Source organism: Bos taurus, chromosome 19, assembly GCF_002263795.3.
Source record: "Bos taurus isolate L1 Dominette 01449 registration number 42190680 breed Hereford chromosome 19, ARS-UCD2.0, whole genome shotgun sequence".
NCBI lineage: Eukaryota > Metazoa > Chordata > Mammalia > Artiodactyla > Bovidae > Bos > Bos taurus.
Window position 1 is genome coordinate 44,405,289 of NC_037346.1, and position 108,730 is coordinate 44,514,018.

The 108,730-nt window shown below is 47.3% G+C and overlaps 4 protein-coding genes across 11 annotated transcripts; 3 read left to right on the top strand and 1 right to left on the bottom strand.

Moving 5' to 3' along the window:
- The first annotated feature begins 5,271 nt into the window (after positions 1–5,271).
- Positions 5,272–20,463, top strand: MEIOC (meiosis specific with coiled-coil domain). The gene is made up of 8 exons (XM_005220964.5): positions 5,272–5,510; positions 6,122–6,256; positions 9,600–9,757; positions 11,707–11,811; positions 12,705–14,577; positions 15,066–15,200; positions 18,039–18,219; positions 18,703–20,463. The coding sequence occupies exons 1-8, from the start codon at positions 5,505–5,507 to the stop codon at positions 18,930–18,932; spliced, it is 2,823 nt and encodes a 940-aa protein (XP_005221021.1). The 5' UTR covers positions 5,272–5,504; the 3' UTR covers positions 18,933–20,463.
- A 1,307-nt stretch (positions 20,464–21,770) lies between these two features.
- On the bottom strand, positions 21,771–31,116 carry CCDC43 (coiled-coil domain containing 43). 2 transcript variants are annotated; one of them, XM_005220857.3, is made up of 5 exons: positions 30,862–31,090; positions 27,524–27,611; positions 26,202–26,337; positions 24,648–24,759; positions 21,771–23,458 (listed from the first exon to the last, which is right to left on the bottom strand). In XM_005220857.3, exons 1-5 carry the CDS (start codon positions 31,063–31,065, stop codon positions 23,333–23,335), a joined length of 666 nt encoding a protein of 221 aa, XP_005220914.1. In that variant the 5' UTR covers positions 31,066–31,090; the 3' UTR covers positions 21,771–23,332.
- Positions 31,062–73,673, top strand: DBF4B (DBF4 zinc finger B). 3 transcript variants are annotated; one of them, XM_010816412.4, is made up of 14 exons: positions 31,062–31,286; positions 43,703–43,895; positions 44,272–44,334; positions 54,355–54,509; positions 56,513–56,698; positions 57,645–57,695; positions 58,489–58,576; positions 59,694–59,767; positions 61,465–61,498; positions 62,909–62,954; positions 65,398–65,514; positions 70,416–70,524; positions 70,652–70,776; positions 71,627–73,673. In XM_010816412.4, exons 3-14 carry the CDS (start codon positions 44,301–44,303, stop codon positions 72,837–72,839), a joined length of 2,232 nt encoding a protein of 743 aa, XP_010814714.2. In that variant the 5' UTR covers positions 31,062–31,286; positions 43,703–43,895; positions 44,272–44,300; the 3' UTR covers positions 72,840–73,673. The 3 variants fall into 3 exon arrangements, with proteins under 3 accessions (XP_010814714.2, XP_059734544.1, XP_059734545.1); XM_059878561.1 differs by lacking the exon at positions 31,062–31,286 and adding an exon at positions 41,218–42,494; XM_059878562.1 differs by lacking the exons at positions 31,062–31,286; positions 43,703–43,895; positions 56,513–56,698; positions 58,489–58,576.
- A 6,302-nt stretch (positions 73,674–79,975) lies between these two features.
- Positions 79,976–100,713, top strand: ADAM11 (ADAM metallopeptidase domain 11). 5 transcript variants are annotated; one of them, XR_009491761.1, is made up of 27 exons: positions 79,976–80,219; positions 80,694–80,869; positions 89,851–89,927; positions 90,114–90,180; positions 91,142–91,227; positions 91,317–91,392; positions 91,798–91,864; positions 91,933–92,000; positions 92,344–92,418; positions 92,501–92,572; positions 92,734–92,900; positions 93,436–93,520; positions 93,642–93,732; positions 93,849–93,900; positions 94,387–94,486; positions 94,577–94,648; positions 94,752–94,844; positions 95,220–95,300; positions 95,783–95,833; positions 95,937–96,000; positions 96,218–96,317; positions 96,518–96,637; positions 96,729–96,897; positions 96,987–97,101; positions 97,189–97,279; positions 97,957–99,324; positions 100,364–100,713. XR_009491761.1 is itself a non-coding variant. In XM_024980926.2 (27 exons), exons 1-27 carry the CDS (start codon positions 80,150–80,152, stop codon positions 98,518–98,520), a joined length of 2,319 nt encoding a protein of 772 aa, XP_024836694.1. In that variant the 5' UTR covers positions 79,976–80,149; the 3' UTR covers positions 98,521–100,713. The 5 variants fall into 5 exon arrangements, 4 of the variants coding, with proteins under 4 accessions (XP_024836694.1, XP_024836693.1, XP_059734546.1 ...); XM_024980926.2 differs by having other exon boundaries at positions 97,957–97,974; positions 98,505–100,713; XM_024980925.2 differs by having other exon boundaries at positions 97,957–100,713.
- Positions 100,714–108,730: the final 8,017 nt, after the last annotated feature.

Genomic DNA, 108,730 nt, shown 5'->3' on the forward strand with positions numbered 1-108,730 from the left:
GGAGAAATATCAATAACCACAGATATGCAGATGACACCACCCTGATGGCAGAAAGTGAAGAACTAAAGAGCATCTTGAGGAAAGTGAAAGAGGAGAGTGAAAAAGTTGGCTTAAAGCTCAACATTCAGATAACTAAGATCATGGCATCCGGTCCCATCACTTCATGGCAAATAGATGGGGAAACAGTGGCTGATTTTATTTTCCTGGGCTCCAAAATCACTGCAGATGGTGACTGCAGCCATGAAATTAAAAGACGCTTGCTTGCTCCTTGGAAGGAAAGCTATGACCAACCTCGATAGCATATTCAAAAGCAGAGACATTACTTTGCCAACAAAGGTTTGTCTAGTCAAGGCTATGGTTTTTCCAGTGGTCATGTATGGATGTGAGAGTTGGACTATAAAGAAAGCTGAGCGCAGAAGAATTGGTGCTTTTGAACTGTGGTGTTGGAGAAGACTCTTGAGAGTCCCTTGGACTGCAAGGAGATCCAACCAGTCCATCCTAAAGGAGATCAGTCCTGGGTGTTCATTGGAAGGACTGATGTTGAAGTTGAAACTCCAGTACTTTGGCCACCTGATGTGAACAGCTGACTCATTTGAAAAGACCCTGATGCTGGGAAAGATTGAGGGCAGGAGGAGAAGGGGACAACAGAGGATGAGATGGTTGGATGGCATCACTGACACAATGGACATGGGTTTGGGTGGACTCCGGGAGTTGGTGATGGACAGGGAGGCCTGGCCTACTGCGGTTCATGCGGTCACAAAGAGTCAGACACAACTGAGTGACTGAACTGAACTGAACTGAATATGGGAAATGATTCCTACCTCTTGTTATCCATATCCAAGGGCCTCAATTCAGCTCAACTACAGAATCTAAGACACTTGTCTAGAAGAGAGAGTTCTTTTTTTTTTTTTCCTTAAAATATTTTTTTAGATGTGGACCATTTTTTTAAAAGTCTTTATTAAATTTATTATGATATTGCTTCTGATTTATATTTTGGTTTTTTTTTTTCCCCCAAGGCACATGGAATCTTAGCTCCTTGACCAGGGATAAAACTGCATCCCCTGCACTGGAAGGCAAAGTCTTAATCATTGAACCACCACAGAAGTCCTGAGAGAGTTCTTAAGTGAACAAAGGATACAAGACCCCTTCTTAACTTTGACAATGACCTGTGGTTGAAATGGGGAGCAATACCTCTCAGTGAGGCCCCTTTTAGTCATTGATATTCACTTCATTACAATGTCCAGGGAGCTTGCTTACAAACTAGCTCATATTGGAAAGTTAAACAGTTGTAGGTGTAATCTGTAGAGCAAAGAAAAAAGGAATGAAGGATGAGTGAGAGAGAGACATACACAGAAAGAGGGAGATACATGGCATTATACATTTGTCAAAACCCATAGGATGCACAACACCAAGGATGAACCCTCATGTAAACTGTGGACTTTGGTTGACAATGATGTGTCCAGTGTAGGCTCATTGATTGTAACAAATGTTCCACTTTGGTATGGATGCTGATAGGGAGAACATTGTGCATGTATGGGGGCAGGGAATATTTGGGAACTCTCTATACTTCACATGCAATTTTGCTGTGAACCTCAAACAGTTTTCTATTTTTTTATTATTATTATTATTTTTTTAAACAGTTTTTTAAAAAATAATGTCTAGGACCTCCCTGGTGGTCCAGTGGTTAAGAATCTGCCTGTCAGTGACAGGTTTGATCTCCAGTCCCAGAAGATCCCACATGCGGCAGGGCAACTAAGCCCAGGCACCACAGCTACTGAATTCAAGGGCCCTAGAGCAACAAGAGAAGCTTCCATGAGAAGCCAGAGTACTGCAAAACTAGAGAATGCCCCCCACTTGCCACACATAGAGAAAAGCCTGTGTGCAGCAATGAAAACCCAGCACAGCCAATAAATAAATAAATAAAACTTTAAAAAATAACGTCTACATTTAATGTCTATTAAAAAGAGAGAGGAAGAGAGAGAATCAAATCATCAAGCCAGACAAGCAGTGGGACTCCAGATCAGAGGTAAAATCCTTGAAACAGAGGTAGAGCCTTACAAGTGGGGAACCTCCCTTACTCTGCCCTCCAAAGCAGGAGTCAAGGAAGTAGCTTTTCTAGGTTTTAATTTTGTAGGTGCCCTAGGAAAGGACAGGCTGGAGAACTGTACCTACTTAGGGATCAGTTCAGAACCTGAGCAGAATTTAAAAGCTTTTGCAATAAAACAACTATTGAATATTTCCAGGCTCTGACAGATTTTGATAAGGACCCTCAACTTCGTTATTTAATACAATGGTTCGCAAAACATCCAGCTTTCAGGTTGACCTGTCAGTAAGTATATCCTCTCATGGTATTTTAGACTGCACAAATAGAAAGCAAGACAGATAAAATAATATAGGAAATTCAGCTCCTGAAAAATTGCAACAAGGAGGTGGGCTGTGTGTTTTCAGGAATATTCTATATATTCAGAATCTATTTCCCACCTCAACGGTACATAATCATCCAATTTGAAAACCACGTCTTTCAGGAATGTTCTTTAATTTTTTACCTTTTGGAAGGAAGCTTGCTGGCAGCAGTATACCACAACACAAAGCTTTAATGGATCTTTAAATGCCCAGATTAAGAGAGAATGACCTGGAACCCTATCTAACTGAAAGGGAAAAGGCAGAAACAACGAATCTTTTTAAAGTTCTCAAACTCTGTGGTCTAAATTAAAACTGCGGATCTCAATTAAAAAAAGAAAAAGAAGCAGCTGTTTTCCAGTCCTTTGGTGTCAAGAGATCCTTCATTCTGTATCTGGGGATTCCTCAAATTTGGGATTTTCCATGTTCCAGAAAAACATCTACATCTGCTGTATTGACTACACCAAAGCCTTTGACTGTGTGGACCACAACAAACTGTGAAAGCAGAGAAGTCATAAAACAATTATTTGAGTATTTCTAACTTCTTACTGTAGTCTAAGGTTTATATCTATCTTTAGGCAGTTGTGAAAACAATCCCATCTACCTCTCAACATACCCATTCAGAATGAGATCTTCCAAAAAAGAAATGCAAGAGATGAAAGAAAGAACTAATTATACTAAATACTTGTTTTTATTCCATAACCAAAATGATCCCTTTTCTAATGTATTCACTTGAGTTCAATGGGGTGTTCCATTTTCCTGTAACCTTCATTTCCAAAATAAACCATATCAATACTAAACAAGACAATACAATCTCAAAAAAATGAACAAAGGATTTAAATAAATATTTTTCCAAAGAATATACACAAATGGTCAATAAGCACATGAAAAGATGCTTAACATTATTAGTCATAAGGGAAATGAAAATCAAAACCACAGTGATATACCATATCACAACTTCTTGAAAGGCTATTTTAAAAAAAAAGGAAAGAAAAATAACAACTGTTGGCAAGGATGTGAATAAACTGGAACCCTGGTGTATTGCTATGGGGATGCAAAATGGTGCAGCTTCAGTGGGATAGTTTGGTGTAGAAAATGTTGAACAGAATTACTATATGACAGCAATTCCACTCTTAAACATATATCCAAAATAATTGAAAAGGGAAATCAAATAGACATTTGTACACTAATGCTCATTACACCATTCTTCATTACAAAGAAAAGGTGAATACAAGCCAAGTGTCCATCAACTGATTAATATTATTCAGCCATAAAATGAAGTTCTGACATGCACAACATGAATCTTGACATTATGCTAATGAACAAGTCGCGAAAGGACCAATATTGTATGATTCCACTTACATGAAGTACCTAGAATAGGTGAGTTCACAGTAACATGAAGTAGAATAGAGGTTCCCAGAGAGTGGAAGGAAGGGGAAATGGGAGTTATTTCTTTTATTGGGTACAAAATTTCTGTTTGGGATAATGAAATATTTCTAGATATGGATAGTGGTGATGGTTGCATAATACTTGAGTATAATGTCATTGAATTATACATTGGAAGATGCTTAAAATGGCAAATCTTATGTATATCTTATTACAATAAAAAGATACATAAGAGGATTCATAGTTTTGCAAAATCATTCTGGGTGTTATGGGAGAGAGACAAAACACTATGCTCTAAGTGTAAGGAGGGAGTAAACTCCAGGTTAGCAACTTTCAGGGTGAGGTGAAGTGAAGTGAAGTTGCTCAATCGTGTCCGACTCTTTGCGACCCCATGGACTGTAGCCTAATCAGGCTCCTCCGTCCATGGGATTTTCCAGGCGAGAGTACTGGAGTGGATTACCATTTCCTTCTCCAGGGGATCTTCCCGACCCAGGAATCGAACCCGGGTCTCCCGAATTGCAGTGTGAGGTAGGGAAATAAATATAATGAATTGGTACAGCCAGGTCAACTAACAAGCTTTCTTAACTCAAAGCTGAGTTGGGATCCAAAATAAGCATCAGAGCAATATAGGCCAAAAAGATATGTCCCCCTATCCTATTTCCATTTATGCTTGAGTAAAAAAACACCTCCCACTTTATTGCTTCTCAAATTTTGATTTTAAATATACATGCCCTAAAGGTGGTAACTGTGCTTACTTTGATCGTCTTCAATATTTCAATGCACACAAAATTGTTTAGCATTTTCTGGGGACAAAATCTTGAGATATCACATCCTCGAATGGGACCATCTGTGTGAATGGCCTATTTGGTATAGGTCAGAGTGAAATTTGTTCAGGGGTTCCATAAGCACCAAAATGCCTTCAACCCCACCGAAGCGTGAGGCCTAGGACCGAGAACAGCTCTCTTTCTTCTCGGAAGAGACTTTCCCAACAACCCCCAACTCCTTAACGGGTTCCTCACGCTCCGTAAGCGAGCCCAAGTCTATCATTCTCTGAGGCAGCTCCAAAGGGTTCTGGGAGTTAGGGGCAGGACCAGGGGCAAAATGAAATGTTTGGAACAAGATGAACAGCCGGTAAATTTAGGATTATCTGCCGGTTGCTGAGCGACTTCTCAAATCTTCCTGACCACTTCCATCTCTTCTCCCACCTGGTAGGCCCGAGCTCCTAATCCTCCTTCCACGCCCCGCCCCTCAGCTGCTCTACTAGCCAATCATCAGGCGGGTGCTTGACGGACTGGGCCAATCCCGAACACGTTCAGTTTGAGCGGGAAAGGCTCAGAAACGCAGAGAGAGCGAGGTCGCCTTAACGGCTGGTTCTTGGCCTTGTCTCTAGTGGGTAACAGGCCTCGGAGGCCGCCGCCCATTGGCCGGGCAGCGGGCCAATGAGGGGTGCGAAGCTGGAGACAGGCCTCCCAGGAGGGGGCGTGGCGGGCCCGTGCCGGGTCGCGTGCGGGGTCGCGAGCCCCTGGTGGGCAATGTAACGGCCTCTCCCCAGCCTCTCCCTCCTGGCTCCTGAATCCGCACCCACAGACCGGCTCCAGGCAGCGCCCGGGGCGGAGGCGGCAGTGGCGGGGTGCGGGTTGAGGGAGCTGGGCCTCGACGCCCCCCCTCATCCCCGTACCCCAGGAGCTGTGCTTAGTCCAAGAGGGGCTGGGAGGCCCATGGAGGTGAGTTGCGGAGACCCCCGTCCGCCCTCTCACCCCCCGGGCCTGAGGGAGGGACTTGAGGTAACTGGAGGGGACTGTCAGGGGTCTGGGTGGCGGCCGGGCTAGGAGGACGGCGACCGTGAGGAGAGACAGAATGGGCGCGTCCCCGGACGCGGGTCTCTGAAGCGGCCGGGCGGGAGAGGCCGGGTCGCCGGCAAGGAGCCCCGACGGGGCGACCGGGCTGCGCCGCGGGGGTGAGCCTGGGGCTCGGCGGCCGGTGTGGTGGGGGCCTGGGGACGCGCCGCGGGCTGACAGAACTGGCGGCGGGGCGGAGCAGGTGACTGGCTGCGACGCGCAGGCTGCCGCTGCCTCCCCAACGTCGGGCCGTGGCGGCGCTGAGGCGGAGGCCGGCAGGGAGGGCCCGTCGGGCGCACCTCGGGGTCCGGCCGGTAAAGGGAGAGGGAACCCCGGGGACGGAGGCGCGGGGTCCCCAAATGAGTGTTCTGGGAACGGATTCCGGGTGGAGCTAGGCGCACAGCCAACGTAGAACCGTAGAAGCCGTCGTCCGGCCATATCGGTCCGGCTCTGCCCTGCGTGACGTGTCTCCTGTTTCCTATCCCCGTTTCGTGCAGCCGAAAGTAGCGTTCCGTGGAGGTGCGAATCGCTGCTGGAACCTCAGTGCGGACGCCAGCAGTCGACTAACAGATGTCTTCAACAGCGTGGTGCTGACGGGCTCCCCTTCCTTCTATGATTGCTACAAATCGCAGGTCCGTTTCTCCACTCTGCCCTTTGTTAGAGGATTTATTCTCCTTCAAATCCGACCCTACCCCCAGCACCCAGCCCATTCACGTTGGTGTTTAAATTGCTCCACGTTTAGGACCAGACAATATTTTAAATACAGAGTTTGTAGAATACAAACTGGTTTTGAAAGCAAGTTAAGGAATAAGATTTTTCATTGATTCTTGCTTTTGCTTTGTCCTCAGCGTGACATGATGCCAGAAATGTAAGAAAATCCGTATTTGCTTATACCGTAAGATAATTTTCCCTTCCGGCATTTATTGGAAGTCGGTGCAAACATACGTTTGATCATTTAAAAGGGAAATTTTTCTATACATTTTTATTCTCTGGCTCTTACAATGTCTTAGATGACGTGGTACCTTTTACCTCACCTAAAACATTTAGTTTGGTTAATCGTGTTAAATTAGCTTAGGATAATATGTCATTTTCATTTGAAATTATTTAACCAGCACAAGGCTGTTGATATTGTTATATTTTGAATTATAACAGTGTCCTGAAATAAATAATTTTATTTAATTCGCATGACAGCCTTGTATATAGTATTATATCCATTGTACAGATAGAGAAACTGAGGCCCAAAAAATTTGACTTGTGCTGTAAGTGACAAAACCCAAGTTGACTCCAGGTCTTTTCACTGCCAAGACCAGCATTCCACTGCTCTCTATAATGTTTGCTGCTGCTAAGTCACTTCAGTCGTATCCAACTCTGCTGCTGCTACTGCTGCTGCTGCTAAGTCGCTTCAGTCGTGTCGGACTCTGTGCGACCCCGTAGACGGCAGCCCACCAGGCTCCCCGGTCCCTGGGATTCTCCAGGCAAGAACACTGGAGTGGGTTGCCATTTCCTTCTCCCTATAGTGTTTACCTGACTACTAAAATTTACTTGGATTTAATTTCAGTTGATTAAGCATAGCAAGAATAAAGTGAGACATTTTGCAATTATCTAGACTAATTAGTGTACCAACCCTAAGCATTCACATATTTAACTTCCAGAAATGTTTTGACTGAAAAGAATCTAGATAGCCACCGCATTAGTTGCTTGTTTTATCCTAGAATATTAAATTTATATCAGTCTTTTAAAAGGATTTAATTTTTCTAATACTCAAATATTTAAAATATAAAGTATACTTGAAATAAAGAAAAAAATATAAAGTATACTTGAAATAATACTTATATATTTTGTTTCAAATACTGTTTACCTCATTTGATATTATATTATCTGAAAATGCTCATTTTGTTTAAGCAACTCTTTCAAAACGAACAATTATTTGTATCACTTTGGATACTTCACACCTAAAAGAGAGTTAGGTTGGGCCTGTCATATAAACTTAAGAACTAAAGGAATAAAATTATGAAAGGTTCTAACCATAACAGCCTTTGTAAAAGTTACTGCTAACTAACAGAAATTTTGGAAAGACATTTTTTAGTGGCACTTTGAGCAAAATCTCTTGTGTGCCTCAATTTCTCCAACTTCAGAATAGTCAACAAAACAATAAACTATAAACAAGAAAATTTAGGTTTCAAATAGTATTCATAACTATAATTTAACCAAATGGCTATAAAATGTTTGAGATTTGTGAAGATTTGTGATTAGATGATATTAATTTTCATATATTATTGGTATAAACTCAGTGAATGTTTAAAATGTTATTTTTCAGTTATCATGTCCGTGAACGAAAATTTAGAGTGTTTTGATCTAAACATGTTTTATCTCTTTTCACATCAATTTTGATTGAGAATAAAAGCAATTAGAAAATATTTTTAACCAGGATTATATACCTTCTATATTTATAAGAAAATACCCTTTCTACTCTGTTTATGTCTGGATATTTATAGCTATTACATCTCAGGTTTTAGTAGCTCCTTATTTGGAGAGTTAAAAATTGTGAATCTATGTATTCAGACTATTTTAAGTATTTAAAATTTGAGGTGCAGTATTTTCATTGTACTTCATTCCCTTTTTTGGAAGGAGACAGAACTTCAAATAATTCATTAAAATCTTAAAACTCAAACCTTTTACCTTATTTACTCAAAATTCATTATAAAAAAAATGAACTCGTTTTTTCTTATAATATCTTTAAATTTCTTAAGATAAAATATGTTATGTATTGTCTCACTTTTATACTTCCTCTTGGAAATAAACTAAGCTGAAAATTAAAGATACTGTTTTAAAAGGCCCTAGTGTAGGAGTGGAGAAGGCAATGGCAACCCATGATGTTTATGAGATTTATCCACATTGTTGTTTTGCCAGTAGTTTATACCTTTTTATTGCTGCGTATGATCCCACTGTTGGAATATATGACAATTTGGCCACCTGTTGATGGACATTTTCGTTGTTTCCAGGTTTGGACAGAGAAGGCAATAGCACCCCACTCCAGTACTCTTGCCTGGAAAATCCCATGGAAGGAGGAGCCTGGTGGGCTGTAGTTCATGGGGTTGCTAAGAGTCGTACGACTGAGCAACTTCACTTTCACCTTTCACTTTCATGCATTGGAGAAGGAAATGGCAACCCACTCCAGTGTTGTTGCCTGGAGAATCCCAGGGATGGGGGAGCCTCGTGGGCTGCCGTTTATGGGGTCGCACAGAGTTGGACACGACTGAAGTGACTTAGCAGCAGCAGCAAGCAGTGTAGGAGTAAGACGGCCTTGAGTTTGGGTTTTAGTTTTGTCATCTCTTAGCTCAATAATTTGTAGCCTCATTTTTAAACCCATTATAAAACACCCATTTCCTCATTTTTAAAATACAGAGAATATCCATGTCATAAGGTGACTGAATACAGTGTGTGGAATTTCTTTGAAAATTTGATGTAAATGTACATTTACTTGTTTTTTACAGATTGGGGGCATTAAGACTGAATTTTGTAAATGATTTACAAAAATTAATACTAAAAATAACACAGCTGTGGTCCATATAGTGCTCATCTGTTCAAAAAATTAAAACAGCAATAATTGTAGGTGTTCGTGTCCTATCTCAGGGATAAGCAACAGCTATTGGACAGGGGCAAATCTGCTGAGTGGCTGTAAAACAGAATTTTATTGGAATAGCCACAGCCTCTAATTTACACATTGTCTATAGTTGCTTTGGTGCTAGGAGTTTCAACAGAGACCTTAACACAGCAAACCATAAAATATTTATTATCTGACCCTTTACAGAAAACAATTGCCATCTCCTACTGTTAAAGTAAGCTTAAGTGGCTAAGTCTAGATTTGTCTCCCAACTTTTACACATGTGTTATTTCCTCAAATTTCTTATTATTTCACTAATATTCTGTAGTTTTGATTGTATCTGATATACAAACATGTCTTTAAAATTTCAGAATGAAGATAGTGTTGACCTAAGGCAGACCTATGCTCCACTTTCTTCATCAACGGAATATGCAAGTTCTGTAGATTCTTCACTTTTCTATGCACCATGGTCTACATATGGAGATGATATTAAACAGCCCTCTAATTCTCAGATCAATGTAAAGAACAGGTAAATTAATACCTTAGATTTCTCAGGCTAAACAAAGTGTTCTTAAGTTTGATTACATGGGAACCTAGTTGTTTTAGCTCTTTGTTCCCTATATCAGTATTTTTATGACATTGCAATTTTATTTATCAAACTTCTAGGAAATAAAGTTATGTGTCTATAATTTTTTTCTTGCTACTTTCTTTCATTAATTAGAGGCAACTCTGAGTACATCTTAAGTTCCTCTTTCTAAAGATAGCATATAAATGAGTTACAATTTTTCAATCTATTTTTTAATCCAGTTCTAAATTTTTAGTAATTCTTCCCTTTACAAGTATACAACAAACAGGATTTTATCAAATGTAAGATACTTATTTTCTATTCAGTTCCACTAATAATGGGGGCTAACTATGTCAGATTCTCTCCTATTGGGGATATTAGAATTAACATGGCAAATATTATCCTTGCCTTTATAGATCTTACAGTAATGGTGATGATTATAACTTGCCAGGCACTGCAAGTGCCTGGTGTACTGCAAGGTAAGGTCTAAAGGAAGAAGTATAAAATATTATGGGAGCTTATTGCAAAGAGAAGCTTAAGGGAGTGATACTACCTTTATGTTAATTATAATGAGGGAGCAGTTAAAAGAGGCTGATGTGTCTTTAGTTTACCAGGAAATAATTATTTTTAAAATCTACTAATTAAATAATTGTTAAAAATTTAGAAATTAGTTTTAAGTTCTCTAAAGTAGATTTTATTAGGTAGACTATATAATATATAACTCTACACAAAAATTATTTTTTTAGTTAATACATGTTCATTGAAAAACTTCAGACTTTATACAAATATGTAAAGGCAAGCAGAAGTTTACCTTTACCCTGCCTTTCCACCTCCCAGTAACAACTATTAACAGTTTGGTATATATTACATTGAATATTTTTCTAGATATATACCAACATACTATTATACAAAAATTTTATATCAAATCTTTTTGAAATAAGTATTAGACTTGTAGGTAGACCATTTATTCAACAAGCATGGCAAATGATAAACCTTTGCAAAATTCAAGTTTTTTAATATCATGATCATTTATTCAGTTTTATGATTACTAATACCTACCTTTCCTATGTTATGAAGATCAATGAAATATTTGAATGTTATACAAGTATAAGGTATTTTTCATTTCTAAAATGTCCTAACACTATGAAATGTTAGACCTAAAATATTAAAAAACAAGAAGTTACAATTTAAAAACAACATATTACTTCTAGGAACAAATTACCCAAAATCCATAAGAGGTAAAAAGGGTCCAGTATATTCCATCTCATTGTTGTTTTTTACATTTTGTATTGTTTAGATAGTGTTGGTCACTAGGTAGGATTTCATCCACATGGAGAACCAGTCACTTCTTTGGCACAGATTTAGGGATAGCCCCCAAATCTTTTACATTTAAGGGACAACTGCTACATTCTTGTGATATTTAGAATGACCATATCACTGTACTTTTTAATCCAACTTTTAGTATAAGAGTCACAAAAAGAGAGTAACAGGTTCATATGGTTTTCACATCACAGATGAAAAAACTTAGCAAGTGTGATGTAATGATGTATAATAGGACTAGACATGCTTTCAGAAGTTGCCATTGTACCAATCATGTCTATAACATCATAGATTAGAGATTTATATCTGGGGCATCTAAAATGAATAGCATGTGCTTTGGAGAAATAAGAGGTAAGCATTCATTGAGAACTAGACATAAGATTTTGAATGAAGGAGAAATACTTATGTAGGATAAATACTATGCCAAAGTGGAAAATATTCTTGAGTTCCTATTCCCTCTTTAGTTGAAATGAAGATATAGAGTTAATCCAAATATTTTATAGAAAAATAAGTCAGAATAAGTCTGAAAAAAGAAATATATTATGTTTCAATATGAACAAAAGAATTTACATGTGATATTCGTTTATTTTTAGGATTCAAACAGAAAGAAATGACTATGGTAGTGAAACAGACTTATATGGACTTGTGTCTAACATTTTGGAAGAACAAGATAAATCACAGCCATACTTTGCTGAGGGGTTAGTATATTACATAACCTATATAGTATGTAATAAACTTTTAAATTCCCAGGTACTAGATCGTTAACTTTTATTTTTACTTAATAGAGGATCATCTGACATTCGACATCGTAATTCAGATATTTGTTTCTAGGAGCCTAGATTTTCCTGAGGTGCTTGCCATACAATTGAAAGTTTAATTTGCTATTAAGAACTTTCATTTGAAAAATCATTCTTCCATAACTCAAAGCTGTTTTCCTTGAGTTCATGAGCTAAAATTTGGCTTAAAGAGTATAAATTCCAACGACTTTTATACTTATACCTCCAAAAATAAAACTATCATTGCTTCTGAGTAGAAATATGTATGGATTTTATTCATATAGTAAAAACTTTTAAAGTATGCATTAATTGTTTTACTTGGGTGTAGAAGCCATATTATCCAGATTCCCTATTTCATAAATAGGGAAATATGTAGCATACATCTAACCAATGAAAATGTTTTCATTTCAATGAGAGTACATCTTTTTTAATTAAAAAAATTGTGGTCAACAGCACTTTTGTATTGATCTTATATAATAATGTAAGAAAAACTTTATCTGGTTTCTACTTACTGTATGTAAACAGTTCATGTAAGACCACGCAATCACCAGCCTCAGGCTTTAGTTTATGTCTCCTCGAAAAGTATACTGAAGACATATTAAGACTAAAATGCATATTTATGCAGCATATAGCACATTTTAAGCGGCAGAAAGTTATTTGGATGTAATGGCAGCTTATAAGGCAAAGTTGGAAAGGATTAGAGAATGGTGAAATGGGGCAATATAAATGTTTTGAAAGCCTTTCCTCCCTTCTCCACTAAGAAAATAAAGACTTTAAAAATCTAAATTGTAATTAAATATATTTGCTTGTTCTAGGACCTGTTCCTCCAATTTAAAGTCAGTTTGGCCAATGAACACAAGCAGATTTGCAGATCACCATGACCTCTTAACAGAAACCAAAAGGCCAGTAGATACAGCCATCTCTCAGCAAGCTTTTTATACTGGTGAATCTGTGTCAGCAGTGGAAAAGCAGTACCTACATAACAGTAATCTCATACCACAACAAAAAATAGATGAACTTTATCATGGATTTACTGGTTTAGACCTTGAAGAACAATGGATGTACCCCTCACGAAATGATCATTCTAACTGTTACAATATTCAGCCAAATGATACAGCTAAGACAGCATTTCAAGAATATCCATTTATCAAAAATTGTTTTACACCACAAACTGGTCTGTCTGACATCATGAAAGAATCAGGAGTTGATACTTACTCTTACGGAAGAGAGAAAATATGTGCTAAAGGTCTTGAGGCACCATTACAGCAAAAGAGGGCAGAGATATTTCTTTCCCAATTTAATAGGTACAGTGAAAATCCAGATTATTGTAGATACCCAGAATATGCTCATCCTAATAAGGCTAAGCTGAGTAAGTGTTCGAATTTTAGTGTCCAAGATAGTAAAAAATTAGCTAGTGCCACACCTGAAACACCAACTGTAGAAGCAGACACCTACACAAAGTTATTTCAAGTAAAACCAGCAAATCAGAAAAAAATGGAGGAGACAATACCTGACCAGCAGAATTTCACATTTCCAAAAACTACACCACATCTGACAGAAAAACAGTTTGGAAAGGAAGCAGCATTTACTGCTGATTTTGGCTTAAAATCAGAATATGGACTAAAACCTCATACGACTTGTTCAGCTAATAATGATTTTGCTAATGTCACAGAAAAACAACAGTTTACAAAACCTGACCCCCCAAATTCTGAGTATTTTAAATCAGTGAATTTACTAGCAAATTCAGCAACATCTTCAGGAGGTATCAACTTAAACAGACCAACATGGATGAATGTCCAAACAAAAAATAACACTCCTATTTTTTATCGAAATCAAGGTAACTTGATGAAATTAAATTCTCATTTAAGTGCAGCTTCAAAAGGTTCTAACCATTCTTCAGATTTCCCCCAACTATCATCTACAAATTTAACCCCAAATAGCAATTTATTTCAGAAGTATTGCCAAGAAAACCCTTCAGCATTTTCTAGTTTTGATTTTGGTTACAGTGGTGCAGAAAGAATCCAATCTATCAATCACATGGAAGGACTGACAAAGACTGGAGAAGAAAATCTCTTTGAATCTGTTACCGATAAAAAAATAAAGCAGCCAAATGGATTTTGTGATAACTATTCAGCTCAACAGTATGGGATCATTGAAAGTGTAAACAAACATAATTTTCAAGCTAAGCCCCAAAGTGGACATTATGATCCTGAGGAAGGGCCAAAGCATTTAGATGGCTTATCTCAAAATACATATCAAGATCTGTTGGAGTCACAGGGTCATTTTAATAGCCACAGACAGGGAAGTGGAGACAACAATATTAATAGCCGTGTGAATCGCACACAGGCATCATGCTTTTCAAATAATTATATGATGGGAGATTTAAGGCATAATCAGAGTTTTCAACAACTTGGTTCAAGTGGGTTTCCACTAAGATCCACTCATCCATTTGGCCATTCAGTTGTTCCACTGTTGGATTCGTATGATTTGTTTTCTTATGATGACTTAAGCCATTTATATCCATATTTTAATGATATGATGTACGGTGATAATTCCTTTTCTGGTTTCGTGCCAACTTTTGGATTTCAAAGACCAATTAAAACCCGCAGTGGACCAGCCAGTGAACTTCATATTCGTCTAGAAGAGTGCTATGAACAATGGAGAGCATTAGAAAAGGAGAGAAAAAAGGTAATACAAAACTATCCATTTAGGCATAACTTAATATATCCCCTTTGCCTATTTTCATTTTGTTTACCCTAGTGTAGTTTAAGAAAGAGTACTTTTAAGTTGAATTCTTCTATAATGTATAGTATTTGTTAAGTCCATGACTATACAGAATTAATTAGGTGACTTAAGAGACTAAAAATGCTTGGGGCTTAAAAAATTTTTTAAGTTTATTTTGCCTGTTAGGTAGACTTTTTCCTTAATGGGTTGAAAGTTTATTTATTTGAATTTTCTAAGTATTAAACTATTGGAGTGTTCAGGTATTTTATGCAGTAAGTGTGACAGAAAAGTACATGGTACTATGGTTTGTATTTTTTGCCTTTTGATTCCAAAACAATTTTTATCTAAAGGAGTAATTTTCGATTTTATTTTTAGCCCTATGAGAAATATTATTCATGATTGAATCATATTTAGAAAATTTAGTATCTAAAAGTTACGTATTTTTTTTACAGACTGAATTGGCCCTTGCAAAGAATTATCCAGGGAAAAAAGTATCCAGTACTAATAATACTCCAATTCCACGGCTGACCTCCAATCCATCTAGAGTTGATCGGTTAATTGTGGATGAACTTCGAGAACAAGCCAGAGTAAGCTGTGAAAATATCTAATAGCAGATTTTTTTAACTGGTTGATAAAATTTTTAAATGCCTCAGCAAGTTAGAGTTCTGAAGGATTCTTAAATCACATTTATGTGTAACTCTCTGAAATGTATTCTTTCCCAAGTTTGGACTTAGAACTATTAGTTATTTAGGAAAGGGAAAATAGCCCCACTTAGTCATTAAAATATTAAGTTTAGTAATATTAAGAGATTCCTCTTCAAGAAATCCAGATTAGCAATGGAACTAATCCACAAAAGAAAGAAAAAATTTTAAAGCAAAACCATTTAAAATATTATTTATAGGGAAAGTCCCATTTCTTAATCACAAACATTTGTTTTCTAGCTTCACAAAAAAGCTTTGCTTATATTATACAAGGTAGTAAATTAATAGGAAATTACCTTATTTCGTTTTCTTGACCCTGTTCTGAGTTATTTAACAAACATTAAGTATATCTAGCAATGTATTAATTACTAATAAACTGAAGTATGTAGGTATATGCATAATTTTATAAAATAGCCTTATTTTGGAAAAGTAGTATATCACTTCAGATCAAATGTAAAGAATCTTGATGTTAATTAAAAATTATTTTCCTATTATCTCCTTTGTAATTTCAGAATTTTCCAAGCAACTATAATAGAATAGGGTAGTTTTTTCTTTCTGACCTTCCTCTTTTAAAAACTTCTGTTTCCTGGGACTTCCCTGTGGTCCAGTGGCTAAGACTCCATGTTCCCAATGTAGGGGCTCCTGGTTCCATCCCTGGTCAGGGAACTAGGAACTAGATCCCACATGCTGCAACTAAGAGTTCTTATGCTGCTATGTAGATTCACTATGCCAAGTGCTGCAACTATGACCTGGTGCAGCCAAATAAATAAAATAATTTTTTAAAACTTCTGTTTTCCAAATAAAATTTGATAATGATTCCTAGGAAAAGGCATGCAGTGAAACAGATTGCATCTATGATTGAATAAAAGCCATTTAAGGAATTATAAAAAAGCAGCACAACAGAGTCTTATTTTATTGATCATTAGTTTCTTACCTATACCATGCTGTCTTTAAAATACAGATATGAAATACTTTAATGGAAAAATATTGATTTTTACTTAGCTTTCAGCCTTGATCAGTTGTAATTTTTAATCAAATTCATAAATTTGTACAATGGAATTTATCAGTGGTGTGGTCAGATATAGCCAAATGTTATAAAAACTTAAGTCTTTTTTTTTTTAAACTTCCAAGTTAAAATTTTTCTCAGTAATGCATTTCTAGGCAATAAATCAAAGAATTGCTAATGTGAGTATTAAGAAATGTACTTAATACTTTCCAGCCTTACATAGGCTTCACCTTAGTTTAGCATATTTATAGCTGTTAAAATAATTTTGTTTCTGTTTAGCAACATTAGACTAATAATATACAAAGGGCAAAAATATTTTTATGTGTACTACTTCTAGTTTGCTGGTTTTATAGAATTCTGAAAAAAATCTTTTAAAAGTTTATTAAAAATCACTCGTATAAATTTTTTCTTTACACTTACTCAAAATGACTATCTTATTTTAAAAATATATAATTTGTAGTTCACTGGAAGTTTTACTATGGTATTTTTTCCTTGTGTTGTCTTATTTTCTCCCTCAAGAATCTGGCTGGTTGTACAGTTGGGAGGAAAATATTTAATACCTGTACACTTGTGTTTTCTCCATGGGCTTGAACTGGCATGGACTTACACCAAAGAAATTTGGTAGGAGTGTAAGGTTAGAGGCATTCATTCAGGTGCTTATTAATTGAGAGGTATTTTTCTGTTCTTCCCAGTCACTGAATTATATGAGTTTTAAATCATTTGGCTCCCAAAGGCAGTTACTGTATTTATTAGATGTTCAAATCCTAGCTACTCAAAAGTTCTCCTTCCTTACTCCTTCCAAGTTTAGAATTTGAAATTTTAGGCATATACAATATGAAACATACTCCCCTTACTATATATCTAAGATATATAGTGTTCTTTTTTAGGCTTAATTAACCAGAAGATTCTTCTACCACCAGAAGATTTAGATCTCCTAATTTTCCCTAGCAATTTTGACACTTAATAGGATTTATTTTGTTACTTCAGCATAAACTTAAGTCAGTATTTTCTGGATTATGGACTCCTTAAAACTAACACTAGCCAATATTATTTCTGACTTCCAAAAGAGAGAACATTGAAGGCCCAGAAAGGAATTGCTGAGGTCAAGATTAATCAGATCTAGAGACTGATTGACCCTTTTTAGCTCAATTTTTTTCTTTTAACTACAGTAACTCCTAATAATGCTCTCTTGGCAGGCTATTCTCTTATTTACCAAAAAGAATGCCAGATTTTATATTTGCACTTACTGTTAATAATATGGATATATTTAAATGTTTGACTTTTTCACTGTTGCTTATTCTCAGAAACTGACTTTTAAACTGTCTAGAATTAACATATGTACAAAAGACGGACTTTCCATCTTTGTTTCCCCCATCATGGTGTCAGGATATAGTAAGCTAGTGAAATGAAAGTTGCTCAGTCACGTCCGACTCTTTGCAACCCTATGGGATTTTCCAAGCCAGAAGAGTGGGTTGGGTAGCCTTTCCCTTCTCCAGGGGATCTTCCCAACCCAGGGATGGAACAGGGGTCTCCTGCACATTGCAGGCAGATTGTTTACCAAATGATCTATGAGGGAAGCCTAAACATTTACTTATTACTGAATGAACATTATTCCTCTCATCTCTATTCTGCTTCATTGAAGATTTGTTTTAAATTAATGACAGGGCAATGTAGTTAAATTTTAAATGCCTCATCAAAATTTAAAATGTTTCTCTCAGGTTGTGACTCTACTGGGCAAAATGGAACGTCTTCGAAGCTCTCCCCTTCATGCCAATATCTCTACAGCTCTTGATAGACACTTGGAGTCCATTCACATTGTACAGTCACGTAGAAAGGATGAAATTGTTAATGCTTCAAATCGGCAAAGGCAAGGAGTTCCTAGATGCCAAGATGACAGAGGTACAAACATTAATGCATATCCTTTTGATAAGGCAGTTAATTTGAATGTTAGTGAAAATCAGATTCTGAAGTTAAAAAAGTTGGATTTCTAACACTTACACTTATCTAAAAAATAAATTATTAAATGGTGCCTACATAATTTACTCCAAAAGTGAAAGTGAAGTTATTATCTATTTTGCTAATTTTACCCATTTAATTGTAATAACTCTGTCAAAGTCTGTGTTCTACCCAAAGTATAGTCATGGTCATACAAGTCAGAAATAAAATACAAGCGTAACACTTTTTTTAACATTAGTATTTATATTTAAGGTATAACACTTTTAAATATTAAGTCAAGTACTTTGATTAGCTCAGTCAATAGCCATCTTTCTTTTATAAAAAATGATGTTTGATCATTTAGTAGCACAGACTGGGTTTTATAAAGAGTTAAGGAGTACTTAAATGATATTTAATTTGAACTGACCACAAATGTTTCTTTTGCAGATGTTTTTGCGCTTGCTTCAGCAATTAAAGAGATGTGTGTAGCTACTCGGAAAGCGCGTACTACCCTGTGGTGTGCACTGCAGATGACCTTGCCAAAAACAGCCAGTACAGCTGGCCAAACAGATGTAGAAAAGGCTTTACAAGATATAGTAAACTGTGAAGATAAAGTCCATGAAAGCCTAAATAGTAGCAATCCAGTGAACCAGAGAGGTGAAGCAAACAAACATTAAGGAAATGGCAGCAGAAAGAAGAATAAAAAGCTGATAAGTAAATGTATCAAGACATGCTAAAAAATTTTAATGAACTTGTCAAACTTGAAAATTTCATTACATTAATTGTCTTTCAGATTTAAAGTTAATAATACCTTAATGAAGTCTAACTTCTATTTAAAAATCTATTTGGAATGAATCAGATGTAGTTGAAAGTGAGTCAGACGTAAGTAAAGTTGACTATTCTAGGGCAACTAGAAATACCCAGGTAGTCAAAGGTAACAAGTTTAAATTAAATTTTTCCTAACAGCTGAAATATTGCTGAAACTCATTCTGCAGTGCAGGGAAATGCAAATATGAAATTCTTCTAGACGATAAGTTTCATTTAGGTCTTCCTTAGTAAGTATAATTCCAAATAATGAATCTTAAGTGACTGTAACACAAATATGGCTACAGTCTAGTAACCAAAACAAGTTTTGATTGTGATATAAGAATGTTTTCCTTACAAAACTGGATAATACCTAGGGAACAAAGGAAAGAGAGATGAACCCAATATTCATGTAAAAATTTAATATTTAAAATACTACCATATTTATAAATTTGAAATCTTAGTGCCTAAGTATTTGGAGGGAAGTGCATCTGATTCTCCTAAATTAGTGATAAAAGTGCCAGTGTAAAAACCATGCAAGTTACTGAATATAAAACCTGTTCAAATCATTTGTGTATATTATTTAAATTTTAATTACACTATCAATTATTAAATATTTCCAGTTTTAAAGTATTTTAATTGAATCAAAAAACAAAACATTTCCTTTACCTGGATCTTTTAAACTTTTGATGCATCTAAAATAATGACTATTGTTTTAATACCCTTAGTTTGCTGCCTTTTTGAGGGTATCACGAAGTTCTAAAATGTATTTTTTTAAGGTTAATCTTTTACTAGTTTAGTTTGCAATTGGTTAGTGTATATTTTGTGTAGTTATGTTCATTAGTTTGCTTCTGAATTTTTTAAGAGCTCTTGAAAGCTTGGCTTTTTCTGTTTCTCATCACTTAATATCTTTGTATGGAACCCAAGTAATTTATTCAGTAATATGAAATGTTGGTATTATGTGACTCAGAAGATCTTGGGTTTTAACATTTCTAGCATGAGTTAAACTATAATATAATGTACTGATGAAATTTAATTGAACTACCCTAGACTAGAAACACTAATGTTTTAAATGTTGGTGTTTTTCTTAGTTTTAGAAATCCTGGTATTAAAAAAAAAAAAAAGTGTAATCACACCACGTAAATTTTCTTTAGATGATGTGCAGAAGAAACTGATTGAGAATGCAGGAGTAACTGTAGGGAGAAACATTTTGATCACTGCAATGCCTTAAAACTACCCAAATGAATTACATTGAGGGTAGTCAAATAAAATAGATCATCCCACCACAGTCACTGCATAGAAAGTGGTTAAGTTTGATATAAGACATGTTGGATGTTATGGAAACAAATATTGTTCTGAATTTAGTCTCTCAAGAAAAGTAAATAAATTGCTTTGTTGAAAATAGCTTTTTTTTTTTGAGTTTGTGTTAGTTTCTAACATTGAGTCACTCGTCAGAAAACCAATTAAATTTCATTTAACTGATAAGAACTGGTGCTAAGTTTTAAACTTCATTATTAACACATAAATAATGTTGGCAGATAATAAACCAACACCATTCTGATTTCCTTGGATTTAACCTGACCTTGTTCAAATATGAAATTTTTGTTCTGCCTTTGTGCTAATCCAGGAGAACCATAGTAAAACTTCTAGGGAAACTTTTACATACAGTGGTCAGAAATGAAACACTATTAACAAAAAACAAAAATTATTTCAAATTTTGTTAATCAAGTTACGCTGCAGATAACTCTCAAATTAGTTGGTTGTCCCTTTCTATTGAATACCCTCTAATGGATGGTTCTTATGTATTATACTTCTGAATTACAACTTATGAAAGTGTTATAAAAGTTATGACAAGATTTACAGTCTGATCAAACTGATGGTTCCATCATTTCTAATCCAAAAGAATTTGGAATACTCAGTTGTTTTTTTTTTTTAATAGAAAAAGCAGTTTTTTATAAAGGTGGTTGAAAATTAGGTACCTTGAATTATATCAATATCTTTCCCACTTGAATAGTCTGGTACTGTAGGGTTATAGAAGGTTGGGGAATTAATGACTGAAATTCCAAATTTGGCCTAAAATGTCCATCATATAGTAGAAAACATAGTTGTTTTAAAATTTGCCTTTTCCAGTATTGAATATTTTAGACATAAAAGGTTTATTAGCACCTGAATTACGTGGATAACCTTACTCAAAGCCTAATAAGTTGATCCTTTTCTTCTGTTTAAACATTAGTTCAGGTGTACATTTAACTGTGACCTAGCTAACAGAGTCCTGGAAAAATGAATTGACTACTCTTAAAACAGATTGAAACTACTACCCTTCAGGGGTCTTTGGATATAAACTGACTCTGCTTCAGAGACCAAAATTAAGGTGAAAACAAACCAAAAATCCAAAATAAGGGTTATTAAAACAGGCTCTCTCACATGCCAACTGTAGCCACAGCCACATATAAAACTAAAATGCCAGCAGGACTCGAGAGACTTCAAAGCCAACCTACTGTCCAAAAAAGAAGGTAATCTTTCTGATCTCCTAATATCCAACCTCACAGAAAGGAAAACTGAGGCAGAGAACTTATGGATTCCAGGAAGAGGGTCTAATAGCAGAGGAGATTATTGGACTAATCAAAACATAAGTAAAATTCAAACACATTCCTGAGGGACTATCCACACAGAACTCACTTCCAGCTGGAAGGAATCAGAATAAATCAAGATACTGATTTAAATAGTTTATTTTTTAAAAAGGTGGTTATTTTTAAAAAAAATTTTACAATGACATGGCTATAGGAGTGTATAGAGGTGACACATCATTTCCTTAACCATGTTTACCTTCTGTGGAACGGTAAAAATTTTTTTGTTAATCTCATAATTAATGGTATAAAACAGGTCAGCAGACATTTTCTCTGAAGGGCCAGGTAGTATTTTATGCTTTATAGGTCACATAAGGTCTCTGTCACATCTTCTTTCTTTTACAACCCTTTAAAAATGTGCAATCCATTGTTAGCTCGAACCATACAAAAACAAATGACCAAATTTGTTTGGTCACCCACCCCTGGTATAATGTATCTACTTTCTGTCTTGACAGAGAAAGTGCTCTCTTCAGGCTTCTTGACGGTCTGCTTCTGAAGTACAGAAAGCGCTACTTATAACCAAATGTGGTTTGTCACAAAAGTAGAAATGGAGGAGAGTTCCTACTCACTTTCAACTCTCTCAAGCAGTTTTTCCACTCGCTCACTCATTCAATAAATTTGTTGAGCACCTACTATGTACACTCTTAAATATCTCTGTTAGCAGAGATTTTCAGTGTTTTTCCTTAAAAGGGTTTCTCTAAACCTGTAATTATCAGGTCCTTGTATGTTTTAGGGCAGATCAGGGTTAAAATCTCTACTAGCACTCAAGAGGATTCATGATTATAAAAAAAGAATCTAGCTAATGATGATTCCCTGCACTCAATACTGACACATCCTTCTTAAAATCACAGCCTAGATGAGGAAAAATATATAACTATCTCTTACTAAAAGAAACTTTGTTTCCTATCATAGGCTGAAACTTTAAAAAAAAATCTCAAATGCAGAACATCCACCAAATAACCTTTTCTTATTTTCCTATTTTGTCGCCATGTAACATAAAAGTCTGGATCCGCGTAGGGCTCTTCATTAGATTCCTATTTCAGCCCTAAAACCATTTATTTAGATGTGAATAATACTTCTGAAGCAATTGATACTCCTACAATTCATCTGGAGAGTCCCATGGATGGAGGGGCCTGGTGGGCTGCCATCTATGGGGTTGCAAAGAGTCGGACACGACTAAGCAACTAACACACACACATAATTCATCTCAGGGAAGGAGTGGTCATGATTCAGCTCCTTCAGGACAAAAATTCAGCTTTCTGAATATTCCTGCTGTTTATCCAAGGTAAGGGAAGACTTTTTAAAATGGTCAAAAGGAGTATAGGACTTCAGTATTAAAATATAAAGGCTGTCCCCATCCCAGATCTTTGGTTCAGACATTAGCTACAATAATCCGATTACCCACACCACAGAGACATGGCACATTTTGTAAGTGTTTGCGATTTTCCTTGTGACCATGTAAACAAAAGGGGAAATGCCTTGGGAAACTACCTGGCAATGTTCTCTCATTTCTCTTAAATACACAAATGCACAACCAGGTCTCCCTTTGACCAAGTTCATTAGGAGAAATAGAGTGGACCAAGGTTATCGCTTTCGCTCCCCTCTTTGTGTCCTTTTCTTTTCCTTTTCCTTGCGTTCCTGCTTGGCTAGTTTGTCTCTCTCCCTCTGCAGCTTGTCCTGCTCCTTCTTCCGCTGGGACTCATCCCGAAGCGTGTCTCGCTCCAGTTTTCGGGCATTGAGGACATCTTCCACATTGGTGTTTCGGAACAGAGCTGCAGGTGAGTTAAGGGATAAGGGTCCAGGTCACACAGGTCTCAACTCCTGCTCTCCTCATTCAAGCCAAGTTTCAAATACTATCTATCCCTCATCTTTAAAAACAAACCAACCAACTTTATGTTTATCTTTAGTCCAATGGAAAATCCTACAACTGCTATTAGTAAAAAAAAAAAAAAAAAAAAAATTGAATAAAAATTTCATTCAGACTTGCCTAAATCTGAGTGTAAATATTTTATGAAAATGAAACTCATTCTAGAATAAGTACTCATATCATTCACTGGCAGAATATTGTTGGAGTATCCAGGCTAGTTTTAGTGACTAGAGTATTCAAGTAACTGGCAAAATTTTCCTATACTCAGCACTATTAAAATGCTTGAAAAGAGTTTAAAAAGTTGTTTAACCTTACTAAACTTTATCAATTTGCTTCTTTTCCTAGACCACTAAAGTTTTAAGTGAAAATCATGTTCTAAAGAAATACTTTAACCACAGTTAGAAAATAGGTGCCATCTGTGGGGTTGCACAGAGTCGGACACGACTGAAGCGACTTAGCAGCAGCAGCCAAAAATTTACCCCTCATTTCTTATGACTTTAAAACATAACCTGTTACTACCAGACAAGCTCCTTTTTACTCTTTCCACATAATCTTTTTCTGCTTTAGTGTTTTAAAATGAATGTTTCCCTGAAATAACCCCCATTTCTCAGAAAATAACCTCCCTTTCAGAAAATCTACCTTACTCCTCACCTTTAAGAAGGTGGATTTCTAAATCCACCTTCTCTATAAGCTGCTCATAAGTGATTTTGTTGGTAGGGACTTTTTATACCACATATGTTTCAATTTGTCCATATTTTCACTTAAAGTATTCAGTGCTTTTATTCTCTTTCCAATGAGTTCCCCAGGTCTTTGAGGACAAGGACCAAAACTGCAATATTATTCTAATTGCTTCCACATTGCTGGGAAACCCAACACTATACACAAGGAGTACAGATTCTCATTTTCCCTTAGAAATCCTTTCTCTAAACTTACCCCTTCACAGTTCATGTCAACATATTTTTTGCGGGGGGGTGGGAAATTCTTGCTAAATTGACTATTTAGCAGTCCAAGGACTGGGGCTCACAATGTTGACCTAACATGTGTTCCTGGAGGTAGAGGGAGCCCCCAGCAATGACAGTGAAACACAAACTGACCCACAAGAAGATCCTATGGAGCAACACCTGGAGATGCACACAGAGAAGGATACATTTGTCAGAACCAATGCTCATCGTGGTGGCGCCCGAGTCATCCTTCTCATCTGCTTCGGTGAGTGGCGTTAAGGAAAGTCACACATAAAACAAAGGTGAGCACATCCCATCACAACATCAGAAAATAGTGATTAAGCTGAAGGGAAGGAAAAGCAGGCTTCATGGAAGGACTCTGACAGGGATGTGATGGTAAATCCAGGAAAGTCACCTTTAGAAGTCTCAACTTGGGGAAGACTGCTCAGAGCTCCTATAGGATTCTTAACTGTTAGGGTCTGAAAAGAAACTGAAGCTGGTCTGGGTGGACTGCCACATTATCTGGGAGCCAGGGGATGGTCAGATGACCTCTGAAACAGTGGTTCTCTAAGTGTGGTTCCAGAACTCGCTAAGAGCTTTTGAGAAATGCACACCGTTGGGCCCCTCTCTGTATCTACAAAATCCCAAATTCTGGGGCTCAGGGCCCAGCAATTTGTGTTTTAACAAGTCCTCCAGGAGAACTAATGCTTAAAATGTTTTTTCTAGCCCAGGAAATGAGATTTTTGTAATTGGAACCCCAGTTCTGCCAAACCTAACAAGAAAAATCATGAGAGAAAACAAGAAGTTGACCCCAAAGAGCCTAAGAATTCTTTCCTAACCTAGTGATTAGATAGCAAACATTTCTGATACAACAGTCACTCCATTCAAGCAGGCTCAGTAAGCTAAGTATTCCCTAAACAAATTTCAGATCCAGGTTTGGAACCAAACCTGGTTTCAGGGAACCAAACCTGTTCCTACCAGCAACACTTTCTTTTTACATAGTCCTCACTCAAATTCCAGGTTTATTTTGGTGTCATTTTTATTAATTATGTAGTACTGGAATATCACTCATTCATCTCTTATTGCCTCCATTCCCTTATCAACTATGATAAAAATTACAAAGATTATACACATAACACTGAATACCTTTCATAGAAAGGTATTATACAAATATGAAGAATCATAATTGTAAATCAACTATTTCAGTTTTTTAAGCTAGATCTTATTTTCTGAAAACACAATAAGTGGTCCATTCAGGCATTATTTGTTTCACACAGAAGTTTTCAAGAACATATACATTGCAATAGTCCAGTATCAACCATTCCAGCATCATTCCTCATGCCCACAAAGGGCTACAATCTCTGCCATTTTAGAGGAGAATATTAAGCTCTGGTGGGGTGGGGGTGGAGGGTGTACTTCCCTGGTGGCCCAGTGGCTAACATTCTGTGTTCCCAATGCAGGGGGCTGGGGTTCAATGCCTGGTCAGGGAACTAGATCCCACATGCTGTAACTAAGAGTTCGAATGGTGCAACTAAACAAATCCTACATGCAGCAACTAATACCTGATGTAGCCAGAGAAATAATTTTTTTTTTTTTAAATAATAAAGCTATAGAGGGGGACTGGCAACTTCCCAGAGTTCAGTGAAAACCAGCAAAGGCTTTTGACTTGAGCCTTAGGGAATGGCGCTGAGACTCCAGAAAGGATATTCCTCTTCATCTGTCACATCAGCATACTGGGCCAGGAGGGCAGCTTTCCTCTGCTTCTCTTCTTCTGACACCATTCTGGGCTTCACCACGATCTGCGCCTGCTTCTCAATGAGGGTGGCAATGGCCTGGACTTCATCTGGGAGGTGGTAGGAGGGAAGTGGGGGACAACAAGGTTGTATGTGAGAGGAAACATGCTTCCAAACCACCAGTCCACCCAGGCAGTGCTTGGAGCAAAGGCAACGGCAGCTGCTGACTGCTGAGAGCCCTGGGGTGCAAAGGAGGTGCCTCAGGGGCCAATGAGAAAGGCAAGGAAAGGCCATGCAGGCCAGGCTTTAGGTCTCATATCCATCTTCAATCAGAGCAGCCCTGCTTTTACTTTTATTATATGCTGAAGTTCTGCTGCTTTAAGAAAAAAAAAAAAAAGTTGAAAACTACTGCATTAGAATCAGAGAAAATCAAGCCTCCAAACATGCAACTTTCTCTAGTCTCAAACCAGAAGCCTAAGAAGGAATCTGGCATTAACTTAGGCTGGTCTATCCCATGTTGATAATTATGCCAGGTGAAACTTAGATTATTTTAAAAACAAAATTATCTTTTGACATCTCCATGCTCAAAGAAAGGAGGCAATGATGTCAAGCAGGCATCCTGCTTGTCAAGGAGGCAATGATAACTCTCATGCCTGGGTGCATATTAGAATCATCTGGGGGAGCTTTTGAAAAAAAACCGAATCATCTGGGAGAGCTTTTGAAAAAATAACAATGCCTGGGTCCGCACCCCAAAGAGGTTTATATAATTGGCCCATGGTGCGGCCTGGGCACTGGCAGTTTCAAACATACAGCAAGCGATTCCAGTGTACAGCCACAACTGAGAACCAGCATGTGAACAGCTCAGAATAGATTCTATTCAAGTTTGGATTTCTGTTTTGAGCTATGTGTAGCTGATTTTTCATCCTAATGGGATCATCTCTTTCATTTGAAAGGATGGAGGGTTTAGCTGAATGAAGCAAAAGACCAATCACAGTCTGTGTTATGAAATGAGATTATGAAAAGGTTGGGAAAATATAGTTGACCCCATACCTGAGAGCAAATATACACGGGGGAGTGTAAAAAGGAAAGAGAAAGAAAAAAGCAAGAACCACAGTGAAGACAGCCATGGTCAGCTGAAGTGGTAAAATGTAAAAGAAAACCAACCTTCAGTTAAAAAGTTAAAATAAGCTGCCAGGTGTTTACCGGTTTAGCGCACCTGAGTGAGGAAAACTAAAGACTTGTAACAGCTGTACAGAAAAAGTGGTTGGAGGTTAGACCTAAAAACTCCAACTCTACCTTCTTTTTTCACTTTGGTGACAACATTCTGAGTTTCTGACCATCGTTCCACAATCTCCTTGCAGATATTAAGGAGGGAATCTTCTTCCTGGTTGAAAAAGTAGACCAATTAATTTCCTGAGAGCCCTCAACCTAATGCAGAAGGAAATGGCAACTCATTCCAGTACCCTTGCCTGGAAAATCCCATGGACAGGGGAGCCTGGTAGGCTACAGCTTATGGGTTCTCAGACTCCCACACAACTGAGGGACTTCACTTGCACTTTCTCAACCTTATCAAATCTACGCAAAGGGCAGAGCTCCCCCTGCTGGTGATGGGAAGAAATCACAGAGCAGGTTTGGAACCCACAGAATAGAAATGATGATTCTCTTCTGAGGCTCCCAACACAGAGGGAATCCTATGTGAGTCACAGAAGCCACACCTGCTAGAGCACCCACTCCATCCTGCCAAGCTCCAAAGGAGAGGATTCTCACCAACTCAGGGCAGACCTCCTCTTGGAGCAAAAACTTGTTGAGTCAAAATGCTCCTCTATGAAAATCTTCCTTGGCCAATATACTCAATTCAGTACATTCTCCAATGTACTCACTGATCCATAATAAAGAGAAATTAAGTGAGTAGATGGTCTCCTATCCAGCCATCTCTCTGTCCATTTTACATAAGCAGACATATTCTGCACACCAACCAATCTTCCTCTTTAGCATGGTATGACCAAAAGGATGTTGGCTTTGGTGTCACACTTAGTTAAATTAAAATCCAGACTAAGTTTCTTTTCATAGAAAAAGGCTGGTGTATGAACAGCTGCCACAAAATGTAATATCCTGCTCACTAAACTCATTGTGATAAAATTTCATGATGTATGTAAGTCAAATCATTATACCGTATACCTTAAACTTATGTAGTGCTGTATGTCAATTACATCTCAATACAACTGGAAGAAAAAAAAATGTAACATCCTACTTAATGTAATGACCCTACTTAAAACTGCTCGCCCTCCATTCTACTCCCAGTTTTCTCACAATGCTTCTTTTTCTCCTAGCACTATCATTTTCAAATACCCTAGATAATTTACTGATTATGTTTTTCTTTACTGGAATATAACCCCTCAAAGACAGGGATTTCTGTCTGTGTTGTTTCCTGAAGAACCCCCAAGCACTTAGGGCAGTGCCTGGCAGAAGAGTAATCCATCAATAAAAATTTGAAGACTCAATCAGCATAAGTGGAATCACAAGGAATAAAGAGGATGACAGGAAGCTTTTGTTTACTGTCATTTTCCCCCAACCATATATACTGTTCTTAAGTCTTACCTCAAATTGTTGCTGATAAGCTTCTAAATTCCTAGTAATGAATCCTAGCCCAATATAGCGACTAATTTGGCTATCTTTTGTTTTTCCTAAAATGGGATTCAGTATAATAGTTGGGAGCTTTTATACCCAGCCCAACTGACTAAGTAGTGCTATCAGTGATGTTTGGTGTCTACCATATTCACTGGCCTTGCTGCTCTATAAGGTTGCTCCCAAGTTGTTTCATGGACAGGACCCTGCCTCACCATATTGTTCCTGGCCAATTTTTTTCAAAGTTATTTTCTACACAGAAGGGGCTGGGGAAATTACAAGAAAATTAAGTAGGGTTTGTGAACTGGGCAGGGGGAGGAAGGTAAGTCACCTTAAAAGTGAGTTTGTCTTGGAACTTCCCTGGTGGTCCAGTGGCTAAGACTGTGCTCCCAATGCAGGGGGCTTAGGTTCTGTCCCTGGTCAGAGAACTAGATCCCACAAGCTGCAACTAAGAGTTCACATGCCACAATTAAAATGATTCCCAAGCCTCAATTAAAGGTCCCACATGCTGCAATGAAGATCAAAGATTTTGTGTGCCCCAATTGAGACCCAGAGCAGCCAAATATATATATATATATATATATTTTAAGACTCAATTATTAAAAAAAAAAAGTGAGTTTGTCTCTGCAGTTTATGCAAACAAGAGATACAAAAAAAAAATAATAATAAATCTGGTCTAGACAACTCTTCTACTAAGACTATAAATAGTCTCGGGCAAAATTCAGGTCTACCTTTATCAGCAGACATACAGTTCTAAGTAATGATACAATGAAAAGAACAAGTCAAGGAGCTGTACCAGTGAGTACCCAAGTTACCTGAACTTCTTTTTCATGGACTCTTTAGGAACTTCCCAGTGGGAAATTTTTTTAAGGTAACTTAATTTGTTTGCCTCCTATTCTTTCCAATTACAACCTGCAATGTAAGGATTCAGGAAAAGAATTTATTCCTCTGTGCTGTATTTCCAGCAAACTCATGAGCTGCATCACAAGCTGTGTTAAGGCTTTCCCATTTATAGGTCAATCTCACCAGAGCAGGTTCTGGAATTAAAAAGGGGGCCCTTGCCAGGAGGCCCTGGGACAGCTGCACTAGTGTTAGATTTCAACCATGTTGAAATCAATGAACTGCATTTTCACCAAATAAGAGTAAGCAGAGATGAAGGGGGAGAAGGAAATGGCAACCCACTCCAGTGTTCTTGCATGGAGAATCCCAGGGACGGGGAAGCCTGGTGGGCTGCCGTCTATGGGGTCGCACAGAGTCGGACACGATTGAAGTGATTTAGCAGCAGTAGCAGCAGAGATGAAGGCAGCAGAAACGGTCAGGTTGGAAAAGTGTGGACTTCTTGGTGACTCACTACTTAAACAGTTTAAAGCACACATTTCTGAAAGCCTGGATCTGCTTCTAGGAGGCTAAGTATCATGTTTATTTCTCTTAAACTCTGATCTCTCTTATTCCTCCACCCACTCCCCCCAATGATTACTGCATTTCTACATACAGTAAAGGATCGAGCCCAAATTTGCTTCCATTCTGCCTAGGCGTGAAAAGACCTCTACTGCCTAAACTGATCTTTTTGGGAATCCTACCTCCAAAATAGGAAACCAAGAGGGTACTTCCTGCGGGCTTTTGTCAGGGGCTCTGCCTCCTATGGGGCACAGACATCCCAGAGCACTTAATTTCCCCCTCTCATCACTGTCAACGGACGGGAATGAAATTGGTTGTTAGACGTTTATGATAAAACTAATTTCAATGCCTTTGGAAGAATACTCACCCAGTTGACCTACAGGCACCTAAGAGGGCAGAAATAAGAGAAAGCTTTTCCTCTCTCTGCACCTGCAACCCTCTGGCTCCCGAAACCCTGGATGAAAAGTAGCTCCCTGTCTCCGAGGCCCAGGGCTCAGAAAATTATTTCTCTTCCAGGTGAGACCACTAATCCTCTGGGACAGTAGGTAGGGGAAAGAAGTACTAACAGGAAATGGCTTAAGAGGCTAAAGGAATGTGTCTGGGCTTCTCACCAGGAAAGCAGAGAGAATACCCTGCAGAGCATCCAGCTTCTCTTCTTCCTCCTCCTCCTGCAAGACACCCAAGATGTAGGCGCCATAAACGGCTCGGTCCACTCCCAGCGCCTCCAACCGTCCATCTAGCCACGATTCAAAGCCGCTGCCCCCTCCATCTCTCTCGCTGGAGGTGGCTGCTGCCACTGCGCTGGGCGCCGCCATCTTGGGGCCAGGGACCTGCCAGCCCGCAGGGCACCTACCGCAGTGCCTGACGGGCCGCGCTGCGGCCCACTGCGCATGCTCAGAGAGGAAATCCACGCCCCCGGCGCGCTTGGCTTAGAGCCCAGTCAACCCCTAGTAACCTGCTGGTGCGTTTTGTACCTTCTAAATAGAGCGCATCCTGGCTTCTGCACGATCATGCGGTCTCTCTGGAATCCTGGCAGGTGAGTATTCTTAACAGACTCTTTTTTACAGTTGGGGAAGTTCAGTGACTTGGCTAAAGTCACGCGGCTACTAACTAAACAGGACTGGAACTCAGCTTCGATTCCAGCGCTTTGACAGGCCTCACCAAGCCGCCCTTTCTTGCCAGTCGTAGAAAGCTAAGCCACCCGCTCCCACACAGCTTTCAAGGAGGAAACCGCCGGCTCTGTGGAATATGCACTATGGCTGTCAACTGCCACCTGCGCCTTTCCAGGCTCCCCCCGCGCCCCGCCCCCCATCAAAACTCAAGCTCCAGAAATCTTCCCTGATTCCCTGCAATCTGTGTTAAATTAAGGCCTCTCCAAAGTGCTGTGGTTGCTTCTCTGCACCTAGCATGCTTGCTTAACGCAGTACCGGACACATAGTGGGTGCTCAATAAATGAACTGGCAACCTCCAGTCGTTTTTCATTCACCCAGTCAACACTTACATAGAAATATCTTCGAAGAGCCTTCTTTACCCATTTCCAAGCGTTATCTAAGAGCTTTTGAGGCATTGCTGCTGCTGCTAAGTCACTTCAGTCGTGTCCGACTGTTTGCGACCCCATAGACGGCAGCCCACCAGGCTCCTCTGTCCCTGGGATTCTCCAGGCAAGAATACTGGAGTGGTTTGCCATTGCCTTCTCCAATGCATGAAAGTGAAAAGTGAAAGTGAAGTCGCTCAGTCGTGTCCGACTCTATGTGACTCTATAGACAGCAGCCCACCAGGCTCCTCTGTCCACGGGATTCTCTAGGCAAGAATATTGGAGTGGGTTGCCTTTTCCTTCTCCATTTGAGGCATTAGCTCTTATAATCCTCCTAACAACCGTGTGAGGAGATACTTTTATTGTCCACATAGTAAAAATAAGGAAAAAACACACTCACACATTTACAGGGAGCATAACCAGAAGCAAGTGCTCCTTTACATCAGGAAGAGTCTCAGCTGATTCTCAAAACACCTGGCTCTGGACTGAAATGAATTACCCAAGAACCCAGGTTGTCTTTCCCTGAACTGCAGAGGAGGCTGGCAAGTCAGTACATATTTATTGGCATTGCTGCTGGGCACTAAAAGACAAAGATTAATGTCACAAAATCTCTCCCTTCAAAGGATCTTCAGTGGGTTGAACAGACATGTTTAAACTAATAATGGCAATACAGTGAGAGAAATGTTTCAGTGTCTAATGGAAATTTCGGTAGGATGGCTGGAAGATTAGGTTAACCTTGCCTGTTGGATTAAAGTTGGAAACTGGAGATGAGAGATGGAGGAAAGCTTCCTAGTGGAGGTGAGGCTTTCTCTTTTTTGAAGACCAAGTGAGAGTCCTTTAGGCAAAAAGACTGAAAGAGAAAAGGAGCAGACCCAGATGCAGGGAGCTATGGGGGGCCCTCCAGAGAATTATGGATGGCTTGAACCACAGAGTTCGGATAGAAGATATTCAGGGGGTGACAACAAAAGGAAAGGAAGATCTGGTATAACTGGCAAAGGGCCTCTTGAGAGAATTCTCTACCTTTATTATAGTTGGGGTAATGTAAATGGATGGACATGGAACACTGTAAAGCTCAGTAGAAATACAGGATATGTGTCTGTTAGCCTCATGGCTTCTGTGTGCTCCCTGAGCTAGAATGTGACAATAATGGAGACAGAGGCCAGAGTCAACCCCCAAAGACTTGTCCCAGTTTTGGGTTCTCAGATGTACATTTTAATCCAGTGGCTGTCTCGAAGGTGGAGTTTGTTAGATAACAGACTTGGGAGCCGTCATGACTCAGGGATCACAGTTTGATGTCAGAGACTCCACAATCAGAAAAGGACCACAAAATTTTGTTCTTTCTGAACTTTTTAATTTGAAACTATTCCAGACTCACAGGGAGTTGCATAAGTAGTACATAGAGACCTGTACACCTTTACTCAGATTGCTCCCATGGTAACATCTTGCTTGTATAGCTATAGTATTAGTATCAGGAAACTACTATTAGCACAATGCAACAAAGGCTTTTTGAAGACACACACAAGATTCTCACAAAACTGAGGGAAGGCTCTACAGATTCTTCAATTAAAAGAATCCTTGCTGGCTATTTTATTACAAAAGTACTTAGCTCGTAGTTCAAAAAACCAATTCATACCACTGGACAAATGACAGAAAACTTATAGAAAAAAATCAAAATGGGTTTTTACACTATAAAAAATAGCATCACATTTATAATTTTTTAAATATGCAAACAGTGACTTCCCTGGTGGTCCAGTGACTAAGCCTCGGAATTCCCAATACAGGGGGCCCTGATTCGGTCCCAGGTCAGGGAACTAGATCGCACATGCCACAGCTGAGGATTGCATGCCACAACTAAAGAACCCACATGCTGCATCCAAAGAACTCTTACACCACAGTGAAGATTGAACATCCCACATGCTGGCACTAAGACCTGGTGCAGCCAAGTAAACATCCTTTAAAAAATAAAATACGCAAGTTAAACCTGTAATGAGATACCATGTTTTCTTCTCAAAGCCTGATAATACACAGTGTTGGTCTATGACTGGGTGATATAGGCACTAGGAAATGTTGCTGCAGCAGATGAGCTGGTAGAGTCTTGCTGGAGGGCAGTTTGAAAAAGAACCAACATTTCTCCTTCTGGGAATTGATTATAATATGTGCATGTGTGCAGAATGACATTTATAATAGGATATGTGTTGCAGTGACACTTATTGTAGTGAAAGAACAGAAATAGTTTACATTCTGTCCACAGAAGACTGACTCAAGCTGCAGAAACAAGGATTGTGCAGCTATAAAGGTGGAGGAAGCTCTTGATGTACTGACAACAAACTTCAGGATACATCGTTAAAGAAAAAAAGTGAGGCACAGAATAATATGTAACCTTTGCTACCATTTGTGTTTAAAAAGAGAAAGGATGGGGAGAAATACATATACATATGTGGCCTGGTATGTGCATAAAATATCTGGAAAGATACACAAGGGAATGTGAAGACAGTTGTCACTGAGGAGGAGAACTCAGGGAGACTTGTTCTAAAATTATGAGCTATCGGGATTTCCCTGGTGGCTCAGTGGTTAAGACTCCATGCTCCCAATGGGACACAGGTTTTATGTCTGGTCAGGGAACTACGAACCCACATGCTGCCCAATGTGGCTGAAAATAAATAAAAAATAAAGTAATATAAAAAATAATGTTATTTCTTACATTAATTTACCTTGCGTCTTTTGTTTTAAATCTCCTTTGCTTCCTTCCCTACCCAGAGGAAACTTTTGTTCCTGAACTTTGTATCTGTCTTCCTCTTGAATGTTTTTAAACATAGTACCTATTACTGCATATGCATATGTAATATGTGTGTATCCATGGGTGTGTATCCATAAACAATATATCACATTGTTTTACATGTTGGACATTTCTTTCTGCAGCATGCTTTTTTCATTTAAGATCTTGAAAATATTTTCCTGTGTTGATACATGTAGCTCTTATCCATTCATTTAAACCACTGTATAATATTCCATTGCTTGAATATAGCCCAGCTGATTCATTCCTCTGCTGATAGGCATTTAGATTATTTCCCAGTTCTTCAAACAGTGCTTCAAGTCCCATTCTTATATGTATCTCCTTGCCCCCCTGTGAAAAAATTTATCTGGGCCAATGAGCATCAAACGTTTTTGCTACATTTAGCAGAAAAAATATTTTTGCATACCTAGCATATTAATATGTATTTATGAATTACATAATAGTGTAAACCACTATACAAAATTTGTATGTCCATCATAAGATATATGAAAAGGTAACTTAGAAAGGGTGGTTAAGGGACTTCCCTAGCAGTCCAGTGATGAAGACTCCACGCTTCCAACGCAGGCGGCCCAGGTTAGATCCCTGGTCAGGGAACTAAGATCCCACATGCCACACGGCACACCCAAAAAATAAATAACAAAAGGTTGATTTAAAAGAGAAACAATATGGAGAAGGAAATGGCAACCCACTCCAGTGTTCTTGCCTGGAGAATCCCAGGGATGGAGGAGCCTGGTGGGCTGCCGTCTATGGGGTCGCGTAGAGTCGGACACGACTGAATCGACTTAGCAGCAGCAGCAGTAGAGATAATTAAACAGAACACACAGCAAAAAAAAAAAAGAGAGAGAGAAATAATATGTTATAAATATTTATTTGTAGTACCAAAATACTTAGTGAAAATAATGTGGCTGAATATGCTTCATTCCTTTCCTACATTATTACTATTTAAAAATTTTTATTGTAAATGCTCATAGCATAAAATTTACCATCTGAACCACTTTCAAGTGTACAGTTGATTAGGGCAAAGGATTCATTACTGGCAAGAGTTCCTCTTGAACGTCAGTGATTTTTCTCGATCACTGGCCAGCTGACTCCTCACTGAACCTCAGAGTTTGTACCTGGAGTGTTCACTTGTGTGTGTCATTCAGATTATTTGTAATCTTAACTTTGCTTCTTTGGACAAATCTTATTAAGCCTCTTGTTCACTTCTGGGAGTTAGGAAAATCCAGATAGCATAATCTGTAAATTTATCTGGGGATATGTAAATTGTGGAGAACAGTGTAAAACCAACTCACGCTGAACTCTGCAGAGAAAACACAGACAACCTGTCTACATAGGAAGCTCCCTTACCCTTTACCCAGATAGCTCAGTTGCTTTATTATGTAAGCCAGGATCTCTGAGAAGAGCACGGGAAGGACACCAGCGTTAGCCTGCTTACTAAAGATTATTAAGCTTACTTGTTTTTCTCTTAAATAAAAAAATATATTTAGGGTTTCCCTGGTGGTACAGTGGATAAGACTCCTCCTACCAACACAGGGGACCCGACTTCGATCCCTGCTCCAGGTAGATTCCACATTTTTGTTGTTTAGTGGCTAGGTCGTGTCTGACTCTTGTGACCCCATGGACAGTTGCCCTCCAGGCTCCTCGGTCCATGGGATTTCCCAGGCAAGAATACTGGAATGGGTAGCCATTTCCTTCTTCAGGGGATCTTCCCAACCCAGGGCTCGAACCTGCATCTCCTCCTTTGCAGGCAGATTCTTTACCACTGAACCAGCCGGGAAGCCCAGCTGCCACAGGCAACTAAAGCCTGAGAGCCACAGCTACTGAGCCCATGCCCTAGGGCCCAAGAGCCGAGACTTCTGAAGCCTGAGTGCCTAGCCTGTGCTATGCAACAAGAGAGGCCACTGCAATGAGAAGCCCGTGCACAGCAACCGAGACCCAGCACAGCCAAAAGTAAATAAATATTTAAATACTAATGCTTTCTTTTGGCACCTCTGCGAATATCTTGTGTCTGAGGGGTGCGCACCTCTCTTCAGAGACCAGGATATATCAAGAAACAGAATTGCTGGGTTGAAGGGCATGAGCCTTGCTGGCTATCACCATATTGTTCTCCTAAGTGCTTGTTCCAGTTTACATTCCCTTGCCTTCCTGTTTTTACTAAAACTTGCTTTTAATATACTTTAATTTTTGCCAGTGAAAAGTGTGTGAAAGAGCTTCTAATTGTTTAATTTGCATTACTAGCTTGGGCTTAATTTGCATTCAATTACAATTGAGTCCGAGCACTTTTTATGTATTTATCAGCCATTAAAATTTCCTCATTTTTTTTAAGTGTTTCTTTTGTTTATCTGTTTGTTTGTTGGCTGCACCAGGTAGCATTCGGGATCTTAATGACCATGGATCAAACCTGTGGCCCCTGTGTTGGGAGCTCAGAGTCTTAACCACTGGACTACCAGGGAAGTCCAAAACTACCTCATCTTTGAATTGCCTGTTTATATCCCTTGTGGGTTTTTCTATTAGATTATTTTTCTTTGTCATGCTCATTTGTAGGAATCTACTTTTTCTTTCCTTTTTTCTTAATTTTGTCATTGACCTTATTAATTGTTCTTAATTTCATGAATTTCTTTTATCATTTCTGACTCTCTATAATCTTTGGGTGTACTTTTCATTTTCTGACCTCTCAAGGTGAACACTTAGCTAATTCATTTTCAGTCTGTCTTATTTTCTAATATAGCATCTACATTTAAGGTCATACGTTCTCTCTAGTTACTTCAGCTGAATTTTACAGCTTTTAAAAAGGTATTTAACAGCTTTTGATCTATAGTTTTTCGTTGGTGAGGTTCTAAATATACTGTAATTTCCATTGTTTTATCATGAATTATTTAGAAATGTGGTTTTTAAAATTCCGGAGTAATGTGTTTTGTTTTACTCTTTAAAAGAAACTTAACTTTTTGTTATTGGTTTCTAACTTCGTTTTGTGGTCATAGGATGTATTCTGTATGATATTGGTGTTTTGGCATTGGTTGATACTTAGTGGCATAGTTCAAGTCAGTTTTTTAGCGTTCCATGTACTTGAGAGTATTTTCTAATATTTATATATTAAAATGTATTAGTTATATCACTGAATCTTTTATTTATTTATTTATTTGTTGGGTCCTCCTGGACAGCGCATGGGATCTTAGTTCCACATCCAGGGATCAAACCCTGCATTGGAAGATGAAGTCTTTACCACTGGACCACCAGGGAATTCTCCTCATTGAATCCTTTATATGTTACTAGTCTTGTTTTATTTTTGTTTCATCTATCATCTATTTTTAGGAGAAAAGTATCTTAAAATTTCCTTGTATACTGCAGATTTTATAGTTTTCCCTTCCCTTTCTGGCTTATTTTGATGTTGTTAGAGTCATATAAGGACTAGGTTATTTAGTCCCTGGTAAACTGTTTATCATCAGAAATGACATCTGTATTCCTAATAATCCTTTATCTCTCAAAATCTATTCTGTCAGATTTTAATATCACTGTATCAGATTTCCGTTTACCCTACATTGAGAAGCAGCAGAGAACAACATTAAGAGCATGGATTCTGATGTCAGGCTGCTGGGGTTCAAATTCCAGTACTAACACCTTTTAGGTATGTGACCTCAAGCCAATTTTTAACCTCAATATGAAATGGGTTTAGTTACTACGTACCTCAGAGATTGTTATGAAGATTAATTACTATTTTTAAAGCACTTTGAACGTTATAGTATGCATTTCATATGTATTTGTAGCATTAAATAAATAGATATATGTGCATCCCTTTTCTGTGTCATTATTTTATAGATATTTGTCTAATAAACACCGTGTAGCTGCTAAATATGGTAATGCTTCAGTAAATACCTTTATTACAGAAGTCATATCGAATATGTATGAGTGTATCTGTAGAAGAACTCCTAGACACAGGACTGTTGGGTGGAAAGATACGTGCGTTTATAATTTTCCTAGAGCTTGCCAAATTGCCTTACACAGGAGTCTGGTATAAACCCTACGTAAGGCAATTTGGCAGTCTCGAAAAACTGATCTTTGCCAGTCTGTTAAGTGAAAAATGATATTTCAATATAGATGTCATTTGCATTTATCTTATTTTAAATGATGTTGAGCATATTTGAATGCTCTTTGTATTTCCTTTACTGTGACTGTTCCCATACCCATTTTTCAATTGGGTAGTTGATCTTTTCTGAATCTATCTGTACAAGTTTTTTAGATATTGAAAAATCAATCCTTGCTCTATGGTATGAGCTGACTTTTTTTCTAAGCACTTCCCCTCAGGAATCAAAAACAACCAGAAAGAACAATTTGAATTATTATCTCAAAATATTTTCTGCCAAGTAGTAAATATTCTTTCCTGGTGGCTCTGATGGGAAAGAGTCTGCTTGCAATTCAGGAGACCCAGGTTCAATCCCTGGGTGGGGGAACATCCTCTGGAGAAGGGAATGGCAACCCACTCCAGTATTCTTGCCTGGAGAATTCCACGGACAGAGGAGCCTGGCAGGCTACAGTCCATGGGGTCACAAAGAATTGGACACAACTGAGTGACTAACACACATAGTAAAAGCTACCTTTTCCTGTTCACAGACTTTGCTAAACACATCTTTAATCTTTAAAACCTCACTGCCTGGTAGTAATATTATCTTCACTTTACAAATTAAAAAAAAAATGAAGATCAGAGAGATTAATTTTTTTTCACTCATTTAACAACATTCATTAAGAATGTACTACATTCTTGGGACTTCTGTGTTCATCTGCTGCTAAGACCCCATGCTCCCAATGCAGCAGGCCAGAGTTTGATCCCTGGTCAGGGAACTAGCTCCCACATGCCACAGATAAAGACCCTGAAGATCTTGTGTGCTATAATTAAAACCTGGCACAGCCAGATAAATAAGTTTAAAAAAAAAAAAAAAAAGAATCTACTACATTCTTACTTCGGGGATATAGCAGTGAGTAAAACAGAAAAGGTCCTTGTTCTATAAACTTAACCTTCTAGAGGGGAAATATAGACCACAAACAAGTAAACTACCATTAGGTTGAGCAGTCCAGAAGTCCTATCTGAAAAAAAATGAGATTTGATCTGGTGCCTAAGAAGAAAGAGACGATCTGGGAAATGGAACCATTAGTGCGAAGGTCCTAAGGCAGGAACGAGCCAGGTTTGTTCAAGACTCAGAGCAGTTTGGTCTGAGGAGCAAACTGGGAAAGCCGCTGGCTACTGGGAGTTTTTGAAAAGAGGAATTTGATCTGATTTTGTCAGTGAGGATAAGGTAAGTTCTGGTTTTAGGCCCTTTTCGTTTTTGATTTTTGGCCGCACAGCTTTTGAGATCTGAACCCAGGCCCTGGGCAGTGGAAGGCCGGAATTCTAAATACCGGATGGCCAGGGAATTCCCTCCCTTTTACATTGTTTAAAATGGAGAATCCCAAACAGCTTTTTTGTTTATGTGTATATTTGTTAATCTATTGCTGTGTAACAAATCACCTCAAAACTTAGGGACTTAAAACAACATTAATCATTTATTTTCTCAGTTTCTGTGGGCCTGCAACTTAGGAGCAGCTTGGCTGGAATTTTTCTGACTTGGGGTCTCTTGTGAGGTTGCAGTCATCTGAAAGCTAAGCTGATACTGAAGGATCTACTTGCCAGATGGCTCAGTCACAGATGGGAAAGTCAGGACCAGCTGTTGGCAGGAAGCCTCAGTTCCTCTCCAAGGAGCCTCTCCACAGGCGTACTTGCTTGAGTGCCCTCATGTTATGGCAGCTGGCTTTCCTCACAGCAGGCATCTAAGAAAGAGCAATGAAGATATTGAGATGTCTTTTATGACCTAGCCTCCAGAGTCACACATTGTCATTTCCTCAATATTCTATTGGTACAGGGGCTCCCCAGTGGCCCAGTGGTTAAGAATCCATGTGCCAGTGCAGGGTGGATGGGCTCGATCCCTGGTCTGGAAAGATTTCACTTGCCGTGGGGCAACTGGGCCTGACTGCCACAACCATTGAGCCTGTGCTCTAGAGCTCGTGCTTCACAATAAACAAGCCTCTGCAGTGAGAAGCCTGCACACCGGAACTAGTGAGTAGCCTCTACTCACCGCAACTTGAGAAAGCCTGTGCAGTAATGAAGACCTAGCACAGCCGAACATAAATAAAGAAATATTTTAAAAAATACTCTATTGGTATATAGCCTTACTGGATGTGAGTATGACTATCAGGGGGGCTTCCCTGGTGGTTCAGTGATCAAGAATCCACCTGCCAATGCAGGAGACTTGAGTTGGATCCCTGGGTCAGGAAGATCCCCTGGAGAAGGAAATGGCAACCCACTCAAGTATTCTTGCTTGGGAGATCCATGGACAGAGGAGCCTGGTGGGCTACATTCCATGGGGTTGCAAAAGAATCAGACAAAATTTAGCAACTAAACAATGACTATCAGGAGTCAAGGATAGTCATTGCAGGCCATCTTCGAGACCAACTACCACCACATGGGTATCTTTAAATTTGTACTAATAAATATATTTTATGTATTTGAGTATATACTTATAAAATCATACTTGATATTTACCATATTAGGAATTAAAACAAGTTTAAAATGCATTTATTCATTTAAAAATAAGCCCAGTGTGTGTTAAGATAAATGATACATTTTCTTAAGCACTTAAAAAATTTTTTTGACAGGTACACACTACGATATTTTTAAATTTATTTTTGGCTGTGCTGGATCTTTGTTGTTGCATGTTAGCCTTCTCTAGTCGTGGAGAGCGGCGGCTACTCTCTAGTTACAGTGCACGGACTTCTCACTGAGGTGGCTCCTCTCGTGGAGCACAGGCTTTAGGCACATGGTTTCAGCAGTTGCGGCGCCCAGGCTCAGTAGTTGTGGTGCAAGGACTCAGTTGCTCTGAGGCATGTGGGATCTTCCTGGATCAGGGATCAAACTCATGTCCTCTGCCTTGGCTGGCGGATTCTTATCCACTGCACCACCAGGGAAGTCCTAATGATGCATTTTTAATGGAATTAAAAGAGTGGCATTATTTTACATTTCTGCAAATCTTTTAAATATCTGATATAATGAAAAAATGCTAGATTCTCATTTTTGCTTTTGCATACTCTACTGAATATTCATGACACAATGAGAGCAAAAGTGAATAATGATGTTAGTATTATTGTAAAAACAGTTTTGACCTCATGGAACCTTCTGAAAGGGCTGAACCACACTTTGAGAAACTTGAGCCAGATTCTGGTTGTTGTTGTTTAGTCACTAAGTTGTGTCTGACTCTTTGTGACCCCATGAACTGTAGCCTGCCAGGCACCTCCGTAGGATTTCTCAGGCAAGAAATAACAGGAGTATATTGCCATCTCCTGCCGGGGATCTTCCCAACCCAGGGATCAAACCCTGCATGTCTACTGCATTGACAGGCAGATTCTTTACCACTGAACCACCTGGGAAGCCCCAGGTAGTAAATGATGCCCAAATCTCAGTAGCTTACAACAACAAAGGTTTATTTCTTGCTCATGCTACCTGGAGAAGGAAATGGCAACCCACTCCAGTATTTTCACCTGGAGAATTCCATGGACAGAGGAGCCTGACAGGCTACAGTTCATGGGGTCGAAAAGAGTCGGACATGACTGAGCGACTGTCACCCATGTTACATGTCAGTTATGGCTTGCCCATGCTTCTGTTGCAAGTCTTCACCAAGGAACCCATGTTGACAGGGTACCCTCTGGCTGGACATTGCTAGATAAGGGAAAAGAGAACTTGATAAACCAGCCTGGCTTTTAAACTTATTCTTGGAAGTGATGTGTCACTTCTTTTCTTTTTTTTCCATCAGCCAAAGCAAGTCACATGGCCAAGTTTGTGTTCCCCAGGAACTCAAATCTGCAGGGAGAGGCCCCACTGGAAGGGATACAAGGTGTTTGTGGTATATACACTTCTACCATGGGTTTAATGAATAATGCTGGTTGCTCATGGAAAACGGATTATATTGGGGAGAGGTAGAAAGCTATTTAAGTGTAGAAATATGTTAGGAATTAACTGCAGTACTTTGGGCAAGAAATTGGTGGCTGGGTCTGATTCAAGAGGTACTTTGGAATTGGTAGAATTTGTTTTGGGAGCAGGGTGGGGATAAGGGAAAGTTCTGAAAGATAAAGTTTTTATTTTTTAATTTTTTTAAAAATATAACATAGGTTTGAACTGAGTGGATAATGAGATAGGATAAGGATAGGTGAGGAGGATTTTTTTTGGCAGGGGGCAGGGGAACAAATGTTGAACTTGTTAAGCCTGAGTCTTCACCTAAATGGAAATGTCCAGTAGATATTTGACCATATGTCTGGAGATCTGGGGAGAAGTCAGAACTCAGGCATTAACACAGAGCTGAATTTTAAAGTTATGGAGTTGGAAGAGATCTCCTTGGGAGAAAGTGTTAATAGGGAAGAGAAGAGGGCTAAAAGCTAAAGCCTTGGTGCACACCAACATTTATAAGTGGAACTGGCAATGGATCCAGCAAAAGAGATGGAGAAGGAGCCCATTGAGGTAAGGTGAAAATGGGTAGAAATGGAAGCAAAAGGAAGAAAGTGTTTCAAGAAGGAGGAAGTAGTCTGTTTCAATGTTCTAAAAGTCAGCTAGGGGAAAATGGAAGTCACAGTTGGCTGGGTAAGTACGGTTTTGATGGAGAGGTGAGAATCAAGCTCTAATCAGGTGAATGGAAGAAAACATGGAAGTGAGGAATGGAGACACCACTTTTGAGATTTTTTTTGGGGGGGGGGGTGGGTGGATAAGTAGAAAATGAAGGGAGACAAAGATGTGAAGATGAAATTCTATGTATGTGAAATCTTTATGTAAACTGTAAACGCTCTATCTATAAGCGTTAGGTTTGTTATTCATTATTGAACCCCTAGGAATTTCAAACTAGCTCAATGTGAAGAATCACTAAAACGCTACTGCTAGTCCCCAGCTCTCTGGCTATTAAACCTCAAAAGATCTCAAGCCTATGAAAAGTGGACAGATGAAGAGACAGAAAGAGCAGAGTGAAAAATAAAGGGGAAAAGAGAGGGCGGCCTAGCTAATATTGTCCTCCGAGGGCCTCCGTATGGCAGTCTCACAGCTCTTACGTAATTTTAGGGGCGGGGCCAACAGGAAATTTAAACCGAACCCGCGGCCGAGGGCGCCTGGAGAATACGCCGTAGTTGCGGAGGAGCAGTCGGTGCACGGGAGCTTGAAAGAGCCCATGGAGCCCACGATTGGGATACGGCGGCCTTGAAGGAGTACGGAGACCGGGAAAGAGCAGAGAATTGGAGGAGGGATCCGGGAAAGGGTACGGATGCCGAAAAGGGGAAGGAGGGATAAGAAGGAAGGTGGAAAGAGTCAAAGGCGTTAAAGAGGGTTTCGGGGTTGGGAAGTGGGCATAGGAATTGGGAAGCAGATAGGTTACGGGAGCTGGGAGGGTAGAGGGACCGGGGAGGGGTCATAGGAATTGAGGAGACAGAGGTCTAAAGGGGCAGAGGGAGCGTGGGGGAACAAGAGTCTGGAAGGAGGCGCGGGAGAGGGGATGTGGGTTGGGGTGGAGTTGAGTCTTGGAGTTCCCGGGGGCCTCGATGGAAATTGTGCAGGACTTGGGAGGTTGGAGGAGGGGATGATGGAGGGTCGAAGATTAGTGGAGGTGGTTCACCTGATGTTTTGGCTTTTTTCAGGCAACGATCGCCTTCAACTGGAGAATTCAATGGATAAGAGTAAGCTACGGGCTCCGGACCCAGGTAGGTAACAGGGCAGTTAATGAGGGTTTCGAGGTCACAGTTGGTACTCCTGCCCCAGAGTCTCTTGGGAAGAAAAGGCCGAGAAATGTTATCTCTTGGGGTTTTCTAGTTACTCTGTGTGTGTGTGTGTGTGTGTGTGTGTGTTGGGAGGGGGTTGTTTGTGTTGAGGGATGTCATGGATCATTAAGGAATTCATGATAAAGGTCAAACAAGAGTTTTCTCTCTGATATTATGAGCAGATGGAGAGTCAGGATGGAGTAACTTATTAAACCTATATTCATGGTTACTTTTACCATAAAATTCTTAAATTTATTGATAAACTTAAAGAGCCCCACCCAATTAGATAAGTATTTTAGCACTAGTTACTTCCCTCAGTGCTCCCCTTTGCCCTCTTAGTATCATCTAGTTTGAGTTCTGGATTTTTACAGATATGCCATTTCGTTGTTGCCTTTTAAACGGTGATACATTTCACTAAATTATTTACTCTCTCTTCCCATATGGTGTTGCTTTCTTCTAGCTCTAGTTCTCTTTTGGCTGATGAACTTCGTCCGAGCATATTTTCAAAAGGGGGCTTTATGTGATAAACTTTTTGAGGCTTGTATGCCTAAGAACATCTTTATTTCACCCTTATATTAAAGTTTTTGAGTCAGTTTTTTTCCCTTCAACACATTGAAAAGTGACAGTGGTCTCTTCTTGCTAAAAAGTTGATGCTGTTGAGAATTGATGTCAATCTGATTCTTGTTCCTTAATGTATAACCTGCTTTTCCCTGTAGAAGATTTTAGATTATTCTCTTTGTGTTTGTTCTTAAAATTCACAATAACTGTGTTAATTTTAGAGGGTTTTAGTTTTCATAAAAATAAAGATACAAGAATTGAAAACATGCGGGTAAAGAAGCAGCAGTTAGAACCAGACATGGAACAACTGACTGGTTCCAAATTGGGAAAGGAATATGACAAGGCTGTATATACAGAGAACATCGTGCAAAATGCCAGACCGGATGAATCACAAGCTGGAATCAAGATTGCCAGGAGAAATATCAACCTCAGATATGCAAATGCTAACACTCTAGTGGCAGAAAATGAAGAGGAACTAAAGAATCTCTTGATGATGGTGAAAGGAGAGTGAAAAAGATGGCTTACAACTCAGCATTCAAAATACTAAGATCATGGCATCTGGTCCCTTACTTCATGCCAAATAGAAGGAGAAAAAGTGGAAACAATGACAAATTTTATTTTCTTGGGCTCCAAAATCACTATGGACAGTGACTACAGCCATGAAATTAAAAGATGCTTGCTCCTGGGAAGAAAAGCTATGACAAACCTAGACAGCATATTAAAAAACAGAGACATTACTTTGCTGACAAAGGTCTACATAGTCAAAGCTATGGTTTTTCCAGTAGTCATATAAAGATTTGTGCGTTGGACTGTAAAAAAGGCTGAACACCAAAGAATTGATGCCTTCAAACTGTGGTGCTGGAGAAGACTCTTGATAATCTCTTGGACTGCAAGGAGATCAAACCAGGCAATCCTAAAGGAAATTAACCCTGAATATTCATTGGAAGGACTGATACTGAAGCTGAAGCTCCAATATTTTGGCTACTTGATGCAAAGAGCTGACTCATTGGAAAAGACCCTGATGCTGGGAAAGATTGAAGGCAAAAGGAAAAGGGGGTAGCAGAGGATGAGACAGTTAGATAGCATCACTGACTCAATGGACATAAATTTGAGTAAACTCCATGAGATAGTGGAGGACAGAGGAGCCGGGCATGCTGCAGTTCATGGGGCTGCAGAGTCAGACACGACTTAGCAACTGAACATCAACCATTCATCTGCAAATGATTGTGCATATTACTCTGTTTTTTTAAAATTCTTATTTATTTATTTTTGACTGCACTGGGTCTTCTTTTCTACTCAGGCTTTTTCTACTTTCGTCCAGGAGGGTCACTCTAGTTGCCATGCACTGGCTTCTCATTGCAATGGCCTCTCCTGTTGCAGAGCACAGTCTCTAGGGCAGGCGGCCTCTAGAGCACAGGCTCAATAATTGTGTCTCAGGCTCAGCTGCTCCAAGGCATGTGGGATCTTCCTGGATCAGGGGTCGAACCCCTGTCTCCCGCATTGGCAGGTGGATTCTTTACCACTGAGCCACCAGGGAAACCCTAGCTGGGATTACTTTTTAATGTTAATCTCTGTTGGGTGATGGGGGTAGTGAGTTCTTAATCCACACGACTAGAATGAATTTGAACTCCAGTCTCTTGAGAGGCTTGTACTTTGGATTCTCAGTGAAGATTTTCCTTTCATGTGGAGCCCAGGCTAAGATAGGCAGTATTCCTTTTTTATCTTTTCTAGTGGATGGATTATTTTCTGGCTTCCCTTTTCTCCTAGATTCATGCAGGAGTTCCCAATCCTCGCTCCCCACTTTAGGCTTGCACAAGACCTCATCTCCACGGCTCATGTGGCTCTTTAGTCTCAAGCTCTTTGCTTTTAAGTCCATAGACTCCCTCCCTCAGGGCAGTCAGCATTCGCTTTCACCACTGTGGTTTTCAACTTTCTCATCATGTGGGGTACTTTTGTTGTCTTCTTACTGATTTTGTGGACTTAGCAGTTAGATAGGATTGGTATTTCTATTTCAGCTGGTATTTTTAGACATTTGCGTTAAGGAGGGCTTTTAGGTAACCTCTCCAATATTACCTGAAATGAAGCCAAAATCCTCTCTTTCTCTTCAGCATCCTGAAATTTCATGAATAGTGTGCCATGGGACTTTTTTCATTCATGGAGCTAGCACTTGGTGGAAACTTTCAATCTGGAGGCTCGTGTTCTTTATTTCCTTTGTGTGGATTACCACATTTTATCCATTCATTAGTTGATGGACATAAGAGTTTTCTGTTTCCTGGCTATTATGTATAATACTGTTATAAACATTTGTTTCCAGGTTATCATTTTTTTCTTTGAATGTATACCTAGAAGTATAATTGCTGGGTCCTATGGTAAGTCGGATGGGGAAACAGTGGAAACAGCGTCAGACTTTATTTTGGGGGGCTCCAAAATCACTGCTGATGGTGATTGCAGCCATGAAATTAAAAGACGCTTTCTCCTTGGAAGGAAAATTATGACCAACCTAGATAGCATATTAAAAAGCAGAGATATTACTTTGCCAACAAAGGTCCATCTAGTCAAGGCTATGGTTTTTCCAGTGGTCATGTATGGATGTGAGAGTTGGACTGTGAAGAAAGCTGAGCGCCGAAGAATTGATGCTTTTGAACTGTGGTGTTGGAGAAGACTCTTGAGAGTCCCTTGGACTGCAAGGAGATCCAACCAGTCCATTCTGAAGGAGAGCAGTCCTGGGTGTTCATTGGAAGGACTGATGCTAAAGCTGAAACTCCAATACTTTGGCCACCTCATGCAAAGAGTTGACTCATTGGAAAAGACCCTGATGCTGGGAGGGATTTGGGGCAGGAGGAGAAGGGGACGACAGAGGATGAGATGGCTGGATGGCATCACCGACTCGATGGACATGAGTTTGAATGAACTCTGGGAGTTGGTGATGGACAGGGAGGCCTGGCGTGCTGCGATTCATGGGGTTGAGGAGAGTCGGACACAACTGATCAACTGAACTGAACTGATGGTAAGTCTCTGTTTAACTTTGTGAGGAACTGGCAGACTTTCCCTGTTGGCTACACCATTTACATTCCCACCAACAAAGTATGAGGATTCCAGTTCTGCAGGTCCTCACCAACACTTGTTATTACCTGTCTTTTTTGTTAAAGCCATCTAGTGCATTTGGCATGAGACCCTATAGCTCAGGGTTTAGGGCGCTGGTCTTATAAACCAGGTGTCAGGAGTTCATATCTCCCTGGGGCCTGCTAAGCAATTCTCGTATTGGGCTTCCCTCGTGGCTCAGATGGTAAAGAATCTGCCTGCAATGCAGGAGACCTGGGTGTGATCCCTGGGTTGGGAAGATCCCCTGGAGGAGGGCGTGGCAACCCACTCCAGTATTCTTGCCTGGAGAATCCCCATGGACAGAGAAACCTGGCAGGCTAAAGTCCATGGGGTCGCAAAGAGATGGACACGACTGAGGAACTCAGCACACAGACAGTGGGTTTGAAGTGGTATCTCTTTGTGTTTTCAATTTACATTTTCCTAACAAGGCTAATCCGGAGGAGGCAATGGCACCCCACTCCAGTACTCTTGCCTGGAAAATCCCATGGACGGAGGAGCCTGGTAGGCTGCAGTCCATGGGGTCGCTAGGAGTTGGACACGACTGAGTGACTCCACTTTCACTTTTCACTTTCATGCATTGGAGAAGGAAATGGCAACCCACTCCAGTGTTGTAGCCTGGAGAATCCCAGGGATGGGGGAGCCTGGTGGGCTGCTGTCTCTGGGGTCGCACAGAGTCGGACATGACTGAAGTGACTTAGCAGCAGCAGCAACAAGGCTAATCGGAGAAGGCAATGGCACCCCACTCCAGTACTCTTGCCTGGAAAATCCCATGGACGGAGGAGCCTGGTAGGCTGTAGTCCATGGAGTCGCTAAGAGTCGGACACGACTGAACGACTTCACTTTCACTTTTCACTTTCACACATTGGCGAAGGAAATGGCAACCCACTCCAGTGTTCTTGCCTGGAGAATCCCAGGGACGGGGGATCCTGGTGGGCTGCCGTCTATGGGGTCACACAGAGTCGGACATGACTGAGGTGACTTAGCAGCAGCAACAAGGCTAATGACCTTGTGTATCTTTTCATGTGCTTATTGGTCATTTGTATACCTTTGGAGAAATGTCTATCTGTTGCTCATTTTTAAATGATTTTTTTTTTTTTTTACTATTTGAAGTGTTTTTTAACTATTGTATTTTTTTATATCCCTTATCTTCAATTAATTATTTTATTTACCTGCTGTTCTTCTTTTATGTTTCTAGTAAGCTCCTTGCCTTCTTGAGATATTTATTATGCTTTAAAATTCTCCTTTCTGTCTGGTCCATTACTTATGACAGAAGGGCACCTATGCCAGAGAAGGCTTCTTTTATAGTACTTGCCTTCTTTGGTTGCCTCATATTTTCTTAGAAGCTAATGTTCCCTTGAGATTGCTAGCCACTCTAACTGATAATGTGCGCCTGGAAGGAAGATGCAAAAGCTTAGGTTCTGTGTTATGCTCCTCCTTTGAGTTCAGGGATTGGGGTTTGGTTAGAAGAGGAAAACCACCCTAAGGTGGGAAGCCCCTGGTTCCAGTGTGGGCTCAGTCACCACCCGCCTCTAATACACGTGTTGCCTTGTACTGCTCATTTGCAAGAGCTGCTGTTTTCCTTAAGTTGTAATTTCCTGATTCACCAAATGAATAGTGAGGAGGGAGGGAAGCTCATTTGTGCCAGCCAGCTCACTGACCTCCTTGACTTCACAACTCCCCTTGACCCTGACCTTTTGTTAACTGCTTGACACTCACACACTCATACTCACATACACTCACACTGCCTTGATGTTAGCCTACTGTCTCTGGTCGGTGCTGGCACTGGCTACAGGCGGCAGGGGCCCACTGAGCACAACTAGAAGCCCTTCTCCGGTCTCACCCTCCTTTGAGTCCTGGCGATCTTCCGCTTTAGGCTTGCTGTTCACCCAGCACAGCACTGCCCTCACCCTCACGCCAGTGTCTGACTCTGCCAGTCATCTCATCTAATTCCTTCTTTCTTCAGAGATTTCCCTAGGATTAGGTCCTGTGGAGAAAGTTGTAGGCCTGTGTGAATGTCAAAAGGGCTTACTCTGAGAATGCCTTCTATACAAATATTGAATCATTATGTTGTATCCCCTGGAACTAATATAATGTTGTATGTCAGTTAGACTGCTCAATAAAAGGAAAAAGAGGACCTTCCCTGGCAGTTCAGGGGTTTAGACTTCACCTCCCAGTGCAGGGGTTGCCGGTTCAGTCCCTGGTTGGGGAGCTATGACCCCACATGGCTCACCTTCTGGAGAAGATGGCCTTAGGGAGGGACCCAGAATGGCTACAGTTAGAATAATGCCCTGGCCTGACATGCAGCTGGTATTCCTGGTATGGCTGGATCAGATGTTTCTGTCCAGTCTCCATCCTGAGTGCTTATTAAGTATTTGAATAACTCTTAAAATACCATTACCTGACACCATTTATGATATTTTACGTAACCCATATGGACTGCCCATGAGAGTGGGTGTTTATTATTACCACTATTTCAGAAGTGAGGAAATAGAGACTGAGACATCCTAAGTAAGATTACTGTAAGTACGATTACTTACTTAAGATTACATCCTAAGTAAGATTTAGGGTTACACAGCTAGTAAGAGATGGAAGCAGGACTCAGAACAAAGGCCTTTTCTGTTAAATGCCAAGCTGACTTTCCAGTTTTCAGTCTCTAAATACCTAGGACTTTCAGGAAAAGGGAGGTTTACAGGACCAGAGGGTGAATGCTTGAAGGTCAGATGCTAGCTGAGGATGGGAAAGCAGGATCTAGTTTAAGCATTATGGGAATGTACAGATGGGACTGCAGCCATGAAATTAAAAGATGCTTACTCCTTGGAAGGAAAGTTATGACCAACCTAGATAGCATAATCAAAAGCAGAGACATTACTTTACCAACAAAGGTTCGTCTAGTCAAGGCTATGGTTTTTCCTGTGGTCATGTATGGATGTGAGAGTTGGATTATGAAGAAAGCTGAGCGCCGAAGAATTGATGCTTTTGAACTGTGGTGTTGGAGAAGACTCTTGAGCGTCCCTTGGACTGCAAGGAGATCCAACCAGTCCATTCTGAAGGAGATCAGCCCTGGGATTTCTTTGGAAGGAATGATGCTAAAGCTGAAACTCCAGTACTTTGGCCACCTCATGCGAAGAGTTGACTCACTGGAAAAGACTCTGATGCTGGGAGGAATTGGGGGCAGGAGAAGAAGGGGACGACAGAGGATGAGATGGCTGGATGGCATCACTGACTTGATGGACGTGAGTCTGAGTGAACTCCGGGAGTTGGTGAGGGACAGGGAGGCCTGGCATGCTGCGATTCATGGGGTCGCAAAGAGTCGGACACGACTGAGTGACTGATCTGATCTGATCTGATCACATGTAAGTCAAACATCTCTTCCCAGGGACTTCCTTGGTGGTGCCGTGGCTAATACTCCAAGCTCCCAATGCAGGGGGCCTGGGTTCAATCAGTGGTCAGGGAACTAGATCCCACATGCCACAGCTAAAGATCCCACCTGACGAAACTAAGACCCAGTGCAGCCAAATTAAAAAAAAAAAATCTCTTCCCCAAGTAGTTTTTGGTCTAATGGAGTGAGTAAACAAGAATATGAAGCTGAAAATACTACAAGGACAGATAATAAGTAATTTGTAACTCACAAAAAGAAAAATAGTATCTCATCAGGGCAAGCAGGGTTTAACTGAGGAGGTCCAATTAAAAGCCTGACTGGATGGTAGATAGGAGAGTTGCAGGAATTTATAGAATCAAAGTTTTGTAGAAAACTTTTTAAAATATCAGGTCCAGGGGCTTCCCTGGTGGCTCAGTGGTAAAGAATCCACCTGCCAATGTAGGAGACACAAGTTCGATCCCTGATCTGGGAAGATCTCACACGCCTCAGAGCAACTAAGTCCGTGCTGCACAACTATTGAGCCTGTGCTCTGGAGCCCGGGAACTGCAACCATTGAGCCCATGTGCCACAACTGTTGAAGTCCACATGCCCTAGAGCCCATGCTCCACAACACAAGAAGCCAGTGCAGTTAGTGTCTGTCCTCTTAGTTTTGTCAGGCTCATATGTTTGTTTACTCTCTCCTTTGGGTCCACCTCTGACTTCATTGGAGAAGGAAATGGCAACCCACTCCAGTGTTCTTGCCTAGAGAATCCCAGGGACGGGGAGCCTGGTGGGCTGTCATCTATGGGGTCGCACAGAGTCAGACATGACTGAAGCGACTTAGCAGCTGGACTGCAGCACGCCAGGCTTCCCTGTCCATCACCCACTCCTGGAGCTTGCTCAAACTCATGTCCATCAAGTCGGTGATGCCGTCCAACCATCTAATCCTCTGTTGTCCCCTTCTCCTCTTGCATTCAATCTTTCCCAGCAACAGGGTCTTTTCCAATGAGTCAGTTCTTCGTATCAGGTGGCCAAAGTATTGGAGCTTCAACTTCAGCACAAGTCTTTCCAATGAATATTCAGGACTGATTTCTTTCAGGATTGACTGGTTTGATCTCCTTGCAGTCCAAGGGACTCTCAAGAGTCTTCTCCAACACCCCAGTTCAAAAGCATCAGTTCTTCAGCACTCAGCTTTATGGTCCAACTCTCACATCCATACATGACCCCTGGAAAAACCATAGCTTTGACTAGACAAATCCTTGTCAGCAAAGTAATGTCTCTGCTTTTTAATATGCTGTCCAGGTTAGTCATAGCTTTTCTTCCAAGGAGCAAGCATTTAATTTCATGGCTGCAATCACCATCTGCAGTGATTTTGGAGCCCAAGAAAATAAAGTCTGACTATTTCCATTGTTTCCCCATCTATTTGCCGAGAAGTGATGGGACCAGATTCTATGACCTTAGTTTTTTGAATGTTGAGTTTTAAGCCAGCTTTTTCATTCTCCTCTTTCACTCTCATCAAGAGTCTCTCTAGTTCTTCTTCGTTTTCTGCCATAAGGGTGGTGTCATCTGCATACCTGAGGTTATTGATATTTCTCCCTGCCATCTTGATTCCAGCTTGTGCTTCATCCAGCCCAGCATTTCTCATGATGTACTCTGCATATAAGTTAAGTAAGCAGGGTGACAATATACAGTCTTGACTTACTCCTTTCCCAATTTGGAACCAGTCCATTGTTACATGTCTGGTCTTAACTGTTGCTTCTTGACCTGCATACAGATTTCTCAGGAGGCAGGTCAAGTGGTCTGATATTCCCATCTCTTTAAGGATTTTCCACAGTTTGTTGTGATCCACACAGCCAGTGAAGGAGAAGTAGATGTTTTTCTGGAATTCTCTTGCTTTTTCTATGATCCAATGGATGTTGGCAATTTAATCTCTGATTCTTCTGCCTTTTCTAAATCCAGCTTGAACATCTGGAAGTTCTCAGTTCACATACTGTTGAAGCCTGGCTTGGAGAATTTTGAGCATTACTTTGTTAGTGTGTGAGATGAGTGCAATTGTGCGATAGTTTGAACATTCTTTGGCATTGCCTTTCTTTGGGATGAAAACTGACCTTTTCCAGTCCTGTGGCCACTGCTGAGTTTTCTGAATTTACTGGCATATTGAGTGCAGCTATCAGGGCTTCCCTGATAGCTCAGTTGGTAAAGAATCTGCCTGCAATGCAGGAGACCCTGGTTCGATTCTTGGGTTGGGAAGATCCACTGGAGAAGGGATAGGCTACCCACTCCAGTATTCTGGCCTGGACAACTGGGGTTGCAAAGAGTCGGACACAACTGAGTGGCTTTCACTTTCACTTTTTTAATTAATTAATTTGGCTGCCACTGGATCCCTATGGCATGTAGGATCTTAGTTCCCCAACCAGGGATTGAACTGGTGTCCCTTGCATTGGCAGGCAGACTCTTAATTACTGGACTACCAGGGAAGTCCTGATAGTTCATTGGTTTTTATTGCCAAATAGTATTCCATCATATGAATGTGCTACATTTTGCTTACTGTTTTATTCACATTTGAATTGTTGCCACTTTGGGGCTACAATGAGTAATGCTCCTGTGAACTTTATCTGGATGTATGTTTTCATTTCTCCTGGGAGTATGCCTAGGAATCGGATTGCTGAGTCTTATGTTAACTCTATCCTTGACCTTTCAAGAAACAGCGGCACTGTTGTCTAAAGTGGCTGCACCATTTTACATTCCAACATCCATGTATGCGGATTGGGTTTCTCTGCACCTGGGCTTCCCAAGGGCAGGAGCAGGAGTCTCGTGTCCGCCTTGGTGGCCAGGGCCTGGCCAGGCACCACACAGGGGCTGTCGGCCACAAAGGCTCCTTGACCCCTAGGGGTCTCTCTTACCTCAAGCTTTTCACTGTCTTCCCCTTTATTGTTGTCTTCTAGGAGCTCAGCTCGCAGTTTCCAGTTGTCTGGGAAAATGCCAGAAGAGCTCACCAGATGCCAGGAGGCAGCCCTTTTCTGGAAAATCCTTCTACTTGGATCTGCCCGCCGGCAAGAACCTCCAGTTTTTGACGGGGGCCATTCAGCAGCTGGGTGGGGTAGGTAACCTGCTTCTCCCCTGTGGTGCCACGTGCCTTCGTGGATTCAAGGGCAGGAGCTGGAGAGGGGTTCTGCCTGTGACTTCCAGGTATTGTCAGGGGTATCACTGCATTTTCCAAAGCAGCTTAAATGTAAACCATTTTTTAAAAGTAAAGATAATTTTTTTTTCCTAATTAGAAAAGTAATTTCTGTTCATTCTAGAATTCTGGAGAACTGGAACAGCAGAGTGGCACTGCTAAGGAGTGGACTTGTTGGGATAGGAGAAATGTGTGGCCCTGAAATCATTTATCTTTTTGCCATATTACAGAAGGTAGACAGACATACTCCTTCAACCTATCACTTTAAAGATTTTTTTAAATGGTGATAAAATTTATATGACATAAAATATGCCTTTGTAATTGTTTATAGGTTCATTCTTCTTAATTTAAAAAAAGTTTTATTTTGTTTGTTTTTTTTTTAATTTGGCTGCCATGGGTCTTTATTGTGGCACACAGGCTCAGTAACTGCAGCGTATGGGCTTAGTTCCCCAACCAGAGATGGAACCCATGTCCCCTGCATTGGAAGGTGGATTCTTAATCACTGGACTACCAGAGAAGTCCCTGGAAATTAATTATTTTTAAGTTCATGGACATTAATTACATTCACCCTGTTGTGTAACCATCACTCTCTGTTTCCCAAACTTTGATCACCCCAAACAGAAGCTCTGTAACCTTTAAGCCAGAACTTCCCCTTTCACCTCCCCCACCTCCCCAGCACTCACATCTACGCTATGTTTCTGAATTTGCCCGTTCTAGAGAAGTGGGATCAGTGGGGTCACTGGTGTTGGTTCTTTTGTTTCTGGTTTGTTACACTTTAACATAAAGCTTTCAAGGCTCACCCATGCTGTAGAGCAGATCAGAGTTTCCTTTCTCTCTCATGACTGAATAGTGCTCCACCGTATGGACAGACCACATTTTGCTTATCCATTCATACGTTAATGGACACTCGGTTTGTTTCTGCATTTTAGCTATTATGAATAATGCTGCTGTGAACGTGGGTGGACAAGTGTCCGTTCGAGTCCCTGTTTTCAATTCTGTTGGACGCATACCTCGGAGAGGAGTTGCTGGGTCGGGTGGTAATCCATGTTTAGCTTTTGAGGGACCGCAACTTCTGTTTTAAACCTACGTGCCAGGTTTCTCCCATCACACCGCAGAGAGATCATCCATCCTTCCTTTCACAGGGTGCTGGGGCTGGCTGGTCCTGGCTCATGAGAACCAGTTATTAGCATCTCTTTCCACTCCCACATTCAGGGATGTCATATGGCTACCTTGAAATCAGCCCCAGTAGTATTTTACCCCACAGAAACCAGCAAACGCTACAAAGCAGGGCTTTTTTTTTCCCCTTTCCCCCCAAGAGTCTGGCATTAAGCATTTGCCAGCTCACTACTGCTTATTTCCATCTTTTCTTCTTCCCCCAGACATGAGTTGTGTCATTGTGTTTCCAGCACTGTTTTGGGTTTCTTAGGATGAGTCAGACCCTCTCAGTGTCATAAAGGGCTTGCAGGTAAGATGAGCGGACACTTACGCAGCTGAGTAATATCCAGAACCCAATTTTATTTCAGGCTCCTCTTGGTAGTGTGGTAAAGATGACAGATGCAGCATCTGGATGGCCCAGTATATCTTCACAGCAAAACCATGGCTTAGCCAAGCTCCTGATCCTCCAGTCCCATCAGCGTGCTCTCTCTCTTTCGGCAAACCCTCACCAGTCAGATATTCAGAGCCCACAAGGCTCTGCTGGGAGGACTACAGTTCTGGAGTCAAGAACCTGTGTCCTGTACATAAACCTTATTATATTTTGGGATGATGTCTTCTCGGGGGCCCAGCACAGGATTGCATCTGATCTGTTTAAGGACATTAATTCTGGAGCTTCTGTGAGCTGACCTGATTGCCTTCCTCAACCTGTCAATATTGATGATTCTACTTCTGCCTTTTGGGTTTCAGCCACCTCTGTGATCTGGTTTCAGGTAATTGAGGGTTTTCTGAGCAAAGAAGTAAGTTACATCGTGTCCAGCCGCAGGGAGGCGAAGGCCGAGAGCAGCAGGACAAGTCACAGAGGCTGCCCCAGCCCCAGCGAGGTCACAGTGGACACACCGCCCGTGGCCAACCCAAAAGGCAGCCGTGCTAGGCCCGCACAGAAAGCCATGGACCCAGTAAGAACCTCGTGGGGCGGGAAGTGTGTGTCTAGTAAACAAAGGAAGTAGGCCTTTGTGAGCCCACTTCAACAGTTTCTGGTTTTAGTTTCATCTGGTTTATTTTAATCTCTCATTTGAATTCAGGGGCTGAAACTATCTTGTCACAGCTCTGGATCCACACACCTCAGTGACATGCCGTCCCTATGCCCTCCCTTCTGTGATAAATATTCACTTTTCCTGGGACTTCAGAGTCTGAGATTCAGAAACAGTAGGGGAGGACTTTCCCTACTGTTCAGTGGTTAAGAATCCACCTGCCACTGCAGGGTCCATGGGGTTGATCCCTGGTCCAGGAAGATCCCACATACCATGGGGCAACTAAGCCCGTGCACCTCAGCTACTGAATCTGTTTGCTCTTGAACTTGCGCTCTGCAGCAAGAGAAGCCCACACACCACAGCTCGAGTAGCCCCTGCTTACCACAACTAGAAAAAGTCCACGTGCAGCACTGAAGACCACCAGCACAGCCAAAAATAAATAAACATTTTTGTAAAAAATAAGAAAAAGAAACAGTAGGGGAATAAACGAGAGAGGGCTTGTTAGGATTGACTGACACTTGTCTGCTGGGGAGTGTGAGCTTTTAAAGAGAGGTCTAAAAAAATAACAAAGAAGAAGAAGAGAGGTCTCGGGACCTTTGTAACACTTGACCTTGGGTGAATTCAAAATGCCCCTCCCCAGGCTTCAGGCCGCCGGGGCTGCAGCTCCCTGTGAGTGACCCGAACCTGAGGATGGCTTTGCCTTTACCTCTGGAAGGTTCTCCCAGCTTTCACTTCTGCCGCTGCTCAGATGTCCCTGCTCCCAGCTTTCCGAGGGACATGACTCCCAGACATCCTGGCCAGCCCCTGTGGAAACGTGTGTTTGTGCGCAGGTGGTCTCCACAGCTCCCCCATCGCTCCTTTCTTCCGCCAGGTGCCTCTGAGCAGAGGGAAGGAGCTCCTGCAGAAGGCCATCAGAAACCAGGTGAGCCGAGGGGGCCGGGCTGGAGGCCGGTGTGTCTGGCGCAGGGAGAGAATAAGCCCCGCCTCTGAAGGGTCTTCTGAAGCACTGACACAGAAGGCATGCCCGGCCAGACTTGTAGCACTGTCATGATTTCCTCCTTTCTGACGAGGAAGTGGGGCTCAGAGGAGTTCAGTCATCTGTCCAGAGTCACCCAGGCTGGAGGTGGAAGAGCCAGGTTTTGACTCCATGATCTTAAGAACCTGGGAGAAATGCGGTGGGGTGTCTTTCGCACGTAGCTGTTTGTCCCTTCTGTGAGGACCCAGGGCCATTACAGTTGAGTGGCAGCAGGAAGAGTTAATGTGATCTTGCAGAGGAGTGGTTCAAGTGCCATCAGGCTGGTGCCCTGGCCGTGGTCTGTGATGCAGGAGGGTGGTGTGGCCAGCGTAGCTTCCTGTACGATGAGGGTGGTGTTTATTGTGTCCCTCCTGTGGGCTCAGAGCGTTCCTCACAGAAGCTCTCCCAACAAGCCGCTCACATGAACACACATGTCCCTTCCTGGTTCCGAGGTGGCCGGAGCAGAGCCACCAGCCAGATCCGTGCCTCCCAAGGTGGCCAGCCCTCTGCGAAGGACAGGGTCCTCCCAGGGTTTGAAGTCGACTTTCCAGGCTCTGTGCTTGCTCCCCTGCCCGCCTTCTCGCAACAGCTCCGCACATGGATGACCTGGAGCTCCCAGAAGCCAGGCCAGCCTGTCCCCAGGTGGTTGAGCCTCAGGCGGGGGTCTCATCCTCCTGCCTCACTCCGCTTGTCTTTCCAGGGCAGCAGCAGTGGAGGCGGCAGTGGGCACGGCAGCAGCCTCCTGAGCAACGCCCGCTCCTGGGGGGTGCAGATTCTCCACGTGGACGGTACCCTTCCTGCCCAGGGCCGCAGAGGGGAGGGTTGGCAGCTTTGCCTGGGAACCTGGGCTGTGAGAGGGGTCCGCGTCACGTACTGGCTGAAGCCAGATGCATTCAGTCACTTACTGTGTTGGTCCACAGCGGTGGAGAGCAGCCGCAGGAGTAGCAGAGCGCAGGTGCTGGGAAGGGCTGCTTCCTTTAACCCCGGGGCCAGCTTTCCTCAGCAGGATTGAATAAGAACCAATCCTAATATCCATTACCCCTTATCAGGTATTTACTCCGAACTAGGAAACACCTCATTTAATCCTCACCACAGTCTCTGCCCATTGTACAGATGAGGAAGTTGAGCCTCAGAGAATAGATTGAGTAAATTACCCATAGTCTTACCAGGCCCACATTCCCTCCTAGTTTGGCTCAGCTACATTTCCTGTTCTTTCTTTCCTCTAGGGTTTGCCACACATTATAACCCCCTGTGTGCAGGCTGTAATACATTTACATGAGAGCAGCTGTCTTGAATCTGCTGGCAGTGGCCAGCCCTCCCACCCAGCTCCACTTTGAGTCTGGCATTTTCTCTGACCCATTAAAGGGGGCAGGTCTAGATCCAGCCTGAGATCTGCCGGAGGGGCAGGGAGCTGTGCCAGGGCAGGTCCTGGTCTGGGATGGTGGGAGGTTCCATCGTCTCTGGAAAACCAGCCATTTCTGACTTGATCTAATTTCCTGCTTTTCTGTGTATTAGAGAAGCTCCAGCATGTATAGCTCCTGCTGGGTCTCCCACCAAGGATATAACTGAGTAAATGCCATGGCTTGATCTCCCCCACAAAACTGCTCTTCAGTAGCACCTTAAAGCCCTTATGGGTCATCAGGCACCTCCTGTTCAAGACTTGTATTCAGTGCTCCAAAGGAGCATGCAGCCAGCACAGGTACTTTTCCAGGGATAGAGGAGCCTGAGCTCTTTTATTATCAGCAGGTGCAGAGATGACACGTAGCCAGAAGGTGGCAGGCAAGGCTGGTGTGATCCAGTGAGCCAGGCCAGGTGGGACCTTCAGTCCCCCAGCCCCAGGACAGGGCTGTGCTGGGGAAACAAGAAGAGGAAGGCTTTGGCCACAGCCCTCTGTTTCCTCCCCAGAAATGCTGATACGGGTGCAGCAACTGTCTCTTGATGCTCCACGTGTGAAGAAACAAGGGCTGAAGAAGCCAGAGGTAAGTCATCCCCTCCCAAACCGAAGGGAAATGGGAAAGTCTGTGACAGCATTGGGAAATCCATGACCTGCCCCAGTCACCTCCTCCTGGCCTTGCTGGGAAAAGTGGGAGGAACACAGCCTCTCAGCTCAGCCCTGGTGCCCGCAGCCCTGTGTGGGGCCAAGGACTGCCTGCAGGTAAGTCCTCATGGCCTGCTGGCCAGGCTGCCATTCTGGGGATAGTTCTTGGTCTGGAAACAAGCCTGCAGATTGCATGGGTGATGGCAGAGGGGTGGTGGCATTTGAAATAGCTGCCATATTCCAAATTCTTGTTTGGCTTTTCCTTCTTTTTCTGGGGTTAGAACTGTGTACTACCTCAAGAGAGCCCAGGCTGATTTAAAGCTGCAGGGTCTTCACCCAGCCCTGAATTCAAGGAAGAATCAGGCCCTACAAGTCCGTCCAGGGCCTGGCACCCAGGAGAGGGACCACACCCAAACCAGGTGGAATGCTCAGCCTCACCAGCCCTCACCCCACCCCCTCTGGTCTGGGCATCTTTAAGGTTTTGCTGTAATGTATACAGGCCTTCCCTGATGGCACAAGCATTAAAGAATCAGTCTGCAATGCAAGAGACCAGAATTTGATCCCTGGGTTGGGATGATCCCCCCTGGAGGAGGAAATGGCAACCCTCTGCAGTATCCTTGCCTGGAAAATCCCATAGACAGAGGAGCCCGGCTGGCTACAGTCCATGGGGTCGAATATACTGAAAGTCTCTTTCCCCTCCAAGTTCTGCTCCCCAACCACCAAGCTCCCTCCCTGAGGTCAATAGTGTGAACAGTTGTGCAAATGTCCTTCCAGGACTCCCAAGTATCTACAAGCAAATACATCGAAATTCCCCCCTTTTACGCAAATGTGTAGTATTACTACTTTGCTTTGTTCGCTTAATAATCTCTTTTGTAGCTACTTGGGACTCTTTTGGGGCAAGTTTTGGGTGCAGTCTGCTGATGGGGGAGGGCCTGTTGAAGGCTTCTTTGGGCTGTGTTGGCCCTGGTGGCGTGGCCTGGAAGAGAATCTGGAATCCCCTTGGGCCCAGAGGCCCAGACAGTTACATAGCCACTGGATCTCTCATTCTATCCACACCCTCCCAACTCTTTAGCTGATTTTTTAAAAATTTTGTTTCATTTGGCTTGTAACATTAGCTTTGTTTGACCTTGGCCTGAAAGCCAGTTTTGACAAACACAGTCAGGGTGTGTAAGATAGGGTACTGAAAACCAAAAGGCATTGTCTTCACCCTCATCCTGTCGGCTGCCCTGGCATGCCAGCCGCGCCCAGAATACACGGGCTGCTGCCAGTGAGCCCCTCCTCGGCGCCAGGTGTGTCACCTGTTGCAGTTTCATCTGTGCCACATCCAGGGTGTTAGGTGGGAACCCGGAACATCATGGGCGGCACGGGCCCCATTCCCACGGTGGTTGGGTTTGCTCCCCAGCCCTTGCTTGCTCTTTGCTCTGCCCTGCATTCCTTGCACAAAGTCAGGGCCCTTGAGATTCACGCTCAGAGCTCACCATGCAAAGAGCATGGTGCTCAGGTCTGCTCCAGCTCAGGGTCCAGCCGTGGGCAGAAAGCTAAAGTGGGGCAGACGAGCAGCAGCTCGGCTCACTGGGCCCAGTTCCTCGACCCCCCTAGCTCCCTCACATCCTTAACCTATTTTTCCTTTCCATTCAGGGAACATGTCCAGCAGAGTCAAGAACACGGAAAGGTCAGTGCAGGAGCTCTTCCTCATTTAATTGCCATCCCTCCCTCCCTAAACGCTCCCCCACGACTCCCTCTGTGGCAGCATCTGCTCACTTTTCTGCGGCAGGAAGCAAGTCCAGGTTGTGTACAGCCTCGTCCTGTTGCCAGGGCCCGAGCTTCAGAGAGGAGGGCAGCGGGAGAGGGAGTCTGTGAGCAAGTCCAGGGCTGCTGGGCCGGGCCTTCTCTGTAGAGCGAAGACCTCCTGTGGTTGCTCTGGCTCCTGCAGCCTCTGGCTGTTCCCAGGCATCGATGGAAGTTCAGCATCCTTTTCTTTCTGATTCAGGAGCAGTTTGGGGTGGGCAGTTTGACAGCTGCCTACTACTTTCAGAAATGCCAAACTCCCTGAAATTGACAAATAGGCAGATTGACGGGCCCAGCTCCCGGCTCCTCTTGGACAGCAGGAAAGTTTCTCCCCCTGGATATTTCTCCCAAAGATGCTCTGTCGGTGGCATTTATTCGTGCACAAGTGGGAACTAATAAGGAAAGTCATTTGGCACCTCTTACGCTTGCAAATCAAGGAAGTCTGTGGGAGAATTGATTTTAATCACTGTGTCAGTTAATTAGAAAGATGAGGAGTCACCCCAAAAAAGTAATTAAGGAAGAAAGGCTGCTTCTGCTCGGGCACTGGGAGCTGAGAAGCGCCAGCCTCTTGGGGATTTGTGGCAGCTAGCTGTGCCCAGCCTTTCAGTGCCTCAACTGCCCCTTTGACAGGACTTTTGGGCATCGTGGAAGGGCAGAAGGGGTTTATAATGCCTCAGAGAATCTGTTAACTGCAGATAGCCAGGTAGTAGGGGACAAATCTCGTGATTAACTGACTCCAAATCTGTTTTCCCAGCACCCGTTTGCCCTATTTTTTTCAAGAACCAGATTTCACTTTTTTTTTTTTTTAAACTGTCCTTCTGCCAAGACCTCGAAACACTCTTCAGTTCTCCTCCTTGCTGTTCCTCCTCTCTGAAACCCCAGACTCCTCGTGGAGAATTCTGTCTGAGAACCATCCTCGGGGCCCCTTGGGATTCTGAGACACCAGGAATTAAGATCTGGGAAGGAGCTGAGGCTCTTAGCAGAAACCAGCAAGGGCCGGGTTTCTCTTACCCAGCCAGGTTCCTGACCCTCAAGGTTGACAGCCTTCAGCACCCACATGCAGGAAGCTGAGGGTGGGCACATTTAGGACCCTGGGGTGGTAGAGGCTGGAGGAGATGGCAGCAGGGGCTTCACTCAGCCAAAGGAAAGGCACTCCTTGGGGCCACGAGGGCTCTGGCTCTGAGAGACTCTTGGGCTTTGGCAGAGCCTCGTCTCTCTGAGCATTTCCTGCGGGCAGAGCTTAGGCTCTGCACCAGGGCAGACAGATGGCTGACAGGCACACTCTTCCTTCCAGTGGCCAGACTGAAGGCACCGTTCCTCAAAGTCGAAGATGAGAGCAGGTGAGTGGACCACCAGACCTACATAGAGGAGAGGTACTCAGGGGCCCCAGGCTGCCATGGGGAGGTCTCATAGATCAGAGGAGCCAATCCCAGCTGGCACTCCTCTTGGTCATGAGTCAGAGGTTAATAATCCTATAGGTGAATTCTTTTCTTATTTTTTTAAATATTTATTTGTTTGGCTGTGCCAGGTCTTAGTTGCAGCACGTGGGGTCCAGTCCCCTGACCAGGGATCGAACCTGGGCTCCCTGCACTGGGAGCTCAGAGTCTTGGCCACTGGACCACCAAGGAAGTCCCTGAATTCCCTCCTTTCAAAGCTCTGTGTTTTTGAGTCTGTGATGTTGCATCCAGGCTGTTTGACTCCCCGTTTCCCCCATGTGTACACTGACACTCAATACGGAATCATCGCTGGTGTTAGTGCTGGTACAGTCTTTGCTAAAGTGAGGATCTCTGTGGTGCTCTTGGGGCTCCCTTGTCAGATCACCTTGTATCAACACTTGACCAAGCCTTTCCATTTGCTGTGTGAAACCCTTTCCTGGTATGTGTTATCTCCTCCTAGCCATGGGTAAAACTGCCATGAGAAGAGTCCATCCTCTTCCCAGTGGGGAAACTGAGGTCAGAGACATTAAGGGACACGAACACAGCCACTTTGCTAGTAAGTCTCAGTTTGAGGCTAGAGTCCACATCCAGCCTGGGGCCCTCTCCCCTCTGCCCTGTCTGTCCCCGTGAGGGCCCTTTCTTACCTAGCAGGAGAGTCACATCAATGATAACCTGATGAGCTGTTAGCTACCTGGGTTGTCACTGACTCTTCGGTAAGTACTAGATTAAAAGTCTGTGAAAATCCAGAATTAACCCCAGAAGTTTTTTTAAAGCCCAGGTGTCCCCGGAAGAGACTCCTGGGTCAGAATGCTCTGTGTCCTCAGCTTTGGGCTGGCCACCAAGAGACCCAGCCCCAGGAGCCTGGCAGGCCTGCCCATGCCTCACATGACAGCGGCACACCAGACAGAGTTGGCGCTGGTGGCTCAAAAGCCAGTAGGAGGAATCCAGGGCTGGAAGGAGGCCCTCTCATCTCCCCGTCCAGGCGGGTTGGGGGAGGGGCATGTCCGTCACAGTCCACCTTTCACAACCAGCGGGTACAAATAGTCATGACTGGAACGCTGTGGCCGAGACGCCACTAGGGCCTTAGTGTCTCTGCACATGGAGCTGAGGCTTCTCTCGATCCTTCTTTGCGTGCTGTTCTAAAGCAGGCGCTCTTCAAAACTCAACATAGCCGCACCAGCCTCAACTTTTCAACCTCCTCAGCAGAAACAAAATAACACGGAGGAGGGCGAAAGGCGGGTACCAGGGCTGTGAAGGGTGCCTCCTTCTCCTTCAGGATCCAAGAAGACATTTTATTTTGGCTGTGCTGTGCACTCTACGGGATCTTGGTTCCCCAACCAGTAATCAAACTAGGGCCCCCTGCGGTGGAAGCTCGGAGTCCTAGCCACTGGACTGCCAGATAAGTCCCCAAGAAGACTCATTGGTTAATTTCCTCCTGAGGCTGCAGCGTCTCAATATGCCCCTGGTACCCAGGGCCTGCTTTCCCCTGGAGCACCGTCCACTGCACCCCAACATGGTGTGGTCAGGGGCTGCCAAGTACCCACAGATCACCACGTCTGGCTCCGAGAGTCTCCTGAATGTGAGCTACTTAAGGCAAACGACTCAGTGTATGTCTGACTGCCCAGAACCTTCACTGCGCCTCTCTTTTCCATTCAGAGCACCACCCCTCAGATAGTACAAAGGCCCAGCCCATAGCAAAAATATTCCTCTTCATGGAACAGGAAGATCACTGATCTGGTCTTAACATCCTTGCGTTTAGATTCTGGCATGCTAGAGTTCTCAGAGGTCACTTGAGGGTCGAGAAACAAAATGGAAAGGTGGGAGGAACTAGATCAGAAGTTGGGAGACGTGGCTTCCCATCTGGACTTGGCTGCTTATAGGTCACGAGCCCTTGGGCAAGCCACAGAACCTTTAGGGCTTCGTTTCCTCTTCTGTGATATAAAACATGAAAACACCGTTACTCTGCTCAGCTCAGAGGTTGCAGGATATGGGGGAGGCAGTGATTGTAAACAGGCTTGGAAAGTAGACAGGAAGAGTGTTCATTTAAAATATTAATCTAACCCAGTAAGGCAGATAAGAATGTTGTTCTAGTATTTAAAAGCTGGGCAAGTGAGGGATTTCCCTGGTGGTCCAGTGGTTGAAATTCTGAGCTTCTAATACAGGGGGCACGAGTTTGATCCCTGGTCAGGGAACTAAGATCCCACATGCTGTGTGACATGGCCCAAAAAAGATGGGCAGGTGAGAGTCTGCTTTATTAAGATGGGAATTCTCAGGATTTGGGCTGGCCCCTCTTCCTCGCCTTTTCCCTTCACCACTGGAGTCAAAGTGGAAGTTTTGTGTGTTTCAGGAAGTTTCGTCCTTTCCACCTTCAGTTTAAATCCTTTCCTGAAATTTCTTTTCTGGGACCCAAAGCCACCAGTCCTTTTGAGGCCCCGATGACTCCAAGCAGCTCGCACCATACCAGGTGGGTCTTTCTGGTTCCTGAGTACAAGGGCTGGTTCCAGGTCAAAGTCCTCCCCGCTGGGGGCTTGCTGGTCAGCCTGGGGAATGGCCATGTGTTAGCTCCTTAGGCAAAGTCTATTCTGGGAACTTAGCCCAGAGAAGAGGGACACCGGGAGTGTTCATCCGTTTTATCTGGTGTTCTCCATCCATACTGAAGAACTTGACTTGTGTCCAAAGGGCACGAGGCTGGTTTCTGAACCTCAGAGTATAAACCTCCTTTCTTAGAGTCTCCTTGTGAAAGTGAAGTCGCTCAGTCATGTCTGACTCTTGCAACCCCATGGACTGTAGCTTAAGGGAGTCTCCTTGGGGGCCCGTTAAAAATGCAGGTTCCTGGACTCCCCCGCTGCGGAATCACAGTCTCTGGTGATGGAGCCCCCAGAGCTCCGTGCTTCCAGGCTCCCCACGTGGTTTCAGTGCACGTCCAGGTTTGAGGCCTTTGAAGCTAAACATAGCAGGCAGAGGGTCTGGGGGACCTGCCACACTGTGTGGCCTGAAGTGACTTGTAGGCTGCTTGGTACCCCTACTCTGCAGATAGGTGAGTTTGGACCCTTCATTGACCAACATGCAGAAGGCATGCGGTTCAGGTGATGACCTGGACACCTTCCCAGACCTTTCTAACTTACGGGCCAGGAGACTAGAGGGCAGATGCCCAGCCTGAGGGTCCCCAGTGCCAGGGAGGACCTGTGGTTTCCACCAGCAGACAGGGGCTAAGGGGTCAGGAAATAGTGCGAATGGGAGGAAAAACAGAAAGGGACTGTGGCAGTAGATAAAGAGCGGAGGAAGGTGAGGACAAGCCAGGGTGAAGTCCAAGGGCCCTTCATCCCTTTCCCAGAAGAAACAAGGGACACAAGAGGGGCAGCCCAGCGGCTGCCTGGGCTGGGGCTGCGGGGGTGCTTGGCCTGGGAAGGCCTGGGGATGGCACAGGAGCTGATAAAGGGAAGATGAAGGGTTACAGTGAAGCGTCTGTATTCTTTGCCCCTCCTCCAATCTCTAGACCATGAGTCTCTCCAGAGAGAGTTTATGGACAGTACATCGTGTACCCTTTGTTCTCTCTCCTCACAAAGAGTAGCAAAATATTCACTGTGCTGGATCTTGCTTTTTTTTCCACCGAATATTTCTTAATTTCCTATTAGTACCTGAAGAGCTTCTTCATTCCCTTTAATCACTGCAGGGTATTCCATGGTACGGATTTACCGTATTTTATTTAACTTATGCATGGATGATTTCCAGTCTTCTGCGGTGAATAGCCTTGTTCAGAGTAAATCTATGATTGTTCAAGTATATTTGCAGGACAAATTCCTAAAAGTGGAAATGCCAGGTCAAAGGGTGCCTACATTTATACTTTTGAGAAGTGCAGCCAAATCGCTTTTTGTGGAGGTAACGCCAGGGCACACTTTCACTCGCAGTGGATCAGAGCCCATTTTCCCGTCCCCGTGGCTAAGAGAGTGAGCTGTCAGACTTGTGACTTCAGCCAGTCTGATAGGTCAAAACCCATATCTCAGTGTAATGTAATTTTCATTTTTCTCTTTATGAATGAGCTTAAATATGTTTTCCTATGTTGGATCATTTGAATCTCTCTTTTTTTAAATCTCTTTTTGTGTGAACCTTTTTCATAGCCTTTGCCAGTTTTTCTATTCAGTTATTGATCACTTATTGATTTGTAAGGAGCCCTTGGCTATGTTATTAGTTATAAATATCCTCCTCAGTTCCTGGTGTGTTTTTTTGAGTTTGCTTATATTTTCTACCATGCATATATATATTTTTAATTGTTTATCGTTGAGCTTTTTTTACTGTTTCCTGGGTTTTGTGTCATACTTAGAAAGTCCTTAGGGGAATAGTTTGGACCCACTGAATGTGCTCAAATACCAGTACCCTACAGGCCGTTTAAAAATGCAGGACTGACTACAAGTAATAAATGCTGGAGAGGATGTGGAGGAAAGGAAACCCTTCTACACTGTTGGTGGGGATGTAAATTGGTGTAGCCACTGTGGAAAACAGTATGGAGTTCCCTTAAAAAATTAAAAATAGAGTTGCCATGTGACCCAGCAGTCCCACTCATAGGTGTATATCTGGAGAAAATGCTAATTCAAAAAGATACTTGCACCCCAATCTCATAGCAGCAATATTTACGATAGCCAAGACACAGAACCAACCTAAATGTCCATAAATGGATAAAGGAGATGTGGTGCATATATATATGTATACACACACACAGTGAAATACTGCTCTGCTCAACCATAAGCAAGACTGAAACAATGCCATTTGTAGCAACATGGGTGGATTTAATAGAGATTATGAGTGAAGCAAATCAGAGAAAGAGAGATATCATATCACTTATATGTGGAATCTAAAAAATAATACAAATGAATTTATTTACAAAATAGACTCACAGACATGGAAAACAAATTTATGGTTACCAAAGGGGAAAGCAGATGGAGGAGGGATCAGTTCAGTTCAGTTCAGTCGCTCAGTCTTGTCTGACTCTTTGCGACCCCATGGACTGCCGCACACCAGGCTTCCCTGTCCATCACCCACTCCCAGAGTTTGCTCAAACTCATGTCCATCAAGTCGGTGATACCATCCAACCATCACATTCTCTGTCGTCCCCTTCTCCTGCGTTCAATCTTTCCCAGCATCAGGGTCTTTTCCAATGAGTCAGTTCTTCGTATCAGGTGGCCAAAATATTGGAGCTTCAACTTCAGCACAAGTCCTTCCAATGAATATTCAGGACTGATTTCTTTCAGGATTGACTGGTTTGATCTCCTTGCAGTCCAAGGGACTCTCAAGAGTCTTCTCCAGCACCCCAGTTCAAAAGCATCAATTCTTCAGCACTCAGCTTTCTTTATGGTCCAACTCTTACATCCATACATGACTACTGGAAAAACCATAGCTTTGACTAGACAAATCCTTGTCAGCAAAGTAATGTCTCTGCTTTTTAATATGCTGTCCAGGTTAGTCATAGCTTATCTTCCAAGGAGCAAGCATTTAATTTCATGGCTGCAGTCACCATCTGCAGTGATTTTGGAGCCCAAGAAAATAAAGTCTGTCACTGTTTCCATCTATTTGCCACGAAGTGATGGGACCAGATGCCATGATCTTAGTTTTCTGAATGTTGAGTTTTAAGCCAGCTTTTTCACTCTCCTCTTTCACTTCCATCAAGAGGCTCTTTAGTTCCTCTTCACTTTATGCCATAAGGGTAGTATCATCTGTGTATGTGAGGTTATTGATATTTCTCCCAGAATCTTGATTCCAGCTTGTGCTTCATCCAGCCCAGCATTTCTCATGATGTACTCTGCATATAAGTTAAATAAACAGGGTGACAATATACACCCTTGATATACTCCTTTCCCAATTTGGAACCAGTCCGTTGTTCCATGTCCAGTTCTAACTGTTGCTTCTTGACCTGCATACAGGTTTCTCAGGAGGCAGATCAGGTGGTCTGGTATTCCTATCTCTTTAAGAATTTTCCACAGTTGGTTGTGATCCACACAATCAAAGGCTTTGGCGTAGTCAATGAAGCAGATGTTTTTCTGGACTTCTCTTACTTTTTCCATGATCCAACAGATGTTGGCAATTTGATCTCTGGTTCCTCTGCCTTTTCTAAATCCAGCTTGAACATATGGAAGTTCTCGGTTCATGTACTATTGAAGCCTAGCTTGGAGAATTTTGAGCATTATTTTGCTAGCGTGTAAGGTGAGTGTAATTATGCGGTAGTTTGAACATTCTTTGCCATTACCTTTCTTTGGGATTGGAATGAAAACTGACCTTTTCCAGTCCTGTGGCCACTGCTGAGTTTTCCAAATTTGCTGGCATATTGAGTGCAGCACTTTCTTAGCATCATCTTTTAGGATTTGAAATAGCTTAGCTGGAATTCCATCACCTCCACTAGCTTTTTTCGTAGTGATGCTTCCTAAGGCCTACTTGACTTCACACTTGAGGATGTCTGGCTCTAGCTGAGTGATCACACCATCGTGGTTATCCGGGTCATTAAGATCTTTTCTGTATAGTTCTTCTGTGTATTCTTGCCACCTCTTCTTAATATCTTTTGCTTCTTTTAGGTCCATACCATTTCTGTCCTTTATTGTGCCCATGTTTGCATGAAGTGTTTCCATGGTATCTAATCTTCTTGTAGGGATCTCTAGTCTTTCCCATTCTATTGTTTTCCTCTATTTCTTTGCATCGATCATTTAGGAAGGCTTTCTTACTTTTCCTTGCTATATCAGATGGATATATCAGATAGAGGAAGGATAAATCAGGGGTAACAGGTTGGGATTAACAGATACAAACTACTGTATATAAAATAAACAAGAAGGTCCTACTGGATAGCACAGGGAAGCATATTTACTATCCTGTAATAAACCATAATGGAAAAGAATATGAGAAAGAAAAAAGAACTAAATCACTTTGCTGCATACCAGAAACTAACACAACATCTCAAATCAACTATACTTCAGTTAACAAATCAAAACTCAAATCCAGGACTGAAATTCAAAGAAGTCAGGCTTGAGAAAGATGTGAAAGTCCTCAGGAAGGCACAGCTGTGTGGGTCAAATGACCCTGGCTTTGGGTATGAGCACGGAGCTGGAACGTCATCAGGGATTCTTGCCTGTGGTTTGAGGTGTGTGCGTGGGATCAAGATGGAGCTAAGATGGGGTACTCACAGAGAGGCCTCTCCTTCCTTGCTGCCTCTCCTGCCCACCTTGGACGAGTGGTGCCAACTGTAGGCAGGCCAGTCTGTGCCTGCCCTACTCCGGCCATTTTGGTCCCTCCTCCCCCACTGGCCTGGACTCCAGGCCACAGGGCCGCAGTTCGCTCTAAGGGCTCCAGCAGTGACCACTTCCCCCGACCCTGTATTCTCCCCAGAGAAGCCAAGGACCAGGAGCCAAGCCGGCAATCGGCTGCCTGCACTGTGCCCAGGAGGAGGAAAGGGTACTGTGAGTGCTGCCAAGAAGCCTTCGAGGAGCTGCACAGGGTGAGCTCCTTCCCCACCACGCAGCTGCTCCCAGACGGTCTCTCCACCCTGGTGAGGTTGGGTGGTCTGCTTATGTCCCACCCCAGCCTAGTCTAACGCCCCGCCTGCCTCCTCTCACCCCAAACAGCATCTCCAGAGCCCCCGGCACCAGGGCTTTGCCCTGGAAGCCCACCTGTACGCTGAAGTTGATCGGATCATCGCCCAGCTGAGCCACAGCTTTGCAGACGTCCCCTTCCAGGCCAGCCTCCCCGGGTAAGCACCACCGTGCCACCCTGCCGCGGGTGGCGGGCATGACTGCCTTCTCAGCTCTCCTGCTGCTGCCCTGAGGTGGAGAGGAACCCTCGGGTTGGCGACAGCAGAGGCCCGGCTGTGGTCCCTCAGGGTCCTTCCTTCCCTTTCTTTTCTTGCCATCTTCTGTTTTGTTCTTTAGGGGGCGGTCAAGGGAAGGCCTTCATTTGGGGCTTCAGCCCATCAGATAAGGAAGGACCCCAACCAGAGCTCCCTTCCTGACGCCACAGTTGGGGATGCAGGGGGAGCAATTCAGCTGTCGCTGCTGCTCCTGGCATGTGTCTGGTCATGTGCCTGTCTGGCCTTCTAGAAGTAGGGTGGGGGATTCCTGGATCTGTCCTGTGTAGGTGAAGAGGAGGGTCTTCCTGCTTCTCTAGAAGTTTACCCCAGAAAGGATGGCAGAGGATTTGGCAGAATCCCAGGGCCCTCTGAGCACCCCCGCCCCTGCTGCCCACCAGGGAGCTGTGGCTTCATACCGCACACCCCCAAGTCTCCACCTCAGGCAGCCTCCCTGGGCTCAGGGTGGACAGCCAGGACTGGTGCTGCTTTCTCTAGCCACCAAAGGGCAGCCTCCTCCATGACTGCCTTATTAAACAGAGCAGCCTCTAACCTGTTCCTCTGGCCAGCCCCGACCACAGACCGCAGAGCCAAGAATAGGCCTTTCACCTGGGACCCAGAATGGTAGCTCTCTTCTAAACACCAAACCCCAGAGGGGTAGCACCATACGGGCCTCAACTGTGCCCCCAGCCCGGGAGGACCCCTGCTTGCTCTGGAGTTGAACTCTGTGACCCACTGGGTGTTTCTGTCCCCACAGGCAGCCAGGCTCCTTGGCTTCCGACTGTGACCCTCTGTGTCCTGAGCCTCCGCCTCCCCACTGGCCCTCCCCTCTCAGGGCAGTGTCTCCCTGGAGGAGGAAAGACGATCATCAGCAGGCCCCAGGTGCCACCGAGCATGGTGGGACTGTGAGTGGCATGAAGGCAGCGGCAGAACCTGTGGAGGCTGGCAAGGTTCCTGGACCGACAGCAAGCTGCCAGGAGCTGAAGGGGTCAGCTGACAGCTTTGTGGACCCCCCAGAAACCCCAGGGTCTGGAAGCTCTGCTTACCAGGACCTCCTAACCAGCTCAGGACTTGCTGAACTCTCCTCTGGCCCAGAGCTGCCTCATTTTGGCCACAAGCGGAAGGTTCAGTTCCCCACTGGCAGTGCCGAAAAGAGGCCAGGCGCATCCTGGCCACAAGCCTCACTCTTTGTCCCGAGAGCCCCCAGCCCCTGTGGCACCCCCAGCTCCAGTGGCATCAGGACAACCAGCAGCAAGCACCTTCCCCTTCCAGGCCATGAGCCCAGGTCTCTGGCCTCCCTCCAGCCTGTGCGCCACCCACAGGGAAAGACCTGCCTCTCCCTCCCAGGCAGCCCCCCAGTAGGTTGGCAGAGTGCTGGGCCACACAGGCCCCCTGGCCTGGGGGAGGAAGGCCCCCAGGACACAAGTGTTCTGAGAGTGCCACCCCTGGCCCTGTCTCCCAGCAGGCTGAGCAGCTCTGGGCCAGCTGCCAGCCCACCTGCCCTCAGCTGCAGGCACAGAGCCCCCAGGAGGACCTGCAGAGAGCCCGGCTGCCTCTCCCCACCACCCTCTGCCAGCCGGCGGGCAGACCAGCTGCTCCCGATGGTTCTGGACCTCCCAGCCTCTTCCAGGCCCCTGACTCCCAACCCCAGCCCACCGCCAACAGAGAACTACTTTTATGAGTCCCTGCCCACCCCTGGGCATGCAGCTCTGGGCCAGACACCTCCCAACTTGAGGGCAAGTTATACGTCAGCTGAGGGCTGCACACCCAGCCCAGGCCGACCAGACACACAAGGAGGAGCCAACCCGGAGTCTGGCCCTGGACGATCATGGCCGAGCTCTAGGTGCATTAGATGGAGCCAGTCCTCCCAGCCACCAGGTCTTTGGGGCTGGGGCCTGCCCTCTCCAGCCATGGATCATGCAGGCGCGGCAAGCTGCTCAGGCCAGGAGGCAGGGGCAAGGTTGGCATAGGGAGGGCCCACAGAGAAGCCAGAGCAGCAGGAGTCCTGGCCTGGCTTCCTGTCCCTCTGCAGGCACTTGCTCAGCCAAGAGGGTTAGTTGTCGGTGTTCCCCACCCCCACCCCAGCCTCCTTTCCCACAAGCGTGTGGCTCTCCTGCTTTCCGAGATGCCTGTGTGTTGTCCCCTCCCCCAGCCCCCCACGCTGGTGCACACAGATCCTCAGGAACATAAGAAGCAGAGGAGAGGCTCGGCTGCGCCGTTTCCAAAGCTCCCTCCCCGCCACACTTACTGGGGGCCCAGCACTGACCCTCCCCTGAGCCCAGGACGTGGCCTCAGCCCCTCTGGGGACCCCTCTCAGCTCTTCCCTGCCTCCTCAGCTCTGGCTGCCCACCCAGAGTTCTGTTCCAGGGTCAGTAGCTCACCTGCCAACTTCTGCATCCCCCTCCTTCCCCGAGGACCTCCCCCCATTTCTTTCAGCTGAGCCATTAATCTGGAGACAGAGATGAGTTTGCTATCGATTCTTTGGCCACTTTTTTTTTTTATTATTATTACATCTTGTACTGTGGTTCTTCTCACCCTTCTCTGCCTCTGTGTTTGTCTCTTTAAATGTTGAAGCTTCCAGAAGTCTGGTGCTATTCTGTATCTCATTTTGGAGGAAGAAACTTGGGCGGAGGGGGCGCCTAGATGCAGGTGAAGACCTGAGTTGTTAGTTTGGAAATAGAACGGCTATGTGTACAATGCTCACAGAAATCAGGTTTGGCCTTTTCATGCCATCCTGCTAAATTTCACAGTTAACCTTGGTTCAGGAGATGTAAAATAAATTTATTAATATCAAATAGCAAAGAGATGGGGCTGGCGTGTGATGTGTCTTGATCCGCCCTTCAGGGCCTTGATCTGCCCTCCAGGGACCCATGCAGGCTGACAGCCCAGCAGATACAGACAGAACAATGAGGTAGCAAGCTGGTGCCACCTGCAAGCTGGAGGGCGTGAGTGGGTGCCCCCACGCTCTGCAGGCCTGGCCCCAGAGGGCTCAGGGGAGGTGGGGGCACGCCTGTCCAGTCTGCTCAAGTCACTCGCTGGCCCTGCTGCCCACCTCACAGTTGCCTGAAGCGGGCGTACATGCCACCCACTCCCAAGGAATGAACCAGGGCTCCAGGTCCTCCTCTCCGCCTGGAGCCCAGACAGTAGCTTCTTTCCAGGCTTCATGGGTGCATCTCTTCTACAATTCAGGGACATGCCTCGTCCCCCACTGCCGTTCCCGCGACACTGCCACTTGAGTGGGGAGCTCCCCTGCCCCTTTCTCAGACCTCTGAGAGCCTCACGTGCTATTCACTCAAAGACTGACACACCAGGTCCTGATGCCCTTGTCACCATCTGCCCAGGACCTCGCATCCAACTATATGGCCTTCCCCTCCCATTTCAACAACTTGATGTGACATCTGGACGTCACATCGCTGCCAGGTCAAGCCCCAGTGTTACATCTCCCTGCCTCCAGGTCTCTGTTCCGGCTTCTAGGATGTCAGTTGAGAGAGGAACCCAGGCCACCTGAGCCCAGAGCCAGGACAGCGAGGTGCTGCTTGACACAAGCCCCTTGGTGGCTCCTCCACACGGGCACTGTTCACACCTCCTTCCCCTCCCTTCGTCTCAGCAGATGACCTTGACTCAGCAGGACAGCCTCAGCCTGCCCTGTGTCCCCCTTCAGTCTGACTCTCAGAGGATGCAGCGTGCCGCTGTCTGCTCTCCAGCCCACCCCGCCAGCCTTGGCAGTGTCCTCCTCCGGCTCGTCACCTCGCCTTCCTTCTGACCGAAAACTCCAGCCTGGAGAACACTTGCATTGATTCAGCAGCTCAAAGAGAGCTCCCTTCTGTTCTCTGGCTACATCTTGCGGTCTACAGCCACTGCCTCCGTGCCCAAACCTGCCCCGTCCAAACCTCCGCGGTGGCTCTACCCGAAGCACTCCGCTAGGATCGTCCCTTCCAAGGTCACCTCGGAGAACCTGATAACGACCAAAATTGGCATCCTTTTCCTTTTTTCCACCTTGTTGGAACCTGGCCCCCCTGCTCCCGCTGACCTCAGGTTCCCCTCCCTCCCCCAGCCTCTGCCCTCTCTACCACGGGCACTGGTTCCCTCAGCAGCCCCAACCCACAGCCCCCAGCCCTCACTGCCTCTCCAGATGTGAGTCTGGGCCCTTGTTCTCACCTCCCAACTCTGGTTCTTTCAGCAAATTGGTAGCTCCACCCCTGACTCCCTTCTGAGTTCCTGTCTTCACCCATGCTGGGTGAGAAGGCAGGAGATTTAGCCACACTCAACACAAGACCCTTTACTGCCCTGGGTCTTGGTTTCCTCATCTTTAAGTGAGGGGCTCATGTGAGATGATTGCAAGGGTCCTTCCTCCAATAATAAAAAAAACAACCACCTCCTGTGAATCCCTTGTATGCCTCCTGTTCTACTTGCCTCAGAGGGACTCGCCTAGAACTCAGTCCCTGGGCGAGAACCACTCCCCTGCCCGCCCCATCTTACATCTCTCCCCCTTTCTTGGCAGCCGCAGGCCTTCCTGTCCCCTCTCCCTGTTGACCCTCCTCCCCTTAACCCACCCTGCCTCCCTGCCCTCTCCGCCACCTGCTGCCAGACCACCCTGGGCCATCCAGCCCCTGTGTGCCCACTTTTAGGCCCTGACCTGACCCTTGACAACAGCCAGAATGCTCTTCAAGGCACACCCTCCATATTCTCCATGAATCCTGTAGACTTCAAGTCACGCAGGCCTGAGTTCAAATCCAGGTCCTACCACTCTGTGACTCTGGGCAAACTCCTGAAAGTCAGCTTTCTAAATCTAAAGAACGGAAGTAAGAGTCGTTGCCACCTTACTAGGGAGTCAGAATGAAAGCTTGGTCTTCCCCTGGTGGCTCAGTGGTAAAGACTCCACCTGCCAGTACAGGAGACACGGGAAGACCCCACATTCCCCGTGAGCCACAACTGTTGAGCACACGCTCTGTCGCCCGGGAGCTGCAACCACTGAGCCCATGTGTCACAACTACTGAAACCCGCCTGCCCTATAGTCTGTGCTGCAACAGGAGAAGCCACCGCAACGAAAAGACTGCACACCACAACCAGAGAGCAGCCCCCGCTCGCGGTGACTAGAGGAAGGCCACGCAGCAACAGAGACCCAAGCACAGTCAGAAATAAATATTAGTAAATAAAAATATATTTAAAAAAATTAAATACGTTGGTGAGGTGCGTGGCACATTGTAAACACTCAACAAACGTATTTCAGCCCCCACCAACATACACACACCTGCGAGTCCTCTGTTCTAGAAATTTCAATGGAGCTGATTTTCACTCATTTCCCTCGTTCATGGCTTGCTGACCCAAAGCCCCATCTCCAGTGTAAATCTGTGGATGAAGCCACTAAAGGATTGTATGAGACACCCCATCCCTGAGCTCCCCGACTTTCCAACAGCTGGTTCTCCACAACTCCAGGAGGATCGCTTGCATTGGGCAGAAGTGGCAGGGGAGCACTGTGCTTTTGGGCCTTTGGGTGCACAATCGCAAAGCATGACTCCAATGCAAGAGACACCGGTTTAATCCCCGGTCCAGGAAGATTCCACACGCCTCAGAGCAGCTAAGTCCATGGGCCACAACTATTGAGCCTGTGCTCTAGAGCCCAGGAGCCGCAACTACTGAAACCCGAGTACCCGAGGGCCTGTGCTTCACACGAGAAGCCACCACAATAAGTCCAAGCACCACGACTAGCGAGTAGCTCCCACTCACAGAGAAAACACGAGAAAAGCCCACGCGGCAACCCAAGACTCAGAGCAGCCATAAATAAATAAACAAGTAAACAAAAAGGAGGAGGCCATCCAGCCAGCCAGGAGGGAGGAGACGGAGGCTTCCCTCCAAGAGATGCTCAAATGACAGTAGCAGTCCTCTCCTGGTTGAAAAGGACGGTGATGAGCCTTGGGAGGCGGCAGAAGGAACTCCTTGTTCTAGTGCTGCGGGCATTTCCCTACTCCCCGACCCCTCAGTATCATGTCCTCAGTCTCCCCGCATGCTGGGTAGAGGGGACACCGAGGCCCCCAAGCCATAAAGGAGTCCCTTGGGTTTTGGACAACGGCCAGGAGCTAGTTTCTTCCTCGGGAGTGTTAGGGCGACGTGAACACTGCGAGCTCAGGGTGAGTGAACCCTTGTCACCAGGCGCTGTTCTGAGCTCCAGAGGCTCGTCTACACACTTATCCCTCTGCAGCCCTGTTGGGGAGCACTTTTGAAGCCCCATTTCCCAGGTGAAGAAACGGAGGCTCAGAGAGATTGGAGGACTTGCTCCAGGTCACACAGCTGTTAACCAGGATTGGGACCCTAGTGGGTTTCCTGGAGCCCTTTCCCACCTCTCACCCTGCCTCCTTGCCTGGCACGGCCTCTGCTGCAGGCCTCTCAGACTAGGTGGGGGTCTGGGGGGCCTCTGTCAGCAGGATCCCTGCCCACTGAGCCCCCCCAGGTCCAGGGCAGCAGACTCCCCTCCCTAACCTGCAGCTGCTGCTGGGTGGGACTAGGTCTTCGCCCTGCATCAGCCCAGCTTGGCCCCTGTGCAGAACAATTTGAAGGGAGAATTGGCTGAAGGGCAGGAAGAACTGCACAGGGGAAGGAGGCCCCAGCCTCCTGACGGTCAGGGGCTCCTGAGGGAGGGCTCTGGGGGGGACCAGAGCCTAACAGCTCCCCCAGAGGGTGGCCCAAGGGTGGTGTGAAGATGACAATGGCCACCAACCTCTGGTTTCTTCCGAGTGGGAGAAACAAGCGCTGGGCCGAGGGTCCAAAGGACCCGCCACAGCTGTGAGGTTGTTGGGGGGGGGGCACCCCCCAGGAAAACTAACCTCTCTTTGAGGGGGAGGCACAGGCCCTGCCCTCAGGGCCCCCAATCTAAGGAGAGAACCCGTCCTTGGCGACAATCCCCACCCCACCTCTCCTTTCCCAGTCTGAGGAAAGGCTGCCTGCAGCCCCTGACCTCAGCAGGGAAGTTGGGTGAGGGATCTGAAACAAACCTTCTGATTGGGCAAGGTGCGCAGCTGGCATCAGAGCTAACCCCGAGGACAAGATTCAGGGAGGGGCCTCAGGGCAGGGAGTGGGATATGGTCAAGGGAAGGTCAAGATGTCCAGCTAGGCTTGTTCAGAGCTGGGAACCCAGGGAGATAAGGGGCTATTGGAGGCCAACAGTCCATACACTTGAGCACCAGTGGAGCTGGTCCAGAAAGCTACCAGAGACGTGTCACTCAGGGTCAGCAAGTTCTCCCCAACAAGCAGCCCCAGGAAACACGGCCACAGAGTCAGGACTGTGCCTCAGCCTTGGGGGTCAGGGCCACAGACTGGGGTCTCTGTGTGGTTTTGGGCATGTTGGGGAGGGGGATCCAGACTATGAAATGACAACCCCACTTCTCCTGGGAGGCCCTGTAGCATGGTGAGGGTAGGGTACTACAGGCTCACTCTGGTGAGTGGGAGTGAAGGGTGGGCTAGATGGAGTAGATGGGCCAGTCCCTTCTAAGTCCCAGACAGAAGGCAGAGGTGAGGATACGGGGAGGAAGGGGAACTTGAAGAATGGGATATGCCTCTCACCACCCAGCTGTTTGGGAAACTCTTGCAGCCTCTTGGAGCCTTAGTTTCCCCACCTGTAAAGTGAGAAGCATGGTCTCCCCATCCTGGATAATTGTAGGTTTCCAGGGAATATCACACAGTAGGTCCTAATTCCCCAGAGCCCATACATCCTGGAGAAGGTTTCCAAGATGTCTCCAGGATGAAGGAACAATCAACTCAGGCTTGCTGAGCATCTGGGTCTGGAATGGCAGGTGGTTGGATGGGGGGAAGGGGAGTCGCCCTGTTCGCAGCACTGATGTCAGAGCCTCCTGGGAAATCGCCTTCTCACTTCTCCTGGGCCTAAAATAGAGCTGGGGGGTGGGGTGGGGTGGGTGCTGTCACAAGCTAAAGGCAGCACCCTCCCTGACAGAGTCCCTGGGTCCCCAGGGAAGCAGAGGACCCAGCAAGGGGCTCCCTGTGTCCACTCCTGTTCCTTCCTCAGTGACCTGTGCTTGCCCATTGTGGGTGCAAGGATGCTCTGGTCTGGGGCACAAAGTCAAGGCGAGGCCTCACCAGTGGACCTCATGTCTTACCACCTCACCTTACCCCATCTTTGGCTCCTGGGACCCCGTAGCAGGGGTCAGACATCCCGAGCCCCAGTGGGAACCCATCTTGCTTGGGAGTCTGGGAGCTAAGCTGGAGGCCCAGCTGGGGAAGTAGGCACAGAGGCCAGATGGTCTGTAGCCAGGGCAACCTAGTCTGGCAGAGAGGGGAGGCTGTGGGCTCCAGAGGTATCTTCTGCTCCTCAAAGATGTGGACTGCCAAAATGGAGGGACAGAAATGGGACACACTACCATCATGTAAATTACCTGGCTAGTTATGTATTTGGGGGAAGGGGAAAATATCAGGGTACCCTGTGTGAGGCACTCAGCCCAGAGAGGGGAAGCCAACCTCCTCGGAGGTCGGCAGCAAAGCCAGAAGACCCTGGGGTATCATCCATCCAAAGAAGGAAATTGCTGGATAGAAAGGGGTCTGGTTTGAGAAGACCGCCAATGCCCTGCTCCGCCAAGGGAGATCCCAAAGGCCGGAGCCAGCTGCGGGCCACAAGAGCCCCTGCCCTTCACTCCTGTCCCTGGCTCCCCAGCCTTCGGTGGAGCGGGGCGCTTGGGGCTGGTTCCAAGGAAGCCCCCTCCTGGGTTTGAAGCCGGAGCTGGGAGCACCGAGGCAGGGCAGCCATGGATCTGCCCCAGAGGGGCCATCTCCGGGTCAGAACCCGGGGGTCCCTCTGTACCCCGCCTCCCGCCCCCTAAGAACAGACGGGTCCTCGCAGCTCTCCAAGCAAGGGAGGCTGAGGCGGGTACCGCGAGGTGGACACCGGCGCGCCCCGCCCTGCACCTGCCGAGGGGGCCGAGGAGGGGCGGGAAGGCAGGTCCCGGGCGGGCGGCGCCTCTTTTGTCCTCGCGCCGCGGCGGCCCCGGCCCTGCACGGCTGGGGGGGCCCGCGGGGGGCGGGGGCGGGCCCTCGGCTCACGTGCTCGCCGCTCGGCTCTTAACCCTGCCCGCCGCCCCGCCGGGATGGCCGCGGCCGGAGCGCGCTGAGCCGGGCGCCCTCCCCGCCGCCTCCCGCCGGCCCGCGCCCACCGCCCGGCCGCCCCGCGCCCCCGCCCGCGCCGCCCGCAGCCCGCGCCTCCCCGCCCTCCGCTCCTCCCGCCCGCCCGCGCCGCGCGCCGCCGCAGCCCCGGGACCCTGAGGATTATGAGCGAGCCATGAGGCGGCTGCGGCGCTGGGCGTTCGCGGCGCTGCCGCTGCTGCTGCTGCCGCTGCTCCCCTCGCCGGGTGAGTGACCCCCGCCAGGCCCGGCCCCGGCGCCCCCTCCCTGTTCCCGCCCCGGGTTTTGCGGCAGTTTCTACTGCAGCCACCTTTTCTGCAGTGCTCGGGGTGACAGCCGGTCCAGAGCGCGGGGGGCGGGGGGCGGGGGAGGAGGGAGGGTGCAGGCACCCACCTGTCCCCATCTGGCCCCCACCGCGGCCAGCCCCCTGTCGCCGGCCGTGGAGTCTGCAGGTCTCTGCGGCTTCGCGGGGAGATGGGGTTGGGGGGGGTGGGCAGTCGTGACGGCCGGGCTGGAGTGCAGCAGCTCCTGGCCCCTCTCCCCTTCTGCAGGGCAGCAGGTCCTCCCACCCAGAACCCCCGCACCCCCGGGATCCAAGGGCCACAGCAGAGTGGGGGAGGGGCGTGCCGTACCCACCCCGTGCCCTGGTCTCTTGCCCCACCGGTGGGCATCCGTCTGCAGCCATGGCCTTCTCTCCCCAGGTGTGGGGACCTGGGGTCCTGCTGGAGCTCTGCGCTGGAGGGTCTCTCCACACTTGGGGGGCCCGGAAGCCCCGGAGATCACTGAGCCCAGCCGTCTGGTGGGGGAGAGCTCCGGGGGAGAGGTCCGAAAGCAGCAGTTGGATACCAGGGTCCGCCAGGAGCCTCCGGGCGGCCCGGTGAGTGGGGCGGGCGGTGAGGCCAGGGGGCTGAAGCAGGCCTTAGAGCCCAGGGGCGACCACGGGGCAGCCTGGGCTTGGGCGCCTCCCCTTCCGTGCAATGGGCTACCCAGAGGGTGCTAGAACCCACTAGTGGGAGCACCTGCCTGCCCCTCTCCAGGCCCCCTCCCGTCAGGGTGGGGATTCCCTGCCTTCAGAGGACCCAGAAGGCCCCGGGCTCAGTCCAGCCTTGGTCAGCCTTCCACCAGCCCCCTCTCCTGTCCAAAGAAGCGATGCTACACCACATGGAGCTTGGGGAGGGCAGTGAGAGGCAGGAGGAAGTCAGCGGTTCGGGCTCCTGGGTTTCTGCCACAGCCACTGTCAATGGGCTTTTGGAGGGACCAACGTAGTGCTTACTTCTGCCTCAGTTTCCCCCTGTGCACTGATAGAACCGCTGTTCTCCTCCCCATTCTTACTGTGGGTGGGGCCTTGGGAAAATGTTCGAGGCCCCAGGCTCACTCACAAATGCCAACTCCACTCACCCCCTGTCCCTTTCAGCTGCCAGGCCCCTCCTGCCTCCCTGAGGAAGGTTAGAAATGAAGGAGATTAATTGCAATTAATAATTAATTAATATCATGTGAATAATAATCACCCAGATGGAATATTCATTCAGCACGCCTCGGCTCTCTAGGAGCTTGAAGCTGAAAGTTAGCCAGGCCAACAGGGGCGGTGAGGGCGGGATGGTGAGGCCTGGCAGAAACAGGAGGAGTAGAGAGACTCAGAGGAAGGGTACCACCAAGGTCTGGGAAGTTTTGGCAGCTGGGAGTGGTGGGAGGTGAATCGAGCTGGGCAGAGAGAGGAAGGAGGGAAACGGAGGCTAGCATTATGGACATCTGTCAGACTGGCATCTGGCCCTGCCTAATGTACTTGGTTAAAAGCCCTTAGGGGGGGTGGAGGGGGCCGTGGGGGTGCAGGGGAGCTAGTCGGGAAATGGAATGGAGCAGGAAGGCAGCATGCATAATAGATGGACCATCACTCAGGGCAGTGCCTGAGAGAGCAGGGGAGGGGGTGTTTAATGGTCCTGAGCAGGGAGGCCTGGGAGAGGGGCAGAGGGGAGGGGGAGAAGAAGATGGGCTAGAAGGGAGGGTAAGGGGATGGAGGCTGCCCAGGCTCCCTGGCAGGTGGTAGATGGGCAGTAGGGATGGTCCCAGGGCCAGGGATGGGGTCATCCTGGCTGGGTTTGGTCCTCAGTCCAACTTTCTCCCCTGGTGGCCCCCTGCTTGTGAACCATGGCTGGGAGCTGACTTCTGTTGCAGGCTTCTGGGTCTCCTGATTGGTATCATAGGGGATGTCCAGATTGTAGGAGGGGCTGTTGCCACAGTGGGATCAGAGGACAGGGATGAGGGAAAGCTGGGGGGCCAGGGAGGAATGAAAAGTGGGTGCTCCTTCAGCTTAGTCCTTCCTGAAGAGAGAGTCACAGGCAGGATTCTGAGGTATGGTGGTGCCTGTGACAGAGGGGAGGTCAGGATGGGCGCAACTAGACTGTACGGGATGCACAGAGGATGGGGGAATCTCTTTGGGTATTGCTCTGCTGGGTGAGTGGCTGGCATGTGTGCCTGACCAAGTCTGAATAAGCCAAACAGGGTGTCTGGAAGGCAGGAGTGGAGGGTTCTGTGGATCTGTGGGGCAGTGGTCACAGTCACCTCCAGTGGGGATCTCCCTCCCTTCCCTTGGAGCTCACCTCAGCCTCCCCAGGAGACTGACTCATTGCCCTGCCTTGTGGGTACTTGTTTCCCCTGAGGTGGACTTCTCACAACTCTGTAAGGCGGGTAACTTTTGTCTACCCATGTTGCAGATACACAAACTGTGGCTCGGAGATGTTAAGTAACTTGCCCAAAGTCAATGAGATCTTTAAATATATCTATATATCGATATATCTATATATAAATATATCTATATATCGATATATAAATCTGGCTACACCAGGTCTTAGTTGCAGCATGAGAACTCTTAGAGCTGGCATGTGGGATCCAGTTCCCTGACCAGGGATTGAACCCAGAGCTTTAGGAGCACAGAGTCTTGGCCACTGGATACCAGGGAAGTCCCAGTCAATGAGACCTTTATCAGTGGAGTGATTTTCTCCAAGACCAGGGCTCTTCCCATGGTGCCGTTCTGCACTCTCTGGATTTAGGCACAGGCGGCACTTTCCAACCCTACCCAGCACAAGGTGGAGGAGGACCAAGGGAGACAAGATGAGATTTCTGGAATATTCCCTCCTCACCGGAATGCCTCCCGCTCCCGCTGGGCATTTCTCCCTGGAGCACTTTTGGCCTCAGAACCTCAGGGGCTCTTGGTGGAGCCTGCGCAGCCCTGAGCCCGGTGTCCCAAAGGAAGTGCCCCCCAACCCCTGCCACTGTGTGGTTTTGTCCAACATTCTTGCACCCATCTGGGACCTCAAGCAAAGCAAGTTGTTGGGGCAGCAGCAAGATCTCCATCTGCTATGGGTCACATGGCGAGTTGGGAGACACATGCTGGCTGGCAGGGTGGGATGGGGGATCCGGGGTGCTCACCTGCTCCAGCCTTGGGCTGGCCACTGCACCTTTCTGAGGCCTAGCTTCTGGATCCCTCAAATCAAGATGATGAGAACATTCATCTCAGACCCACCCACTTCCAGGAGGTGGTGATGGGGAAAGTCCTGACTTTTGTGAGTGGGGACCAGGGAGAGGGAAGCTGGCCAGGAAGGAATTAGAAGCTAGAGAAATTAAAGCTTAAATTTACTGGGCCCTTGGTGGGACAGACACTGTTCTGCCTTTGTGTCTTATTAATTTATTACATCCTCAACCCAGTTCCAGGAGGTGAGGATATTATTATTCCCATTTCACAGATGAGGAAACAGGCACCGAGAGTGAAGTACTCCAGGTCACACAGCACTTAAGTAGCATGGTCAGACCGATTTCCAGGGCAGCCCTCTTAGCCAGCGCGTGCTGACCTCTCACTCAGGGGTACAGCAAAGAGGGGGCCAGGGGCCTCTGCCCTCTTTGCCACAGCTCTCTTCAACACCTCACTTCTGTCCAGTTTGCAAGCAGGCTGGGCCTAGGGCCAAGAGGTGGGGGAGCTTCTGGAAGTGCAGAAACTTGTGATCAGCGGGAGGCTGCAGCTGGGAGTGAGGTGGAAGAGTGAGCTGGGCTACAGTGTACAGTCGAGCTGGTTGTTCACTGCACAGGGGTACCTGGGTCAGTGGGCTGAATGAATTGGAGGCTATATGTGTTCTGAAGGGATCAAGCTGCTATGTGGGCTGTGCCTCCCCCTGGAAAAACCCAGCCTCCTTCAGAACAAAACAGAGGGCAAGATGTGAGTTAGTGAACAGAGGGGTGAAGGGTCCCAGGGCCGTGAGTCAGCTGGAGGAGGGGACCTCAGTCACTGGGTTGCGCTCCTGTGAGGGCTGTCCCGACCATCAGTTCCCACCTGGAAGCCCTTGACCAAGGGTGTGTGCTGCGGTGTTCATGCTGTCTTGCTGAAGAGGGTTGGGGGGCAATTAAGCAAGCCTTAGTTCCCCTGCCCTTGCAAGATGGCAGTCATGGGCAGGGAGCCATAGGCTGTGCCTGGAGCCCTAGCACCTGCCCTGGGCCAAGGCTGTGCTGTGGTTTCTGCGGCCAAGGTCACAGCTCTGCCCTGGGGTCAGAGGCAGGAGGGGGTTCCTGGAGGAGACTGGTGGCTGGAAGCCAGGGCTGGGATCTGCGCTGAGTCCAGCTTGCTCCAGGGAGGGCCATGAACCAGCCCTGCCTTGAGGTTGGGCAGAGAGAATTCATTCAGGAAGCTCAGTTTCCCTTTGAAAGGCTACACCTGTGGCTTGAGGCAGGACAGCTTCTGTGGGTCCTGGCTCCCCTGCTTCTGACTGAGTGACCTGGACAAGCCTTCTGAACCCTACCTTCCCCACCCATGAGATGGGGGTAACAGTGGTCCCTGCTTTGCCAGACTGCTGGGAGGATTAGAGGAGATGATGGGTGTCAGGGGTCCTGGGACCCGGCAAGAGCAGATGTTCAACATCTGTCAGGCCTGCCCTCCCTCCCGGGCCAGGTGTGGCAGGAGCGCTGGGTGCCAGAAACAGGAGCTAGGGTGTTTAGGGTTACCTGTCAGACTCCAGGCAGGTTTGCGGGGTGGGGGGGCAACATGGCAGGTGTCTTGAGTCCTCTCCAGCCAGACTAACCTGTGGACTTGGCCTCACCTAAGCACCCTCCTGATTGTCTAGAGGGACCCAGCTGCCCAGACTCTGTCCCCAGAGAGACTAATGACCCTATAAGGAAGTGACTCTGTCTTCAAGCATTTAGGTCAAATTCCATTATCAGAAATTGGCCCAACTGTGCTCACTCCCCAGGACTCCCATGGTCCTGCTGAAAAGTGGAGCCTCATTGCATCTTGAGTGACCAGGGCAGGGAATGGCGGGGGGGATTTCTCCCAGGTCGGGGCTCCTGCCTCTCTGGCTCCTCCCCATCTGCTACCACCAGCCCACATGGTTTATCCAATTCCTCAAAGCTCAGTTCCGCTGGAACATTGACACTTCTTTCTTCATTTATTATTACTAACCCTTGTGAGGTGGCTCAGACGGTAAAGAATCCACCTGCAATGCGGGAGACCTGGGTTCTATCCCTGAATTGGGAAGATCCTCTGGAGAAGGGAATAGCTATCTACTCCAGTATTCTTGCCTGGAGAACCCCGTGGACAGAGGAGCCTGGAGGGCTGCAGTCCATGGAGTCGCAAAGAGTAGGACATGACTGAGCGACTAAGCACAACCTTTGTGAGAATAACATGTTAAAGAGGGCTTTCCTTTAGTCCTCATGACAACATCATTTTACCAGTGGGGAGACTGAGGCTCAGAGAGGGTAAGCAGCTCACTCATTCTTTCTGATGCCTTTCCTACAACATAAGTGTAGGGGCTCCTGGGCAGGAAAAAGGGCGGGTGCATCTGCAGCCCCAGGGGCCTACGTGCCACCCCTGTGAAAAGTGGAATCAGTGACCAAAGAAATCAGTGTGCCCGAGGGTCCAGGAATAGAGAGGAGCAGAGCCCTGTCAGAAGATCTGCTAGGGAAGAGATAGGCTACCCACTCCAGTATGCTTGGGCTTCCCTTGTGGCTCATCTGGTAAAGAAATCACCTGCAATGTGGGAGACCTGGGTTCAATCCCGGGGTTGGGAAGATACCCTGGATAAGGGAAAGGCTACCCACTCCAGTATTCTGGCCTGGAGAATTCCATGGACTGTATAGTCCATGGGTCAGAAAGAGTCAGACACGACCGAGCCACTTTCACTTCACTTCAGAGCCCTGTCGGCTAAGTGGGTGGAGGCTTGTGGTCACAGATGAGGGTGAGGAAGAGAAGGTCCTGGAAGAGATGGAGGTTCAGAGGGAGAGGTTCAGGTTGCTGCGTGAGGAGTAGCACCTGGATGTTCGAATTTTGGGGCATTTGGGAACCAGAAAGGCCTTTAACCTCCTCCCCCCCAGGACTCTCCAAGACTCCTCCCCAAGATTCTACACCTCCCCATAGGTGTAGAGAGGAGCCCTGGTACCTGTATTGACATTCTAGAACTTCAGCAGGGTCTTTATCTCCTGACCTCTGCATTCTATCTGGTGGTGGGCAAGCGGATTCCTGGAGAGTGGACCAACTGGCAACAGGGAAACCTCGGGGTGGGCAAGGTCACCGCAGCCAGGTGGTCACAGAGGCCGTGAGCAACAGGAACACCAGCCTGAGGGTGAGCCTTGACCCAGTACCTCCCCCAGTGTGGCCCTGGGCCAGTCACCTCCAAGTATCCCTCCCTGGCACTTATAAAATGAGCACCAGACGGCCCGGGCGGGTTGAGATCAAATGAGCCTGAGCATGTGGGAGCCAGTGGCCGGGGAGCAAGAGGCAAGTTCAGGGCACAGGGTGGAGGCCTGGTCGGCTGTCACCAGCAGCTGGGTGCAGGGGAGGACGGCAGTCAGGGACACTAGGGGCTCCCAAGGGAGGGACTGAGGGATCACAGGAGAGGTCGGGGACGGGCCAGGCTGGGGCAGGAGCCCAGCCATGCTAGGAGCAATTGGGTTAATAGAACATGAGCTGAAATCTTAACTGAGGGTGGGCTGGGGGGGTTAGGACTCTGGTGCCAGCAGAAGCCCCCTTCCAGCCACCTGGGGTACAGAGGTCCTGGGGACTGAGGTGGGTTTGCCTGATCTTTCCCTTCCTGCAAACAAAGGGTGTCCCCATCGTGTCCCCCACATCGGCCAGGTCAGGCAGACCTGTACAACTATGCACTTTCCCTCCCCTTTCTCCTGGGCCTGCCTCCCAGCCCCCGCAGCAGCCCTGCACTGCCCCAGGTCCCCTCCTGGCCTGAGCCCTGTGTCCTGCTGGGACACAAGACACAAGCTGCTGGGGAGGCGCCCAGCCCCCAGTTAGGCCCTGCCAGGTGGGGAGGGAGACAAGGCCTCGGCAGGCTGCAGATGGGCTGAGGACAGAGAGGACCTGGGGTCTGCTCCCCCACTGATGTGGCTGTCTCCAGAGGGGGTGGTCAGCTTGGTCCACACAGAGAGAGGGGAGCCTGGTGGGTTAGCTCACCGACTTCTTAAGTGGGGGAGATTCTGCAAGCACCAGGGTCGCCCCTTCCAGAATCCTCTGAGCCCAGACAGCCTCTGCCACACAAGCCAACCTCACAGGCTTGCATCTAGGCTCCTCTTACCATTTTCAGGGGAAAAAGTCTGAACTCAGAGAATTTGCTGGATTATTCTTGAGGCCACCAGCTTCCGAGAGTGGAATCAAGGCAAGGGGCCTGGACAGGTTGCTCGCCTGGGTGGCCAGCATAGGAGCAGGGACAGAGGCTTGTCCCTGGGCCAGAATGAACAAGTAGAAACAGACCTAAAGGCAGGAGAGAAAAGAAGTGGTCCAGACAGGAATGGGTGGGGAAGGCAGAGAGGGTTTAAGTCCCCCAAGGGGAGAGGGAGGGCAGGGATGGGCCAGACCAAGGAGGTGGGGTACTGGGGACAGAGCTGGTCGGGGCCCAGGGACAGGGGAAAGCAGAGGTGATCCAGGCCAAGGTGAGGAGGAAGAAGCAGTGACTCCTTGTCCTTGACTTTCTATTTCAAGTCTAATCGATGCTCTAGGGGCTCAGGATGAGGCTTGGAGCTTCAGTCAACCTGGGATGGGGTGAGTCCGTGTCCTTGGGGCTCAGAGGGCTCCCGACCCAGGCTCTGGCCCTTCTGCACTCTCACCCTGATTCCCAGGGCCTCTCATGGACACTGGGCCACTTCTACCTTACCTCACCTTCCAGGTAAAAAGGCCCCAGAAGCTGATTCCTGAGGCTTGAGTCCCAGCTCTACCACTTCTTAGTCTTATGACCATGGGCAAGTTAGTTAGCCTCTCTGTGCCTCAGTTTCCCCATATGTCAGATGAGGATAACAGTAGCATCTATTCCATTGGGTTGTTTGTTGAGAAGATCGAATATGATGATTCTTAAAGTAGTTTAGGCTCCCCAGGTGATGAAGGGGTAAAGAATCCATCTGCCAATCCAGGAGATGCAGGGGGTGCAGGTTTGATCCCTGGGTTGGGGAGATCCCTTGGAGGAGGAAATGACAACCCACTCCAGTGTTCTTGCCTGGAAGATTCCATGAACAGGAGACTGGCGGGCTACAGTCTATGGGGCTGCAAAGAGTTGGACATGACTTAACGACTGAGCACGCACACACGTAAAGTATTTAGAACAGTGCCTGGCACATGCCAAAGGCTCATGAAGAGTAGAAGTCTAGGCAGTTGACCAGGAAGCCGCCTCGCTCCAGGCTACAGGGTTTTGTGACACTGGGGCTCCCCTCCTTCTTGTAACCTACTCCCCCCACAAAAAAAGACAGCCAACAAACTTCCTCACATCTGTACAGCTTGGTGGTGGGCCCCTCATCTGGGGATCTGGATTTTACCCTTCTTGAATGGACGGGCATGAGAAGAAGGCTCCAGCCTTGCTTAGGCCCTTCTCCTGCTTCCAGATCTCTTGTAAGACCTAAGGCTTGCGGTGGACATGGGAGCTGAGAAGGCCGACTCCCACTCAGCCCAGACTCTCCTGCCCCTTCTTATCTCAGGGTCGCTTTCCTTCCAGGCTCACTAGCTTCAGCTCTGGAGCCCCCACCCCCCACAGTAGCTGGGCGCCCAGGCCTGGGAGGGCAGCCATCTTGCTCAGGCCTGGTACGTTGCCATGACAACCTGGAGCCTCCCAGCCCCACGGCAAAGGCCCCTCTGAAAAATTTATCGGGAAAACTTCCGTGTTTAAAAATTAACCATGGGATTGAAATATTAAAGATGAGCTGCTTTGGGCGAGGCAGAGGGCAATGGACTTGAGGGTAGAGGAGCCAAGTTCTTTCCTCCAGACAGACTGGTATTTGCCCATCACCCCAGCTTCCAGTGGCCCTTCGATCAATTCTAACCCTGTCTGGAGCGTACAAAGCCTCCTCCATAAATGGAGGCTGGGGCCAATGTAGGGAGGGGGACATAGGGAGGAGCTGAGGGACCTGCTTCAGTGGGGCCCAGGGGTCACACTGCACCCCATCTCCTGTTTGCCTCTTTCCTATGGTACTTCTAGGGGTCTCCCTTTAGTCTACCTGGGAGTGGGGGTGGCCCTGCCAACAGCAGGGCGGGTCTGGTGTGAGGCAGTGGGCAGGCTGAGCTGCCTTGGTCCTTCCCTGCTGCTCCTGTAGACTGGCTCCAGGGAGGCACCTACAACCAGAGAGCATGGGCTGGCACCCAGAGAGCAGGGAGGTCAGTGCCTAAGGATGCCCACACCTGCCCCTCCACCTCAGGAAAGGAACAGAGTCTTGGAGGAAGATGAGCTTGGAGGAAAGCATCTTCCCTCCAAATCAGTGGTCCCCACAGCTGCCGGGGCTGGGCCATCCCCTCCCCAGGGCTGCTCCCTGTACCCGGGTTTCCCTGGCCCCTCAGTTCCCACCTCCAGGCCTCCCCAGGTCAACTCCCCTTCTGCCTTCCCTCCTTTCTCCCAGCCTGTCCATCTGGCCCAGGTGAGCTTCGTCATCCCAGCCTTCAACTCCAACTTCACTCTGGATCTGGAGTTGAACCAGTGAGTGTGGCCTGGAGTCCAGGGGCTGAGCACTCCGCGGGTGGGCAAGGCATGGCCTGGGCTTGTGTGGCTGTGGGGGCTGGGGGCTGAGCTGGGGCAGGGGGCCTGGATCTGAGAGGGGTTGGGTCCCAGGCAGGACCCAGCCCCACCTTGACCCCCTTCTTCCTCCTGCCCACTCTGTTCCAGTCACCTTCTCTCTTCACAATACGTGGAGCGCCACTTCAGCCGGGAGGGGCTGACCCAGCACAGCACTGTGAGTGCCTTTGGAAGGGGTCAGGGAGGTGGAATGATGGGGAAGGTGGTCGGTGGAGGTGGGCTTGGGGGTATACTCTGCACTGGGGATTGGCCTGGCCCCTCCAGGATCAGAGTCTGGGCAGCCTGTCAAATGGTGTGGAGCTCTGAGCTCCCCTTGCCCAACTCCAGGGGACAGAGCCCCAGCCAGCCTGTCTGCCAGCCTGGAGACATTTCAGGACCCCCTAGTGCTCCATGGCCGGAATCTTGCTCAGCACCAAGGCTCCAGGAATTCCTGGCTCCCTGGGACCCCAGGGTCCCAGGCCCGAAGGCCCAGGGGTGTGAGCAAAGATAAATGAGTGTCTATAAATAGCCTCGGCCCTCCCCCTCCAGCTTGTTCAGTAACTGGAGCACAAGTAATTCTGCAGGAAGCAGAGGCGAGGGGGTGTCAGTCCCGTCTGACCCACGAGCCGAGCAGGGAGGACACACGCTGCTCAGTCCCTCACAGACCGCAGACCACATGACCAGGGTGGTCCATGGAGGCTGTGGCATCTGTGAACACACTATGTGTGAAATGGTGTGTGTGTGTCGGGAGTGAGCCCATAGCTTTCATCTGATTAAGCAAGCTGATCCATGGTAAGCACTTAGAACACTGCCTGGCACACAGTAGGTGCTATGTGAATGTCATTTAGTCTTCTCAAAGAAGTCTGTGACCCCTGTACCAGCCCCAGTTCATGGTTAAGAGGCACTGATGTGCTCCAGGGTCCTCATGTTGTAGATGAGGTAAGGGAGGCCCAGAGAGGGCTAGGAACTTGCCCAGGGTGAAACAGCCAATTAGGAGCACAGCCAGAGCAGAGCCAGACTCCAGGTCCCCAGATTTCCAGCCACCTTCACACCACACGGGCAGCTTCAGTAGCCCTCACGCATCCTCCTGCCTTCATGCTGGGAAGGGGGCATGTCCATCACGCTCTCTGCTCCCCTAGGGTGCTGGAGACCACTGCTACTACCAGGGGAAGCTCCGAGGGAACCCCCACTCCTTTGCTGCCCTCTCCACCTGCCAGGGGCTGCAGTGAGTGTGGGGAGGGGCTGGGTGGTGGGAGGAGCCTCCAGGCCTGGGGCCGGTGGGGACGGTGGAGAGCTGCGTTTCTCTCACTGCAGTGGGGTCTTCTCTGATGGGAACTTCACCTACATCGTGGAGCCCCGAGAGATGGCCGGGCCTTGGGAAAACGCCCAGGTGAGCCCCTCCCCACTCGTCGTCCCAGTGGCTGTCATCTCAGTGGCTGCGGCTGCCTCCTTCCTCCCCCACCCTCCTCCGCCTTGGTAACCTCAGCCTCACTGCCCTTTGCAGCGACCCCAGCTCTGGTTCCCTCCTCCTATGCCCCCCAGCTCCAATGTCCCCTCTGTCCTCCAAGTAACCTCCCACCAGGCTCCAGTGTCCTTTGCCCCTATCTCTCAGGGCACCCCCAGGTCTTGACCCTGGAATCTGAGCATCTGGGAGACCAGATCCGACATGGGAGCTCCGGCCAGTGCTGGGTCACCCTGGGGTGGGGTGGGGGGAAGGGCAGGAGATGTCCCCCCACAATGCGGTTCAGAGCAGACCTGGCCAGCCCCCCCAAGAACTCATTTCCCCTCATTGCAGGGACCCCTTCCCCACCTCATTTACCGGACCCCTCTTCTCCCAGCCCCCCTCGGATGCAGGGAGCCAGGTAAGGGAGGGAAAGCGGGGCTAGGGAGGGGGCCGGCTGTGCCCCCCTCACCGGCACCCTCCCCCCAGGCTGCCTGTTTGCTGCCCCGGACCATCCTGCTCCTCTGAACAGGCCAAGGCTGAGAAGGAAAAGGCAGGTACGGGGGCCCGCACAGACCTCCCACTGCAGAGACCTCGGGCAGTGGTCCAGACAGGATATCCCCATCTGTAGCTGGGGCAAAGGAGGGCTCTGACTGATGTGGTTGGAGGTCAGAGAACACCCCTGGGAGGAAGCCCCCCACCCCACTCCCTAAGGCTAGTGTCTGCACACATCCCCGTCCTGGGCAAACCGAGGCTGCCTGTCCCATATCAAGGCTGGATGGGGCCCCCGCCAGTGGAGAGCTGGTACTGTTCCTGGCTGGAGCCCAGCCGCTCTAGAGTCTGTCTGCAGCTTGACCAGACGTGGAGGGAACTGATTCCAAGTGCCCACCCTCCCCCTAGGTCCGCCGGGGCCACCCTACAGTGCACAGTGAGACCAAGTACGTGGAGCTGATTGTGATCAATGACCACCAGCTGGTATGTTCCCAGGCAGAGGGGGCGGTGACTTTGGGAGGAGGGACTGGAAGCAGCCCAGCCCTCTGCCCACCCTCTTTCCCAGTTCGGGCAGATGCGGCAGTCGGTGGTCCTCACCAGCAACTTTGCCAAGTCCGTGGTGAACCTGGCAGATGTGGTGAGCAGCCCTCCCTGCCTTCCCCTCTCCTCCCACGCCCCACACTAAAGCACATGTCCTTGGGGTGAGCGCTCGACGGCATAGGCAGCCTCTGACCCCAACTTCCTGCACGGACAGATTGACCTCCAACCCCCTCCTCATCTTCTCCCTTCTTGGCACAGATGTACAAGGAGCAGCTCAATACCCGCATCGTGCTGGTTGCCATGGAAACGTGGGCAGATGGGGACAAGATCCAGGTTCAGGATGACCTCCTGGAGACCCTGGCCAGGCTCATGGTCTACAGGCGGGAGGGCCTGCCTGAGGCCAGTGATGCCACCCACCTCTTCTCGTGAGTCCCCCACTCCATGGACCCTGCCAGCTTCTGTTGATCATTGCAGATCACAGAGTTACTGAACATGGCTCTGGGCCAGGTGCTCTTGCAGGGCGAGGTGACTGGGATCCCCTTGTACCTGCCCTTGCAACAGTGGCTGGTCATCTTCCCCTGCCTCTTAGGCTGAGGCCCCTTTTCCCTACCCTGTGACCTTCCTCTGCCCATTACCTCCCCTTCACCCTGCTCCCCCTTTCAAATGGTCCCAGCATCCCTTTCTCAGGGACCCAATGCCCTGGTATGGGAGAAAAATCTGATAAAAGGTCCTTGCAATTAGAGATGACCTATTAGAAATCCTTCATTTGGCTTATGGGCAAATGAACCCAAAAGGGGAAAGGGCTTGCCTGAGTCACACAGGCTGACATGGAGGGCACTGCTCATCACCTCCCCATGGAGGGGCTCTGGTATGGGGGCTCACCTGTCTCCCCTCACAGCCCAGGCTAGCCACCAGGAAGAACAGGCTAGCCAGTTCTCCTGGCAACCCTCTCTCTTCCAGGGGCAGAACTTTCCAGAGCACCAGCAGCGGGGCTGCCTACGTGGGGGGCATCTGCTCGCTGTCTAGGGGAGGGGGTGTGAACGAGGTAAGCTGGGTGGGGGCGTGGCTGGGGTGGGGGGTTGGAGGGAGGGGGCTGCGAAGGGCATGAACATTGTGCCTTTTGGAGGGATGTAGACATCTTTGGGTTCCATCTTCTTCACCCCAAGTATGACAACATGGGGGCCATGGCGGTGACCTTGGCCCAGACGCTGGGGCAGAACCTGGGCATGATGTGGAATAAACACCGGAGCTCGGCAGGTATCAGTGAAGACCCTCACCCCCAGCCCAGACCCACATTCTAGAAGTGAAGAGGGTGTCCACACAAGGGGGACCGTCTTTTACCCTCCCTTACATTCACCTGGCTCAACTTGCAGGGGACTGCAAATGTCCGGACAACTGGCTGGGTTGCATCATGGAAGACACTGGGTGAGTTCTTGGGCAAAGGGAGCCGCAGGGTGAGCATTGGGTGACATTCTGGACCTGGCTGCCTCAAGAGACCCTGCTCTCGGGACCACTCAGAATTCCAAGAAACGCAGTTGTCTGTGGACACTGTACAGGGAGACATACATTCCCTAGCCGGACGCCACAATTGTCCAGGCTGCAATATTCACAGTCGCCCACTGGGCGCCGCCAAAGCCTCGTTTGGAGGCCCCTCCCCTCCTCGGCTCACAAACCTCCCTCGGACTCTCTCGGAGTCCTGAAGTTTCGGGGAGTCAACTGGAGCGGCATCCCCTGCCCACTGCCCTTTGATGGGCAGGCGGGAGGATTTTCGTGCAGTGTCCAAGCACATAGATCTTCAGCCTCCTCGAGACAGTGACCGAGTCCTCCGGTGCACCCCATCCCAATCTTGAGAAGGGGCGAGAGGGTGCGCCGGCGGGCACTCGGCAGCACGGTCCCCTCACCCCTACCCAGGTTCTACCTGCCCCGCAAGTTCTCGCGCTGCAGCATCGACGAGTACAACCAGTTTCTTCAGGAGGGCGGCGGGAGCTGCCTCTTCAACAAGCCCCTCAAGGTATAATACCAGCCGCAGGGCGAGGAACGTGGGAGCGGGGCTTGGGCAGGGTCCTGGCCAGACTCGCGACACGACACCCCATCCCCGCAGCTCCTGGACCCGCCTGAGTGCGGGAACGGCTTCGTGGAGGCGGGGGAGGAGTGCGACTGCGGCTCGGTGCAGGTGCGAGACGGGTGCGGGCGCCAGGTGGGAGGCGGGGGACGCGGGGGTGGGCGAGGGAGGGTCTGGGTGGGGAGGGTCAGGGCTCGCCTTCGGTGTCCCTCAGGAGTGCAGCCGCGCGGGAGGGAACTGTTGCAAGAAATGCACTCTGACTCACGACGCCATGTGTAGCGACGGTCTCTGCTGTCGCCGCTGCAAGGTGAGCGGTACCCGCCGCAGGGGCGGAAAGGCGGCGGGACCGGGAGGTACTGGGCAGAGTACATGTAGAGGGTGGGACTTAGGGAGGTGGGGCCGTAGGGGCGGCGGGGCTTAACGCGAAGAAAGCGCCAATGGGAAAGGAGAGGGGTGGAGTGTGCGGCACCCTACGTTCTATTGAAGGCGGGGCTACCGGGAGTGGGGCGGAGCACCTGATGATAAGTGGTGGGGTGGGCGGAACCGTGAGCGGACCTGGGGACGGTGCGAGTGGGTAGGGAGAGGTCCGGGGCGGAGCCGAGGAGAGGGTGGGGCCGAGGAGGCGGGAAGACGCGGAAGTGCGTGGTTCTTGCTTGAACCCCGCAATGCATGCCTTCTCTAGTACGAGCCGCGGGGTGTGTCCTGTCGAGAGGCTGTGAACGAGTGCGACATCGCGGAGACCTGCACCGGGGACTCGAGCCAGGTCCGTCCGTCCCGGCTGCCCTGCGGACCCCCGAGCGAGGCGGCCACTATCTCCCTCCCCAGCCCTTCTCTCGGCTGCTGGCGTCGCCACCGCTGATCAGGCTGTTTCTCGTCTGAGATATGAGTTTTTCATGCCTCCTGGCTTTGCTCTTCCAATCATTCGACCAGTATTTATAGTCTGGCTAGATGCCTGGTGTGTACTAGGGATATCAGTGGATAATAATATTATTTAATGTCTAAATCCTTATTACATGCCAGTCATCGAGTACTCCCAGGCCTGTGAAGTAGGTGCAGAAAACTGATGGAGACTGGAGAGGCTTTGGGACCTGCTAAGCCATGTGATCTGAGTTCTCTGCTCTTGTCTTTGATATGGAGGGACTCTGGGCCAGAGCCCCTACCTGGCAGGCCTTTATTCTTCCCTGGAGCCGAACTTAGCTCCCAGTCCTGGGGCAGCTCTATTCAGTCCAGTGCCTCTTTCCACAGTGTCCACCTAACCTGCACAAGCTGGATGGTTACTACTGTGATCACGAACAGGTATGAAGGGATGGAAGCTCTGCCCTGTCTGGGTCTCTGGCTCAGTCCAGTGTCCTGTCTTGTCCTCAGTGTCTCTGTCCCTTGTCTCCTGATTGTCCCTTAGGGCCGCTGCTACGGAGGTCGCTGCAAAACCCGGGACCGGCAGTGCCAGGCCCTTTGGGGCCATGGTGAGTCTTTGGAGATGGGAGAAGGTATCTGGATACTGGAATTGAGAGGCTAGAGGGGGGCAGGCTCTGGCTGAACACCCCTCCAAAAGATATGCAGCTCCCCAGGATCTCAGTGACTCAGCTGGACTTGGAGTCAGGCCATTGTTGGAGAAGCAGGCCTGAGGTCTCAGGTGGGTTCTGGAGTGGTTACGGTGACGCTGGCCTCTTCTCCCTACAGCGGCTGCTGATCGCTTCTGCTATGAGAAGCTGAATGTGGAGGGGACAGAACGTGGCAACTGTGGGCGCAAGGGGTCAGGCTGGGTCCAGTGCAATAAACAGTAAGTTGTCAAAGCTTCTGGTTGGGCCATCCCAGTTTAGAGGCTGGGGCTCTGGGGCTGGGCAGGGATTTTTCAGAGATGGGGCAGGATGTTGAGTCCTAATGGGAGACTGAAAAATCGGGGGATGGGGAGAGGGCAGACATGAGGTCTGTAATTGGGTCTGAGGTCAGACTTGGGTCTCACTGTCTCTACATGAACAGGGATGTGCTATGTGGCTTCCTCCTCTGTGTCAACATCTCTGGAGCTCCTCGGCTGGGGGATCTAGGGGGAGACATCAGCAGCGTCACTTTCTACCACCAGGGCAAGGAGCTGGACTGCAGGTGTGGCTGGGACCATGGCTGGGGAAGGGGAGGTTGCAGCTGTGTGGGGGGTGGAGGGCAAGGGCAGAGGTTCGCTGTGCCATCTCCCCAGGGGCGGTCATGTGCAGCTGGCTGATGGCTCAGACCTGAGCTACGTGGAGGACGGCACAGCCTGCGGGCCCAACATGTTGTGCCTGGACCATCGCTGCCTGCCAGCCTCTGCCTTCAACTTCAGCACCTGCCCAGGCAGTGGCGAGCGCCGGATCTGCTCCCACCACGGGGTGGGTGTCTGGAGGCCAGGGATTGCGGGAGGGGGTTATAAGAGGGGACTGGGCCCTGCTTACCTGTACTGGCCCCACCCCACCTCTAGGTCTGCAGCAACGAAGGGAAGTGCATCTGTCAGCCAGATTGGACGGGCAAAGACTGCAGTATCCACAACCCCCTGCCCACGTCTCCGCCCACGGGGGAGACAGAGAGATATAAGGGTGAGGCTGGAACTGGCCAGGGTGGGGCTCTGTCTTTCTCATTCTCCATGCCTGCCCCGGCCAACCCTACCCTGCTCTCCTCCCCAGGTCCCAGCGGCACCAACATCATCATCGGCTCCATCGCCGGGGCTGTTCTGGTTGCAGCCATCGTCCTGGGTGGCACGGGCTGGGGATTTAAGTAAGACACAAATACGCCCCCTACACCCCCTGCATCCCCCAGGGTTATCAGAACCCCAGGCTGTTGGAGCTGAGGGGACCTCCCTGAGAGGTTAGCTAAACCAGAGCTCACACATTGCAAGCCAAGCCAGCCCACAGGGTCTTGTTTTTATATTTAAAAAAATCAATTACTCAGACTTTTAAAACCCAGGGATTTTATGTTAAGAATCCAGATTTCCAGCTTCTCTTGAAAAATGAGAAGATTGGGTCCCCCTGTTCTTCAGTGCCTCCCAGCTTGGCCACAGAGCGGAGCTGAGCAGGGGCTGCCTGAGTTCCCAGTCCCCAGGCCCTAATGGCTGTTCTGTGGGCATCCATATTGGAGGCCCTCAAGCTGGTGTAACCCCTCACTGTACAGAGGACGGACCCGAGGCCCAGGGTCAGGCGGTGAGTTAGTTGCAGTCAGGACTCAAATGCAGGACTCCACTTCTGTAGGTTTTCCTGGACCTGCCCTTCTTTTGTTTCCTCTGAACCTGGGATAAACATCCCTGGACTTGTCATTAGCGTCTAGGGACAAAGGAATGTCTAGCATCTCTGGGGCCAGGTGTCTCCTGGGAGCCGGAGGCCCCTCCCTGGGAGAAGGGGAGGGTCACGGAAGGCTTCTTTTCCTTTCTCTGCCTCGCCTCACTTTGGCTCCTGAAGAAACATCCGCCGAGGAAGGTACGACCCGACCCAGCAGGGGGCAGTGTGACGCCGGCCACGTTCTCCCTCCCGCTGTCCTTGTCTCCTCCATCTCATTCGTCACCTCGCATTCTGTTGATGGGGAGCTGGGGCCGGTTCCCCCACCCTTGCGGTCACGGCTGTCACTCCCGGGGTGGGAGAACCCCGCTCCAGGAAGAGAGTCCTCAACGTGCCCCGTGCCCCCTTCTCCAGCCCACTCACCCCTCAGGCCTTGGTACTTTAACTCCTGCCCTTCCAATGGTCAACCCACCTCTGGCCCCGTGGACCTGGAGCTGTGCGCGCCCCACCACCACCACTCCTCCCCAGGGAAGGGAGCCTACCTCTGCGTCCCATCCGTTTTGTCTTTCATGTCGCCACTGTCTGACCTCCCGCCAGACCCCCTCCCTGGCCAGCCTGTGACTCGCTGCCTCCAGGGCCCAGCACTGACCTCCCGGGGCCGGCTGAGGTGGGGGTGCTCTCCCTCTAGGCCCTGCCTCATATCCTCCCCTGATGCCCCCTCTCCGTTCCAGGTCCGGAGGGGCCTAAGTGCCACCCCACCCTCCCTCCGAGTCTGGCGCCCACCATCTCCGCCCAGAACCAGGAGGCTGCCCCCGCCCAGCCACGGAGGGAGGCACCATGCAAATGTCTTCCGGGCCCAGCCCTTCAACTCCTGGCCCCACAGGGGCTTGGGGCCGGGTCGTGGCCCTGCCCTCACACCACCAGGGTGGACTAGGCCTGGAGGGCATTTTCCTCATGGTCCCCCACCCCACCTCATGCGGCTTTGGCCTTGCACACCAACTCTCCTCCTGTGAATGTAGCCTCCATCATCACAGATTGCCACAGCTCAAGTTGGGCGGCGGGAGGGCACGCAGTCAGTGATGGGCGTGGCCTGGGATGGCCCCGCCTCAAAACCAGGCAGCTGGGACCTCAAAACCAGGCAATTGGGACCAGGGAGGGTCTAACCTCTCTGGAACCTAGGGGGAGGGAGCTGACATCAACCTTTTATTTATTTTTTTTTCATTTTTTTTTTTTTTTTAACTGAATCTCAACTGATGAATGTAACTTTGGGGGTGCTTGGGCCAGGCAGCTGTGGGGATATTTCAACATTTTCAGGAGGGACTGAAGGAGCTGAGGCCTGGCCATCCCTCTGGCCCTTCCCGAAGGGGTGTGACTCTGGCCGTCCCCACAGGGGTGGTCACGCCTGGCATCTTCTCACTGAACGTGGCAAGCCCGGCAGGGGCCCGGCAACCCTGCGCACCCCCTCCGCCCAGCCCTGCTGAGCTTGGAGACAAGTCCGAGTGCTGAATCAAACCAAAGCTGCCTGTTCCGTGCCCGAGGCCTAGGTTATGGGTACGGCGACCACACGTCCCAGATTGTCTTCAATTCCCAAACAGTCGTCCTGCTGTCCCTGCCAGGACGCATGTATTTGGGAGGAGGGTAGGGTCCTAGAATATGTAGTCCCTGAAATAACATGGAACCTTCCCCCTTTCAAGAAGGGTGATGCTGGGGCTGACTCAGGGTTTAAGTGCCCCTTGGCATGGCCTGGAGGTCCCAGGCCATCTGCTGGGGGAGCACTGTCCCAAGGAGGGAAGGCCAGGGGTGGCCCAGTGCCTGGAGGGTTAGGGGCTCTGCCTGTGATGTGCAAGAGGAAGTAGGAAAAGGCAAGTCTTAACGTTTGATCCTCAGCTTCCAGAAACGTCCTTAAGGCCCTGTCAAGCCCATTCTGCTCCTTAACCCCATTCCAGGGCCAAGTAGTAAGTTTACAGTCATTTTCCCCATTAGTCCTCTGATCTGATCCCCACTGCAGCCAAACCTGAGGCTGAGGCTGGGCAGAATTCCTCAGTCCCCCCACAAACACGGTCCTGCCCATGGCCTTTCCTCATGACCTTCACTTGGGACATAGGAGCTCTGGCTCCTTGACTGCTAAAAACCAGCCGGCAGGGGCAAGCTGGGGATCAAGCTACCTTCTGGATGAAAGCCACAAATGAATGGAGCTCCTCTGCCCAGGGATACCCCTGAGCCTCCCCAGGGGTTTCTGAACACCCCCAGGGTCTTTGAGCTGCCTGTCTTAGTTCCTCTGGGGCATCTTTGAGGAGGAATCATGGAAGAAATGGCTCCCAGTTTATCTGTACCACGCCTCAGGGCAAACTGGGGACTGAGGCCCACTGACACCCTTTAAGGTGGCTGGATGCATCTGCAGTGCGGTCCTTGATACTGAGCTCCAGCTGGCACTGCCCAAGCAAGGGAGTAGGTGGGGTACCCCTCTGGCCAGTTCTGCCCCACCAGCCAGCCACACAAGCTGAGGCGGGGTCGGGAAGCTAAGGGCTGGGTTTTGCACTATTGCAGCGGTACCTTAAGGCAGCCTCTTGTGGTACTCACGTGCACACAGGTGGCGATGCATCTGGCACAAGCATTTGGATCCACATCTCCGCACAAGCGTGAATACCTCTGCACACACGGGCACGTCTGTGTGTGCGTGCACATGGGGTGGGGATGGGGTGTGGAGAACCCAAGACTTCCTGTGACCAGTCCACCTGGCTCCCAGCTGTCCGCATCCTCCTGCCCCACCCTGGCAGCCCCCACCCTGGCGGTGCCCAGGGAGGGGTGGAGGCACACTGATGTGGGCCTGGAACTGGCTCCAAACAGCATCCTGTAAATACGTCATCTGGGGCTCGGGGTGGGGAGGCAGGGACAGGAACGTCCATTAAAGATCACGTCCCAGGGCTTCCACGGAACTCACACCAGCCTGTGTCTCCTTTCTGTGAATGACCACACTGTGGCCAGGACCCTCCCCTGTGCTCCGTGGCCCTGGAGGGAGTGTGATGACTGGACACCAAAAGCGGGAAGGGAGCACCCAGGACTGGGCGCTGGGAGACTGGAAAGAAGGAGCATAGTTTTCCATTCCCAGCCAGGAAATAGGCACCGACTGGGTGGAGGGCCTGGCCCTTCCGCTTCCTCACTCTCCCAACAAAGAGAACTGTCCTTTCCAGTTTCAGCAAAGTAGATGGGAGTTGAGCAGGAAAGCATCTTAGCAAGAGGCAGAAGACTCAACTTCCCTTTTATGGTTGAAGCCAGACTCTCCTCACCACCCAAAAGAGTCCAGAAAGCTGGATCAAACTGCTCTCTGGTCCCAAGGGTGCTGTGCTTTCATTTCAGGCCTTCAGAGAATTGACTCTTGCCTCACTGTGCCTGGGGCAGGAAGGGGCTGAGCACAGCCAAGGCCAAGAGCCCTCCCCACACTGGGGGCCAAGTTTGAGCCAAGAACCTAGACTTCCCATCCTGGCCTCCGGATGCTTTGGGCCTGGAGATATCTGGCTCTGAAAGTCCTGCTTGTTCAGGGGAAAGATAAGATGAGAGAGGTTGGGGTGAGGAGGAAGGAAGGGAATGGGAGAGAGGAGATAACGGGAGCAAGAAATAGCAGCAGTAGGGACCTGGGAGAGTGAGCAGCTAGAAGCTGCTCACCAGGACAGGAGGCCCCAGGACCCCTCCGGTCATGTGCAGAGAGCAGGACTCGACCTGGGCAGTGCTGGCCTGGATTCCTGGTTCCCACCCTGTTCTGGCATCTCAGTCCCCCAGCACATCTGGAACCTCTGCCCCCAGACTCCCCCACTGCAGAAGGTCAGCTTTTCCCCCAGTGGGTTCACAGGTGAGGCAGCCCGACAAGAATCCATCTCCAACCTCAGTCATGACCTGAAGTCTAGGCTCGCCCTGTTTTCTCTCTTCTGGGCTGCAAACCCTACTTACAGCATCATCGCTTCTGCCTCTCAACTCTTCCATCCCTGTCCATACCCCTTATCAATTCCCAATCCGTGGTGACCTTCAAACTTGGTCTGATGTGTATACAGCTGACACTTCAGATAGTAAAAAGTGTGGCTGTTGGACTTCCCTGGTGGTCCAGTGGTTGGGAATCCACCTGCCAATGTGAGGGACACAGGTTTGACCCGTGGTCTGGGAAGATCCCCCATACCGAGGGGCAACTAAGCCTGTGTGCCACGACTACTGAGCCCACGCTCTAGAGCCCATGTTCTGCAATAAGAGAAGCTGCCACAATGAGAAGCCCGCTCACCACAGAGAGTAGCCCCTATTCACTGCAACTAGAGAAAGCCTGCACACAGCAATGGAGACTCAGTGCAGCCAAAAATAAATTAACTGTCGGTTGTTGGCAGACAGTGGCAGGGGACTCAGGGGAGGCTTGGCACTTGGCTCTTGCAGGTCAGTGCTCCACCACTCACACCTGCCTCTCAACCTCAGGAGCCCCCAGAGCTCCCTGTTATTTACATGGGTGCACAGTGATGCAGGAGGCTGCAGAGGGGAGCAGGTACGAGGGGGTGCAGCGGGAATGCCAGGGAGGTAGCACCTCTGATGCCAACACTCCCCCATCTGCCCAGGTGTCAGACTCTGTAGGCTGGCATGGAACAATCAGACCTGGCCCAGACAGATAACTGGAAAACTACAGGCATCCCTCGTTTAGTGAAAGTTCACTTTATGCCCTTTTGCTTTTACAAGAGACCTGTATTAGTACCTGTTTTCCTAACTGAAAGAAATTTGAAGAGGATTTTTGATTTAATTAAATAGCACTCAGCACCTGTTTGCAGTAGCTCTTACAGAGGCCTCGAGCACCCCAAGGAGTGAGAGTGACACCAGAAGGAACCACACTCAGCATCTAACAGCCATAGCTTTTTCTGTTCATTTGGGTTTTTCTTTTTTTGGCCATGATGCATGGCAAGAGGAATCGTAATTCCCCTGACAAGAGATCAAAGCCATGCCACCTGCAGTGGAAGTGCAGCGTCCTAAGCACTGGACCACCAGGGAAGTCCTTTTTCTGTTTTTAAACCACATAGCCTTGAACTGTGAACATCTGCACTTTATCTCAGTTTATTTTGTGCATGTGTTAGCAAGATGTTTCCTAAGGTAATTGCTTCTTTGCTTTACACCATTTTGGTTTATGAAAGTTCTCCTAGGAGTGCTCTAATTTGGACAGCAGGGAAACCTGTACTTACTTTGGCTTAGAACATGTCAGGCAGTTCTGACAGAGTGGCGCCTAAAAAGTGTGATGTGGAACCAGAAATTAAACTTGCTCTGAAGACCACCTGTTGAAGGAATTCCTGGGTATCTGGTTTTTCAAAAGTAGAAACAAAAAAGTAGATAAAATGACTCCCAGTGTGTGCCTGAGTCTCCCTCTCTAAACCAGGACCTGCTTGCTGAGGATTTATTTATTTATTTATTTATTTATTTGGGCTACACCACTCGGCATGTAGGCGCTTAGTTCCCCTGCCAGGGATGAAACCCATGCCCCCTGCAGTGGAAGCAGGGAGCGCTAACCACTGATCCCCCAGGGAAGTCCCTGTTGAGAATTTCTGGGTGGATCATGGGTGCAGATCTCAATCCCCAGTTCTATTTGTTTGAGCTAATGTGTGGGTCCCCTTGGTGTCCTCATGAGTTGGAGGTGACCAAGATTCAAAGCTGGGGACATTGGCACCTTAGAGTCTACTCGTGGAGTTGAAGGAAGGGTTGCAAATTCATTCTGGCTCATCCCAGTGTCTAGACCAACAGAATTGAATGCAGTCCAGCAGAATTGAATGCAGCCTACACATACAAGCTATGTATGCATTTACAATTTTTCTGAACTTCACTGGTGGCACAGTGGATAAAAATCCACCTGCCAGTGTAGGGGACACAGGTTCGATCCCTGGTCTGGGAAGATCTCACATGCTGTGGAGCAACTACGCCCCTCTGCCTCAGCTATTGAACCTGGGCTCTAGAGCCTGGGAACTGCAACTACTGCAGCCGTTGTATCCCAGAGCTGGGGCTCTGCAACAAGAGAAGCCGCTACAGTGAGAAGCTCACGCACCACAGTGACGAGTGGCCCCGCTTGCTGCAACTAGAGAAAACCCAAGTACAGCAACGAAAACAGCACAGAAGCACAGAGAAAAAAATTCAATAAAATTAAAGAATAAAAATTTCTAGTAGGTAAAGTTAATACATTTTACTAAATCCAATATGGCTTTCCAGGTGGCGCTAGTGTTAAAGAACCCTTCTGCCCAATGCAGATGTACTCTGGGTCCAGAAGATCACCTGGATTAGGAAGCGGCAACCCACTGCAGGACTCTTGCCTGGGAAATACTATGGACAGAGGAGCCTGGCAGGATACAGTCCATGGGATCAAAAACAGTCGGACATGACTGAAGTGACTTAGCACGATCAACATAATCATTGAGATGTTACATTGGTCTCTTTGGTTTGTTTTTTTTTTGGGTTTATTTGTTTTCTGCACTCTGTCTTTGAAATCAGGAATGTATTTTCACTTAAAGCACATCTCAATTTCCGGTGAGCCATGTTTCAAGCGCTCAATTGCCAGGTGTGGCCAGTAGCCACCAGAATGAATGGCTTAGGTTTAGACAATAACTAATGCTACTAAGTTGCAGTATCAAACCCAGGCAACTTGGAAATCAGGCAAGGACCTGAAATATGAAACAAAGTACACCAAGAAAGGTTTGAACCAGCTGCCAGGGGCAAGACCTCACATAAGGTCAGAGGGATCTTGGGTGTACCTTTCTAGAAGGCAAAAGAGGGGCTAGGAGGACTTTGATAGGATTGGGGAATTTTAAATTCACCTAGACTGAGAGTTCTGGATGTGTCCTGCCCTCTGAGTATGGCTCTGGCCCCCGGGAACTTTCTGTAAGTAGAGAGTCCAACTTCTATCGACATTTTCAGAAGGTCAGCGGGAGAGAGGCAACCCTGGGCCTACGGCTTGGTGTCGAGGACACCTCTTCTTGCCAAAAGGAGTTCATAGGCTGTCAGTAACAGCTTCAGCATTTGGCCTTTTGAAGATGAAGATTTAGTCTCATTTCTTTAAAAAGTATATATTTATTTCTTTGACTACCCTGGGTCTTAGTTGTGGTATGTGGGATCCAGTTCCCTGACTAGGGATTGAACCTGGGCCCCCTGCATTGGGAGTGTGGAGTCTTAGCCACCGGACCACCAGGGAAGTCTCATTTCTTGAGGTGCCACAGATACATTTAAGGGACTGAGGTCAGCTCAGGCCCCCAGGACTTCCCACCCAGTCCAGAGACCCTCTGAAACCTGACCTTAGCTCTACATTCATGGGGGCTCTACAGACCTCCTGATGTCGAAAGCAAGGTGGGAAATAAATGTCGGTCAGCACTGTGACTCAAGCTGTCATTGTCCTTTTTTGATATTACGCCATTCCCCTGGTGACAGCTCTGGAAACGTGCGCTGGCAGCCCTCAGGGCGGGAGTCGTCCAGAGGGCTCACTGTCACTTGAACTTGGCAGAAGCCTCTCCCTGCCTCCTGAGGTTGATGAGGCTGCAAAGCCCTGGCCACCTCTGCATTCCAGATGAGCTGTAAGGGCACAAGGCACACTCGGTCCCCTCGAGTGCCGACAGAACAGCCCTGATGCTTGACTGCCCTTTGCTCTTGCAAAAAGATATTCACATGATCCATCTGACCGTGAATCAAGATTTCCCCAGTGACCCCTCCACCCCAACCCAGAGGGACGCCGGGAGTGTTCAGTACATTGATGGCCCCAGGGCAGCCCCAGGGTCCCTGGGCTCGGGCCTTGAGTCCCCACTGCCTTCCTGGGCTCCAAAGTTAACTGCTGCTCCCCTCACCCCTCCCACCGGGTGACCCTTCAGGCAGAGTCCTGGCCTTCAGCCACCTGAACCCCTGCCCACTTGGCAGCCTGCAGCACTCCTGACAAGTGTCTGACCAGCTGCCAGTCTCTATTCTCCCCAAGAGCTGTCTGCTCCTCCCTGGCAGCTGGAGTGCCCACTTGGGTTTAAAAATAAACTCCCGCTCTGCCTTTCTTCAGCCTGACCCCTGCAACTTCCTCCAGGTTGAGCTGCCGATCCTGGCTGCTGCTGAGAGTAAGGGCCACCATCATCCCAGAGGCCACATTAGGAAAGTGTTCTGGCATCTTCACTGAGGACAGACTGTAAGAAATTGACCCCAGAAAACTCCTGTTTCTTCATGAGATGATTGTCACTTCTCTGGGGGTCATTCCCAAGTTGAGGTGTGGTTGAGGGTACATGTGTAGGGTGGTGGGAGGCAGGGCTGATCTTAGGGGGAGAGAGACTCCCAGGCTTGTCTGAGTTGACCTCATTACAAATCCATAGTCTCGAAACAACATAAATGTCCATCAACAGATGAATGGATAAAGAAGATGTGGTGCATATATACAATGAAATACTACTCAGCCATAAAAAATGCCATTTGCAGCAACATGGATGCAACTAGAGATCATCATACTAAGTGAAGTAAGTCAGAAAGGGAAAGACAAATACCATATGACATCACTTATACGTGGAATCTAAAATATGAACCATCTACAAGATAGAAATGGACATAGACAACAGACTGGTGGTTGCCAGAGGGGAGGGGTTTGGGGAAGAGATAGGGTAGGAGGCTGGGGTTAGCAGATGTCAGTTCGGTTTAGTCACTCAGTTTGCGACCCCATGGACTGCAACACACCAGGCTTCCCTGTCCATCACCCACTCCTGGAGCTTACTCAAACTCAAGTCCATCAAGTCAGTGATGCCATCCAACCATCTCATCCTCTGTTGTCCCCTTCTCCTCCTGCCTTCAATCCTTCCCAGCATCAGGGTCTTTTCAAATGAGTCAGTTCTTCGCATCAGGTGGCCAAAGTATTGGAGTTTCAGCTTCAGCATCAGTCCTTCCAATGAATATTTGGGACTGATTCCCTTTAGGATTGACTGGTTTGATCTCCTTGCAGTCCAAGGGACGCTCAAGAGTCTTCTCCAACACCACAGTCTTAAAGCATCAATTCTTCAGTGCTCAGCTTTCTTTATGGTCCAACTCTCACATCCATACATGACTACTGAAAAAACCATCACTTCGACTAGACGGACCTTTGTCGGCAGAGTAATGTCTCTGCTTTTTAATATGTTGTCTAGGTTGGTCATGGCTTTTCTTCCAAAGACCAAGCGTCTTTTAATTTCATGGCTGCAGTCACCATCTGCAGTGATTTTGGAGCCCCCAAAAATAGTCTGTCACTGTTTCAGCATCTATTTGCCACGAAGTCATGAGACCGGATACAGTTAGCAGATGTAAGTTTTTATAAATGGAATAGAGAAGCAACAAAGTCCTACCATATAGCACAGAGAACCATATTCAGTGTCCCATGATAAACTGTAATTTTAAAAAAAGAATGTACATATATGTATGATTAAATCACTTTGCTGTACAGCATAAATTAACACATTATAAATCAACTATACTTCAATTTAAAAATAAATTAATAAATGAAAACCAAAATAAAACAAAAAGACGACCTGTGGTCTCTAACCTCAGCTGGGCACTCAAGAAAACAGCACAAACACACCTGCATTTAGCTGGTCAGTGCTCTTCCCACTCCCCATTATTTAATCCCACCTCCTTTGCTCCCTACAAAACTCACCCCATCCTGCCTCCGCTCCCCTTCTACTTTACACTCAGTCTGAAATCCTCTCTTAAGACCCTGCCAGAGTCTCACCTGCATTATTACCAGTGCTCTTGGGTCCTCCCCGCAAGGGTCAATCCCTCTTTGCTTTGAACACCAACCCATCCTATCTTCTCAGGACATTGTTCTGCCACTTCCTAACCCTCTCCCCTGATATCTTCTAGTTCTTCCCAAACTCAAGACCTTTCTATCTTTGAAAACAAAACCACCACCACCAGAAGATCCCTGGCCCTGTATCTTCACAGCCACACTTCTTTTCTACCTTCCACCACCCTCCCCAGCCCTCCCCACATCTTGCAGGATGCAAAATCTTAGTTTCCTGACCAGTGATTGAACCCGTGTCCCCTGCAGTGGGAGTGCAGACTCTTAACCACTAGACCGCCAGGGAGAATTGGCTGATCCCACCATCACGCTTCCTCATCAATCATTCAGTCCTTGGAGCAAACACTGGAGGTTGTCAACTATAAATTCATCTCCTTCTCCATCCCATCATCTGGATCCTGGTGATGGCCAGCTCCACTCCTCCAGCCATCCCCTCTCCAATCCCTCCTCAACCCAGAGTTCTGGCTCACCTGTCCACCCCTTACCTGCCTCTCCAGCTCATTTTGGGTCCACCTTCCCCCAGACTCCAACCTTGGGGATCTCTTTCAGTTCCTTGAAGTTTTTTATCCTGGGAACTTCTCCCTGTTGTCTTGACCCTCATTTTATCCAGCTAATGCCTATTTATCCTTGAGGTCTCAAAGTATGCAGCTTGCTCCAGAAAGCCAGCCTGGGTTGGGTGTCTTCCCAACATGTTTGTGAAGTATTTTAAAGTTCTCCTTTCCTAGGTCAGAGCATACAGCACATGCCATCATGAAACTTGTCCTGCTCCCCTAGACAGCATCAGCTCCCTGATGGGTAGGTGGAACCTGCCTTTTACAATGTCACTTTCCCAGCATGTAATCTAGTACCTGCAACATTCATGGTACTTACTGTTTGTCAAGTGAAAAAAAAGGCTGGATTGGATGGTTGAGTGTTGGGTAGGGGGCAAAAAATAGAAAATAGGGAAACATAAAATTGGGCCTGAAAATCCAGACTGGTTCACAACTGTCCTGTTTGTTAGTCGATCAGTTGTGTCTGACTCTTTTCAAGTCCATGGACTGAAGCCCACCTGGCTCCTCTGTTCATGGAATTCTCCAATCAAGAATACTGCAGTGGGTAGCCATTCCCTTCTCCAAGGGACCTTCCCTACCCAGGGATCAAACCCAGGTCTCCTGCATTGCAGATTCTTTACCATCT

Bases quoted from the DNA above. Each gene is read 5' to 3' on its own strand.
- CCDC43 (XM_005220857.3), bottom strand. From the start codon at position 31,065: ATGGCGGCGCCCAGCGCAGTGGCAGCAGCCACCTCCAGCGAGAGAGAT. The intron at 27,612-30,861 runs GTGAGAAGCCCA...TTTTTCAACCAG, and splicing joins GTATTCTCTCTGCTTTCCTG to GAAGAAGATTCCCTCCTTAA. The intron at 23,459-24,647 runs GTCAGTTTGTGT...ACTCACCTGCAG, and splicing joins TCCATAGGATCTTCTTGTGG to CTCTGTTCCGAAACACCAAT.
- MEIOC (XM_005220964.5), top strand. The intron at 9,758-11,706 runs GTAAATTAATAC...GTTTATTTTTAG, and splicing joins CAGATCAATGTAAAGAACAG to GATTCAAACAGAAAGAAATG. The intron at 14,578-15,065 runs GTAATACAAAAC...TTTTTTTTACAG, and splicing joins TAGAAAAGGAGAGAAAAAAG to ACTGAATTGGCCCTTGCAAA.
- DBF4B (XM_010816412.4), top strand. From the start codon at position 44,301: ATGGATAAGAGTAAGCTACGGGCTCCGGACCCAG. The intron at 57,696-58,488 runs GTGAGCCGAGGG...TTGTCTTTCCAG, and splicing joins AGAAGGCCATCAGAAACCAG to GGCAGCAGCAGTGGAGGCGG. The intron at 65,515-70,415 runs GTGGGTCTTTCT...TATTCTCCCCAG, and splicing joins AGCAGCTCGCACCATACCAG to AGAAGCCAAGGACCAGGAGC.
- ADAM11 (XM_024980925.2), top strand. From the start codon at position 80,150: ATGAGGCGGCTGCGGCGCTGGGCGTTCGCGGCGCTGCCGCTGCTGCTG. The intron at 80,870-89,850 runs GTGAGTGGGGCG...CCTTTCTCCCAG, and splicing joins AGGAGCCTCCGGGCGGCCCG to CCTGTCCATCTGGCCCAGGT. The intron at 91,865-91,932 runs GTAAGGGAGGGA...CCCTCCCCCCAG, and splicing joins CCTCGGATGCAGGGAGCCAG to GCTGCCTGTTTGCTGCCCCG.